General features: G+C 46.2%; 1 pseudogene; it reads left to right on the top strand.

The window, feature by feature from the left end:
- The first annotated feature begins 59474 nt into the window (after nucleotides 1-59474).
- On the top strand, nucleotides 59475-112508 carry LOC146195392 (uncharacterized; annotated as a pseudogene).
- The last annotated feature ends 31671 nt before the right edge of the window (nucleotides 112509-144179 follow it).

Here is a 144179-nt window from a genome sequence, read left to right as displayed (position 1 = left end):
AGAATACCTCAGTAATCTGCGATTTGCTGATGACATTGCCTTGCTAAGCAACTCGGGGGATGAACTGCAAATAATGATTGATGACTTAGACAGGAAAAGTATAAAGGAAGGCATGAAAATCAATATGCAGAAGACTAAGGTAATGTTCAACAGCCTCGTAAAGGAACAGCAGTTTACATTAGGTAGCGAAATACTGGAAGTAGTAGGCGAATATGTCTACTTAGAACAGGTGGTAACCGCAGATCCGGACTACGAAAAGGAAATAACAAGAAGAATACGATTGGGATGGAGCGCATTTGGCAAGCACTCGCAGATTATGTCTAGCAGCTTACCGGTATGAATCAAGAGGAAAGTATACAACAGTTGCATCTTGCCTGTACTCACTATGGGGCTGAAACGTGGAGGCTAACCAAGAGAGTTCTATTTAAGTTGAGGACAACCCAGAGGGCTATGGAACGAAAAATAGTAGGGGTAACATTAGGAGATAGAAGGCGTGCAGAGTGGGTCAGAGAAATAACTCAAGTTACCGACATTCTCACAGAAATTAAGAAGAAGAAATGGACATGGGCAGGACATGTAGTGCGAAGAGAGGATAACCGATGGTCGCTGAGGATAACAAACTGGATTCAAAGGGAAGCAAAGCGTAGCAGGGGCGGCAGAAAGTTTGGTGGGCGGATGAGATTAAGAAGTTCGCAGGGGTCAAGTGGATGCAGCTAGGACAGAACCGGGTTAAGTGGAGAAATATGGGAGAGGCCTTCGCCCTGCAGTGGGTACAACCAGGCTGATGATGACGATGATGATGACTTTGGTCATCTGATGAGAAGAGAGGAGTCGCTGGAGAAAGATTTGATGTTGGGAAAGGTTAGGGTCACCGGAGAAGGGGTAGGCAGCGAACGCGATTGTTAGATGGCATCCTCGAGGAGCTGCATATGAAGTTATGGTATGTTAGGAAGCTTGTGAGAGACCGGATAGCATGACGTGATATGGTTCATAGGGTCACGGAGGATCAGACACGACTGAACGACTGAACTGAACTTATTGTTTCCTAATGCTTGGGGCAGAATAAAATATGTGCTGGCGACGTAGCCGGCAGCAAGGACTTGTCAAGTGATATTTTTGTTTAAAAGATTGCGGCACGGACACAGTGTAATGTGGACGGCGTGGAAGTCGCCAATATTCCTATGAAGACACTTTCCTCGAAACGTTTAAGGCACCCACGAAGGTCTTGTAAAAAGTGAACAAACGGTTCCGCATGCTGCTTATCCTTTTTAATCTAGTATTCGGTGTCGCTTTAGCTTGGTGTCAAGGGTGTAAGAGTTTCCTCTCAGGATGTCTGATTTATATTTGTATCTGTGAGCTAATGCACTACAGCTCCTTTATGTGCGCCTGGCTTACCAGTTTCGTTGAACTATTTTTAACGTACACTTTGAGCCACTTCATGATTACAGAGTCTCCCTCTTCATATTATTCAAAGCGGCGTCTCTGAACAGGATAAAAAGCGGGTATGTGAATTAATTTGCGAGCTACCATGCCAGTAATTGGCGTAAAACTGAAAGCTCTATTATATAATTAGTATTGTGGAATATAGGTATTTTTGTCTCAATTTCTCTCTAAAGGTAGTATGAGACAACTATAGTACAAGCCTAGTCGACAAAAATAATCGATGATGTTTTAAACACGCTGAAACCTAATAATACAAATTAAAGAACTGCATGACATGGCTTCGCGTCGCTCCTAATCATTGAGACTGGGGCACAGTTCAATGAAGTTTAAACGCCTTTATTTAAGATCAATAGGCTGAACAATAAGATAATACGCCTGAGAAAGGAATAGCTGTTTAAAATAGATAGCGCAGCGTTAGAAGTGGTAGGCGCATATATCTATTTAAGGCAGGTAGTGACCGCAGATCCCGACCACGATATGGATATAACTAGGAGAATAAGATTGGAATGGAGCACATTTGCAGGGTACTTAAACAATATGACAAACAGCTTATCGGTATTACTCAAGAGGAACATGTATAAAAGTTCCATCTTACTGCCGCTGACCTCTCGGGATGAAACATATAGGTTAACAAAAGGTTCTGCTCAAGTTGAGGACAACACAGAGGGCCATGGAAGGGAATATAGTAGGTGTGATGTTACTAGATTGTAAGCGTGCATAGTGGGTCAGAGAAATAATTCAAGTTATTGATATTCTTGTCGAAATTCAGCATAAGGAATGGGCATGAGCAGGACATGTAATTCGAAGAGAGTATAATTGATGTGGTCTCTAAGAGTAACCAATTGTATTCCAAGGGAAGGTAACTGTAGCAGGGGGCAGAAGAAAATTAGGTTAGTGGAAGAGATTAACAAATTTGCAGGGGTGCCGTGGATACAGCTAGGAAGGAAAGGAATAATTAGAGAAAAATGGGAGAGGACTTCGCCCTGCAGTGTGTACTGTTAGGCTGATGATGATTTCAATAAAATTTTGAGGAAGGTGCGGCAGAATATCTGCGTCACTTCTCGATGGACGTCTTCATTTACTGACCCGCGGCGGTGGCGCAATGGATAGGCGCTCGACTCCTATACGCAAGGATACGGGGTGTAAATCCGGCCGTGGCGGCAACTATTCCATAGTGGCTAAGAAGAAGGCACTTTTGTGCTGAGAGGTATTACTAGACGTTAAAGAACTCCAAAATGACGATATTTAAACAGGCCTCCACGACCCTATCTCTCATAGAGCCAGTCACTTTCGGTCAGTCACACGAAGTGTTTTTTCAGACAATACAGCTACAGTTGTCTTGGGGACAGGAAGAAATGCAGATAAGTGCCGGACTAAGAGTCTGCCTCTTCATTCGGCAATTGAGGAGCACAAATATTAGAGCAGAAGACACGCACAGGCAATGCATATTCAGAATGAGTAATGTTTGGTTGGTTTATGAGGTCCAACCTCCCAAAGCAACTTAGGCTATCACACACGCCAGAAAATTCGACCACCTGAAGTTCTTTACCGCGCACTGACATCGCGCATTTCGCCTCCATCAAAAAACGGCCGCCGCGGCGCGAACTTGACTACGCATCCTTGGCCACAGATATCATGCGCCCTATTAACTGCACCAGCACAGCGGGGTAGACTGGGTAGTTTTATTGTAACATTTTTACATTTAACGCTTTCATGGTGCCGAGCGAATACCCCAAAAAAGAACAAGATGATAGTGAGGACAATGGTTACTTTAGGAATGACAAGTAAAGAACTATATTCTTTCTTCAAGCTTTCAATGACTTGCTTACATGAATAACATTTCAAGCAGGATGACAATCATTTGAAAAACTGTAAATTCTGAAAGTTATTTTGTCGGCGCGTATTTTACTCAGTGCGTACTTTTTCTTTACTACAATTTTTGTGTCGCATATTGTAGGTGTGTACAAAACGGAGTTTCAATTGGGAAGTTAAACCTTATGAACCAAACGCGACCAGCCTCCGCTTAAAATCAACAGCTTAAAGTAGCCGATACAGATGTTCAGTCTCAGTGCCAATCTCAGTCGCACACAAGCCTCCAAATTAACCCACACATAACTAAATATCGGAAGCAAAATTGTATCAATTAATCCTGAACGCAGAGTAATGAATGGCTGCGTACAAATTTTCATAACAATTTGCCTTTGCTGCGAAAGCTACACTGCAGCAGGTTTTCAAGCCCTCAGTGTGGCACCATTTTACCGTAGAAGACGAAGAAGAAAAAGAAGAAGTGAAAGCAGAAAAAGAAGGATAGAACGAAGACGAAAAGAAGACGCAAAAGACGTAGAAGACAGATAACTCGGTAGTTGGTAGAGGTGAACGACAGCAGCGAGTTGCTAGGACAGAAGGTTTCTTCGAACATTGTGACGGTGGCACATTGACTCCAGGTGTCCGCGGAATCATTCGCTGCAACACTCACAGCTTTCGCTTCAATCACTAAGCTCAAGCCATGCTGAAACCCCCACAATTTTGTTCCTGGCACTTGCTGTGACCATATTCTGCGTAGGCAACGTCACTGCGCCACATCAGAGAACTTAGATTTTTTTTTTCTTTTTAGACCAGCCTTAATGAACAACATGCTTTACGTAACATAGTTGGTAACCTTAATTCTTGCCATTTTTTCAGCAATCTTTTATGTATTTATTTCATCTCGGTACAGACATAAGCAAAATGTATCTACCTTCATCATACTTCACACGATTTGCAACAGAGTTTATCATATTATGTAATGTCTGGTCCCGCATAGATTCAGAAACGTGTGGTAGTTACCATCACTTTTCATTTATAATCCGTAAATACCCTGATGAGAAATCAAGCAGTTTTTGAGAAAACGTATATTCTTTCGGTATAGACGAACAACAGTGTATAATCCGACCGGGAGAGAAAAGCGGGCTCATCTCCCTTAAGGACACATGTGAGTAAATTATTCGGAACAGGAAATGTTATAAAAGTTTACTATATTACAGACGGCGGGAAACATTTGAAGATAAGCCACACTGCTAATACAATAGTTCAGTTCAGGCGTTCAGTCGTGTCCGACTCTTCGTGACCCTATGGACCATGTCACGCCACGCTTTCCGGTCTCTCACAATCTTCTTAACATCACATAGCTTCATCTGCAATGCCTCGAGAATGCCATCTAACCATCGCGTTCGCTGCCTACCCCTTCTGCGGCGACCCTCAACCTTTCCCAACATCAACTCTTTCTCCAGCGACTCCTCTCTTCTCATCAGATGACCAAAGTAGCTGAGCTTTAACTTTAGAATTTGACCCTCCAGTGAGCAGTCAGGGTTTATGGTCGACAATATCGACTGATTTGATCTTCTGGCAGTCCAAGGAACTCTTAAGAGTCTTCGCCAGCACCACAATTCAAACGCGTCAATTCTTCGGCGGTCAGCCTTTTTCACAGTCCAACTCTCGCATCCATACATCACAACTGGAAGGACCATAGCACGGGTTATACGGATCTTGGTTGGCAGACTAATGTCTCTGCTCTTTACTAGGCGGTCAAGGCTAACCATTGCTCTCTTTCCCAGAAGCAGGCGTCTCCTAATTTCATGCCTGCAGTCTCCTTCCGAGGTAATCTTGGCGCCCAAGAACAGAAAATCTGTCACAGCTTCCACTTCTTGTCCATTGATGCTCCAGGACTTGATAGGGCAAGACGCCGTGATCTTCGTCTTTTTAATGTTCAGTTTAAGCCCAAACTTCTCACTCTCTTCTTGTACGCGCATCAGAAGTCTCTTGAGTTCCACTTCACTTTCTGCCATTCAAGTGGTATCATCCGCATATCTAAGGTTGTTGATACGTTTTCCAGCAATCTTCACTCCAGCTGAAGACTCGTCCAGACCGGCCTTCCTCATGATGCACTCTGCATATAGGTTAAATAGGCAGGGCGACAGTATGCAGCCTTGCCTCACCCCTTTCTCAATCGGAAATCAATCAGTAAGACCATGCCCAGTTCTGACTGTGGCCTCTTGCCCTTCATAAAGGTTCCTGAGGAGACAGATGATGTGAATTGGAACTCCCATCTCTTGGAGAGCTTGCCACAATCTGCTGTGATCTACGCAGTCAAACGCTTTCGCATAATCAATAAAGCAGAAGTAAATGGGTTTCTGGAACTCTCTTGCTTTTTCCATGATCCAGCGAAGGTTGGCAATTTGGTCTCTAGTTCCTCTGCCCTTGCGAAACCCAGCTTGCACGTCCGGAAGATCCCGATCCACATACTGCTGCAGCCTACCTTGCAGGATTTTTAACATCACCTTGCTAGCATGCGAAATAAGCGCGATCGTTCATCAGTTGGAACAATCTTTGGCACTGCCTTTCTTTGGAATGGGGATGTAAACTGACCTCCTCCAATCCTGTGGCCACTGCAGGGTTGTCCAAATCTTTTGACATAATGTATGCAGTGTGTTAACAGCGTCGTGGTTGAGGTTTTGAAGCAACTCAGCTGGAATACCATCAATTCCGCTAGCTTTGTTCTTAGCAAGGCTGGCTAAGGTCCATTCAACTTCACTCTTCAGGATGCCCGGCTCGAGACCAGTAATCACAACCGTCCTATGTTGGGTTTGCACATCCGGGTCCTTCTTGTACAGTTCTTCTATGTAATCCTGCTACCTCTTCTTTATCTCTGAGGCTTCAGTGAGGTCCTTGCCTCGTCTGTCCTTTATCACGCCCAGCTTAGCACAGAAACTTCCTTTGATATCTTTGATTGTCTTACACAGAGCTCTTGTGTTCCTTAATTGGCTGATGTCCTCAACTGCTTGACACTGTATGTTCAGGAAGGCATTCTTATCTCTCCGTGCTATTTTCTGAAAATCCGCATTGAGAACCTTGTATCTTTCTCTCTCCCCCATACCTTTTGCCATCCTCCATCCTCAGCTATTTGCAAAGCCTCTTCAGATAACTAGTTTGCTTTTTTGCATTTCTTTTGCTTTGGAACTACCTTAGTAGCAACTTATTGTATTATATCACGAACATCAGTCCACATCTCTCCGGGCTCTTTGTCTTCTAGATCTAATTCTTGAAATCGATTCCTCACTTCCACAGCATATTCTAATGGAATCTGATCCAGATCATACCTGAAAGGCCTTCTAGTTTTCTGCGTTTTCCTCAATCGAAGCTTAATTTTGGCAACAAGAAGCTGATGATCGGTGCCACAGTCGGCCCCAGGCCTTGTTTTTACTGCTTGTATAGCGCTTTTCCATCTCTGCCGGCAAATAATATAATCGATCTGATTCCTGTACAGACCGTCCGGTGAAATCCATGTGTACAGGCGCCTCTTGTGCTGTTGAAAATGAGTATTCGCTATGGTCAGGTTGTTTTCTTGACAGAACTCTACTAGCCTCTGCCCAGCTTCATTTGGCTCACCAAGACCGAACTTGCCTGTAATTCCGGATATTTCTTCACTCCCGACCTTAGCATTCCAGTCTCCTATGAGAAAAACGACGTCTGATGATGGGGTGCGGTCTAAAAGGCATTGTAGGTCCGCATAAAATCTCTCAACGTCAGCTTCTTCAGCAGCAGTGGTCGGTGCATAGACTTGGATAACTGTTATGTTGAAAGGGTGACCTTGGATCCGAAGTGAAATCATTCGGTCGTTTTTGGGGTTGTACCCTAGCACTGCTTTGCCCATTCTTCTGTTTACTATGAGAGCGACCCCATTCCTTCTCTTGGATTCGTGCCCACAATAAAAGACATAATGGTCGCCGGAGTTAAATTCTCCCATTCCGGTCCACTTGAGCTCGCTGATACCCAAGATATCAATGTTCAATCTGTCCATTTCTCGCTTGACGATATCCAGTTTACCTTGCGTCATAGATCTTCCATTCCATGTTGCCATGTGATATATCTCCTTGCAACATCGAACTTTCCGGTCGCTTCCCGACACATCCACAACTGAGCGTCCTTTTGGCTTTAGCCCAGCCGCTTCATTCGTCCTGGAGCTACTAGGAATCGCCCTTTGTTCATCCCCAGTAACATGTGGGACGCCTTCCAACCTGGGGGGCTCATCTTCCGGCGCCATATCGATAATGATATTGTGACTGGCCATAGGGTTTTCTTGGCAGGAAATACTGGAGTGGGTTGCCATTACCTTCTCCAGTGAATCACATTTTGTCAGAACTCTCTGCCGTGACCTGTCTATCTTGGGTGGCCCTACACAGCAGAGCTCACGACTTCATCGAGTTTCGCAAGCCCCTCCGCCACGACAAGGCAGTGATCCATGAAGGGGAATACAATAGTACCAATTATTATTACCAAAGTTACAAAAATATTATTCCTGTTTCTCAGGGCACCAATAAACGCAGTCGATGGTTGAAGATTAGTGCGTGTTTTGAATGAAGCGTCAAAAAGTTTCGTGATTTTGGAGGCAAGATATTTTTAAATTTTTGCCGTGCTAACTGCATATCGTATACGCGTAGAGACCAACGTACTCGTGAGAAGCTAGGCGCTCCTTGCAATCGCGACAGGTTCTCGTAATGCCCAAGTGTTGCTCCCAAGCAACATACCCTCTTTGATCATCATCAGCGTCATCATAATTATCATCAGCCTGACCATACACACTGCAGGGCGAAGGCCTTTCCCATATGTCTCCAATTAACCCGGTTCTCTGCTAGGTGCATCCACATGACCCCTGCGAACCTCTTAACCTCATCCGCCCACCTAAATTTCTGCCGTCCCCTGCCACGCTTTCCTTCTCTTGGAATCCAGTTTGTTACCCTAAGCGCCCATCGGTAATCCTATCTTTGCACTACATGTCCTGCCCATGCCCATTTCTTCTTCTTAATTTCCACTAGAATGTCAGTAACTTGAGTTATTTCTCTGACCCACTGTGCACGCTTCCTATCTCTTAATGTTACCCCTACCATTTTTCGTTCCATTGCCATCTGCGTTGTCCTCAACTCCTCCCTCTTTGATACTGCTTCTCAATGGTAGAAATATTTCAGCTGAAGCAAGCCATCACTCAGCATGATAAACGAACCGCGCGCAGCAGCAGACGATCGAAACTCTCTGTCTCCTCATGCAAGTCGCGTTCACGGACGCCGGTGTCATCTGCGCTCGAACAGAGCGCTGTCTTTGCCGCCGTCTGCCACTGTGGGCCATTCTCTTTCGTTCCTTTGCCATAACATTTAAGATATGCTTACTAAATGTACTTTTTGTCTCGGGTAGATACATTGAACGACCGGTATTAGTAAGGCAGTTTAGTGCATGTGGCTCTAAATCAGGCTACATGAGAAGTTTGAACGATGTGGAGGAACACCTAACGTATAACTTAGCTGTCGCTGCTATATGGCTTCCCAATAAATATTTAGAGCTTAGTGTTAAAAAATACGTCCATAGTGATGTAGCCTAATTTGTCAGATATTTGTTTGAATTACTCCCCAACTCTCAACGACCAGCAACCTCCAACAATACCCTGCAAAAGGGGTAAAATATTATGGCATCTTGTATTTACGTGTGCTTCTTTGTGAACAGCATTCCACTCGTACTCTGATGAGGTTGACGGTATTTTTAAAATACTACAACTTTGAAATGAACATTTTTACTTTATCATTCTGTTCTAGGATGTTTATTGTTGCTCTGAAACAAACAACGACATCTAAAGCACAGTGAGAAATGTGAAACACAGCTTTCATAAGAACTACGCGTACCTTTGACATCCAGTGCGATGCGGCACGCACATTAGATGGAAAACACGGTGTTGGGCTGTACACACTCATGCGCAATCCATGAAACTTTCCCCACCTTGATTAAAAGTTCGGGAAAAACAAAGAATATCGTTATGCTATTGGTTTCTCTACTCTTGTATAATCCACTAGAGTAGAAGTTTAATTCCTAGCAAGAAATCATTGCTCATTGTCCTTCTAGACAGTAGATGTTTGCCGGCTCTATAGCAATGGTATTCAAACTAGACTCCATGCATTTTTAGCACATTACGTCATCATGAAAAATGAAGCTCCATCATTTTCCAAAGCTCAAGAATAAGTTTAAATCAAATACAAACGAGAAAAATTTCTTGTAGAACCATCACAGAGTGAACAGTTTAGCAGCTTGACCTTTTGCGCGAACTAACTGAAGTCGTCTCCGCTGCTAACTGCTGCCCATGAACATAAGGAAAAAAACTCCACATTATTCGTTCCAGGAGACTAGGTAATTGGGTAAAGGTTTGGTGGGTGAAAACAATGCAACGTGCCCCACATATATTTGTTGTATTCTTGGCTGGCTAGGACGATGACAAGAGCGAGATGTCTATTTTCAAGACTGGTACGACATAAATGATAGATATTCCGCACATCCGGTAAATATTTACACGGCGTTCTGAACACTTCAGGAAACTTTGCAAGCACCGTAAACACTGCTGGGTATATGAACGATAACTTCGTTTTATATATTTGCCTTGAAGCCCACCGAAGGCGTTTTATTTCGAATCATAAATATATAAGGCTATCACGTTGGCATGTCGAAGAGATTGCTTCTGTGTTACGTAAAAAAAAATAAAGAAACAGAATATGCATTAGTGCTATTTTTACTTTTTTATGTTCCTATTGGACTTTCGGGGAAAAGCGTATATAGACGCAGAATGGCATATCGCTTCATCCAAAATTCTTGTAGCTTTTATTGTACCTGCATCATCATACTACAGTGCCAAAGATGCAAGGGTTTCATTTTCTTTTGATACTTAGCATGGTGACAAATTCAATGTAAGTATAGCATTTCTTAGGACTGAAAAATATATTGAGCTTATGCATTTCCAACTCGAATCAGTGTTTAAAGATACCCGCATGGGAAACACTTCTAGCTAGTGTACAGAACTTTCACCTCTTTGCAACATCAACGCTGAGTACGGAGGGTTGATATTGCCGCGAAACCTTCAAAACTGTATTTGTTGTTTTTTTTTAACAGCCGCCGGCATGCGACCTTAACACTGTGATTCTGGCACGCGTATCAATTCTGTATCCCGTGTTTGTTCATGCTCGTTGTCGCGATACGACGCGTTATCATTTTCTTTGCCGCGAAAGATGTGCCGAGATCTGACTCGAAGATTCCGATCACTTGCGTATGTTTCCACAACTTTCTAGGGTGCACTAGTAGCAGTTTGCGACGTCATTTAGATTGTTCTGAGCAGCCTTTAAATTGAGCGTTGAGGAGTGTGACGGGCATTCTTTGTTCGACGATCGACAAGCACGTTTGTTGCTATCGCCGCTGCCGAGTTGCTTAGTTCTTTTGAGGGCGCAACTCAGCCCAATAAACAGTTAATTTCAGTACCATCAAGCCTGTGTCTTCTTTTGGTGTCAACGGCCTTGTCACCACTACGTGACATTATGATTTTGGCGCTTGCCGGGATCAACTCTGCCTAATTGATAAAGTGCTGTTCGTGTTGTGTTGTATACCTGTTCAAAACCTGATTGAAACCTAGTAAGCGCACATCAGTCATGGGCATATCTGGTAAAATTAAAACCTTCCAATCTTGAACAAATTGCAATACTGGCAGACGTACCAGGGCCGCTAAATTAGGGCTACCCGAGATGAATGAAAATGCACATCATTTGTGGCGCTGTGTCAAATGACCTTTGCTAGACTTCCGTACAGTCTGTATTAGCGTACAAGCTAACAATACTAACTATTGGTTAGAGCGCATGAGACCACAGAAAAAGTGCAGCCACGCCTGCTGAAATGTTTCATTATAACAAGTATTTCATCTGGAAATGGAAGCGTACTAATGTGAATCACATTTGTGCGAAAATAGGAGCTACACCTGTAACAAATTGGAGCCGCCTTTGTGCTATGTTTGGTATATAAGTTATTTCAAAAATGTAAAAGGCAAAGCATTGTCTTTTTATTTGTGTTTCTTCGAGCCTTTACTCAATATTACAGTGTAGGTCTTCTGCAATGCCGACTTGACAGCCTCTTCACTACAACATACTTTGTGACAGACCACCTCAAAATATTTTGTGTTGCCAGTGTGAGGCTTTTTGCGGCCTCATGGACAAGCCCGCAAACCATGTCAGCGAATGACAGCATCATATAACGATGTGTGTTCGTGACTACAATGAAGACTTAATAATGACAAGGATCTAAGGTTGGCATCAAAACAGGTCTCGTGAACTGTTCGCGCTGATAAAATTAGTGACGCAACTTTTATACCCACTCGTTAAGGGCGTTGTAGCGAATGGTTTCGGAACCCTGCGCGAATATGACGCGAAGCGTAATTTCAGGCTCTGAACGTACCCTTCAGACACACAGCGCCAAACATGCTTCCACATCATTCATTTAATCAAACTGAAGCGCCGATCAGATGCTCGCTCTTGATAACCTCACCAATCTGAGCTAAACGTTGTCCTCGTGCGGTAACTTATAGGTCCATTGAGGGTCGCCGGATATTATCGCTAGAAGAGCGAACCAGACATGTTTGGATCCGAGCAGATTGCAAGATTGAGCAAAACGGAAGCGGAATGAAAAAATGACTTCCCGAGGGGATTAGGAAAGGATATTGGGCGAAACATATTTTTTAAATGCACAAACAATGAAACTAGCGTCGCAATGAAAGAAGCTATAAGCAGCAGCTGGGCTCGTCGGTCGTCGGCACAAGAATTCCCGTTGCGTTATACAGTCGATGAAGAAACATCTGGATAGCCTATCAAGAAAAACGAAACGTCCGGAATTATTCAGAAACAGTTATGCTTTGCTGCGATTATTCGCAAATAATCACGGCGTATCTCACGCTACAAGTAAAACGATAAACCTAACAAAAATGAATGTGCAAAGTGAGTATTCATGTTGTTTGATTATGTAAAGTGAGTCAATACATGCCTCACAAATGTCTCACCATGTCGTTTTATATCTTGTCAATACGTTTAAAATAGTGGCACATCAAATTGTTGGCGGCATGCAATGATGTTGACTGGTGAGATGCATCAGATTTGTTTATTTAGCAGAGAAGGTGAACACAGCAACAATACTGCTGTTAACAACGTAGTTGTTGACAGAGTGTGCTGTTGTTGTGGAGTTCACAAGCTATATCCTAGTCGTGAAGTGCACACAAAATGACAACCTTGCTGTATATGCATCCAAGTTATTGGCTGATTACATCAGCTATTGTGCGAGAGTAACCAAGTGACATATATGCAAATTATTCAAAGTGTATGAGACAGGTCTGTTCAATTATCTTTTTTATTCAAAAACAAATTTTTGAATCATTGTTGCACTATGTTAACATAAGAAGAAAGTTCTTACTACAGAGTCACAAAACCACACAGGGTAAAAATACTCTAGCGAAAGCGGTTTGCTTCGTGACACGGCATAGCACAGATCTCAAATACAGGTACATGCAGTCCGTTCCCTGAATGAGAAGCTACAGCTGAAGGCGTGTTACTTCGACTGTAAAAAGAAGTAAAAGAATATGCGCGGGCCTACTACTGGCTCTGTAGTTCAGCCACCTTGGCTGCCTCGTGCGGACAGAAAGTAAATAGGAAAAGAAAGAAAGAAAGAAAGAAAGAAAGAAAGAAAGAAAGAAAGAAAGAAAGAAAGAAAGAAAGAAAGAAAGAAAGAAAGAAAGAAAGAAAGAAAGAAAGCAAAAAAAGAAAGAAGGAAAGAGAAAGTGACGCGCATCGCAACAATCGCCATCGACCACCGAGGCGGCGGCGGGTGCAATGACGGCCTACAACAGATACAAATCCGGTGACAGGATAGCCCCCGCCGCCGCCAACACTCCCTGCTCCTAAGGCTAGGAGCAGCCATCCTCAAATCTCGTATGGAGCAGGCGGAATCAGGAGCAACCATCCTGATTCCACCTGACTCCTACCATATGAGCTACATTATACGGGAACAAGAATGAACCGAATTTGATTTGATACTATAACCGTATGGTTTGTGGTATATAATAAAACTATATTCAAATAAAATATAAATATTAAATACTTCAATTTACCACCAGTTAAAACGTAAACATATCGAAATAGTAGCCCAATCCTGAAACACCGAAACCCTCAATCGAAAATAATTTTGATTGCGATATTTATTTCGGGGGACATAACTCGGTGACAGGTAGTCATAGACAAGCGAGAGTGGTACCAAACGATTTCTCATGGTGAGGTATATGATGTATCGTATATGTCAATTACGTGATCGTAATTCTTTCTCTAGCGGCGCTAGACCACGCATGGGTGAATGTATAGAGCCGTCCCTTTGCAGATCTATTTTTTCTCAACGTAAAAAAGGTTGCTTACTTTTAAACAGGCTATCGGAATTAAAGTGATCGTGTTATTGTTGGCGTAAATAAAATGCGAGAAAACTCACAGATCTGTATTACTGTAACGCGGTTTTGCTTTTTTCTGTACCAGGAAAGTAAATGAAATAAACATGGAAGAAAACTGTCATGAGAAAATATAAAGCATTAACGGAAAGAAGAGCAAAATCAGTAGCAAGAAAAAATGCTAACGGAGTCAAGCAATGAACTGGGCTAGGTCTCCCTGAGAATGTTTGAGCTCAATTATCTGTATATATTTCAGCCAGTTAGTAAAATGTACGCGCCCCGCTTGGTTGGCGCAGCGGTTATGGTGCTCGCACCATTGGGGTGGCGTAGCGGTTAAGGTGCTCAACTACTGTGCCCTAGGATGCGGGATCGAATCCCGGCCTCGGCGGCTGCGTTTCAGTGGAGGCGACACGGAGTGGCGTCCGTGTGCTGTGCGAGGTCAGTGCACGTTAAAGAAACGCAGGTGGTCGAAATTTCCGGAGTCCTTTACTACGGCGTCTTTCATAGCCTTAGTCGCTTTGGGACGTTAACCCCCGCAACCAAACCAACCAACAAAATTTACGCACTTTTAACCAACTGTATGTAATTAGTTAGGTCAACCAATGAATAACAAACTTTGGACACAAAGGCTAGTCACCATACGCTGTTGACTAAAGGTAAATATCGATTTCTCTTACATTACTGACCACGGTCAAAAACCAGTGTTGGAGCTGTTGACTCCACAAGCTGTCCACAGTCTGTCAACTATTTGTCAATTCTCTAAAGACGCCTGAGAGCGATACCCAGCATGAACAAAACATCCCGAAATCGGTCCCAAGGCCACAATAGCACTGATAAGGCGGAATACCAGTGGATTTTTAAAAAATAAACAAGGATTTGAACGTTTTGCGGCAATACTTCCCCATTAAAAACATTTGAAATTAAAAACTATTTAGGTCCTTTAGCGCTAGTAATAGAGCTTCAGGTGCACCCGGCACAGCTGGCATGTGTTCGAGCAGTTGGGCATGAATTCGTAGTGAAGTTCTCCGATGTTTTGAAGGACACTGCATTTTCGGAATCACAGTGGCAAGAGCTGTTCACCCAGTCCGCGATAACGTATCGATGTCCACATCCAGACTTTGCCTCCCGGATTGTACTCCGTATTGCGTTGTGATAATTGTTGGCTCGGGCGTCGGTTCGCCGCTGGTCTTTATTGCGCAGCCGTACAATTCGTAGAGATTGTTCTGCGCGCTGAAGGTAGCCTGCCACGTCTCCACGTTGTCCTCCTCATCACGGGCGACAGCATCCTCTCGAGTATTGTCGTGTGCTCCCTCCAATATATAAGTAAAACACTGTCAACCTGATTAGCTCCTCGCGAAGATCAAGTATGTAAAGCAGTCAACCTTTAGCATCAGCTTACATGTAAAACATGTAGGCGATAGTTTTCTTCAGACACTCTGTAAGTCCGCTGACCAGTAATGATACGCTATTGTTCGTTGGTGGCACCCGATTGCACAAACCAGCGTCTCCCAGCGTCTTTCAGTGCGAAGCCAGTACGATTTCCGCACTGTTTTTGCACTGTATCTGCTAGGCACGCTGGAGGTCTGCGATATTCACTGGAGCAGTAAAGGGAAGACACATGGTTGCACTGGTACGATGGGAGAAAAACGCTGGAATTAGCTTTTTGACGCTGGGTGTGTCGCTGGATTCCGCGATGCACTAGGAGAAGCGCTATATGTGCACAGGGGCCGCACTGGTCCCAGTGCACCAGTATAGCCGGTGCGGCCTGCGGCGTCACCCGGAGTAGCATCCCTCAGGGGCCAACATGGCAACAGCGCACTCGCAATCGGCCATCGGGGCGCATATGAAAAATTTGGTTCAAGCAAGCGCTTTTTGCTGCGAAGTCGTTGCGCACCTGTAAGAAAACAAAGGCAGTATCCGTCTTCTAGAGTTTACATGTTTCGATAGGTCGTTTCGAGCGTTTTCAGAGAGACCACGACCGCCGCGCCTCTGATATCTCATGACAAGCTGACGATTAACGCACAACTAAAACTGGAATTGAATAATGTGGGCTACCATGCATAACAAACTTCACAGCGGATCTTAAGGCCACTCTAACACAATGATTACTGCCAAAATGTTCAATGCGCGCTCAATCGCAGACGAGCGTATCCTGCATCACGGCCTAGTATAAACAGCAGAAAGAAAAAAATAAAACGAGGAAAAGAGTGGTTTACCGAGCGATGGGTCCATGAGAGAAAAACCAACAGCATACAGCGCTTGTAATGCATAATATTTTGCGTGTTTCTCCAGCTTTTGCGCTCCTTCTTACTCAGCGTATAAAGCAGCCGAGCACTCAGTCATCGGAATGCTTCCCGAAATGTTTACATACAAATAAGATTTAGTTACAAGCAAAATAGTGTTGTTGCTGCTTGGCTTGCCGGTATTGAAGCTTGGTCGCACTTTTCTCCTTGAAGGCTTCTACTAAAGCTCCGTGTTCAGCGAAAGTTACGCCCATGGTAGCAGAGCACCATCGAAGAGCCGGCGTTGGTAAATTTGCCAGCGATGTCGAACTCCACATGTTAAAATGATTCCAGTGCACAAAATAGCGCACAGAGGCACCCAGAACAGTATAAAGTCGTGAGAGCAGGCAGCAAGCTCGAATGATCTTGAAGTTGCAATTGTTAGAGCTGCAGCAATGGCCTGTAGACTGCGAAACATGAAATCCCAACCTTATAAATGCGGGTCAAGACATAAAATGCTCAAATGTTTCGCAGAGTTTCAATTTTCAGCGTGACCGAGTGGTTACGTAATGATCTAGTGATTGAATAGGTGCCTATGGACCGATTTCGCAACGCGCTTGGTGCACTCTTGTTTTTACTTTTTTAGGACTTTTTATGTACCTAACTTGTTTCGTTAAATTTTACTTTTAAATTTTTATACCACGCCTTTTTTTTTCTCCGGGCGAACAGTATGCCGCGTCCCAGTGTGCCCAGTTTCCAGCATCATACTGGGACCATAATGAGGCATGGCGCTGGGACCCAGTGGCACTGGTTTTTGCAATAGGGCATGATTGTACTCTAGACTGGCTTGGTGAGGTTCCGCGTAAATGCTGGTCCCCTTTCCATGATGAGCCGTAGTGGGCCCCTGTCGCAAGAGAATGTACTCGACAAAACTATTGGCTACTTCAGCCGTGTTACTTTAAGGAAAAGCTGTCGTTTCGGTTTAGCGAGTATGATAGTCAGTGGCCACGATGATACAAATGTACTCGCAGTTGCAGCTTTGTAAATGAACCGAACACGTTCATCTCAATTTCTGCCGCCCCGCGGGGATGGCGCAGTTGTTACAGCGCTCGACCACTGTTTTCAAGGATGCGCGATTGAATCGCGGCCGCGGCGGCCGCTTTTTGGTGGAAGCGAAAAGATAGGCGCCCGTGTTTTGTGCGATGTCAGTGCACGTTAAGAACCCTATGTGATCAAAATTTCTGGAGTCCTCCAATACGGCGTCTCTCATAGTCTGAGTTGTTTTGGGACGCTATTCCCGACAAACCAAGCCGAGCAAATCAAATTGTTGAAATAGGTTCGTCTGGGTTGGTGGAATTAAGTAACCCGGCATCGATCTTGAGCGTTTTTTGAACTCAAACCATTTTTTGCATTCCAGTGTGCCACCAAAATATTTACGAGATATGAACTAAAAGCTATATCCAGTCTCTGCATTTGTCGGCTTCTCGTGCGGTGAAAATGGGGCGTTATCTGTATATTCAGTGCAGGTATGCAGGTATCGCGTTTTTGGACACAATAGCATCCAATATTTTCATTGACTTGCTTGGAAAACAAGTGTGGTCCAGATTCAAACTGATAATTATAGTCTAAGCATATAGAATTCTAGGTTTAATATCAAGGGAAAAACTTAAAGTGCACTACAGAAGCTGCAAAGGAGAGATACTTAGGCCCATTCGTTGCTGCTCCTTTTGAAATATTAGATGTGTCGACATAATTTCCTTATTTTTCTGTTCTCTCAAGGTGCCTCATGGATTCACCCTACACCACGCTTGAAAATCTCGCCTCGCCCGCACTCACCAAAATGTCTTACGTGTGTGGCTTTTTTAACTAGTGTAGTTGAAGTAGCGGCGAGAATAAAGGTCATTAAGATGAAAATGTTGAGTCACACCACGAACATGTACTGCGCAAATAAGGGAGGAGTGATTGGCAGCGCCAATAGTGTACGGCTCTCGTTCGTTGGCCAGGAAGGTGATCTGTTTATTCAGGCGTGTATTAGAACAACAGTCGCATCAGTGCATTCTTAATTGAGTGCCAGTTTGTGCGGGCACGCTCTCTTCATACACTACGATGTCAGGCTTGGTCCCACTCACTTTACTCCACTCCTGAGGAAACACTTTCGCCTGAACACCACACTACAAACTAGGCTGAGAAAAGAAGACAACTACACACGGACAAACATCGTAGTGTCCGTGTACGTGCTCGTTTGTTTTTGGTTCTCAGTCCGGTTTTTAACGCGCCGTTTTGCTTTGAAGATATTAACAGCCTCTACAACTGTTGTGGTAAAGAAGAATCGGCGTGTCACAATGCTAATGCGGTAAAGCATGCTGCCAGCATGCGCTAGCTGAACGCTGCCAAGCCGCAGGTATGCATGGCCAACATCTGCGTCATCGGATCACCCCTGCGAACCATAGATTGAGCTCTTCCATAACTCTGTGGAGTCCGGGAGTATTGACCGCTTGTGTGGCCTGTAGATAACTTTTATACAGATATCATTGCGAAAGCAATACTACGACAGCAAAAGCGAGACCTCGGGTGGCCGCAGCTACGCCATTAAGAACCACCGTGAAGAGGCGTAGCTGCGGTATCCGCATAAAAATCAGCCTGCCATGACATTTAAATTTAAGTTACCCCTATGCATCGGGCAGCAGCTGCCAACCCGAGTCGTTCTTTTCATATGGGGGGGGGGGGGATATCAGGGTCAGCCTGCCAGAACCGTTTGCATTCTCGTTAGCCCTACGTCAAGCAGGCACGTCCATACGGCTTGGTTGAAGCCTGGGATTATATGTGGGCTGGTAACGTACGCTCTCGCGTCATACCTTTAAAGGGTAAGCTTAAGTGTCCCCAATAAAGTAGCACTTTACACTGATAGGGTGTGATAGGGGAATAATGGAGCAGGCAAAATAAGCTTCCACCATTGCTATCGAAATTATCAACTAGGGCCAGCCAGAGCTAAATCACATCTATACTTCGTCATTTCATTTCCTTTAAGCATATCGTTAAAGTGGGTTGTACTCAGCGTTCGGTACCAGCAGTTTCTTTTATGATATCCATAGTATTCTAGTATTGAAAACCTCAACCAAGACGCTGTTAACATACTGCATACATTATGTCAGAAGATTTAGACAAACCTGCAATGGCCGCAGGATTGGAGGAGGTCAGTTTAGATCGCCATTCCAAAGAAAGGCAGTGCTAGAGATTGTTCCAACTACCGCACGACCGCGCTTATTTCGCATGCTAGCAAGGTGATGTTGAAAATCCTCCAAGGTAGGCTGCAGCAGTATGTGGATTGGGAGCTTCCGGACGTGCAAGCTGGGTTTCGCAAGGCCAGAGGAACTAGAGACCAAATTGCCAACCTTCGCTGGATCATGGAAAAAGCAAGAGACTTCCAGAAACCCATCTACTTCTGCTTTATTGATTATGCGAAAGCGTTTGACTGCGTGGATCACAGCAGATTGTGGCAACCTCTCCAAGAGATGGGAGTTCAAATTCACCTCATCTGTCTCCTCAGGAACCTGTATGAAGGGCAAGAGCCAACAGTCAGAACTGGGCATGGTCTTACTGATTGGTTTCCGATTGAGAAAGGAGTGAGGCAAGGCTGCATACTGCCGCTCTGCCTATTTAACCTATATGCAGAGTGCATCATGAGGATGGCCGGTCTGGACGAGTCTTCAGCTGGAGTGAAGGTTGCTGGAAAGCGTATCAACAACCTTAGATATGCGGATGATACCACATTAATGGCAGAAAGTGAAGTGGAACTCAAAATACTTCTGATGCGCGTAAAAGAAGAGAGTGAGAAGTTTGGGCTTAAACTGAACATTAAAAAGACAAAGATCATGGCGTCTTGCCCTGTCAAGTCCTGGAGCATCAATGGACAAGAAGAGGAAGCTGTCACAGATTTTCTCTTCTTGGGCTCCAAGATTACCTCGGAAGGAGACTGCAGCCATGAAATTAGGAGACGCCTGCTTCTGGGAAAGAGAGCAATGGTTAGCCTTGGCCGCCTAGTAAAGAGCAGAGACATTCGTCTGCCAACCAAGATCCGTATAACTCGTGCTATGGTCTTTCCAGTTGTGATGTATGGATGCGAGAGCTGGACTGTGAAAAAGGCTGACCGCCGAAGAATTGACGCGTTTGAATTGTGGTGCTGGCGAAGAATCTTGAGAGTTCCTTGGACTGCCAGAAGATCAAATCAGTCGATATTGTCGACCATAAACCCTGACTGCTCATTAAAGGGTCAAATTCTAAAGTTAAAGCTCAGCTACTTTGGTGATCTGATGAGAAGAGAGGAGTCGCTGGAGAAAGATTTGATGTTGGGGAAGATTGAGGGTCGCCGGAGAAGGGGTAGGCAGCGAACGCGATGGTTAGATGGCATCCTCGAGGCACTGCAGATGAAGTTATGTGATGTTAGGAAGATACAGACCGGAAAGCGTGGCGTGACATGGTCCATAGGGTCACGAAGAGTCGGACACGACTGAGCGACTGAACTGAACTGAGTATTCTAGACAATGCGCTAGTTTTTACAGTCGTGACAAATACAATGTGGCGTTGGGTTGTTAACTGCAGTCTTATGAAAGCCGTCGATTCTTTAAATCCTGACGAAGATCCACCGCCATTATTTCAAGCCGCACTCGGAAGCACGTTTTCGGGGAGGATCTCTACGACTGAATAATATTATGAAAGATTTATTCAGCAAAAACATCGGGTGTAAATTTATAACCACATTTATCACCACCGCTACAAACGCATAAACATAAATTTTGTGGTTCCGCGACATATTTATATGTACGTTTGCGGCTAGGCAGGAAGAAATACAATTGCAAATAATAATCACTTTTAGAAAAAGTGAAAAACTACATAACTCTAATGATTCAGCAGTGCGACTGCAGTGCTATAAATTCAAACAATGGAGGAAGTGTTAAATATCTGTACGAGTATCACGCCGTCTTCTACGTTTTTAGTGACACTGTGAGATATGGTGGTGCTCATGCCCATATTCATGCAGCTCATATGCATATTACAATTGATATGCCTTTGATTATATGCTTCAAAAATGGGAGGAAGTACAATATATGGACTCAAAAAACTTTCTACATCAGATTTACTGCATTCACCTGTAATTTAGATGGAAATATATTGATTAAATCTTTTCTTGCATTTTGTATCGAAAAAATATATCAAGTTAATATAGTGAAAAGAAGTAGAAGTGATGAAAAAACCACGTCCGGCATTGAAATGTCATTGTAGTAGGATGAAATCATTATCATAGATGCTGCATAATGTATTGTAAAAAAAGTGAAGTCTCTATGCAACAAATAACCTACGTGGCAAGTTATGTGGCAAAGAAGCCTTCGAGGCGCGTCGTTCTTTCAAATATGTAAAACGTACTATTGTCGACTTTCTTGCACACCGAGCCGTTTTGCGGGGAGTATAACTTAATGAGTGCAGCTTGAAATGGTGGTGTTCACATACCATTCTAAAAGGTGGTGATTTATCCGTAACTACTAAAACAAGAAGATGACGGCTGCCGCGTTAGTGTTTTAAGAAGCATGAGCCTTCCTAGAGAAAACTTTTTCACAAAAAATAAGGAGGAGTAAGAGGCAAACCTACCTTATAAGTTCATTATTTTACCCTATTCAAGATACCGAGGATAAATGAAACAAACATTACAAGCCACACATGTGATAACGTAGTTATTGCTCTTTTAGAGGAATAAAGAATATTTGCTGGTTCTGTGTGTGTTCTTTGCTTGAACCCATCGCTAATTTGTCGTTCGAGCTCCCGCTCGCAATACAGGAATGCTGAATGACCTTCGCCCTGATAAAAAAAACCTTGTCTGTATAAAAACATGCTTGCAATATTTTTCTACAGTGCCTAATTAAATTTATGGCCACTCAAAAAGATTTATTATATAGGTAGCAGATCTGCCTTTTGCAAATATACCTTTTTCCAGTCGTTTCGTGAAATCGAAAGAGCGAATAAAAACGTTTGAATGATTTTAGCGTCATATGCAAACAGATCCCGTTGTAAAATTGGGGTTACCATCAAATGCCGCTTTAACTAATCATTAACAGCCTTTCTTTGTAATTTACAGGGCAGGATTCTGGGATCACATTGGCTGCCTGGCTTTCGTAAGTTGGCCTCCAAGATATACCCCATGATCAAAACCAGGACCAGTACTTTCATACTAACGTCTGCATCGAAGCTTTCTTTACATGGCTCCTAAACTCATCTTGCACAAGAACGAAATGGAATATAAAATATAGAACCAGATGCGAATAAGGCAATGTATTTTTTAAAACGAGTAGCAAAGGTATCTTCGGAAGCATCTCTGAACACGTGACAAAAAAGTAATGTAATCCCAACAGGATATACCATAGAAAGATAAATAGTATTCCTAAATCACAATAAAATCTGCGAATGATAAATTGTTGACGTAATCCAGATGCGATAATTAACTGGTTTGCTCTGTACGGATCTTAACTCAATAATACATTACCGGGTGCTAAGTTTTTATTAATAAAAAGGCTGCTGGATGTGGTGGAGATCCTGCGAAACTGGTACATATATATATATATATATATATATATATATATATATATATATATATATATATATATATATATATATATATATATATATATATATATATATATATATATATATATATATATATATAAATATATATATATATATATATATATATATTGTGTTCCTAGCACCCGTATTATTACTCCTACAGAATTCTTTGTAAGAATTGACACATACGTGTCCCTTCTGAAGAGTACCCACTAAGCCCTGGATTTGAAGATCGTGATTGCTTAGAGAGAGAGTGTAAGAGAACATTTTTGTCGAGCAGGACTATCCCGTGTATAGGGGGTTAAACTTAGGAGGTTAGGACAGTCGTCTTAGTTGCAGGCTGGTATTGCTTAGGCTGCTGGTATCTTCGGCCAGTGGAACGATTTGTCGTCGCGTTCTTGGGTCTGAGCTTCGCTGACGGGTCTCCCATATTTGTGATGCTTTTATCCTGCCTGGTGGCTTCTCATATTCCCATAGTAGGCTATAAAGACATACCCTTTCAATGCATGGTGAGCATCTGTCTGACACTGACATGCACCATTCAAAGAAGACGACGGAGAATTGAACGGGTGATTGGGAAACGACGACAAAGTGAAACTGCTCCGTTTCGATCTGACCTAACTGGTTGTCGGTGTTCCTCAGTGCCAGAGTGCCTTCTGTGTAAGGTTACGGTAAAAGTCTGGTGGAGGAACTGCCGAGTATCGATCCAGTCCTGCATAACCACGGCCGGTCTCGATGGAGAGCATGCGCTCTTTTTTTTTCGGACTTCTCAATCGCCGCGGGAGCACTCGGAACGTTTCTCCTTGAGTTACGCTCTCCGCCGCAGCAAGGGGCGCGACCTGCTAACTGTTAGCTCTGCGTCTGCTTCAGTGGCGGCGGGTGGCTTTTGCCTGGTTTCGTGCTGTCGCCTGCCGGTTTCGTTGTGAGTGAAGCCCCGAAATGAAAAAAACAGAGGGTAGATGCCGCAGCGGCGTGTCGTCAACGTACTACACACGTGAACGGAGTCTTTATATAAAAAACACTGTCGCACAGCGAACGTTCGACAAGCATATATGATGCACATTGCGGCATATGGTATGCCTACTTTTGTCCATTTTAATCTGAATTTTTCCCAAGCCTCTACAAGAATAAGAATAAAAACAAAATCGGAATGAGCAGTGATCACATCGAAGCTTCTTCAAGGCTAACATGACAGCACCTCGTCTGCAACAGCAAAACCGTCTTTCAGCGCTAGATGCGAAATCATCCATGTCGCACCGAAGCTGAAACTAATTTCAGAAAAGTGCAATGTAAATTACTTGCATGATATAAAGTATTAGTATAATAGTCAAAGATAACGTTGTAGAGTTGAGTTTTGATTGTTATTAAAATTCAGGTATATTAGCAAATGTGTTGCATTATAACATTAATTTAATTTTTAAATAAATTGTTTAAATGAGCTTTTACGCAATAATAAATTTATTATGAAAACAATATCCACTACGACGTCTCTCATAGCCTGAGTCGCTTTGCGACGTTAAACCCCACAAACCAAACCATAACAATATCAAAAATGGTTCTATATTCATGACACCGCTTGTGCTGGATGAGGTAAAAAGAGGCCAATAAATGACGCAGGTGATACTGGATGCAGTGGCTTACAAATGGGTTCACCTGTTATACGAAAGTTTGCAAAAAACTTCTAAAGCGTTAAAGAAGGACCCTCTCACCGAGGAGACATTTACACCCCTATAGCGATCCCATTGAGGCTCTCTTCGGGAAAGTAAGGCTAATGTGAGGACGGGAACCACATGCTAGATGCGAGGACCGTAACAGCTAGCGACATTTGACTACACTGTCAAGACGGATGTGTCATCTGAGAGCAAAATCAAGGCACCTTGCGTCGATGCCAAAAAAATCATTTCTGCTCTGCCACAATCAGTAACCGAAGCACTGAAGGAAGTGAAATCCCGTGCCAACCCATTACCCACTGTCATATATTCCGGTTAACCTTACGTCACTGGATATATCATTAGGTTATTCCACTTCTGCTGGGACGCTTGTGGTACTTTTCTTGAAACTAGCGAAAGAAGCAGCCTCATGTACACTCTTTTACGAGGAAAATATTTTAGTGGGCTATGTTATCCGAAACGAGAGCTTGTTGCCCTAATGGACAAGGCTTTTTTTTTTAAAGCTGCCGTGAACCTACTACACACAAATGGTCTCGAAGTAGTTAGGATCCTGATTCAATCAGCCCTTGAGAATTCACCACTGAGTTACGCGGGAGGAATCGACAACAGCCATATTATAAGGTCCGCTTCTTTGATATTTGAAAAATGTCTCATAATCCTTCTTCTCAGTTAATTATACCAAGAAAGTGAGAGAAAGGAACGAGAGGCCAACTCCTCATGTGCGCTAGCTGTGCAGGAAGATTTTGAGACTGAATTTTCAAGCCGTAGGTCGCATTTTCATGAATTGATCAATACAATGGGCTATTTTGAAGGACCATTTTTTAGTGTTTGCCGCTTTTTGAATTATGCATAACTGTTTACGCCCATTTCCTTGATTAAAAGCTGTTAATCTATGTCTTAGACTACGTCTCTCACACATGTGCGTCAGTCGCGAGACTACATATATATCTTCTGTCTTTCAACGGACTGGCATGTTTCGAGGGAAGCTAGAACAGCCCACTCCACTAGACAACTGACATTTTAACTATATGCGTAAATTTGGCTCCTTGCTCTAAATATGAGACGCGCCATTAATTTTCTCCGGTCCCTTTTGCTGTGAACGAAAACGGTAGCGGTTGACAAAATCTCCATCTATCAGTTTGCCATGCACTCGCGTCAGGTCGCCCTACACCTACATACATCTTTCAAAGGCACACTGCGTATAGCCTGGTACATTTATTTTGGTACAACACTTAGGGGCAAAATTTTGAGGTAAGTGTACCCGAAGCTTCATTCAGCCGTGCGCGACCACCCTGACGAAGGCTGACTGGTGACGGTATTTTATTCCTCATACAAGATAAATCTTAGACGCTGAATACTGTGTCTTTGTATAAACACCATAAGGGGTGAAATTTCAGGACCTGCGGGTTGCAACTGATGCGGGCGGAGCGAAGAGCGAGCGTACGCTTCCATTGTGCATCAACGGCGTCAGCAGAGGCGCAGCAGTGGGACGGTGGCGACCCCACCGAGGCGCGGTGAGCGGTAGAAACAGACACCGTTGGAGAGACCGTAAGAGAATATAAGCGCCTCCTGACCGTCCGTGGCATAACCAATTAGTCACTACGGAGCTTACCCCGGTACATCAGCGCCTCGGCCGCTGCCTGCGTGGAGAACCCCCTGAATGCGGACTGTTGTGACCGTGCATGGTCCGCGCTTGCGCGCACTATTGTTCGCCTGTGGGCATGACATTGATATGTGCTGTTGATGCAAGGGCTCTAAGTGAGCCTGTTTCCATGAATCTTTTTGTGTGAGCCTGATTTGCTTTGCGAGACCCTGCAACTGCCAAAATTGTCCTGTCAAGGGAACCTCAAGAAAAATACAAAGAAATGTCGCCCTGTGGCAAATAGCCGCAAGTGCTTTTGTTCAGCTGTTCACCCTTCCCGTCGAGAGGCGCTATTGTCAAGTGAGGAATGCCTATTGTCCAAAGGAGACGATCGGAATGACACGTCAGCTGACTTACAAGAGAATAAAGGAGCATGACGAATACGACCATCAGAGGATTTCCCGGGAATGCAGGAAAGAGTTGCCTATTGTCCAAAGGAGACGATCGGAATGACACGTCAGCTGACTTACAAGAGAATAAAGGAGCATGACGAATACGACCATCAGAGGATTTCCCGGGAATGCAGGAAAGAGTTGCTATTGCCGGAAAGGGACAATGATGGGAGCCGTATTCGTGGCGCGCACGTACACTTGGGTTTCTGAGAAGCAAATCCACATGCAGGAACCACCATATCGGAGCTTTGCAGAAAAATAGAAATGTACCTCCTCGCCGTTCCCAAGCTCTACCCGCCAACAAGTGACCACGCCCGACGAAACAATACCGGACCAGTCAGTGTATCAGACCATCAGTGCAGTGATGTGTTCGATTGGATGCCGATATCTGAGGGGCGTGCCCTGGAAGTGGTTGGTCAGCATCTTCAGCGAGGGGCTGGACATAGGGGGTTTCAAGGACGTTGCAGAGCGCGAAATGACGCTCTGAGCCCTGGGTAAACGGCTCATCCAGACGCTTCTCGCTATGAACTCCTAACGCTTGCCATTTTGCTGATATACCCTTCTTTTTCATGTGAATAAGTTTTCTCGAAGTGCCATTAAACCTGCTTGTATATATTTTACAAACTTCGAAGAGTCAATCCTTCATCAATCCGGTGTCTCTGCACGCTACCAAGTGAAGGCCGGGATTGACTTAGCCCCAGCGTCACGACAACTGGTGATCAGCGTTGGGATCAGAATCCACAATCCACAACATCTGGTGATCGGAGGTGGCATCTGAAGCTACAAGCCACAACATCTGGTGATCGGAGGTGGCATCTCAAGCAACAAGCAGGAGCAACAATCGGCCAACAAGAGAGCAGCTCGGAACATCGATCGCATGTGTGGGTGAGTGCTTGGCTTTTCTTCTGATGTGGACCAGGTTCTAGAACAGGGTTAGATTTTAGAACTGGTAAAGAGTGTTGAAACACCTTAGGTTTGGTAGTTTGCACAGTTGTTTTGGAAGTAGCCGGCATTCGGAGCGATCATGGATCTACAAAAGCTGCAGAAACCGGAACTGTTGCTATTGTGTGAGAAATTGGGAATTGATACAAGTGGTTTGGCACGAAAACCCTTGATTTTAAAGGCAATCACTAATTTGGGAACCGATGATCAGGAGCTCACTGAAGCATGGAACCTCAATGGACAAAAAAGGAGGAGCAGTTCAGACAGCAGAAAGAGCGGGAAAAAGAGGAAAAGAGGTGTGAAATTGAGAGAGAAGCAAAAAGGCAGGAGCAAGAAATTGAGCTCCGGAAATTAGAACTAGATTTGAGCAAGAGGTCGGGCAATTGTCTCCAGCTAGCGGTACCTCTTCTCAACAAGGAGGCAGATTTCAAGATGTCAAAGTACATGCAGCCATATGTGATATCAGGGGATATCGGTCTGTATCTGGCTAACTTTGAGCGAAGCTGCGAAAAACTGTCCTTCCAGCGAGACAGTTCAGTTGGTCTCAGAGATTATTGACGGTTTAGCCCTGCGAGGCAGCGGATGTTGTCGCGCGGCTAAGCGAGGAGGACGCGGACAATTGCGAGAAGGTCAAGGCTTGCCTTCTGAGAAAGTATAGGCTTAGCGCTGAGGCGTTCAGACAACGTTTTCGGAACGCTACTAAGTCCAGGGACGAGAGTTACCCTGAATTCCTGTACAATTTAAGAGTCAATTTGGGCGAGTGGCTAAAGAGCACTGATTCCTGATAGGGATGCTGTAGTCGAGCGAATTTTTTTGGAGCAGTTTTATAACTACCTCCCAGAAAAAGAAAAAAATTGGTTACAGCACCAAGGCGACATTAAGTCGGCAACTGAAGCTGCCGAACTCATTGAGGAGTACGCTTCGCGCCGACAATTCAGCAACCCAGCAGTGGATAGACCCCGCAATCCCAAGTTGAATGTGAATAACCGTCAGGAAACGTACTTTGCTAAAGTTGCAAACGAAGAAAGGAAGGCTTCTTCAGGCAAACTCCCTAGAAAGGACGGCAGTGAGAAAGGTGGGGAAGTGACCAACGCGCAGAACACAAAGAACAAGCTTGAGGCTAGGAAGCCGCTCACATGATTTAGGTGTAATGAGCAGGGTCACATTGCCGTCAACTGCCGGAAAGAAAAGATTGCTTTCTCGTATGTCAGTGACTGCGATGAAAATATGAAGCTGTTGGAACCCTACATGCATGACCTAGTAGTCAACGGGAAGCCTTGCAAGGTACTGCGCGATTCGGCCGCAACGATGGATGTTGTCTATCCGGCGTATGCGTCGCCTTTCGAAAATACAGGACAGTGTGCATGGATCCGCCAGGTAGTGGAGGAATAGAGTGTGTGCTTGCCAATGCGAACGTGATCATCGAGGGCCCTTTCAGTGAGTTAGCAACCGAGGCTGCCGTTTCAGGAATGCTTCCTAAGTGCTATCCGTATTTGTTTTCCAACAAATCGGACATGCTGCTGCGAAAGAGGGGCATCCTTTTCGGAGACAGAGTTGTGCAAGCCTTAACACGTTCAAAGGCGCGAAAACTAGCTACACTGCTCATTCCAGAAAATTCCACAGCAGAGGAAACGGCAGTTAAAACAGTGGTCGATGCGGAAGATAGCGGGCCAGAAAACTTTGAGAGCGAGGCATCTGAGATAAGTCAACTTGAAAGTGAGCTTGATGAGACGCGGAATGAGGACGTTCTTGAGAGTAACCTCTTGCCGCCAGTGTCTAGTAATCTCACGAGACTTTTAAGTGGAACCCGAGAGGACTTAGCTATACAGCAAGCCAATGATCCCAAGATACAGGAGATAAGGGAGCGCCACCGCGCCACTAAGACAGCAAAGAATATTTCTCTCGAGATGAGAAAGGGAGTGCTGTATCGCTTATTTAAGGATAAGCGCGGAGTAGAGCGGGACCAATTAGTCGTTCCCCAAAAGTACCGCGAAGACTTACTGCGACTTTCCCATGGCAGCTCGTGGTCATGTCACCTTGGAATAAGGAAAACAAAGCAGAGGCTGTTACAAGAATACTATTGGCCTGGATGTTTTAAGGACACGGAAAATTTTGTACGGTCATGCGACACGTGCCAGCGGATTTAAAAGGCGCAAGATAAGTGGAAAGCTCCGATGGTGTTAGTACCAATTATTACCGAGCCGCTTCACCGGTTAGTAATCGATGTAGTCGGGCCACTTCATGTGACAGTGTCAGGGTACCGTTATATCCTCACTATGTTATGCCCAGCCACAAGGTTTCCAGAAGCTGTTCCACTGCGCGAGGTGACGTCCGAGAGTGTAGTGGATTCGCTGCTGTCAGTGTTTGCACGAGTTGGATTCTCTTCCGAGGTCCAAAGTGATCAGGGTAGCGTTTTCACAAGTGTCCTCACCACCTCATTTCTCGAGCGTTGCGGCATTAAGGTAGTGCATAGCTCGATCCACCATCCACAGAGAAACAGCGTAGAAAGATGGCATTCTGTTCTCAAACGAGTCCTGAGGGGACTGTGCTATGAAAACAAGCGCGAATGGGATACCTGCCTGCCTGCAGCACTTTTCGCTTTCCGGTCACTGCCGCACGAATCCACTGGATTTAACCCAGCCGAGTTGGTGTACGGAAGGTGACTGCGCTCACCTTTGCGAATGGTGCGCGAAGCCTGGGAGGGGCGCGGAGAAGACCCAACAGTAGTAGAATTCATTCTAAACCTCTTGAATCGCTTAAATAACACTAAGGAACTCGTTGAGGCCAGCATGAAGTCAGCCCAGGCTCGATCCAAAGTGTACTATGATAAGTGAGCCCGTCAAAGGACGTTTCGTATCGGGGACCAGGTGATGTTGCTGAGAGGTTCAAGGCAGAATAAGCTCTAAATACAGTGGGAAGGACCTGCTGAAGTCGTTGCAAAGCTTTCTAACACTAACTACGCAGTGAAAATCCCCGTAGGCGTAAAGAAGTGCGCATTTATCATTGCAATCTTATGAAGCCTTATGTGCAGAGGGAAGCCGTGGTAAATCTAACGGTAAACCTTCCCGAGGAGATGGGGGACAACTTGATTTGCCTCAGCGGAAAAGAAAGCAACGCTCAGGAGCTTCTCAAAAAGACGGAGCAGAGAGGAGAACTAAAGAAATCCCAGCTGTCCGATCTGGGCGAGATAATAACAGAGTTTGAGGCCTGCTTCGTGGACTGGCCAGGCAGGACTGATTTGACTGAGCACGATTGTCACGAAATCGGCGCACATTTTCGTCAAGCCGGTACGGCGCGAGGCCCGCGCGGCGTCGCGTGCAAAAGCATGGAGAGAAAAGCCTCCTTCCCCGCGCGGGAGGGCGCGTAGCTTTGTACGCGTTGCCGTCACCCTCTTTTCCATTGCCCGGGGAGGACGGTGGTTCATCGGACTGGAATACGCCAGAAAATTCCGGAATCTTCTATGGTACCTAGCCAATGACGACGCGCGGCTCGACGGGAGGAGAAGAGGGAGCTATAGCCAGCGAAGCTATGTGTGTGTGCGCGCTAGCTTTGACGCGTGCTAACAAACAGACGCTGCGCGCACTATTTAAAGCGACCGCGCCGCTTGTTGAGTCAGTCAGTCAGTTCGTCAATGTTTTGTGACGTGCTCGCCTGTGCTTCGGCTGGACTCCCGGGGGTCACCCGCTGCTGGCAAGCCCACGGACCTGCAAGGGAGCGGCGCTCGTCTCGTATGGCGGCCACATCGTGACTCTTGAGGCGTCGGACTGCAACAGTGCCCGGTGAACAATTTGGTGTTTGTTTATATAACTCTCTCGTGTTTGATCTGCTGTAAAGCCTCTGTGTTATTGGATCATTCTGTAGTTGCATGCTTAGCGTTTGTATTCTGTGAACCTCTCGTCTGTTGTATTTCAAGTGATCTTGTGTATTCCTTTGTATCGTCTCTGGCTCTACATAAATTGTGCTTTGTTTGTTACTTCTGATTCCGATCCTTACTCTGGTATGAACCGGCGACAGCTGGGCGGCGTGCCCAGCTGTCGCGGCGTGCCCCAGGGATCGGTGTTGTCACCAACGTTATTTATTATTGCGTTTATCTCACTTGCATGGCGGTTACATGAAATTTCTGATGTTAAATTCTTAATATACGCTGATGACATCACGGTGTGGAGCACACACAACGACCTACTGACTCAATCATCGGCCCTGCAATCAGCTTTAGATATTACATGCACATATGCATCTTCCATTGGCCTTGAACTTTCCGCCAGCAAAAACTACGGTCATATCAGTCGCCAACCGCTGGGGCCGCCGTAAACTATCGGCAACTCGTATTCGTCTACATCTATCCGGAACCCCACTTCAGGAAAGTCCAACAGTAAAAATATTGGGCTTAACAATTCATGAGTCAGGAACTGGAAGCACATGGCTGTCTGGCGCTAAAAAACAGGCGTTACAGACACGGGGTTTAATTAGACGCATTGCTCCAAAAATGGGCGACGCTCGCTCAGATGTTGCGAGACAGTTGGTGAGGGCAGTTGTGCAACCGCGCCTTGTTTATCAAGCCCAATTTCAGCATTTGACAAGGGCACAATGGGATCGACTTGAGGCCATAAATCGAGAGGCAATGAGGGTCATCACCTGCCTCCCTCGCATTACACCAGTCGTTGCGCTCCAAGAAAACGCACAACTAAACACAATAGATGAACTGGTGCAACAACGACGTGATGCACGCAAGCTTAAGGCCACACTCTCTCACGCAACGTGCGCTCTGAAGGCTTATGCTTCGAAACATTCAATACTACCACCGCCACTGCCAGTTCTTCCTCCTTGGCGTTTTGTACAGCTGAGCGATAACAAGCAACTGATTTACGCCGACCAAGAACACAGGAAACGCGTCGTCACTTCGCGACCGAATTATGGAACAAGACGCCCGCTTGCCACATGGTTCCATTATAATTTACGTCGACGCAAGCATCAAAGCCTGTGAAGTGATAACAGCAGTTTACTGTCCTAGCAAATCTTCTTTGAACAAGACGTCAACATTTCAATTACCGGAACCTCCATCTTCTTTTTGTGCGGAACTGCTTGCAGTGCAAGAGGCGCTTAGCTCTGTGACCGTCATTCCCATGCTTCCCACGGCCCATATTATCATACGTATAGATGCTCTCCAGGTGACAAAGCTACTTAGACGAGTTAGTAGTAGCCCGGAAATCTGCCAGAACATACACAGTCTAGCGGCTCGCATACCAAATCCAATTCGTATTGAATGGACCCCGCGTGACCTTTTAAGTGCTCAAAGCCAAGTAGATTCTGCTACCCGCCTTTCAAACTCAACATCGACATCGCCAAACCTCATAACATTGGACAATGCCCCCCTGCTTTCAACAAGAAAGGAGCACCTCCGGCGCCGTACACGTGCTCTTATACCTCCGTGTACGGTAAGCTTCCCCCGCGGTCTAACCCGTGCAGAGGAGGTGGCGCTTCGGAGGATTCGAGTTGGGGTGGCCCTAACACCAGCAGTGATCCGAAAGTGGCCACAATTTCGGTATTTATATCCACACCCTGGGTGCCCGATCTGCAAGTCAAGAAATATAGAAGCTGACATCCATCACCTACAGTGGGATTGTCCAGCGTTGAAGCCAACGCGGATCCGGCACCTGGTGGCAGCTGGCCTCTCCCCCCATAATCCGCAGTCATATGCTGTTTGGACACTGGGACCGCATCATCGTTCACTCCTCGATTTCATTGCATCAGCCAACCCTTTTTTATTTGACCACACCCTTCATCCATCATAACATTCCTTTTATGCCCTGAGGCAATAAACTTCGCAAAAAAACAAAAAAAAAACATACTAAGCACGGACAAGACTCACAGAGGGTCTGAACAAAATTGATTGTGGTTTAGATCTGCTTAAACCGTGTTGAATTGCGTTAGCAATACCTTCATGGCTGCGCTTATCGTTAAGCTTGTGGTGTACCTCTTGGTGTGGCATGAGATGTTTAGTTATCAGTAAAGACATTCAACCTAAATGAGCAACCAGTCTTTTTTGCCTTTATTAATCTCCATGAATTCACTACGGGTTCCCTAATATAATGATATTTGGTCTCAATTTGGTTAATCACAAGTCCATCTTCTGCTGCAGGTCTGTATAACACCAAGTCAAAACTGTCCAAACGATATCTGTGGTTCCCTGGCAGGAGCTGCCAACTTGGGTCTCCTGTTTGACATGGGACTGTTATGTCAGAATCAGCCTGCCAGCATTCACGTCACTCCTATAGGCCACTAAAGCACGTTCATACGGCTTGGTTAAAGCCGCATTCGGCTCGGCTGCAGCTCAAGGTCAAACGTGGCTTTCCCGGGACTGCACCATGGGCTGAAACGGGGCGCAGTATTGCTAACACAATAAAACGGTTACCGATGTGTTTACCATGTACATGGATGTCATATATAAGACGTGAGAAGACATTCTGCTGTACGTGATCTTCATTTGTGAAACCGCACTCTATGTGGCAACAAGGGGTGCCCCGTTTACTTGTATCTTGCATGGAGCCCACAACAATGCCCAACGCGATGATACAGCACGGGGCGGAAGAATACAACGTCCCAGTAGTCGCCTACCTTCCTCTCGTAGAGGCAGTGCGACGGCTCGCCCTGCTAGGTGCTGTGAAGGCCTGGCTACTAACGTTTTCCCCTTAATGTTACGCGCCTCCAGCTAGTCACATTCCCAAACCTACCAAACTGCATCGCGTCAAGGGGCCAAAGGTACAATAACTGGAACCAGCAGCAGGTTGCGGACTGAGCGCTTGAAATTGTTTTTGTTCAACACTCTGACAGCCCGAGCGAGACCTCGGATGGCCGCAGCTACTCCGTGAAGAGTCGTGGCTACGGTCCCCTTATAAAAAAATCAGCCTGACATAACATTTCACTTCATATTCCTTTAAGCCGCGGGCAGGCGATACCAACTAGGGTATCTCCTTTTATATGGGAGGGTGATATCAGAATCAGCGTGCCAGAACCATTTGCATTCTCGTTACCCCTAAGACACGCAGGTGCGTCCATACGGCTTGTTTGAAGCGTGACTTTACATGTGGGTTGGTAATTTCCACTCTCGCGTCATACCCTTAAATGATGTGCTTAAGTGTCCGCAGTAATGTAGCACCACACTGATAGGGCGTGAGGGAATAATGTAGCCGGCAAAAGAAGCTTCCGGAATTGCGTTCGCAATTCAACTAGGGTTAACCAGAGCTCAATGAGAACTACTTTTATTATTCTCTAACCACACAGCCAAAATGTATTAAAGCAGACAGTTTGACTTTTTACCGTATGAGTGGCAGGCTCTGAATCATTTACATTTTGCAAGTAATACGTTTCGAATGCAGTAGGCTGCCCGTCCACCGCGCGCTTATCAAGTGGCACAAAGCGATATGCGCGGCATGCGCGTAGGAATAGAAGGGTGCGTGACCCTCGTTTTTGTAAAACACGCAACGGAAGGCTAGAGGGGACTCTCGAGGAGAGGACAATTGGCAGCGGGAGCGCTGCCTGGGATTCCGAGTATGTGAATGTTTGTCCGGGCCTACGGGGCCTTTCTGTTTGTGCCTGTCAAGGCGGGTTGCCGTTGCCTATCCTAGGCTCTTGTTTAGTGGAACTTGTGCAAGCACGAGCGTCTGTTTTCTACTCTGCTTCCATCGCTAAAATAAATGCACTTTCTTTGGTAAACGTGCTGTTTTCAAACACTTTTGATCAGAACGGGTAGACTTCATTTACCCTCAAATGCGGATTTCGAACTTAAGGTAAGCCCGCTAGCACTCACTTCAGTAATGTCCCCGAAATTTATAAGCTGCTCCCTTCTCGCAATACCTTTCCTCCCCTATCCTCTCGAGCTTATGTATTTTGCGTTCACATGGTAAAGTTCCAGCGGGGATAGAATGTCCACAAATGCAATCTTTGATATGGAAATATTGAGCTGTTTGCTGCTGTCGCTAGTCTATTGGCACAGTTAGCATCTCTAACAGCTTGCTCAGACATAAACTTTAATAAACACAAAATGAAAAAAAGGCAACTTCAGGAAGTCCAAATTAGCCCACCTGAGCTCAAGGCTATGGTAATAACAGCAGCTTTGCACGCAAGACTGCCTGCTCTAGAAACGTGTCGCCTACCCCACAGAGTCCCCACAGAGGCCCTCTCGAAGATAATGCTGCAGCGAAACATCACCGCTGCACTCACAGCTTGCGCCGCTCGTTGGTGTCACCGCCAGACGTTCTCTAGCTGGAGCGTCTTCGAGAATTCATTGAAAGCGCAATTTCGTTCTCCAAAATACGCGCGCCGCCTCAGTGACGAACTTCGCCGGCAAACAAAAGCCGCAGACAAAAGGTTCTTGGAATGCGTCCGTCTTTGCAAGGGCTTTGCTACAGTGCGAACCCTACCACCCGTGATACAGAAAAAGTATCGATGGCGACACAACAATGTCATTCTTCATTTCTAGTACACATCAAGGTGCGGGAATATGCTAGCTTAAATGAACTGGCCAAGGCACCTCCGGCAACCGAGGCTGGTTTTCTGGCAGAGCTGGACTATACCATCCCCCAGCAGCCTCACAGTTTATTTGCCTGAAATCCTGTGAAGAGCGTAAATGGCAGAAGGGGAGCTCTGCGTTGCGAATATAAATGCAAGAAGCGTCAGCAATTGCGCAATATGACCGCACTGTCTCTACCCTTAGTACGAATAGGAGAATTAACTTTTCCTGCTTTTCAGTCGTTCACTGCACATCAATATTTATCTGCACGTATCATTTTGTAAGAGTACATCTTTATTTTTTCAGTGCCATCCATCGGAGCCGAGATGCAAAGTGGGGTGTCACTGCCACTGGTTTCTCTTTTTTCCAATGGTCGGTGTGTGCCTGAGTGCAGATTACGGTATCCCGTGGTTTGTAAGCAAGAGTTATACATCAAACGCAGAGGAAGTGAGGAATAATGTATACAAAGAATAAAGTAACTTGGGCAACATTTTTGCCCAAACCAATTGTCGCACCTTTTAAACATATTGTCTTGCTGTACTATGTGCCCATGAATAAAGTTTCTGAAACAATGGAACTTCGATAGTTTTGAATTTGTTGTAACAAATGAGGTTTCTACTCGTATCTCAAATTAACAAGTGCCATGATTGTTACATCAAATCTTTATCACACCATTGAATCAAAAGTTGAAACGTTTGGCCGGTTTAAAAAATATTATTTACATGAAACTGTTTGGCGTTCGTAAACCTCAAGGATGTTAGAAAACGGGGCGGCTCAAATGATAATAACATTTATATTTTATTCATATTGTGTACTTATTTTCCTCCAGCTCGCATAAGTGTCAAATTGTTTGTACACAGAGCAGTGCAGAGCAAACGGCGTTGCAAACAGCTTTGAAAAAATCTCCCGTGACAAATGTATCAAATGAGTGTACACATGGCAGTATATGTTTAACGCAAAGACTTAACGGAGAAAGGAAAAGAAGGCGTCTTTCATAATTCCATTTAAAGACACAGAAAAAAAAGCTCAGAAGTGAATCTGAAACGGGAACAAGAATGTAGATGTGCTTTGATTTCACTGACTTTGCCGCCATAGGTATGAATACTTGAGCTCATGGAGTAAGGGCTGCTCTTTGAGCAATTTTTTACAAGCTAGCTACAAGAACTTAAAGATCATATCCGAAATTCCGGTGTGTAATATAGGATATACACAGCAGCGAGCGGCGTCCTTCAAAACGAAGTGTTTGTTGCTTTGTTCATTAACATATATCTGAAAGTTTTTCCCTCTTATCAGAATGGGACATAGGCTTCAATTTGCGCATTATAATAGGTAATTTATGCATTTTGCTGATGTAGAAGCATATAGCGAATTACAAGAACACATAGAAAATGTTAAAAGCCTAAAATTGGTTCCCTAAAAATGGCATTAACTTAAACCCGTCTAAGTAAAAACTGCTTTGTTCAGTAGGAATTACCATGGTCTTAATATTTGTTAGTCTGATAGAAAGGAAAACGTTTGGATATAAAAGAGCATTTGGTGTATAGGGGCTTACACGGACTCATGCTTGGAATTTCATCATGCTGTTCGTATTATTATTTCTGCTTTAAGAAAGTGGATTCATTAAATGGATACCGCGTGGATTGAGTTATCTTCACTATATGAGGCTTCTGATTTGATCGTTTGTGCGTCCTAAGCTTGAATTTGGTTTTTATGTGGAACCCTACAGCCATTGTTCTCCAAGACAGAATCAAAAATACTCAACGCAGTTTCATAGCAATAAGGTATCAGAGATACTTCGTCCGGAACATTTATTTCGTGTGAACAAGAATGCGTAAAAAGTGCAAGCACGAAGATTTGCAGCTCGGAGAGAGAAACGATGTTTGATGTCTCTTTTAAATGCATGCACATTTTAATAGACTGCGCTCATATCCTAGAATGAATATTTCAGCTCAGCAACAAAAAGAATTCGCTTGCATGTTGTTTGTTTTTGTTTGTTTTTTTTGAAGCGAAAAGCTTCACTAGGCTCGTCAACACCGCCCTTCGCGAAACCGAGTGACGTCATGACGTCATGCATGGCGCAGGTGGCCGCCGTGGCCGCTGCTGACTCCGTCGCCGCGCGCTGCTCTGCCAGCGTTGCCTAGGAACGCCCAAGGGGTGTGCGACTCCTCATTAAAAAAAAAAGAGATTACTCTCCATCTGGGAATCGAACCTCAATTCCTTGGATCCCCAGCCGAACGCTTCACCACTTTGCCACGCTCCAGGTCATGAAACGCTCTTCATAATTTTTTTTTCTTTATTGAACGCTCTTCATAATTCCGCTTGTTCACCTTGAGGGTGATAGGGCGATTCCGTGAGCGACAAATATTGCAATTGGCGCGCAATATGAAGGTACCAAAGACTAAAATGAATCATTGCATCAAATCAACTATACCCACAGAAAAGGAGCCCTTCATTTCCCGCCCCCGGTACGCAGGCCGGGGGGTGGGTCAGCAGGGCACCGCAGGCTGAGGTCACGTAAGGTTACAAGAACTCTTCACATCCTCCGCCGCTAAACCTGCCAGGCTTCTCTACTGTGAATGCTAATGCCGGCGCCTGGGGAGTCAGCGCATTCCCATATATTTGATCTAGCGTGCCTTTGTGGCCGCAATTTTTACATCTTGAATTTTATTCATCCCCGGTCTGTGTTAAGAAAACCCAGACCAGGCAGATGTAGTTACCGGCTTGTAATGGCCTCCAGATGCGCGCTTCATTCTTAGTGAGAGACCGATCTGAAGGAGGGTAGACTTTTCGATCTAGTTTGTACGACTGAGTGATCTCATTGTATATGATAGCGCAATACTGAATTCCCTTGCATTCGGGTTGTTCTGCCACTGTCCGATGGTAGGGATCATGGGCCAGCATGTGCGCAGTTTCATTGACAGGGACAGACTCATGTGCTGGTATCCATGTGATTGATATGGTTCTAGTAATTTGATTTGCGAGAAGAATATTTTTGGTCACCTCTGAGATCTGTCCTTTTGCAAAGTTCCATCGACATTGTTTTGCTGTCGCTGATTATAATTTTGGCCTGTGTGCCAGTGCATGCGAGCGCTATTGCGACCTCTTCAGCTGTGCTAATGTCACGGGTGCGTGTTGAGGCCGCAATTGTAGGTGCACCTTCTCCGTTTACTACCGCCGAGACGGCAGCGCCGTGTCGTTCGCATGATGCGTGTGCATAAGCAACTTCATCAACTGATTTGTGTTTCATTTTTAATCGATGACTTTGGCTCTGTGTTCTCTGCGTTCGTTGTTGTAGTCTGGGTGCATGTTTCGAAATAAGGTGGTACTAGTGTGTGCTCCCTTATGTTCGGTAGGATAGATGTTTTCGTATGTGGGCCTCTGTCTGATTGTAGTCCGACCCAGTTTAGGATGGTTCTGCCTGTCTCCTTCTGACTTAGTATTCCCAGTTGAGCGAATCTGATTGCTTCACTGAGCTCCCCCATGTATTATGAATTCCCATTTTCTCCAACTTCTCTGTTGATGTGGTGATAGGGAGGCCAAGTGCACATTCGCCGCATTTTCGAATTATGACGTCGATTCTTTCACGTTCTGTCTTTTTGAGATTGAGAAAAGGTGTGGCATAACATGTGCGACTGATGATGTAGGCCTATGTCATTTCGAGTAGACTGCCTTTCTTGAGAACATGTCCTCTAAGCGCTAGTCTTTTGAATATGCCTGTAACTTGTTGTTGTTGTTGTTGATTGGTTCACAGGAAGGGAAAGGCGCAGTATCTGTCACACTTGTAGCTGTGGACACCTGAACCGCGCCGTAAGGGAAGGGAGAAAGGTGGGAGAGAAAGTGGATAGAGAGAAAGAGGAGCCGTAGTGGAGGGCTACGGAGTAATTCGGACCACCTGAGGATCTTTAACGTGCACTGACATCGCACAGCACACGGACGCCTCTTCGTTTCGCCTCCATCGAAACGCAGCCGCCGAGGTCGGGATCGAACCCGGGTACTCCGGCACAGTAGTCGGGCGTCTTAACTTGGGCTGCGTATTCTTTTTGATGGTGTTTGTGTTCTGCCTTTGCTTCGAAGACCATTCCTATGATTCTAATTTCCTCTACTTGTGGGACCGGGTAGTTTTTGACATTAATTTTTATGTCTGCTTTATTTTTCTTATTTTTGGAGTTGTAGATGAATAGTTCGGTCTTATGCGGTAAGCAGGATCGACCGCGTTCCGCAGCGTACTCAACCACCTTATTTGCGGCAGCCTGGAGTTTGTTCTGTATCTCTGAGTCGCTACCTTTATTTGTCCAGAGATTTATGTCATCTGCATCCATGCTAAATTTTAAGTCCGGTATGTGCTTTATTGAGGGCAGTAGCCCCCCCCCCCCCCCCCCCCCCCCCCGGCAATGGTAAATGGAAAGAGATACAAGACAGAGCCTTGCGGCGTTCCCTTGCTACCCAAGGTGACTGTGGCAAATTTGGCGCTTTCAACATTCGTGCTGACTTCTCTGTTTGTGAGGAAGTCTTTGATTTAGTTACAGGTTCTTATTCCAGCCCCAATCTCTTGGAGACATTCGAGTACTGCCTTATGCTTGACATTGTCAAAGGCTTCGGTTAGGTCTAGTCGTTACGTGCCGTCACCGATCTGCCGTCAGCTATGAGGACCTAGCGGAAACGCGTCCGCTCCAACGCCGCCTCAATGGGGCGCGCAATTTGAAAATACTAGATTAAAATAGCTAAGAGACTCAATTAGGGTGATATCAAGTATATGACGTCACCCATCTGCCGTCAGCTATGAGGACCAAGCGGGAACGAGTGCGCTCCAACGCCTTCGGGTGGCGCTTCTTGCCTTCCGCGAGTAATATAGTAGCCTTTCCTTTCCTGTAAACGAATTATAGAACTCCGGCGAACGTATACGCGCTCGAGAAGGCATCCAAGGAGAGTTTAGCCGTTGCTTTTTTTTGGAAAGATGCCTGCTGCATGCGTAATGGATGGATGAGAAGACATTTCTTATCATCGGCTTTAAGAGGTGAGTGTTCAGTTTGATAGTTGTCCGCGCCAGATAGCCGCCAGTTGCGTCCAGTCGGCGATCTCTTCGGCCCACTCAGTGACCCGAGCCTGGATGACCGGGTCCGAGCAGCGCAGCACGGCCTCCCACTCTTCCAGAGATGGAGCTAGCAGCAAATCGCTGGGTGGCGAATAGGCCGCGTACCCCAAGTAATATGGTAAAAATTGGCATCGACACCAAACTCTTTGCATTTAGAGTCAACCTGTTCTTTGAATATATATGAATATACTTTGGGGCAGGGGAAGAATCGGGTTTGTATCCAGCCCCCGAATTTGTTTCTGCTGTAGGCGGTCATTGCACTTGCCACCGCTTAGGTGGTGGACGGCTGCTGTTGAGGCGCGCGTCTCTCGCTCCCTCTTCTTTTTCTTTTTTCTCTATTTCCCCTTCTGTCCGCAGGAGGCAGCGGAGGAAAACCCGCTGCCGTTACCTTTCCTATTTTCCTCCTTTTCACATGAGGTGGCATCTAGCGATCCTTACGACGGCCGCCTGCTACACGCATTCGCGCATGTGCGCATGCGCGTGGTGCCGCTTCTCGGCGTGGCCGGTGTGCGCGCTGTAGCAGACGGCGCCAGTGCTGCAGACGACGCCGTTCGCGTGCTTTGAGATGTTTAAACAGACGAAAACCTAAAGGCGCAGATATAAAGATGAAACTGCTTGAATAAAACGATTTTGGGCTCTCTTGTACTGTTTAGAATTCTTTAAATGGAGCGAAATCGTTTGTGAAAACTATGTTGACCGATGCGTACAAGCAAAACTACTTGTATACATCTGCTGGCTGCTGCCGCTCGAAGCTTGAAGCCGTCTCGTTCTTTTGGCAAGAATTATCTTTTTCTCTTTTGTGCGCGTACAGCGACCCGAATTCAGTGCTGCAAAGCGCGCAGTGCTATTGCTAAGTCCCACGCTGCACTTCAAGCGAGTGGAGAATGGAGTCCTGGGCGTCGTTGCACGAGTTATCGTCTGACAGTGCTACGCAGGAACGATGGCTAAGTGCAATAGCGCGAATGGACTGGCTACCCAACACTGATTACACGTTCATGTGTAGCCTTCACTTAAAACCATCTGATTTTCGAGATGACCGGAAGTGACGTCTACTGTAGCGAGATGCAGTGCCTATTGTCCTCACTGTTTCGACACCGCACACGGAGGAAACATAAAAATGTGATGGAGGAAGCCGAAAACATGAGCGCGAGCTTTAGCCGAGTGTTTTGGGCGCATTAGTAGACGAAGATTACCAAGGCGACAATGTTACTTCAGAAAAGGAGGCAGCAACGTTTATAGAGCAGCCTCCTGAGTTGACATCGTCAAGTGCTGCTGGGCCAATCAACCGGGAATTCTCGTTGCCCCAGCCTAAAAATGCACCGATTTCCAAAATGCATGAGGAGACTGCTGAAAACGGCCAACAGGCTGCAGATATAGCCACAGACTTGGAGAATAAGCAAAAAAATTGAAAGCCTATTTTAGGCGGTCGTTTGTAGTGCAGTCCATGACAAAACCGTTGTTGTGGCTGTAGGAAGAAGGAAAAGAAAATGCACGGGCCTGTAACTGGCTCTGTAGGTAAGCCACCTCCGCTGCCTCGTGAGGATAGAACAGAGAAAGCAGAGAAGAAAGAAAAAGAAGAGGGAGAGAAAGACGAGCGCCGTAACAATAGCCGTCGTCCACCACCTAAGCGGAGGCGGGTGCAATGACGGCCAACAACAGGTAAAAATTCGGTAGCATGCAAGACCCGCCACAAGCGGCAGGGACCTACCTGTCCCAGCCTCAACAGGGGAGTACGACAAAACCGTATTTTACGCTTTTCGTGCAGCGCAAAAAAAAAGACTAATTAATTTATAGGAAGGGAGAGACGCGCTAAGTGTCTCGCTTGTTTGCTGTGGACACCTCAACCGCGCCGTAAGGAATGGGAGGATGGTGGGAGGGAAAGTGGAAAGAGAGAAAGAGGAGCCGTAGTGGATGGCTACGGAGTAATTTCGACCACCTGGGGATCTTCAACGTGCGCTGACATCGCACAGCACACGGACATCTCTTCGTTTCGCCTCCATCAAAACGCAGCCTCCGAGGTCGGGTTCGAACCCGGGTACTTCGGCACAGTAGACTGGCGTCTTACCACTGCACCAACCCGGCGGGGCAAGCGCGAACGGTGGCGCCAGCAAGAAGAATGCGCCTTGAGAGCTAAAATTGAACGGTTAAATAGAACTGTGGATTCGTACAAGCAAGAGCTTGAGAATTTGAAGGAAAGTTGCTCAGTCAGTGTGTTTTTAGACGTTGCAGCCAATGCAGAAGGAAGAAAGGACGAAAACAGTGCTACTTCAAAATCAGATAAGGAATCACAGCAAAAAGAAAGCACAGTGGTCTGAAACCACAATCAGACACTGTATCGTCATTCGCCACATATCGACAAAGGCGTATGAAGACATCAGGCCCGAAGGACTGCTGTGACTGCCATGTCGAGCAACTCTACAAAAATATATTGGAGTAGCCGCTAGAGAAGTTGGCTTTAGTAACTTGGTCTTGGTCCGTTGCCGACTGGATACGGAACTGCAATATATGGACAAACCTCTGTTCAAGGTGCGCAATCTTGTTGTAGACAAAATGAGAATCCGGGAAAAATTAATATACAATAAGCAAAAAGATGCATTTGTAGGGGATGTCGATATGGGCCCTGAACTGCAAGATGTTTGTTCTAGCTCACAAGAAAAAATCATGGCGAGCTCCCTCCTGTGCTTCTTGCTTTGCCGTTTGCACGCGAGATTTAAGATACAGGTAGGGTATTGTTTACCAAAGACAGCACAGGAGAACAGTGGGCCGTAGTTGTGCGCTACGTTCTTAAGAGAACAGCCGATTTAGGGTTCGACATCGTCTGGCTGATGAACGACAACGACAAGGTGAACGTAGCTGCAATGGATATTTTGTGCGGTGGCAAAGCAAGCATACAGGCACCACACCCCGCCAATTGCACTACGCAGATTTTTCTTTCTTTCGACCAAAGTCATATCATAAATAATGTGAGGTCACAGTTTCTAGCGAATGACTTTGGCAAAGACAAGCGGATAACATCAAGGTACGTGAAAATCTGCACAAAATGCAGAACTCGACAGTGAAATCAGTCGTGTTCCTCACCAGAAAGCATGTGCAGCCTACTAACATAAAAAAATGAACCTCAGATTAGCTGTTCAATTGTTTTCAGTCCCCATAACTACCGCACTCAGCTACCTCAAAGATCAAGCCGGCCACACATGTGATCTGGACTTAGATTCAGCAGGACCCACAATTGAATTTATGAAATTGATTCAAAAGTCGTTCGCTGCGATGGACATCAGTAATTGCCAACAAAACATTCACTCTAATAACGCTGCCGCCTGGCAGTTTACGGACGCCGACAATCCTACATTTGAGTGACTTGATGTTGTTTTCCTTGCTTATAGGAAGTCTCAAGATTGAAAGTGCGACATAACTTTTTTTCAACAAGGAAACGTACCATGCTCTTGTCTTTGCAACCAAATTGATTGTAGAGTGCAATCGTCATTTACTGACTGTCAAACATTTTCGCTTCGTACTAACACGGGAAATGTCGGATGACCCAATCGAGGCTATTCCTGCGACGAAGTTCCGGCAGCAATAACATCCTCCACGTGAAGAGTGTTGTATGCAGACTCGACAAAATGCTCACGACTGGCATCGTTGCTCCCTCAGACCAGACCAACGTTCACAGCTTGACGTCATTCGTCGCAAGGCAGCTACTCCCTACTCAAAAGAGCCCCGCCATGCCTGCCACTGGCAAAACCTTTCTCGACCAGGCAGTGAATGACTTGAACAACCACTCCGCAACATCAACACCATGCATAAAAGGCCCGGAAGAAGCAAGTGTCGTCATGGTTGGTGGTTTCATGGCAAGAGCTGCAAGTGAAAATATCATCTGCTCGGACTGTGTATTCCTACTGCAAGGTCAGAAATGCAGTACAACACTCCTTGGCCTCATTGCCCACCATGATCGGGGCGGGCTCTTCTATTCGAGCCAGGAGATTGTAAAATTGCTAATTGGTCTTCGCAAGCTTGTAGATCACGTGCTTCCCCACAGAAAATGCTTGAGAACAACCTTGGAGGAGTTTGTGAAAAAAAGTGTCGTGGCACATATGGTACTTTATATTCTCAGCAGCTGCAAAAAAGACAGCGTCCATCGGAAGGCTCTGCTGGAACTCATTGCCAAAAAATTCATGAAGCCGCTATTCACAAACTACGCCGTGTCTGCTACCGAGAAGAATGCGGTCGTTAAGTTCCTTGGCTGCAAGCCTATGTCACGAAAGGTGCTTAAATAAAAAAAATGCAAGCCCTTCACTAAGCATACACCAAGCTCAAAAGAATCGTTTTTATGCTGTTCAAGAAGCTGCTTAGAGTTTACAACAACTTTCAGCAAAGCTTTTCGAGTCTACTCATACTGTATGCATGTACGAGCGCGAATGAAAAGAACTTTGGCAGGATACTTGTGAACGCTGGAACGCAATGGAACATTCACGATAAGCACGTCAAGTAAGAATTTCCTTGCAAGTGAACAGAACCCAACTAGTGTTCTGAAGTACAACTGAGCAAACGTGTTGCTGCGCTAGCTTTCCGAGCAGTCGCCGCTGATTCCGCTACTGGCTGCGCCGGCCGGCTGCGCCCGCACCGTCGACACGCACCCCAACCCCCTTTGTGGAGATAGGAGCGTATCTGGCGCCATCCCTCGACGATCGCCGCGCAACTGATAGTACACTGGCTCCAATGGGTAATTGAGCGATGCCGCAGGCATCTTTCTTTAGGAGCCGATGGTTTAGCTGCTGGCGAACGGCGCAGAAGATTGGGAGGGGGCGCTGCGAGCGCGCGAACGCATCGGACGTGCAGCGCACCTGATCCGCCAACCTTTGGCCGGAAGCACAGAAATATTGCTGTGATTCCAGAACTAAAGTACTCATCAGATCCGTGAACTCATCTGTCGTCTGAAGGCATCATTTTGAATCAGGTGGGGCTAATTTTCGCTGATATACAAATGTCAACTTGTTGGCCAAGTGAATGCGGAGCTGGGCCTAACGCCTCCGGCTCCCAGGACGCTGGCGACGGAGCACGCTCGACGCTCTTGTGAAAACATGGCCACCAAAATTGCTTCACTGACTCGACCCTGCCACCACCTTGGAAAGCAAACTAGCGCACTTCAAAACAAAGACACAGGAAGGGAACTCAACACAGCGCTGTGTTGTCGTTCCCTTCCTGTGTCTTTGTTTTGAAGTGCGCTAGTTTGCTTTCCAAGATGATCTACCAACTAGCCCGTTCTTCCACCCTTGCATCCCTCCACCACAGCTGGGGAAACATCCCTACAAGTAAGCTTGCGGTCCCAGTGGAGCCACTTTCACATTCACAAGAGGCTGAGTTACAAGTTATGTAGGGACGCCATCGCCAACAAAACAAGGGTGGGGACCCAACGTAATTCATGAAAAGGGGAGAATCGCGCTCTCTCCATTACGGCTCGTATGAAGAAACAGAAGACGCCGGCATCTTCATGGGTTCCAAAGCCTACTGTGCGCATGCAACCCGGGGACTATGTGGTAGTGCTCAAGGCTAAAACAACGGTCTCTGTGAAGACAGAATTCCAAAGCGTGTGAGCCGGGCGCTGCTCTCACGTATTACGCTCGACCGACTCAACTTAACGCCGCTTCTATCAACCCTAGTTGGGAACGAAACTTAGTGGTGTGTGGCACGCAAAAAGAAGAGGTGGTGCGACGCTTGCGCAGACTTTCAACTTCCCTCTGGTCAGGGACTCATTCCGATGCGTGGATATGAAAACTGATCAGCGTGCACAATCGTGAAACCAGGCAATCACTTCAATCCAAACTCCAGTGGCGTGGTCTTGAACTCGATCGTAGCCATCCAAAAGCTGAGAACCACCAACGTAGCCATGCTCACTTTTAGGGGCTCCACTGCCCCTCGGTTTATGCACTACAACTGCAAACTTGCTCCAGTTCGACAGTACAAATTTACAATCCCATCTGCTACCGGTGTGGTGAATTGGGCCATCGAGCCGACCTCTGTCCGCCTCCAGTAAACGAACGCTACGGCCTATTTTCGGCCAAAATGTCGGCGCCACTGAAGAGGGCATGGTGCCACATGAGTGCAAGCCAACACTCCTGATCTGCGGGGGTAGTCATCTCACCAGCTCCCGTGAATGTAAAAAAATATTTCGATAACTTTAATAACCCGGCGTGCCCGCTAAGAGGACTAAAGGGCCCCCACGAACAAGACGCCCGGACCCAAAGTTGAATACGCCATCTGAAGATGTCAATTTTGACGCGCTACTGGGGAATCCCGCCAAAATCTCCAAGCAAGACAACGATAAGGGGCGTTAGCAGTTGGCATAATCACAACAGAGGAAGTCAGCGCCATACAGCGGCGGCACGCGGGACCCAGCGTCCTGAACACGTAAGCAAAAGTGTGCCGCCGATCGCGTACCCAAGCGGGACCCAAGACAATTACGGATGGGAAGTTGGGCAAATAGAGTCGCCTTCCGGTCCTCTCCCTACTCTCTCTCATCGCCCACCTCCACAAACTCCCCTTCTCCCCTCGAAGCTGACCTTAGACGTGAGCTTGCTCTTCTCCGGGCACAGAATGAAAGCCTAGAAGCCAGACTGAACGCCCTGGCCACTCAAAACGCCTCCTCTAGGCCTTCCCTTACAGCGGATGACGATAACATAACTGACTGCGACCCCTCTCCTCCAAACTGAAGCGCACTCATGCCCTGGAGGTCCAAGTGGCTGCTACCGAAAACATTGCTTCCCAGCTTCCTCAAATCGTAAACGCTGCCATTGCTGCCCAGATGGAAATCATAATTGCCCGCATCACGCGTTCGGTAACAAGCGTAACCCAGAAATGAATGCTCGAACAACCACGCCTTTCTAAGTGCGCAGGACCCCGTAAACTTCCCGCGTGTCCCGAAAAATTCTCTCGCCGCATTGACAATTCTCATAACGAGGAACGGGCCATCCGAGAGGCGTCGGGCGCCAGCGGAGCGAACATTTTTAACACAGTGGCATCCTTCATCCCTTCAAGCTCTGATCATGGACCTCAATCCTAGATTGCGAGCGTCCACTCAAACAAATCCCTTCAGTTAACCCAGTGGAATTGCAGAGGTTTCAAGGACCGGCAGAGGCGAGCGCACCTCTCCTTTACCTTGAAACATCTGAGTTTCTCGTGGCCCTGGTCGCCTTTCAGGAGCCAGAATCCAACGCCAAACTCACTATCAGACTTTCCGGAAGGACACACAAACCTGCATCCTAGTCCACATAGACTACACAGCCCACGAGGTCACCCTTCAATCGATCCCCGAATACTGTCATGTCATGGTCACAGTCTTACTTTTACTAAGCAAAAACCTGCCGAATCATGTACCTAATATATGCTGTCCCCCCAAAATTAAAGATGCAACGTTTTCCAAGCTCTTTACAGAAGCAGTGCACGTGGCTGGACGCGACCCCTGATTTATTGCAGGAAATTTCAATGCTCCTTGTAGGCAATAGGGCTACTCTAGGTAGAAACCCCGAGGAAGCAAATTGGCGGAACTAATTTCGACCCTCTGTTTTACCCTCCACACTGATCCGGCCAATCCTACTGGCATGGGCAACTCAGTAACCAAAGATACATGCCCCGATTGGGCTCTTACCCGCAATATTCAGCACGCCGACTGGCTTAATACGCTAAACACCCTGGGCAGTGACCACTGTATTATTAATACCACTATATACACACGGCTCCTTCAACATGCGCATATTATCGATTGGGCTAAGTTCCTCACGACGCTTTCCTCTGCCGACCTGGTCCACTCGGGATATCACGAGTGGGTGACCTCACTGATGACACCTCTCCACACTAACAAACAACGCATCCAACTCACCTACTGCACCACCTGAATAGACAACCATATTCTCCAAATTCGGGAAGCCCGCTGCAGTCTTACCAAATGATGAGAAAACAAAAACGCAACAAGAACCTCAGACACCGCATCGTTGAACTCACCCAAAAGGTTGCCGACTATGCCATTCAGTTAGCCGAAACTAACTGCATGGATTGATGTAACACTGTCCTAGGTTGCCAAAATACGCTAGCACGTGACACCTCCTCCAACTGGGCATTTACAACACTATTTGGGAACTTCTAGGACAAATCACGGCCGTCTCATCCTTGAACGGGTAAACGTCAACCCGATAGGCGATCTTCATCCCACAGCCTCCCACCCGACATGTGCACACAGCCGCCTCGGTGTCAAGCCGCTACAAAATACATGCTCCATGGCCGACACGACGCGCGCCGTCAACACGACGCCAGAGCACTCGATGACACCTATAATACCGATGAACACGCAGCATACGTATACACGGCGAGGCAAGATGCAACAACCTATGTGGCCTTTCCTACCACGCCGCAATCTACCCTTATCTCCGCCGCCACTATGCGCGCCACCGCAGCCGACGAAACAGCATGAGCGCTGGCCATCGCAGACCCACGTACGCGTAGTGTCCTCAGTGATTCAAAAAGAGCAATTCAAAATTCTCGGCAGGCTACATCTTCCTTTCTGCTGCACGCATCCTGCGCGCTACACTCCTGACAACAAAATTAACCTAGTCCTGGTAAACCTACCACGCGGCAACTCTGAAAACATTGGAGCCGACCAACTTTCCCGAGGATTAACAATCCGAGCAGTAGGAATCACGCATCTAGACGCACTCGCTGAAGCCCCCCAGACTTTCGCCGAAATTACCAATTTTCACGAGAGACGCGACGACTTCTCCCGCCTCCCCACCACCACCTACATCGAGCAGCAGCCACACTGCTCCACAGATTACAGAGACACTCAATTCTTAATCACTCGAGGCTGTCACTAATTACTAACGGGGAATACGACCCCGCATGTACAAATTGCAATAACGGAAAGCCCGCCACTCAGGCGGACGTCCTCTGGGGATGCGAAAATAACCCGCCCCCAAGAGCTCTCTTGCCAGCCCCCTCTGCGGAAAGCTGGCACCAACTCCTCACCAAGCCAGACCAGAACACTCAGCTTGCACTTATTTCGTGGGCCCGGGATGTCGCCCCACTTGAGGGCCACGCAGGATCCAGCTGCCCTAATTCACGACATCTGGGGCAAAAAAAGTTGTGTCTCTCTTTCGCTCTCTCTCTCATATAACACAGCTGTGCGCCAGATGTCTGTTCGTAATACGTGGAGTTTGTTTCGTGCACTTACAGACCCCTCTCAAGCACGTGCAGAAACGACGCAGCATCTCCATCGTGTCATTCCCAACCCTCCCGGTACTACAACACAGTTGGCTCGAGCACTGTGTGACAGATATCTTTGCACCACAGTAGACCCTCGTCTTTCACAATGCTCATACGCAGGCCAAACAAATCTAGAGCTGGACGCTCCGTTCCGGCTCCATGATGTGAAGGAGGCCCTAGCCAAAATGAAGCGCTGTACTGCATCGGGCCGGGACAAAGTTGCCTCCAAACTTCTCGCGCATCTTCCGGATGCAGCGTACCATGCTCTCCTTTAATTTACCAACCAAATCTGGCTGGGAGCGATTCCTCTCCCCCAAGATTAAAACACAGCCCTAGTAAAATTTATCCGTACCACAGGCAAGCCAATTGATGTTGATGGATTGATGGGAAAACATTTATTATCATCGGCTCTAAGAGGTGAGGGTTCAGTTTGTTTGATTGTTCGCCGCGCCAGATGGCGGCCAGTTGCGTCCTGTGGGCGATCTCTTCGGCCGCCCACGCAGTGACCCGAGCATGGATGACCGGGTCCGAGCAGCGCAGCACAGCCTCTCACGCATCCTGAGCTGACGCTGGCAGCAAATCGGCGGGTGTTGGATAGGCCGCGCACCCCAATGTAATGTGGACTAAAGTGGCGTCGATGCCACACTCTGCATTTAGGGTAAACCTGCTCTTTGAATATATATGAATATACCTTGGGGCAGCGGAAGGAGCGGGTTTTTAGCGGACGCCAGAGTACCTCCTGAGCCTTGCTTAATGAATTATGGGGGGAGGAAAGAGGCGTCTTCGAACGATAAAATGACGAGTTATAGCATGGTACGAGAGCAAGTCCTTCCTCGCGCCCGCAGGAAACGAGATACTCACCGCCCAGCCGGTGAAACCTTGGCCATATTCGGGAGCCTTCTTGCTTCGGGATTGCGCGACTGAGCCAGAACCTTTTAAGAATATTCATGGCTGCAGCCGACAGGCGGCCCTTCTCGAAATTTCGTATGGCTGCTTTGGAGTCACCACTATAACATCAGCCCAGTGCGATGGCTGCTTCCTCTGCAACCTCGGAGGTTCTGGTGCGTACAGTAGCTGAAGCTAAGATTTTTAAAGTTGTGGACTCACGGGCCCCAGTCACCGAACAAATAACGAAATCTCGATCCGTCTCTTCATATTCGACCGCATCTACGTAAGCAACCGACTGATTTCCTTTGCATTGGTGTGTAGTGCACGTGCGGGTGCTAGTCGCGTGCCTTCGCGGTGAATGGGGTGCATATTCATGGGGAGGGGCTAGATATAAAGCTCCTTCCTGATTTCTGTGGGTATTTGCCTGGTATCGTCCGCCATGGGTTCGGCATTGATGCCTAGCCTCTTCAAGACAAGCCTCCCGGCTTTGGCGCGCGCATGTCTGGAGTACTGCGAGAATTAATGCGCTTCCTTGAGTTCATCAAGGGTGGTATGCATTCCAAGAGCTAGGAGCCTATCGGTTGAGGTGTTTCTCGCTAGTCTTAGTGCTGTCGTGTAAATTTGCCGCATAAGACACTCAACCTTTTGGTTTTCGTCTTAGTAAATGTGCTGACAGCGCAGGGTGTAGAATAGCCTGGTGATGACGAAAGCCTGAATGAATTGACAGGTGTCGCATTCCTTCATGCCGCTCCTCTTGTTGGCTATTCGCTTGAATAGTCTGGCTGTTTGGGTGACTATCGTGGTCAATTTATCTAATGTTGCTAAATTTGTACGGTTACTGTGAATTATCATGCCTAGGATTCTGATGGTGTCTACTTGTTCGATTGGAAGTCCTTTGCGCTGTACCGTGATTACAGGAGGCGGAGGGATGTACTTTCTAATGGGACCTTCTCGAAATACAATGGGTTCGGACTTTGAGTGAATGTTCAAGACCCGCCCTTAGAGCGTAAGTCTCGATGCTTCTATTATCAAAATTTTGTGAGGTCGTAATTGTATCGGTCCGTCTCACGTTTCTATCTCCTTTCTATCTTGTCTGTCTTTTCTATCTTTCGCGTCGACGTAGACCCGAGAAAATAATCACAAAGACTTGTTTTTAGCGACTTTGAGCTGCACATTCCGATGGGCTCTTAAAACCTTTTTTTTTCACTGATGAGCAACTTCAGAAGGTACAATGAAATAATTATTTATGCCTGTAGATGGTGTTTTTTCTGCTACTCCATTCTGATGCCTCCACTCTCGGGAAGTGACCCTGGTACTTCAAACCAGAAATGCATTGCCGACATGTGCTTTCAAGTCACAGCAATGTTTTTTACATTTTATACAGTGACTCTTTAGTGTGTTCTCACGTGAGTATCATGCCACATTTACTTTTCCGTATAATTTTGTCAGTTTCAAAACATCTGCGGTTATGAACGAGTTTGTCACTTGGATGCCGCTTGAGTATATGTGCTGCTGTTTGCTTGGAACAAACATGTTGCTAGTTTCAGAGATTCTCCTCTTCGTTCATTTGTATTCCTTTGTTTATCATCGATACCTTTTCGTACTCAACAACAAAACTTCTTTCGACCTTTCTAACAAACCCCTACCATTCTCTGCCTGGGCATTCGAACAACATATATATCAATCTATCGACGAAAACAATTGAACAACTGCTACCATTTTCTATACGCTTTCCATCAGTGTCACGCTAAGCTTCGCGGCGATGCGAAGCGCACAAAAATAGCGATACACATTGGGCAGTAAATGAGCCTTTCATTTTTCACAACACTCCAGAGACTGGGATAGACAAAGGGTCATGTAATAACTGTTATTTTGACTTTACTTAGGAATTAAGCAAGGACGCCATTTGACATGAAAAAGGTTCGAAAATACAGATATATTAGTAACCTGGAAAGGAGTTCATAAACAACGAATACGTACCAAATGTTATTTCGAGGCCGGAAAGGAATCGTAGGCGCCTAAATCTTAGAGTAAATCTTTTAAGCTCGTGCCTGCGCTTTATTTTACGCAGCTACACGAAAGCAGAAAATATATTACAAAATCAGCGATTGCAAATAGATATACGCCGGGTGGTGACAAGTGCTGAATAATGTCTATAATCGAAACCAATGCTCCAGTGCGCACTTGTACGAAGTTCCTTACTCGCGCTCCGTATGGCAAAGATTCAACACTTAGCCCGCATGAATATCCAGCGAGTAATTCTTTAAGACAAACTGCATCGTGCAACTTGAAGAGTGCACTTCTCAATAAGCCTCCGTCTTACATGCGCAGAATTTCTGTATACCACACTTTGCCAACGGCGATCTACTTAGGAACGAATTTCTTCCAGCCAGCGAAGCCAAAATCGCAGGTTCATCTCCATATCTCCCAGGACGCTTGCCTGCTTTGGGATTTTATACTCAAAACGACTCGATTATTTGTTTCATTGAGTTTTTATTTATTTTATATAAGCTGTGAATTATTTCGATCTAATAATGTTGCTGCGTATTGGGAGGGTCGATATTTTCAGCTCATATATCGCAGAGCATATTTGATGTAGAAGAGCGCTGGATTAGGTGCTACTGTCTCCATGGCGGCAACATGCCATTGTCGTCATGGAGCTTTCTGAAATTGAGTTGTCGTGTGAAAGAGCTTCATCGAGCTTGAACCTAGCTGAAGTGCAGCCACTGGACCATTTTTTAAAATCTATGTCTCTCAAACCCACCATCCACGCTTTTAACTCGAAGTCTCCTTGCATCACTATGCTTTTGGAAAACTTGTATTCCCTTACAGGAACTCCGAAGAATAGGGAAGCCCTAAATGTAAACTCGGTTGCAACGCTTCCGTGCTTTCAGTGGCTGATACTATAAGTGAAGTATTTTCCCTCTATTCGGCTAAGCTCAGTTCCTCTGCAAATCATAGCTTTCTAATTTTTTGAACGCTCATGAACAATGAAATTAGATGTGTATTTTCTTTATTGTTTAGTGCACACCGTTGTCCATTCAATAGCATGATTTTATTTAAGCATCTGACCACCCAAAATTGCATTCACAATTTGCGTTGTTATATTTGTTTGTTTTGTTATAATTGCAAACGTTTAAGTATATTCATTCATTTTTCAAAACAAGTGTTAATACGAGATAGCCTAAGTATGTAACATGGCCTAAGATTAGAGAAGAGTGCTGACTGGCCGATTCTGCTACGCGAACGCTCAGCGCAAGTACCGTATTAAGCTTATAACTCAATTTCTCTTTCGGCCCCCCTTTGCTGGCCGCCGCGGCTTTAGACTTGCGTTTCTCCTCTCCCTATGTTAATTGCAGAAATATTTTGCGCGACACGCCACCTCTCAACACTGCTACGAAAAAAAAAATGCATCTGTGCTCGATCAGGTGACCTATTAAGCATCACGACAATATATATAAAGACTATCTGGCGACCAGACAGCGTCGTACGTTTCTACGTCGCCTGCCAGAGGAAAAACGAAAAAGCGGAATCGTAGTGAACCTTACACCAACGCCTACCAGTGTGTTTATTTAAGATAAAAGCTTAAGACAATACTCCGTCCGTATCGTATCGTGTGCCCGTGACTCGCGACTTCGGGAGTCTGTGCGGCATCTGGCGGTGAAGTCGAGAAACGAGCTAAAGAGGCCAGGTATCAGACACCCCTCGCCTGCGCTAAGGAAACCTGCTAGAACATCGCTCACGCGACATCGGGAAAAGAAGCAACGCGAACGAGAAACAAAATATGTAGAGTTCCGCAATGGATGTAAGCAGAGTGGCACTCCGTTTCATGTGCTTTCTTTGTGCTTTAGTGGTCGACGCAGGAGAAACGATGATTTTCTAGTCTTCGCGGACAGTCTTTATCTATTCTACCCGGGTTTTATGTACGATTTCTTCCCTGGTATCATGTGCCTTCTAGTACCTTTTCTTATGTACGGAACACCTATGAATAAGAATACTTACGTGAAAAAGCAATGCGCCCTACTGAGCTAGATTTCTCGCGCAGCGTACACAGTCTACCGGAGAACGCCCAGCTCTGACATCCTGCTCATAACTCATAGTGAGCCTGTACTGCTCGGAACAACACCTTCATATGGGGGCTAGCGAGCGGCCTAAGACGGTCCGCAGAATTATTCGCCTCAATATTCATGCTTAGAATAACAGCTTGAGGGGCGAGTTGGTGTGGCGGAGTAACCAGAACTGCGGCGGAACGTACACAAACACGTAGACAAAAACATAGCACAGGCGCACACTATCAACTGTAATATGGAATTGAACACACATTTCCTTTTGAACACTCAGCCACAACTTCCTCTCCTACTCCCACGAACATCACACTCGCAAACCTCTTCTTTCCCAAGTAGATGTCTAGCGAAGAATAAATCTTAGCAGCACAATATTACCAGTACATCACTCACATCATCCAAGCATGGAAGTCACAACTTCCACCACATAGACACAAGCTAGAAAAACCACCAGGGATCGGATAATGGCACATATAACGTTCACGTTCACTCCTCGAACATTTACCTAACAACTCCAGTTCTTGAGATATTGATGGCCAAACACATAAAGGCAACCCATCATTTCAACACTGAAAACCTTACACAATCGGACCAGCAGCAGTTCATTACATATCACAATGGCTTTCTTCCACAGGTACAAAATATTTGTTAATTACCTGGGTCACCTTCAATTCACATAAACCAATCTTTCAAAACCTCCTCATTAAGGCATCAAGTCCATCCAAAAAGAACCTCTAATGAAACCAAATCCCTCGTAACAACTCAGGAGCCTTTTCCAAGAAAGGAAATTTATTTTCTGTGTAAACGCAGCGAGGCTTCATTACCACATGACGTGTTTGGGCTCCAGGTCGAGAGCGGACGCATTTCACATGTGCTCCGCATTTGTTCGACTATTTTGGCAGCTTTTCGAAGTTTTCACTCGAATTTGTTCTCTGCATCAAGTGGCGGAACACGCAAGGACCACGGCGGCACCAATTTTGGGCAAGTGCACCTCTTATTCGCCATTTTTCTGACTTCTCAAGACCCGCGTTGCTCATGGAGTAGCTAAGCCTAACGAACGCTTCGACGAGCTAAGCCTACGGAGCCCACCTTGTCCTCGCGGGCCCTACCCAAGGTCGCTCGCTGTCGAAGCATTTCAGCATGGAGGCCCCGCGGGCAACGGTTGCAGCGTCTAGGGAGACGCCGGCAGAAGAGAAAAGTGCCGAGGGAACGCAACGGCATAGCAGCTCGCAGAACTGCTGCGCCGGCCCAATCATGATACAACCATGGGCAGCTGTTGCAGCGTCGGCGGAGACACCAGCAGAAAGAAGCAATGGAGCCGCATCAGCCACGGCAACTACCGGAAGTGATGAACAGCCAACGTCGTCGGCTGCAAATCAAGAAGAAAAAAGTGCTCCCAACGAAAAGATGGACGTCGGCGCTTTCGACGATAAAGAGAAATACCAAGGGGGCTGGTGCCGCTTCATAGGCGACAGATACGTCCCGGAAGCGAAAGTGGCAGAAGTATTAGCAAGGAGAAGGGAGCGAAAAACACCAAACCTCAAGAAAAACAAAGCCATGGCAGAGAGGATGGTCGACAAGCTGCAAGTTCGCATACCATCGGGAACGGAGAAGATTATCCTAAGACCAGCGGGAGGAATCGACAACATAAAGAAGCTGGAGGTTTTCGCTGGAAACGCTATACTGAAGGCGGCCGGTCTATACCCCATGGCAGAAGAGCACATTGTCTTCAACAAAAACAACCAGACGATCCAAATATCAACTCCGGACAAGGAAAGGGCAGAGGCTTTCGCCAAAATCAAGAAAATCCCAGTCGGAGAAGATGTCGAAACGACTGACCACCCGGCGATGCCCGAGAGGGGCAAACGCGTCATCTACGGGATTAGTCTGCAGTTGACGGAAGAACAAATACACAAGGCGTTGGATAACCCACGGAACCCAACGTATACGCCAGTAAGAAGACTAGGAAGGTTGGCCGAAACAGTCGTCATTAACTTCAAAGATCTGGAAGTATCAAGGGCCGTAAAAGTTTTCAGTCAGTGGACTCCATTCAACCTATAAAAGAAAAAATACGACGTGTGCTCCGCATGCGACACGATTGGGCACAGGCAAGACGTCTGTCCAGACCCGCTGCAGAGGCTGCGGGCTCAGAAATCAGCCGGAGGAGCATGCCTGCGAGCCGAAGTATCTTCTTTGCGGAAAGAAGCATCAGTTACGCGACCCGACATGCAGGGAACTCTGCAGAAAGCCTCAGTGGGTTAAACAAAGCAACGTAGCCCAGGCCGGGGCTAGTAAGCAGCGAAAGCCAAAGGGAGAGCGGCGAAGCTCGGTGAAGGTGTTAATTCCCGGTCAAGCGTCTTTTAGCATAAAGGAAATTGTTTCGCCTGGCCTGGAACCGATAACAGTTTGGATTAACGTGCAAGGTGTACCTCTGGAAATGGAGCTGGATACTGGGGCTACTGTGTCCGTCATGTCTTTGCATCAGTTTCGTCAGATGTTTCCCTCGACTAAGGTCATGGCAACGACGCTCAAGCTAAAGACGTTCCAGGGAGCCATCGTTGGGCCTGTCGGAGTTGCTCACGTTGCCGTGCAGTATGGGGAACAGAGGGCCCAGCTTCCTCTTTACATCACGAGAGAAAACCCTAGTGAAAAATCCTGTATAGTGACAAACGGGTTTGAACCGGTCCTGTATCATCCCGTGTAAATTTGATACCGGTGTGACTAGTCCTGTATCAAGCTTAAACAGGTTTATATCGGACAGGTCATGTCCGGTATGAATCTCAATGTGGACGGTCCAGTCCGGTATAGAATTAATACAGGGCAGACAATTTCCAGTATGCAACTTATACATGACATCCCAGTTCGGTATGGATATAAAACAGGGCAGAGCAGTCCTGTATGAAACTTAAACGGGTTTATATCGGACAGGTCATGTCCTGTATGAATCTCAATCCGGACGATCCAGTCCGAATCGAGTTAATACAGGGCAGACCATTTCCAATATGCAACTTATACATGACATCCCAGTCCTGTATGGATATGAAACAGGGCGGACCAGTCCTGTATTAAGCTCATATACAGGACAGGTCATGTCCGGTTTAACAGAACCCGGACAAATCCGATATGAATGAAACTGATACGGTACAGAGTATTTCCGCTTCTCAGTACAACTCGGCCGTATCGTGACGCTCAGCCAGAATGATCACGTCGGAACATGCCTTCACGCTAAATAAGCATGAAACCGTAAATAATATACGTTAAAACGTTTCTGTATATGTGGAGTATGCATTGTTTCGTACATACCTAGAAGATATGAAGCCGTGGAAGTGTGCGCTAGCAAGTACATACATGCATCGCGTTTTGTTTTTGCGTGTGGAACAGTCGCTGCAGCTTGTACGATCTTGCGGTGCATATTCATAATCTGCGATTGAAGATCTGCCACCTTCAACGCGAAAGTTCAAGCAAGAACGTAGCGCTTCGTTAGCGCGGATAAAATACGCTCGAGAATAAATGAAACATCGCTGACCATGGAAATATATACAGGTCAGCCGGACATCGGGAGTCGCTTCCTCGAGTGTTTACGCATGCAAAACACTTGGTCAGAAGTAAATTCATTGACGTCGCGGCTCCGCTGGCAGCAGATGAAGCTAAAACAAGCAGTATTACAAGTGTTGGTGCACCGCATATATCTATATGTAGCAAAAATTGCATGCGTTCGAAGACGATGACAAAACACATCAGCACTAGTAAATTGTGACATTCGGAGGTTTGTCTGCAAGAAAGCGATACATTGTAAAGATGCGGGACACGGATAGCCCTTCGTGACAGCCAGGAAAAAGATGCAGCGTGTTTAAAGGGCGATTGTTCAATTACGACCACAAATTCTACATCCTACAAAAATACACAAACTACAAAAGAGCAATCTCGACTACATAAGCAGATATATAACCACCATTGCCGTGTCCTGCCTTGGTGTAGTGGTTCTCCGGGCGACGCGTTCTCAATTGTTTACATACTGAAACCGCTCAGTCGGAAGTGTATTCATTGACATCGATGCTCGGCTGGTAACACGTGCAGCTAAAACGCCCAGTATTACAAGTATTAGTGCACCGCAAATCTCTGTATGTAGGAAAACTTACAAGCGTTCGTAGACGATGAAAAACACATCAGCACTAGTAAATTATGATATCTTGAGGTTTGCCTTCAATAAAGCGGCGCATTATAAAGATACGGCACATTTGTGAACCCTCGTGATAGCCTGCAAAGATATCCAGCGTGTTTAAAGGGCGATAGGTGAAGTACAGCCACAAATTCTACTGCCAAGGAAAATATAAAAGTACGAAGGAGCAACAGTAGCAACATATACTGATTAATAACCACAGTAACCATAACCCGCCGTGGAGTAGTGATTGGACTCCAGTTCCGGCCGCCGTAGCGAACGGACGTGTTATGTTGGGCTCCGTTGGAGCGGGTACAGCGGTCATGTCTGGCCGCGGAAACAGGCTTTTTGGTTCGGACAGTGATTATCAGGTTGTACTGCCAAGTTTGCCTACAGGTCGATTTGTTTAAAATACTGTTTTTTTGCACGGTGACATCAGGGCCCGCCCATACCGGGTGGAAGACTTTCGTGATGCGCTTGCTCCGCTTTCGCTCATGCCGGATGTTATCGCCCTGGGGGCGTACCGCATGAACCACGTCTGGGCCGTGACCTTCAAGGACGCTGACTCGATGAAGAGGATACTTCGCTTTGCAGACCTGCAGGTTAAAGGTGCTCGGTGTCTCGTCATCGATCCTGCTAACCGAGACGTCCGAATGAAGGTACACTGGTTGCTGCACAGTGTACCAGACGAAGACGTGCGGCTCGCCTTTGCTGCTTTCGGGAGGGTGACAGATGTTGCAAAGGAGAAGTGGAGAGCACAGGGCGTGTCGGATAAGGGTTCAACAACAAGACTTGTGACACTCAAGTTGAATCCAGGTGTCAAGCTCGACGACCTTCCGCATCAGGTGAGCGTCAGTGGCGAATTGGCTCTAGTGGTAGTGCCTGGCAGGGCCCCGCTTTGCCTGCGCTGCCAAGGTACAGGTCACATACGGCGTGAGTGCCGCATTCCGCGATGCAGCTCTTGCCGTCGGTTCGGACACGAAGAGAGTCAGTGCACTCGCACATACGCAAGCGTCACCGGTCCCGGCAAAAGCGATGAAGCGTTCGAACTGTACATGGATGAGGCGGACGCTGAGGAGACTTCGCAAGCAGGAAAAGGACCAGCGGACAAGGAAGTATTGCAGCCTAATCTTCAAGTCCTTGTGCCGCAGAAGCCTAGTGTTCACGCTAGCCCACCGAGCAAACCAATAGTTACCGACCAAGAGGATTCTGCGTTGGAAAACGCGACGAACGACGACGAATCGAACATCGAGGGCGCCGAAGCACCCGCAATGGACGTTACTCAGGGAGCAGCTGGCGTCGGTGCCGGTATACTTCCCGGAAAGCGGACGCGTGACCAGAAAGATACCGAGAGTGAGCAACTGGACGGCAGTGGTAGCGGGGAGCCGCCACCAAAAACAACCGGGAGGAGACGGCCGGCCGTCAAATCGCGGCCGAACCCGAACGTCCCATCCGAGTCAAGGCAGGCGGTGAAACCGCCTCCATAATCCTTTGGCCTGTGTGGCCAGGTGGACTCAGTAAAGACGGTGCTGGCTGTGATCTGTACGGCGCCTGCAAAAGACTGGATTGGGGAACGCTGCATGGAGGCTTTATGCACTGTGAGTTTAGTGTTTTGTTACCCGCCACGAACTCTTATTAGCGGGGCTTTTGTTACTAAACATGGCGGTTAATCTCGATGTAACACTTCGTCTAGCATCTTTAAATGTCCGGGGTTTGGGAGCAAGAAGACGACAAAGTCAGCTGCGACGCCTAATTCTTGAAAATGACCTTGACCTAATCGCTATCCAAGAAACTAAGATTGAAAGCGAAGAGCTAACTGATCGTATGGCGTCGTCCTTTTCTTCTTTGTATGACGTATGCGTCTGCCATTCCGTCGGCGCGTCGGGTGGCTGCGTTTTATTTATTCGTAAAAGTTTAGGCATCAACGTTGCTTCCGTTGTGGCTTCCCAATGCGGTCGCCTTCTTGTTGTTGACTTTTCGTTTTCAAATTATAGTTATCGTGTTGTCTGTGTTTATGCTCCGAACGCGGTGAGCGAGCGCAGAACATTTTTCGAAAGTCTCGAAATGCATCTTAGGTGCGACAAGGTAGTAATATTGATAGGAGACTTCAACTGTGTTTGTTTCGCTCAGGACCGCGCAAAAAATTTGCCAGTGAGGGATAAGAGTGCTCAGCTGCTGCACTCTTTAATTAATGAGTGTAATCTCGAAGACGTTGGCTATTTGTTCTCTTATGACGCACACCCTAAATACACGCATTTTCAAAGGGATAGCCACGCCAGATTAGATCGCATTTATGTCTCTGTTGAACTGGCTTCATTGTGCACAGAGTATGACGTTAAGGCCGTAAGCTTCAGTGACCATTGCTTAGTAATTGGAACATTTGGCAGGAAACAGCGGAGGTCACGATTTAACTGGCACCTGTGGAAATTTAACGTGAAGCTTTTAGAGGACGACAGTTTTGTAAGAGAGACAACGAAAGAACTCGATAAATTACTTTCGACGCAGGCCGAAAGCTATATAGTTGAGTGGGAGGAGCTAAAGCAGAGAGTAAAGCTTTTAGCTATCAAAACTGCAAGCGCAATTCGATATGAGGAAAAAAGAAAAGAGAAAGAAATGCACGAGGAGCTTGAGTTTTTGCTTAGCATGGATAGCATCCAGCCGGGAAGATATGCAGAAGAAATAAAAGCCTTGAAACGACAACTTGAAAACATTGACACTGAAAAGTATAAGGCAGCAGTGATAAGAGCAAGGTCGGAAAAATTTTGGGCGGGGGAGACGCCAACTAAGCGAGCGCTGTCAGATGAGAAACGGCACGCGTATCAAAAGGAAATACGGCAAATTGACAACCGAGGTGCTGTAACTAGTGACCCTGCTACTATCAAAAATACCTTTATAGAACACTACAATGAATTGCTTGGCCGTAAACGCGAAGTCAAAAAAGGCTTTCAGGCAGAATTTTTGCGCCAAATGCCAAAGCTCGATGAGGATGTTAAAACGCGTCTAGAACGACCCATAAGTTTGACAGAAATAGAAAGTGCGATAGACGACCTTCCAATGGGAAAGTCGCTAGGACCTGATGGGCTTGGCGCTGCTTTCTACAAAGCATTTAAAGATTACACAGCCCAGATTTTGCTTAAAGTGCTAGATGAGTCATACGAACGTAAGCAGGTCCCACCTTCGTTTTCTACCTCGCACATTGTTTTGATTCCGAAGTATGATGAGCCAGGAAAACGCCTGTTGGTGGGTTCTTATCGGCCGATAAGCCTCACCAACGTGGATTACAAAATATACATGAAAGTGCTGGCGAAAAAGCTTCAAAGTGTAATACCGAGTCTGGTTGGGCCACACCAGACGTGCGGCATTAAAGGTCGAAGCATCGCAACTAATGTGCACGTGGTACGAACTGTTTTGGAGTGTTGTGACGCGATTGGATCTCGAGTGGCAATGATACAGCTGGATCTCGCCAAAGCATTCGATCGCGGTTCGCACGATGCCTTGTTCGAAGTATTGACACACTCAAACATAGGGCGAGTGATTGAGGAAGGTGTTCGAATGGTGTATGCGAACTGCACGACACGGATAATTGTGAATAGAGAGCTCACTGACAGCATTCGTGTGCTGTCGTCAGTGAGGCAAGGCTGCCCCCTGTCACCCCTACTGTTCGCGGCCTACCTCGAGCCTCTCTGCCGGTCTATCATAAACAATGAACGTATAACTGGTTTTATGCTGCAGTCAGCACAGGTCAAAATGCTGGCATATGCAGATGACATCGCTGTATTCTGTTCAAGCAGAGAAAGCATTCAAGAAGTTACTGCCCTTGTTGAAAAATTCTGCCGACAGACAGGCTGTGAAGTAAATTGGGAAAAAAGTGCCGGTTTCTGGCATGGAGACTGGGATGTTACGCCTGAATACTTTTCTCGTTTGCAATGGTCAAAATTGCCGACCCAGTATTTAGGCGTGCCGCTTGAATCGTACCAAGATCCCACCCCATTCTGGGCTGGCCAAGCAGAGAGAGCGAGAGAGAAAGCTGATTCATGGCAGGGCAAGCCGTTGTCAATGTTCTCACGCGCTTATGTGTGCAATGTTTTCCTTGTGGCAAAGATATGGTACGTAATGAATGTGCTTTCGGCGACGCGTGTTAGCATTCAAAAAATTCATCGTGTCTTTGCCGTTTTCATGTGGTCATCAACATGGGAAAAGTGCAGCAGAACCAACCTCTTTCTGCCTGTTAAGGCGGGGGGCTTGGGCCTTGTGCATCTCTTTTTGCGACAGGTTGTCTCGCGTTTTTTTTTTCCTTCGTGATCAAAACGACAAATTCTTGAGGACGGTCATGCAAGTACGACTGTGTAAAATGCTTCCAGAATACGTTGTCTGTTCCGGTGAGAATATGAGTGGCGCTTTAAAAGGGTACATGCGCGAAGTTGTCTTGTCTTTCAGAATGTTGCATGCGCGTTTTTCAATGGAATACTTGAGCAAAGTGTGTAAGAAGAAGCTGTACAAAGATCTTCTGGATGTGATGATACCGTTGCCGATTTACCGTGCACCACACCGTGGAGGCCCCGGACAGGATGTCTTAAAGCGTGTGAAAAAGATGCCAGTTAGGCCTTCAGTTAAAACGTTCTTCTTTAAGCTACATTCCAACACATTACCTGTTAAAATCTGGTTACATGAAAGAGGCTTATTCGTTCCCTGGACAACAGACTGTCTCCTTTGCAAAAAACCAGAGACAATCGAGCACGTCTTTCTGGATTGCTGGGACCCAGTCTTTCACTGGGATGTTCTCCAGAGAACACTAAAGAAAGACCTTCCGTTAGATCCGTATGGCATACGGTTCCTTCCAGTCGAGAGTGAGGGTATTCCTTTGGATTTAGTCATGGTCCTGAGCCTCCACAGCCTGTGGAAAACAAGGATGCAGGTGCAACATGCAGATGTCAACACGCGTTCTGTACGCGAGAACTTTATCGAGAGTGTGCTGCTCCTTAGAGAAACGTATCGGGTGCTTTCTGATCCACCTGACTGGATCAGTGTGCTTGATGAACTGGCTGTCCTCAAAAAATTTTAAACCTTTCGTGACAGCCGAAGTCTGGTTGTTGCGAGTTTTACCATTATCGTGGATCTTTTTTGAATTGATGTGAACTCAAAACAGGCAATAAAGAAAGAAAAGCCGTGGAGTAGTGATTAAGGTGCCCGTCTGAAGACCCTAAGGACCGATGTTCGATTCCACATTTGGTTGTAAAGTTATTTATATTTATTTTTTTTTTATTTAATATTTTAAATGTAGTCGTTTTATTTTATATTGTTGCATGCTTTTTCCACCCTGGCGACGCGTTTCTTTCCGGAAACGAGGGCCATCAACCATACAGGCCAGCATCAGAGCTCCGCGCGGTTTCATTCCGGACTTTCCAGGGTAGTACAGGAATTAGCTGAAATAGCCCCAATCCTGCATCCCAGATCCTGTACAGTAAGCCTGTATACGATTTCCTGTACGAATTTTATACAGGATTTTTCAGTAGGGAAGGGACTCCCTCTGCTTGGTCGACAATGGTTGCAAGCCATCCGACTCGACTGGAGCCGTATTTTTGAGCTCCACGCCATTTCAAGGTGAGATGTTTCTGCATGTTCAAGTCAAAGCGGCAGATTGTGCACGCTTCTAGACAGGTACCAAAGTTTGTTTAAGGACGAACTGGGGACGATTGCAGGAGAAAGAGCGGAATTGGCACTAAAGGAAGATAGTGTGCCGAAATTTCTAAAGACAAGAAGTGTGCCCTTTGCATTGCAACTTGCAGTCGAGGCAGAGCTTAAGAAGTTGGAAGGCATGGGAGTAATTTCACTAGTCGCGACGAGTGACTATGCCACACCGGTGGTACCAGTAGTAAAAAAAGACGGTAGCATAAGGCTATGCGGAGATTACAAGTCTACCCTAAATCCTTGTCTTGAAGCTGACCGGTACCCACTCCCGAGAGTCGACGAGTTGTTTGAAGCGCTCGCAGGGGGCCAAGAGTTTTCTAAGATTGACCTCAACCGAGCGTACCAGCAGGTAGTAATGTTGAAGTCTTCAAGAAAATACTTGACTCTTAATACCCATAAAGGGCGTTTTGTCGTTAACAGGCTGCCGTTCGGAGTTTCATCGGCACCTTCCAGTTTTCAAAGAATTATGGACACAATGTTGAAAGACTTGAAAGGTGTCAGCTGCTATTTGGATGATGTTCTCCTCACAGGCAGGACGTCGGATGAGCATTTTGCCAATCTCGAAGCGGTCCTAAAGCGGTTGATGGAGCGCGGGGTTCGAGTAAAAAAAGAAAAGTGTTCGTTCTTTAAAAAAAAACTGCGGTATTTGGGTCATGTTATCAGCGCAGCAGGAGTCAGCACAACGCCAGAGAAGATAGAAGCGCTAGTAAAAGCTTCTGCGCCCACTTGCAAGCAGCAGCTGCAGTCGTTTCTGGCCATCGTGAATTACTACAGAAAGTTTGTTCCACGATTGTCCACTCTTGCTAGCCCTCTTTACAAACTGCTGCGTTGCGGCGAGCCGTGGCGTTGGGATGAATCGTGTCAAGTGGCTTTCGAGGAAATCAAGAACGCGTTGACGTCATCCTCTGTGCTAGCGCATTACGACCGAGAAAAAACTTTGCAAGTGGCATGTGACGCTTCCCAGTACGGCGTGGGGGCAGTACTTTCTCATGTTGCAGAAAATGGAAGCTGCCGCCCGGTCGCTTATGCGTCGCGCACATTAACTGACACCGAGAAAAAGTACAGTCAGCTAGAAAAGGAAGCGCTTGGCATTATTTTTGCCATCAAAAAATTTCATTTCTACATCTATGGAAGATTTTTCACGTTGATTACGAACCACAAGCCGTTACAAACGATACTGGGGCAAAAGGCAGACATTTTGTTTCCTGAGCCGAAGTTGAGAATTTTTATGAAAACATCGACACATACCCAAAAAAAGAAAAATTAACTGAATACAAATAAACACGTGCATATATTTAGTCAGATAACTTTCAGCTAGCCAACTTGAACATACTTTGTGTAATCTATAACCAAATTTGGCCAGAACATTAGAGAAGCTCGGAACTCCGCCTCTTCAACACTATTAATAAGTCATCACCCAACAATATATAATATTTTGAAATAAATATAAAAGGTCGAACAACCATTGTCTGTCCGATTCTACGTGGAAACGGGAGGGGAAAGTTGACGCGCGCATTTGTCGATGCACCAACTATATGGATTTACTCAAGGTTGTGGATTTGGGGATGGGGAGGCTTTCATTTAAAAAAAAATGTTATGTGCGCGGTTGGCTTGAAGAAACAAGGCGTTTGTGAAGACAAAGATCTATTTATTAGAACTTGACTCGAGCGGTGCGCGTTGACGACTGCCCATCGGCGCGCCGATTCGCCGAAGTCATCTCTCTCTCGACACGGCTGGCCGGTGCAGACAGGGAAGGGCTGGGGTAAAGGAGGAATGGAACGTCGAGAGGGTCGTTGGTCCTTGGTTCACACGCGCAGCTCTTGCGAACACAACACCGCGGCGTGAACTGCGCGCTGTTTGAGCGGTTCATTGTTCCCCCTAGTCTACGCGTCTATGCGCAAGACACAACAGAAAGCATCCCGAGCTGCGCCGCTGCGCGGCCTCTTCCCGAAGCGTTCATTTCAGAGCTTGTTGAAGACGCTACAATACTTGTGAGAGCTTTTCATGCCTTTCTTTAATTTCTTCCTTCAATAATATTCTTTTTCATTGTGCTGTGCATAATTTTCTCTTGCGCCTATATATGTTACAGTTGCTCCGGTTTGTGCTTGCTACATATCTGTGAATAGCAGAGCTGTGAAATGTCGCCGGAGTACGGATTACAGAACCGGCGGGAAACCATCGGCAATGTCGGATTCAGGGAACACCGTCATCTTAGACCGTGACTATATTATTTTGCAGCATTCCATTGCTTCATAATTGGTTCTATATAATCTCCTATCAGTCCCAAATGTTCTCTTTCCATATTCTCCTCGAAACAACTGCGCGAAGCATGACTTCAAGAACTAAGCGAATTTTCGTGCGGGTTACATGCAAACAAGTGCGTCGACTTATTTGCTGGCTGCGATATGAGCAGCATTTGCGCCTTAAATAGAGAAGCCGTGCATAACAGATGTGTGTGCTACCAACGCGCGACAGAACACTGCAGGCAGCCATTTGCGCAAAGTGTTTTGACTGCGCAGCGCGCCGCAATCAATTAGTAGCCAGATATTACGCACCCGGCTTTGTACATATATTCTGGACAGCGTCCATTCTGCGCAGCGCGCAGGAAGCCATGTTTGCTTAGTTTTTAGATTTTGTTCAGAGTTAGGGCAGTTTTGTGTTTTCAGAAGTACAGACGGTGTTTTGAAGACTGCGCGTGCGGTCTGTGTAAGTGAATTTTTCAGTGGGCGGACATTATGTGCGTGATGTCGCTTAATGATTAGGCTATAATTTAGTCATAATGAACCCCCACTTTTATGATGGTAATATCATATTGAGGAATTGAAAGCCATGAACAGTGCAAGTGAGCCCCTTTTTAAAATTTTCTTAATCGACGCTTCCTTTCTGAGCGCGCGCCTTCAGGTGAGGGCGTTGTCAGGAAGCGGCGACAATAGGAGAGCGGTTTAGCAGCCGCACTTCGAAGGCGGAGGAAAATAACAAAACAAGCAAAAAGGCGAATAAGCCGTGTGAGCACTGCGGTCCTGTCACTGCAAAGTAAGCAACGTGCTCGCGAGACACACAAAAAATTCACGGCCGGCTGAGGCGACCATATCGTCCGATATACATTGCTCGCGCAGTGCTCGATCACGGCGCGCTTTTTCTGGCGAAATGGGACAAGACGTCAGGTCCGCCTGTTCGGCAATTATAGCTTTGTGCCTGAAGTACCGTATGCATGAAGTGCACGTCATAGCCATCGTACAAAAATCTTGAAACCGAAGCAGCGATCCACGTATTCTAATTCTATAGCAAAACATTTGGGAGTAGAAAAGAGCAAGATGTGCATGGTTCTTTAATGAACAATATGTTTAACTGAACGGTTGAATAGTGACCGCAAAAATATTACTCATATTGCTCTTAGCTTTAAGATCTGGCATTGACAACCCCATCCAAAAAACCGACTGGCAGTTACAGGTTGTTTACATCTGTTGATGAACAGGTAGGCCATCATGCTATTATTGCAGGCATATTTGTTCATTTTTGTACCTCTGCTTATTACAAGCAAAACTTAATTTTGTTCCCTACTGCTAGGAATGCTGCACCTCTAACAATAACCACTGTTCAGTCGCTTTCAGTAAAGGTACAAAAGGGATAAAATGCGCATGCTCTCTTAGGATAGCCTGTCTTTTCAGGCTGCAAATAACACGCCACTGCTGCTCGGTACCTTGGATGGGGATTTCAATGGGGGTACCTGAGATGTCTAGAAATTGCTGTAACATTTATACCAATCACTGCAGTAAAACACAAAAGGTACCACTGCATCACTGTAACTGCTGCATGCACGTTTAAGGGGCTTTATTTTATTGCCTGTTCTTATAGACGTAGGCCCTCTTGCTATTGTATTTGTTCAGCAAGCAACCGTCATTCATTGCTTCAATTTCTATCTTTCCACCACTTTCTTGTTGCTCCGGGTGTGATCATTTGATTTCATTGCTCAAATCATATTGTTTTACTATGTGTGAATGATTTAGCCTACACATACATGCTTTCATTTTTTTAGATGCGCATCGAGAGTGTTTTCTACGTAGAAATGGATCGTTTGAGTTCTATTACTGGTGCGAAAACCGACAGTTTGGCACCCCCAGACGATGTGTGTCCTGTAGTTGGAAGGTGAATAAAGAAGATGATAATCAGTGAAAAAGCCTGCCTAAAAAAAAGGTAGCACCGCATCACAGTAACTGCTGCATGTACCTTTAAATGTGCCTTATTTTTATTGCCTATATTTACAGACGCTGGATCTCTTGCTATTGGCTTTTTGCAGTAAGCAACCGCGTTTCATTGCTAAATTCCTATCTCTCCACCACTTTCTAGTCGCTTCGAGAGTAATCATTTGATTTTATTGTTCAAATAATAATATTTTATCACGGGGAGAATGATTTCGCCTACACATACTTGCTTTAATTTTTTTATATGCGCATCAGGAGTGTTTTCTATGTAGAAATGGATCGATTCAGTTGTATCACTGGTGCGAAAACCGACTGTTTGGCACCCCCAGACGATGTGTGTCGTGTGGTTGGAAGGGGAATAAAGAAGAGGATAATCAATGAAAAAGCCAGCCTAAAAAAAGCTAGCACTGCATCACTGTGTTACGACCGTGCATCATCCGCACTTGCGCGCTCTATTGTTCGCCTGTGGGCATGGATAAGTGCTGTGGATAAGTGCTGTTGGTACAAGGGCGCTAAGTGAGCCTGTTTCCAGGAATTCTTTTGTGTAAGCCTGTTTTGCTTTGTGGAGACCCTGCAAATGCCAAATTGGCCCTGTCAAGGGAACGTCTAGAAAGATATAAAGAAATGTTCTCCTGCGGGAAATAGCCGGAAGGGCTTTCGTTCAATTGTTCAACCTTCCCGTCGAGAAGCGCTATCGTCCAGTGAGGAATGCCTACTGTCCAAAGGAGACGACAGAGTGAGACGTCCGCTGACGTGCAGGACAAGAAAGGAGCATGACGTATATGGCCATTAGATGATTTCCCGGGAATGCTGGAAAGATTTGCAATTGTCGGAAAGGGACAATGCTGCGATCAGTATGTGGCGCGCACGTGCACTTGGGTTTCTGAGAAGGAAATCCACTCACCGGAACCAGCATATTGGGTCTTTGCTGAAGAATAGAAATGTACCTCCTCGCCGTTCCCAAGCTCTTCCCGCCAACAAGTGACCACGCCCAACGAAACAATGCCGGACCAGTCATTGCATCAGACCATCAATGCAGTGATGTGTTCGATTGGATGCCGATATCTGAGGGGCGTGCCCTGGAACTGGTTGGTCAGCGTCTTCAGAGAGGGGCTGGACATAGGGGGTTTTAAGGACATTGCAGAGCACGAAAAGACGCTCTGAGCCCTGGGTAAACGGCTCATCCAGACGCTTCTCGCTATGAACTCTTAACGCTTGCCATTTTGCTGATGTACCCTTCTTCTTCATGTAAATAATCATGTAAATAAGTTTTCTCAAAGTGCCATTAAACCTGCTTGTATATATCTTACCAACTTCGAAGATTCAATCCTTCATGAACCCGGAGTCTCTGCACGCTACCAAGTGAAGGCCGGGTCGACTTAGCCCCAGCGTCACGACAACTGGTGACCAGCGTTGGGATCTGAATCTACAAGCCACAACATCTGGTGACTGGAGGTGGATCTGAATCTACAAGCTACAACATCTGGTGATTGGAGGTGGATCAGAATCTACAAGCCGCAACATCTGGTGATCGGAGGTGGCATCTCAAGCAACAAGCAGGCGCAACAATCGGCCAACAAGAGAGCAGCTCGGAACATCGATTGCATGTGTGGGTGAGTTGCTTTTCTTCTGATGTGGACCAGGTTCTAGAACAGGGTTAGATTTTAGAACTGGTAAAGAGTGTTGAAACGCCTTTAGGTTTGGTAGTTTGCACAGTTGTTTTGGAAGTAGCCGACACTCGGAGCGATCATGGACCTACAAAAGCTGCAGAAACCGGAACTGTTGCTACTATGTGAGGAATTGGGAATTGATACAAGTGGTTTGGCACGAAAACCCTTGATTTTAAAGGCAATCACTGGTTTGGGAACCGATGATGAGGAGCTCAGTGAAGCATGGAACCTCATCGGACAAAAAAAGAAAGAGCGGGAAAAAGAGGAAAAGAAACGTGAGCGTGAATTGAGAGAGAAGCAAAAAGGCTGGAGCTAGAAATTGAGCTCCGGAAATTAGAAGTAGAGTTGAGCAAGAGGTCGGGCAATTGTCCCCAGCTAGCGGTACCTCTTCTCAACAAGGAGGCAGATTTCAAGATGTCAAAGCACATGCAGCCATATGTGATATCAGGGGATATCGGTCTGTGTCTGGCTAACTTCGAGCGAACCTGCAAAAAACTGTCCTTCCAGCGAGACACTTGGTCTCAGAGATTATTGACGGTTCTGCCCTGCGAGGCAGCGGAGGTTGTCGCGCGGCTAAGCAAGGAGGACGCGGACAACTACGAGAAGGTCAAGGCTTGCCTCCTGATTTTCGGAGACAGAGTTGTGCAGGCCTTAACACGTTCAAAGGCGCGAGAACTAGCTACACTGCTCATTCCAGAAAAACCCACAGCGGAGGAAACGGCAGTTAAAACAGTGGTCGATGTGGAAGATAGCGGGTCAGAAAACTTTGAGAGCGAGGCATCTCAGATAAGTCAACTTGAAAGTGAGCTGGATGAGACGCAGAATGAGGACGTTTTTGAGAGTAACCTCTTGCCGCCAGTGTCTAGTAATCTCACGAGACTTTTAAGTGGAACCCGAGAGGACTTAGCTATGGAGCAAGCCAATGATCCCAAGATACAGGAGATAAGGGAGCGCCATCGCGCCACTAAGACAGCAAACAATATTTCTTTCGAGATAAGAAAGGGAGTGCTGTATCGCTTATTCAAGGATAAGCGGGGAGTAGAGCGGGACCAATTAGTCGTTCCCCAAAAGTACCGCGAAGACTTACTGCAACTTTCCCATGGCAGCTCGTGGTCATGCCACCTTGGAATAAGGAAAACAAAGCAGAGACTGTTGCAAGAATACTATTGGCCTGGATGTTTTAAGGACACGGAAAATTTTGTACGGTCATGCGACACGTGCCAGCGGGTTGGAAAGGCGCAAGATAAGTGGAAAGAGCCGATGGTGTTAGTACCAATCATTACCGAGCCGTTTCACCAGTTAGTAATAGATGTAGTTGGGCCACTTCCTGTGACAGAGTCAGGGTACCGTTATATCCTCACTATGTTATGCCCAGCCACAAAGTTTCCAGCTGTTCCGCTGCGCGAGGTGACGTCCGAGAGTGTAGTGGATTCGCTGCTGTCAGTGTTTGCACGAGTTGGATTCCCTTCCGAGGTCCAAAGTGATCAGGGTAGCGTTTTCACAAGTGTCCTCACCACCTCATTTCTCGAGCGATGCGGCATTAAGGTAGTGCATAGCTCGATCCACCATCCGCAGAGCAACAGCGTAGAAAGATGGCATTCTGTTCTCAAACGAGTCCTGAGGGGACTGTGCTATGAAAACAAGCGCGAATGGGATACCTGCCTGCCTGCAGCACTTTTCGCTTTGCGGTCAGTGCCGCACGAATCCACGGGATTTAGCCCAGCCGAGTTGGTGTACGGAATGTCACTGCGCTCACCTTTGCGAATGGTGCGCGAAGCCTGGGAGGGGCGCGGAGAAGACCCAACAGTAGTAGAATTCATTCTGAACCTCTTGAATCGCTTACATAACACTAAGGAACTCGTTGAGGCCAGCATGAAGTCAGCCCAGGCTCGTTCCAAAGTGTACTATGATAAGTCAGCCCGTCAAAGGACGTTTCGTAACGGGGACAAGGTGATGTTGCTAAGAGGTTCAAGGCAGAATAAGCTCGAAGTACAGTGGGAATGACCTGCTGAAGTCGTTGCAAAGCTTTCTAACACTAACTACGTAGTGAAAATCCCCGGTAGGCATAAAGAAGTGCGCATTTATCATTGCAATCTTATGAAGCCTTATGTGCAGAGGGAAGCCGTGGTAAACGTAACGTTAAACCTTCCCGAAGAGATGAGGGACAACTTGATTTGCCTCAGCGGAAAAGGAAGCAACGCTCAGGAGCTTCTCAAAAAGACGGAGCAGAGAGGAGAACTAAAGAAATCCCAGCTGTCCGATCTGGGCGAGATAATAACGAAGTTTGAGGCCTGCTTCCTGGACAGACCAGGCAGGACTGATTTGACTGAGCACGATATTGAGCTGACTTCAGACGTGCCAGTGCGATCAAGGTGCTACCGATTTTCTCCAAGGCAAAGAGAAATTCTCGATAGGGAAGTAACTCGCATGCTGGAATTGGGAGTAATAAAACCCTCGGAAAGCGATTATGCTTCGCCTATGATCTTAGTAGAAGCTCCAGGTAAAGACCCTAGGCCTGTGGTAGACTACCGAAAGCTAAATTCTCTCACCAGGGATCAAGTGTATCCTATTCTGAATATTGAGGAGAGAGTAGAACAGGTCAGTAGAGCGGCATATGTGACTACGCTGGACCTTACTCGAGGATACTGGCAAGTACCGCACACTGAACGCGCCAGCAGATACGCGGCTCTCGTCACTCCGACGGGCAGCTACCAGCCAACAATGATGAGTTTCGGGCTCAAAAATGCTCCATTTTGTTTTTCCCGACTCATGAATAGGGTTTTAAAGGGGTGTGAAACATTCGCGGTGCCTTATTTAGATGACATTGCGGTTTTTTCCGACTCATGGGCGGACCATATGGTACATCTAAGAGCTGTACTGAGCCTTTTGCGTCAAGCTGGACTAACCGTAAAGGCCGAGAAATGTTGCCTGGCAAGGGCGACCGTGGACTACTTGGGTCACAATGTAGGTCAAGGTTTCATGAAACCCAGCGAGATTAAGATTTCTGCGGTAGTAGACTACCCGCGGCCGAGCACGAAGACGGAAATTCGGGCATTCCTGGGGCTGACGGGATACTACAATCACTACATCCCTAACTATTCAGCTTTGGCTAGCCCTCTGACCGACACTCTCCGCAAGACAGAACCGACAAATGTAGTCTGGGACGAATAAAAGGAAGCCTCCTTCGTAAGCCTGAAGGCTTGGCTGATTAGCCGTCCGGTATTGCGAGCTCCAGACTATGACGGAAAATTCACTGTCCAGTGTAATGCCAGTGATCGAGGGCTAGGTGCTGTTCTCTGCCAGAAAGATGACGACGGTAATGAGCACCCCGTGCTCTACCTGAGCAGAAAACTGAGTTCTAGAGAGAGGGCTTATTGCGCATCAGAGAAAGAGTGCGCTTGCATTGTGTGGGCCATTCAAAAATTGCAGTGCTATCTTGGAGGGGCCAAATTCACCGTAGAGACGGACCATTGCCCCCTGGCTTGGCTGCAAACTGCGACATCGAAGAACAGTCGCCTTCTTAGGTGGAGCTTGATTTTACAGCAGTACAATTTTGAAATAAGATACAAAAAGGGGAAGTTAAATGGGAATGCGGACGCGCTTAGCCGCTGTTTCTAAGCGGTCCGAGGTGTTCCTCGCCATGTATCCAAATTGATACTCAGGTTCTATTTTTTTTTCGTGCGCTTGAATATATGGGACTATGTAAAGCAGCACGTTTGATTTTCTAGGAATACGTGGGTCCTGAACCTCTTGAGAAAGGGCTTTTCTCGAACAACGATGGCAGTTTTCTTTTAACCTGGTCTCTTCAGACGGGAGCCGAGTGCTTGCTTGGACATGTGGTTGAGTTTCAGAGACAGCTCAAGCAATTTGGCCTACGACAATCAAGACAACGCGACAAGCAGCAGCGAGCTTCAAGCGTTCATGTGCAGGCCATTAAGTCGTCTCTTCATGCAGCAGCTGCGACTGCTGCCCTCCGAGACTCTTCTGGCGGGGGAGGAGGCTGTTACGACCGTGCATCATCCGCACTTGCGCGCTCTATTGTTCGCCTGTGGGCATGGATAAGTGCTGTGGATAAGTGCTGTTGGTACAAGGGCGTTAAGTGAGCCTGTTTCCAGGAATCCTTTTGTGTAAGCCTCTTTTGCTTTGTGGAGACCCTGCAAATGCCACATTGGCCCTGTCAAGGGAACGTCTAGAAAAATACAAAGAAATGTTCCCCTGCGGGAAATAGCCGGAAGTGCTTTCGTTCAATTGTTCACCCTTCCCGTCGAGAAGCGCTATCGTCCAGTGAGGAATGCCTACTGTCCAAAGGAGACGACAGAGTGAGATGTCCGCTGACGTGCAGGACAAGAAAGGAGCATGACGCATACGGCCATTAGATGATTTCCCGGGAATGCTTGAAAGATTTGCAATTGTCGGAAAGGGACAATGCTGCGATCAGTATGTGGCGCGCACGTGCACTTGGGTTTCTGAGAAGGAAATCCACTTACCGGAACCAGCATATTGGGTCTTTGCTGAAGAATAGAAATGTACCTCCTCGCCGTTCCCAAGCTCTTCCCGCCAACAAGTGACCACGCACAACGAAACAATGCCGGACCAGTCAGTGCATCAGACCATCAATGCAGTGCTGTGTTCGATTGAATGCCGATACCTGAGGGGCGTGGCCTGGAACTGATTGGTCAGCATCTTCAGAGAGGGGCTGGACATAGGGGGTTTTAAGGACATTGCAGAGCACGAAAAGACGCTCTGAGCCCTGGGTAAACGGCTCATCCAGACGCTTCTCGCTATGAACTCTTAACGCTTGCCATTTTGCTGATGTACCCTTCTTCATGTAAATAATCATGTAAATAAGTTTTCTCAAAGTGCCATTAAACCTGCTTGTATATATTTTACCAACTTCGAAGATTCAATCTTTCATGAACCCGGAGTCTCTGCACGCTACCAAGTGAAGGCCGGGTCGACTTAGCCCAGCGTCACGATAACTGTAGCTGCTGCATGTACCTTTAAATGTGCCTTATTTTTATTGCCTATATTTATAGACGCTGGATCTTTTGCTATTGGCTTTTTGCAGTAAGCAACCGCCTTTCATTGCTAAATTCCTATCTCTCCACCACTTTCTTGTTGTTCGAGAATGATCATTTGATTTTATTGTTCAAATAATATTATTTTATCACGGGAGAATGATTTCGCCTAGACATACATGCTTTCATTTTTTTAGGTGCGCATAGTGTTTTCTACGTAGAAATGGATCGATTAAGTTTTATCACTGGTGCGAAAACCAACAGTTTAGTACTCTTAGGATAGTTCTCTCCTGTGGTTGGAAGGGAAATAAAGAAGAAGATAATAAGTGGAAAAGCCAGCCTAAAAACTTACAAAGATGGCGCAAAAGCAAAATGCTGATCGGGGTGAGTGTCTGATTAATTTTATATCCCACTTCACTTGCTAGGTGATCTAACTATTGTGAAAGAAGGCCAGGTCGAGACGCCAAAGTCGTGACGGCAAGGCAAGGTACGCCGTGTCAGCGTTTTATTCTGATGGTGAACCCAGGCGCGTGCTGGAGCCGGCGCCGCGGGACGATGACGATGGTATGTACAAAAGAAAGATGATTATGGTATGTACAAATGAAAGGAGATCCGTGGAAGGCTCACACTATATATGAGGCACCTTAGTATATTTGTGCTATAGTCACTGAACATTGTGTAGACAGTGAATTTTTTCTCGTTCATTTATTTTGAGTAACGCACGAAATAGAATAATACGAAGTCATCCACACATGTAATGCCCATATATATTAGATGCGTAGATGACCTCATTAAATGTGTTCCTATGTGAGCATGCAAACATTTCTCGAATATATTAATATCCCGATCTACATCTCGACGGTCTCGTCAATCTCGTTCACCGCTAACTCGTCGCAACTCCTCCCCATCATACGCCGGCGCCCACTCGGGAAACTAGCGAGTGCAGCGCCCGGGAGTGACGCTGCATTACCGACCTGGACTGTCAACTCGGAACTGACCCTCGCACCCAGACGTAACCTCATTGACATTTTTGTGGACGGAGTATCAGTTTCTGCCCTTATTGACACTGGCGCCCACACTTCCGTCCTCACACCCGCTTCCTCATCTGCGGTTCGTGTTGGTGATGGCAATACAGCTACTGTGATCGGTATGTGTACTGCGAGAATTACCATTGCCGACCGCCACATCCCTGTCCTATTTACAGTCCTCTCCAGTTGCCCTCACTCGACTCGACTTTTTAACTGCACCTTCCGCGCTCGTTGACTGTCCCAAGTAGCACAAAGTGGGCTATGACGTCGGGGCCCGCGTTGGGCCCGTGAGGGCAGCCCATACGGGCCCCATGCGGGATTTGCAACACGTACCCAGAAGAGCCCCGCGTGGGCTGCCCAATTCTGCCGCTATCGGTCCCAATCTGTATCCATGTGGGCAGCCCAAATAGGGCTGCCCGCATTCAGCCCAGGTAGACGAATGTGGGCAGCACACCAGAATCAATTATGGGTCCCACATTTGTCCAGGCAATGCCATCCCATTGATCAAGGTTTTAATTTTTAAGTCGATTAATCCCTTCAATACCTGAATTATACAGGCGCGGGATTTGCGAAAGCCAGTCCGTTTCGGGCTGACCCACGTGCTTCCCTGATGGGTTGAATCTGGCATTTTCGGGGCTGCCCAAATTCCAATAATCATCAATTGCGAAACATTAGGCGCTATTTTTTTGCTTGAATGCGACACTCATTAACATGAGAGAAATTAGATCAGCCCATGCGTTTCCTACACAAAACCCAAATTTCATTTGCATCGGCCCTAAAATTTCCCAAGCGGGACCCTTGAGGGCCAGATGTGGGAATATGTACTCAGTTAGCCCTTTCCACGCCTATATAATGCCCAAATGGAAAAAGCAGGGGCAAACCCAATTTGGGCTTGCCCGCTTGATCCCTAAAGCGGGCCCTCGTGGGCGTTATTGTGGTTGCCCAAGCCCAACTTGCCCATACGGGCCCCCGGTGGGCCATGTAATGTGTGCTACTTGGGGTTCTTCTGGACTGCTTCATCTGGACCTGCCACTCTGTCCTGACAAACAGGCCTCTGATACCTCAACGCTCCGTCTCCGCTCCCCTACATTTACTAGTCTGCCACCAGAAGCTGCAGCGTATGTGCTCATGTCACCTTTCCCCTCCGTTCCTGATGGCGACTACGTTGTTTGCGACGTGACACTGCAGCGTAGAATCGCTCTCCCTATAACAAGGTGCACGTAGAAAATAACAACGCTTATATTTCAGTCTTGAACTTCGGCCTTTTTGAGCACGTTCTTCCTGAGGGCATTACTCTCGCCGAACTGACCCCACTGTCTGACGTCACAGTTGCCGCTCTTTTGCCTGAACCTACTGCTAAAGTGTCGACACAACCTGCACCGTCCCCATCTCTGGAGCCCCGCATATCAGGAATGGTTGCATCTAATTTGCGCCCTGACCGTGCTACAGCACTTACGAGTCTTCTGAATTCGTACAGCGATATTTTCAATTTTGGTGACCGCCCCTTAGGACAAACGTCCCTCGTTACACATCGTATCGACACCGGAGACGCCCGCCCAATTCACAGAAGACCTTATCGAGTCGCCATTTCTGAACGACGCGTCATACAAGATGAAGTGGACAAGATGTTAGCAAAAAACATTATAGAGCCTTCGAGCAGTGCCTGGGCGTCGCCTGTCGTGCTTGTTAAAAAAAGGACAATACCTGGAAATTCTGCGTTGATTACCGACACCTCAACAAAATTACAAAGAAAGACGTTTACCCGCTTCCCAGGATAGATGATGCCCTTGACTGCTTACACGGTGCCAGCTATTTATCTGCCATTGATCTTCGTTCCGGTTATTGGCAGATCGCAGTCGACGAACGGGACCGAGAGAAGACCGCATTCGTCACTCCCGAGGCCTGTATCAATTCAAGGTGATGCCTTTCGGCCTGTGTAATGCGCCCGCAACATTCGAGCGCATGATGGACTCTCTACTGCGCGGCTTGAAATGGACGACGTCCTTGTGTTATCTCGATGACGTCATTGTATTTTCTTCTACATTCGAGAGCCATCTCCATCGCCTTGATGCCATTCTTGGCGTCTTCCGAAGAGCTGGCCTTCAGCTGAACTCGAAGAAATGTAGCTTCGGCCGACGTGAACTCATAGTGCTCGGTCACGTGGTCGACGCCCGTGGTGTTCAACCCGATCCAGACAAAATACGTGCTGTAAGTGCATTTCCTACACCCTGTTGTACCAATGACGTGCGTAGTTTTATTGGGGCTTTGCTCCTATTTTCGGCGGTTTGTACCTAACTTTGCGGAGACGGCTCGTCCACTTACCAATCTTTTGAAGAACGACGCTCCATTTTGCTGGGACCAAGAACAATCCCAAGCCTTTTCTGCGCTCATTGCAGCCCTCACCAACCCGCCCGTCCTGGCACACTTCAATCCTTCGGCACCAACGGAGGTACGCACCGACGCCAGTGGCACGGCCGCTCGATGGAAGCGCACTAGGTGCGGCCTGCTACGTCGTCCGAAACCGGCGGGAGGCGCCTACTTCCAGTCGCCACCGCCGCGGCGCCACCGTTCAGGGACAGCCGCGCGCGGAGAGCTGCGCCTGGCTGCGCTTTGAGGGAGGCGTCGGCGTGGTAGAAGCCTTTTATTTTAAGGATATAAGAGCTCCGCTTCACACAATTCGGCAACAAGAATTCGGCAACAAGCTGCCAGCGCTATCCAAAAAAACATTTCCTACTATGAGCAACCTCTGTGAAAATGCGACATGTAACCAACCTTTCTATCTCATTATGAGAAATTTTACGGTGGAATTATGAAGATGTTTATTAGGTTCAATCTAGATGATAACCTGGGATCTTTGACTCAGTGGCAGACCTTAAACTTTGTACGCCAGAACGCTATCCGTTATGGCTTCCCGCATTTTTCATGACCGGACTAAGTAAGCGCGCTTGATAGAGCCGGTCTGCTTCAAGGTGCTACGTATATGCGCCAAAAGTTTTTATTACTATTTTTATTGGCTGCTGGCAAACCCATACAATTTTGCTGGTTCGTAATTTTCAATGGAAGAACGCGCATCGAGTGTTGCTGTTGTGAAACTCTTAGCTTTGATCACAAGAACGTTCAAGCGTCAGAGCGCAACTGCAGCCGAGATTCAGCGAGCAGTCGAGTACGCTTATTTAATGGCGCCACACAAAAAGGAAGAAAATTACCAATCGCAGACGGAAAACCTTTCTTGAGAGGTTTATCCCATAGCTATGAACATCGCTCCACTGTTGAGTTGACATTTCCAGACCAGCTTGCTATCAGTGGGGGCAGCAACTCGATATCTTGCATAGCGCCTTAGCATGGACACGATAATTATTTTTATAGATTAGCTGCAGGTACTGTGTACAGTGAGAAAACATTGATGAAACCAAAAGTTTACACAGCTGGCTACTTCGCCGGACCTCTTCAGACTTCATCATCCTGTTAATGAAGGTGCTCGTAAGCTGACAAAGGTTGATTACTTTCTTTGCGGGGTACATCAAGCCTCCATTGCCCTTGGTTTTCATTGACCTGTAACTGGTCCAGTTGACTCATATTTCCTGCAACAGGTTTTTGCTCGACTGACATGTCGCCTCAAAACCATTACCAAATATCGAATAAATTAAGCAACAACCTGGTAGTGCTAAACAAAACTAGGAGTTCTTAAGTCTCCTTGAGGAGCCTCGTTAGAGTGCCCGCACTTTGCTACCTGCTTATTTACCGTATCCCGTAATTGCTGTCTCTGTTGCATATCATTAGAATACAGCCTTAAGCCACCGCATTATATGAAATAGCGCCCTACACATAGCTATATAAAGCCCCTCTTTACCGAAGCCGTACGAACGTGCCCTATAGGAGTATACTGTGCCTGACTTGCGGTCTAAGGGTCCCACTTTAAATAATTCCCATTTCATCCTTATGTCTTATTGACTCTCTCTGGTTTGGCAGCTCCTGCCACATTGAACATGTCATGTGTTCTCATTGCGCCAAAGGTGTCTGGCCATATCACCAACTAAAGTGACTCTTACCAGAGAGGTTTTTTTCCGAATTTCCACCGACAGAGCGGGCGCCGGATTTTCTGTGGAACGTGGCTTTTCATTTTATCGCATCATTTTATCAAACAGTCTCAACAGTATAAAGAAATGTTGTATCCACAGGCTCCTTTACTTGCAAGGCCACTCAGACTAGGGCGGCAAAATTTAGAACAAATTGCATGCTTATATATATAAAAAAAGCCTTCGCAGCTTTTTCTGATATGTTCTCACAACATAACCTGCGAGAAAAGCTTCTGGTGCTACCTCATCGCGTTCATCTTCGTGTTCATCTGCTTCACTACACATCGTTAAAAAACCTAGTTCACTGGCCAGCCCCTTGATAACTATATAGGTTAAACAACGTGACGAGAACACAGGAAAAGAGGACGACACAACTAGCGCGGTTGTGCCGTCTTCTCCTGTGTTCCCATCACGTTGTTTGCCCGGTTAACCTATAATTAATCTCCAACAAGTCCAATCTGCCGTCCCTTGTAGCAAATTCAATGGCAGCTGATAGGGCATTATGCTTCAGCATCTGGACTTTTTAACCTCAGCGCCGCTTTCATTTCAGAGGAAGCGAGTGCATTTGCACTCCTCACTGCTGTCTTTGCCTAAGCGAGCTCAGCCGATAAAATTAGAGGGTCTCTTAAGCGGTGGACGGCGAAAGCCTACCCTTCTCCTATCATTTGCCTCTCATCGTTTGCCACAGTAATATTGGCAGTTTCTCAGTCATGATGAGTCTGCCTTCGTAGTCATTGTAGCCCTTATCACTCATAACTAAGCAGGTTACTCATTTAGAATCAGCAGTGGTCATTCATTGCATGCCGTCGTTTCACATATTGGTAATTTCGTAGTCATTAACAGTAATGATGAGTCATGCCTAGCTATTATAGTCATTACCACACATCGCTAAGCACTTTTACTCATTTCTAATCAATTGCGGTCATTACATGTCGAAGTTTGATATACTGGTCATTATAAATCATTTGAGTCATTATTAACCATTATTAGTCATTAGCATTAGTCATTACCTCTATCAATGTCTATTTATAACTTTTATTGATTACCTATCACCATCAATCATTTTCATTCTTAATCTCCCTCCTTGCACGTCCGCTTTTGCAACTGGCACACCAGTGCACAGATGCGACAGATAACAAGCACAGCTTCTGCGAATAGATTTTCGCTCCATGAGCCTAGAACGGCTTCCGCCTTAAAAAACAAACGCATCCAGTCTCAACATTAACGTGCTTGCACACGCGCGCACAAAAAAGTTTGCATTTACCACCCAGACGCGAGGCGAACGCGCCCAGAAAGGAAGCAAACCGCGCGCTCCGAGCCACCGACCCCGGCGGCGACGTGGAATGGAATGGAATATAGGAGCGTCCCCTTTGAAACGGGGTGGTAGCAGTAGCTATCATGCTCATTCTTCTCCATATATCTTAATTATTGATTTAGAATTGTTAGCTAAACCATCATTCTATTTATTAAATTTTGCACCTGCATTACTAACATTATGTCACTTCTCTGCTTTTAAGCCACCAATCTTCCAGCCGTTTTTTGCTAGTTTCCACCGCCGATTTATTCACCCGACCACTGTTATCTCTAAACCCCAGAGCTTATGAAACAGTGATTGCACCTGCATCAACTTCCGGATGGATACCATTGCATTCGAGTATAATATGGTGAATTGTTTCACTGGAGTTTCCGCATACAGCACATGCGTCATCTCCATTGTTAATCTTCTTTTTGTAGCTGCGTGTTCTAAGGCACCCTGATCTAGCTTCAAAAAGTAGGGCACTGCCTCTTGAGTTATCAAAGAAATCTTCCTTCCTGATCTGCATTTTCCACTTTCGGTATAATTCCACACTCTGTTTTTTTTTCATCGAATTTATCCAAGTTTTAGCTTCTGTGTTTTTCACCTGTTGCTTAATGCTCTTTATTTCTCCGTCCTTGTTACTAACATACTTACTAGTTAGTTTCCTAGTTCTTTTCCTCCATTGTGAGTCAACGCTTTTTAGGTACAGGTATTTAAATACCTTAGCTGCCCATCTGTTACTGTCCAATTTCCTCAGGCGTTCCTCATATAATATTTTACTCTGAGCTTCCCGTACTTCGAAACATGCCCAGCCCATATCTCCCTTTACCGCCTCATTCGTAGTTTTGCCGTGGGCACCTAGTGCTAATCGTCCAACGGATCTCTGATTTGTTTCTAATGTCGACTGTACCTCTGATTTTAGGCATAAAACCGCATTTACGAAAGTAAGTCCGGCCACCATAATTCCTTTCCAAATACCCCTCAATACCTCATACCTATTGTATCCCCACAATGCCTTATGCTTCATTATCCCGGCATTCCTTCGCCCTTTGGCCTTAAGTGATTGCTCATGCTTTCCAATGTATGCCAATCCTTCGTTTACCCATACCCCCAAATATTTATATTCTGCTACTCTAGGTATTTCAAGGCCTTGAATTTTAAGACCCCGATCAGTTGAGCTGTTGAAAATCATCAGACCCGACTTAACTGCGCTGAAACTGAAGCCTAGAGCGTCCCCTTCGTCTCCGCAATACTTAACTAGAGTTTGCAATTCTTCCAGACTCTCAGCTAGCAGCACAATATTGTCTGCATACATCAAACCGGGGAGGCGCTGCTCTACCGCCTTTCCACCTAATCTGTATGACAGGTTAAAACCTAGGTTACTGTCTTGTATCCTCCGTTCCAGGTTTATCATATAAAGCATGAACAGCACCGGTGATAGAGGACAGCCTTGTCTTAATCCTTTGCATACTTTGACATCCTCCGTACTTCTTATCCCTTCCCACGTAATTTCTACTTTGTTATCTCGGTATATTTCCTGTAGGAACTCTATTATCTCATAACAGCTACCTTCTTCTTTTAATATGTTCCACAGGAGTTCCCTGGGCGTCGAATTCACGACAGTGAGCCGTGCTGCTCTTTGCAAGATAAGTTAGGGTAGGCTCCACATGCCTCACATGTATTGCCGTTCTTGGGCTTTTATAAAAGCTGAAACGTAAGACACGTCGTACATTTTTGAAATGCCTACGTAAGAAACGAATATGGGAATGCGTGTGTTTGATGCCTGTATTGAGTAGGAATGGGGCACCATTTATACCGATATGAAGTGCAAGGCTGTCCTTACAGCAGTGTTGCTGAAACTTTCAATCATTCATTGTCTGCACTCCCATGAATGTCATCGTCAGCAAGACCTGGCAATGAGCTACTTGATGCGACTCTTCCATTGTGTCAGCAAGGCTGTTAAAGTTTATGAGGCTGTTGAGGTCGACAACGACGAAGAATGTGCTTAACAGCGTGCCATTTTCGGTTATGCTGGTGAAAGGGGCACCTGTTGGAGACATGGCTGCCAGTGTCATGGCATCCCGGTCCGGACTCTCCATAACGGCTATAGAACAAGGCATACACCTCCACAAGGTTAATGGTGGATAACTGCGTAGGCGTGCTGAAGAGCCGCTTCCAGTGCTTGCAAAAATACTAGACGCTCCTCTACCAGCCAGAGCGTGTAACATGTGCCGTGTTGCATAACTTCTTTGGACGTCTTCCTGCCTGCAGACGAGGAGGGTGCTGCTGGCTTGGACAAGAAAGGGTCACATCTGTGTACCGGCTACTTGGAAGTGGGATCACTATTGCCATGCATACCTCTAGGGAAAAGCCATACAGAATCATGTTAGCCTGTTCCACAGAACATGCCACCAGAGCTGGCTGGCACAGCTGCCCATGGTGCGGCAACAGCTGCGGCGTCAATGCCAGCACAACAATCGGCTATGATATACCACACGTAGCTGACCAATTCATCGCAGGCAGCCAAGTGCAGCGCCTTCTCGTTTCATGTCTGTGCCAGAAACCTTTGTGATAATGATGAATCTTCTCGAACCTCATCTGTCAAGTCAAATTTGTCTTCGTACCCCCCCCATTCACTGTTGCTTGCAACCGTGCATGTTGGTGTTTGTGTGTGTGCCTGTGTTTGAGTACATAATTAAAGTGTTTCACAACGAGGCAGCAATTGTGATGCCTATCGGAATGGGAAAGTCTCACAGAAGTTTTTTAGAAGCACGTGTATCAACTGTGCCCCTTTATTTTCCTGCAGCGTTTCACACACTTGAATATGCAGCAGCGAAACCAACTGCCTGCAATAGCACAGGCAGTTATTTGCACGTGCTGCACGATTGTGCTACACAGAGAAGACATACACGAATAATTTTTTAGAGCCTGTAAGCTGGCACTGTACTCATCGCAGGTCTGACACACTTCAGAAACAAGAAATGAAAGTATTGTGCATAAAACTGCGACTCAGAGGCATGACACAAAATAATAGTTGCTTAATGATTACAGGCTTGCATAGTAGTTGTCATAGGTTTGGCACATTTCAGAAGCAGGAAACAAAGTATGGCTCTTAACAGTGCAGAAACATGACACAAGTAGTGTTATGTACAATGTTTGCATAAGGTAGTCTCCATTAGTGAACCTTCCAGGACTACAGGCCTGCATATACTGTTAGGACGCATAGAAAGCATTTGCTTAATGCTAAACAGTGTAAAGCTGACAAATTGAATGCATATTGCGAGTTTTAGTGCTCACAGTGATTGTAGCGTACGCAGAAAAACATCACATATGCATCAAGCAAATGGTGTGTGGGCAGAAGGTATCGCTCAAAAACAAAGCAACTCAGTCATGAGAACAAAGAAAAAAAATACAGAGCACACTACAACGAAAGCTACATCGAAAGCCCTGTCACGGTGGCACTGCAGTGAATGAAGGCTTCGGGTTCAGTGACGGCAGGGGTGGAAGCATTCCCATGATCATGTTCTTTCCTAAACTATCCAGCTACATACAAACAGATGATAATGCAAGGACAGAGCTTCATTTGGCCTACACTACATGCTTCACAGTCGTCTTGCATTTCCTAAAGAGAAACAAATAGAACCACGGAGCCTGCACGTTGCACTTTAAGCACTTTTCTCATCGATACTAGTAGGCTCCGACCGAAAACACCTTCGCAAGTTGTCTTTGTCCATTTCCGTGTCAAGCGCTCCATGAAATTTTATCGCTGCAGGCCCTGGACTTCGACTGCATTCTATTAGATTTTCAGCATGCTCACGGCACTTGCACGGTACTTCGATTACCGACGACACTAAAAAAAGCAGCACCTTCTCGGGGAATCAGCTGTTTGCTTGCAGGCCGCCATGTGCACGCCATAACGCCGCCGGCGCACCCTCGCGGCAACAAAAGTTACCTAATAGCAAGTATAACTACACAACTAAGAACGCTTCAACTTGAGCTCAATGTTAATCAATACTAAAAATAGTATCTTGCCAAAAAAAACCTTTGTTTGTTTTATTTATTGCGTATTAGTTGCGTCGTGTTAGAAAAAGTTAGGAGACGGTCCCTGCTCAGTTTTGTGCCACACTGTGGCATCAACGTTTGCCGAGGATTCGGGACTACTAGGGCGGAGCCACGCTAAAAGTCGCTGGTAATTGGACGATTTCGCATACTCGTCACGATTGACGTCTCAAGGCTGCGTCACAGCTTCGTAATTTTGACGTCACGCTCACAAACTTGTGAGCGGAGTCCGTAATTCGGCCCCTGCTTACGTTGTCGTACGCCCCGTTTATGTCCAGGAAGGCCAAATACAAAGGTTTATTTCCCACTCTAGATATTTCGATGCATTGGGTAAGCACGAACAGGCAATCATCTAAGCGCCTACCATTTCTAAAGCCGTTCTGAAGTTCTCCGAGTATCTTGTTACTTTCAACCCATGCTTGCACCTTTAATTTCACCACCTGCATGGCTAACCTGTACATTACAGATGTTATGGTAATCGGCCTGTAGGATTTTATGTGCATCCTTTCTCCTTTCCCTTCATAAATCAAATTCATTTTACTCTGCCGCCAGCTGTCCGGAATTTGCTTATTTGCTATGACTGCTACCAAAGCTTTTAACAACGCTTCCTTACTTTTTGGACCGAGTTCATTAATCAGCTTGATCGGAATTCCATCTATTCCTGTAGATGTGTTTTTAGGAATATTTTTTTCTGCCTTTTTCCAGTTTAGATTGGTCAGTTCTAAGGTGCTTTGCATTCTGCTACCTTATGTTGCTTCCTGATTTGCGGAGATTACCCTATCCTCGTTCTTAAATGACTCGGCTATAACTGATGTAATGTAGTTCACTGCGTTGTCCCCCTTTAAATAATTTCCCTCGTTATCTTGAATCCGATCTTGCTTTCTTTGATTCTTCTTCCCTAGCCAGCTTATATGGTTCCAGAATTTTCTTGCTCCGCATCTAGAGGCATCGTGTATATCAGCCATCCAGCGATCGGTGAACTGTCTTGTTTTACTTTGGACGAGGGCCTGCACTTGAAGTTTCTTTTGTCGATATGATTCCCATTTTTGGTCGATTTCCTCCTGAGAAGCCTGTGCTTTCTTTGCCATTCGGTGTTCCCTTGAAGCAGCCCGTCGTTGTTCAATAGCTTCCCTGATTTCCTTATTCCACCAGCTCCGTGGCTTCCTCTTTCCATTCCAGCGGTTTGCTACTTTAACCTCCTGAATTTTACTCCTTATGAGTAGTTCTACCTGTTCATAATCCCAGTCTTCCATGGGGCTTTTCTCTATTGCTTCCTCTATGTCTGCTGCTATCTGCGCTATTTGATCGTCGTTTAATTTTGCGTTTACGTTTTGTCTAAGTTCCTTTTCTCTTTTCATCAAGAGCCCCATCTGCAGACTAATACGTTTATGATCACTTCGCAGACTACACTCCCCTTCTTCGTCTATTTCCATTTTTGTGACCTTGCTCTAAATTTCCTGCTACATTAGACAATAGTCAATGGTCGTCTGCCTGTTGCGGAATTCCCACGTGATTTGGCCTTCACATTTTGTTTCTCTATTTACTATAACTAGATCGTGTCGCTCGCAGAAATCTAGCATTAGCTTCCCGTTACAATCCGTGTATCCATCCAGATCGTCGATGTGGCCGTTCATGTCCCCCAGCAGAATAATATTGGCCCCGATTCCAAACTGGCTTATATCGTCGCTGAGACATTCAACAAGATCCCTGTTTTCTTGCCTGCATTGATGTCCTGTTCCTAAATAAACTACCCCTAGCCATGTCCTTATGCCGGCAATGGTTCCTGAAACCCAGATATGTTCTTTACAAGATGATTTAATTCTTTGCCAATTTGTTCCCTGGTGTATCAACATACCTACGCCTCCACCCTTTCTTTCCGTTCTCGTTCTGTTGCACCCTTCCTAGACGTAGCCTTCTATAAAAAGCGGATCTTCTAGATCCCTGAGATGAGTCTCGCAAAGAGCGTACACACCTATTTTGTCATCCTTCAACTGCTGTTCTATCTCTAGCCATTTCGCTCTTTTTCTATCTCCTTGCATGTTTATGTAGCTGATCCTAGTGTTAAATTTCTTTTTTGTACTTTTCTTTCTCGACCTACTCTTTGCCATTTTTGGGGGCTCAGCCTCCATTATTACACTTTCTTCTGCTTCACTTCTAACTACCTCTGTGCACGGAGTCCTCGCGGACCCCCTAAAAAAGCTACAGCCCTGCCTGCCAAGCGCCAGCCGATCTCTGCTCCGACCCTTCTGTTAAAATGAATGCCATCTCGCTGAAAAGCCCTACCAAAACCTGCCTTATGTACCTCCCTGTTTACCTGAACCACTTCGAAACGCTTCTCCAGGCTTAACTTTCTTATGTCCTGATTAACTGTCACCACGTCCTTTTCCATCTTTCCGTTCACTCCTAGAACCTCTGGTACTGTGCATACAACTATCTGCGTCCGCTGTGCTATCTCCCTGATCTCGTCAACTCCCTTAGCTAAACTTTCCACCACTCCTGCAGCGTCACCATTTAGGACATCGTTTAGACCCGCGGCTACTAATACCATACTGCGCTCTGCGGAATCCTTCAACAGCCTATTTTTACTCTTTTTTAGTACATCCCTCATTGTTCTCCCTGGGAAGGCTCCAACCAACACTCTCTTATCACCCCTTACACCTTCCAAGATATCTCGCTTGCACCTGTTCATGTTAGAATCTCCGGCGATAAGCACCTGGGCCTTCTCTCTCCCTCTCCCAACTGTTGGCTTCTGCTTTCGGTTATCTGCGTCCTTATATCTGGGATTTTCATTCTTCCTTACTTCTTCCTTTATTTCCGGCGTCTTCGCTGCTTCTAAATAACTCTGACGGTTCGGATCCGCCTGACCTACTTTGCTTATGCTTTCCATGCCAGTGCTGGCCCCAGCCACGTGGTCCGCATTGGAATGTTCGTCCTTGATGGTTCCAAGGACAAAGTCGGCCCCTTTCTTTTCAATCTGAGTAAGCTGTCCAAGCAGTTTCTGATTCTCCGTCCTTAGCAAACGTACTTCATGTTCTAAATCCTCCACACAAGACACTAAACTGCCCCTTTCTTGATCAAATCTATCGAGACGTGCATTCAGTACGCAACATCGACAGAAAATGTCGCTGCCTTCCGCTTCACCTACAGAATCAAAACGCGTTTCTTTGCGATTAACCTGCGCCTCACACTGAGTACATTTTACCTTCTTTTGATTGCACATCTCAAGCGCTCATCGACTGAACTATAACTGTTACGAATTCTTAGAATATACAAATTGCGAAAAGAAGACACAAGAAACGACTAGCAAACACGCGTTAAAAACCAAATCTGCGAATGACAATAGCCTAGAAAGAAAAATATCTATCTAAACAAGATAGCTAAACAATGAACGCCAAGAAAACCTAGCTGCCGGCACGAAAAACCAGGCCGCTAGGACCAAGAGCTAAAATCTAATCTTTAGGCTGCACCTAACCTAACTAGCTGAAAAAGAAATAAGGTAATAAAAGAAAGAACTCATCTATTTGACGCTTCGGAAGCTCCCGCTGTCGCCAGTCCGTCCGTTTCCGGTAGCCACGTGCAATCGGAGCAGCGATGGAACACGCGTCCGCACCACACGGCTGTCAACTGTGAACTGTTGGACGTGTCCCCGAACAGTGGCGCCCTCAGCAGAAATAGCGGGCGCAACTGTAAACTCCCCAAGGACACGCTTGCCCATTGACGGCGGCGCGACGCAGGTGGCCGCACCCAGTGCGCTTCCATCGAGCGGCCGTGCCAGTGGTCACGGTATTGGTGCCATACTCGCACAGCAGCAGATGGGTCGCACTCGCGTCATTGCTTATGCCAGTCGCCTCCTTTCTGCGGCTGAACGAAATTACTCGATCACAGAACGTGAGTGCTTAGCCCTCGTGTGGGCCATTACAAAGTTTCGCCCTTACTTGTTTGGCCGCCCGTTCTCTGTCATCACCGACCACCATGCCTTATGCTGGCTTTCTACGCTGAGGGACCCTACTGGTCGCCTAGGTCGTTGGGCCCTCCGCCTTCAGGAATACACTTTTTCTGTCGTCCACAAGTCTGGCCGGCTGCACGCTGACGCCGATTGCCTGTCCCGCAACCCGGTAGATCCCCCACCTGCGAGCGAGTGCGACGATGACACATATGTATTGGCCATCTCTGACCTTTCAAACATTCCCCATGAGCAGCGCTTCAGTCCTAAGCTTTGCAGCATAATCAATCGCCTCAGCACTGAACACCTTGATGCTACCCTTGCTCTGTTTGTGCTCAACAACGGCCCCTTATACCGACGCAATATGCGACTAGATGGAACCGAGCTCCTGCTCGTAGTCCCCGAACACCTGCGTACCACCGTTCTTCAACAGCTGCACGACGCACCCACAGTGGGCCATCTTGGCGTATCTCGTACGTACGATAGCGTCCGCCGCCGTTTCTTTTGGCCAGGCCTCTATCGCTCTGTTTGTCGTTACGTTGCTTCTTGTGACCGGTGTCAGCGACGGAAGAAAACCTCGGCTATGCCTGCTGGATCCCTGCAGCCGATCGACATCCCAGTAGACCCGTTTTCCCGAGTTGGCCTCGACCTCCTCGGGCCTTTCCCACTTTCTGTGTCGGGGAATAAATGGATTGCAGTGGCCACGGATTATACTACGCGCTACGCTGTCACCCGAGCGATACCCACCAGCTGTGCAACTGATGTGGCTGCGTTTCTGCTCCATGACGTCATCCTGCTCCATGGTTCTCCACGCCAGCTGCTCACTGACCGTGGCCGTTGCTTTCTTGCGCGAGTAGTGGATGAAATTCTTCGGTACTGCTTCATTAAGCACTATTTTACCACCGCTTACCATCCACAAACGAACGGCCTCACCGAACGCCTCAACCGCACGCTTACGGACATGCTCTCTATGTATGTCTCGGATGATCACCGTGACTGGGATATTAATTTGCCGTTTGCAACGTTCGCGTACAATTCCTCTCGTCACGACACAATGGATTACTCACCGTTTTATCTTCTGTACGGCCGCGACCCTCCCCATCCTTTTGACAGCGTATTGCCTCCCACCGCTAACGCCAGTTAATACGTTCGTGGCCCCATCACCCGAGCTGACGCTGCCCGTTTATTGCTCGCCGACGACTGGCCTCCTCCCAAAATTCTCAAAAACGGCGCCATGATTCTCGCCACCGGGATGTCCACTACTTTCCGGGATCTCTCGTCTTGCTCTGGACTCCCGCTCGTAAAGTTGGGCTGTGTGAGAAGCTCTTGCCACGCTACGGAGGACCCTACCGTGTTTTACGGCCAGCCACTCCTGTGACATACGAAGTCGCCCCTGTACATCCGCCGCGACAGTCCTGTATGCCACGCATCGAGATTGTTCATGTCGCCAGTTCGTCCTAGTGCGCACCGGGACTGTGCTTTTCGTGGGGGGGTAATGTGACATATATGCCCTGCATCGCTGGACGTAAAAGAAGACAACGATCAGAAAGAGTGACACAGAAGACGGCAAAGTGGCAGCAACGTTCAGTGCTAGAAGAAGGTTAACGCTCCTGTGATTCTGTGCTTTGTGTGCTGCGTCATCCTGGACTAATCTTCGTGCACTAACCTTGCCACGTAACAATATGTTAAAAGTCGACTTTTTTCACTGTTAACCGGAGTAATTTATATGCTCCATATAATGACATTATTTGTCTACAGTTTGCAACTACTCTTTTTAAAATTATGTTCTACAAAGCATACTTGTGTCGTCTCGTACGTCTAACTCGCGAACAATTTGCAATTGAATTCCTTTTGTGATTTTGTTTCAGCTGCAAATAACGGATGACAGTTGTGACAATATAGGTGGCTGCAGGTATAACGTATAGCGCGAAAACCTGTAATATATGCGATGATATGTTTATTCACCGCAGTTCCTAAACCAGCTAGTTTGAAGAGACTAAATGAAAATAGATATGGATGCCTTCGGATAGGAACAGTAATCGTGGGCTGACGTCTCGACACAAAGGAATGACCCTTATCTTTGCAAGATGCGGCGTAGGTTTCCCGAAACAAAAAACTCCAGTACTAAAGTTGGAAATGCCTTTTTATAATTTCAAAAAGTTACTAGTTTGGAGACCTGCTGATTGCGCACTAAAATGTTTTCACCCATTGTTTTTTTCAAACCACGTTCTCACCACGTCTACGCAGCTTTTACTTGTATAAGAAGCGTTAGAGCTTGTTTCAGTGATGCACTTGATTTAGTAAAAAATCGCAAACTTTGCTTCAGGAGGAACGCGCTACAATAATGTTAATTTTCAGCCTTACATGCGTTACGTTGTTTGCACTAAAACATTTTGTCTTTATTATTTATTTATTTATTTATTTATTAGTACCTCACAGGCCCCGAAGAGCATTGGGTGAGGGGGGCAAATCGGTACAAGAATATCGTACAAGAACGCGGTACAAGTCCAATACAAGAAAGGAACACGAAATTTATACAAAACCGAGTTAAAATAACATCAGACACGAGACACGAAAAACAACGTTAAGAACAAATGAAACTGTTTTACATTTCGAACATCACTATGGCAATAGATGTATACATAGATGTTTTTTAAACTCACCAGGATCAATGAAAGAGATTATGTTGTCAGGAAGATCATTCCAGAGTTTTATTGCTCTAGGTAATGCAGAGGAATTAAACGACAGGATCTTCCCATATATCCGGTTGAAGCTGAGTTGATTGTGTAAGCGTTGTGAAGAGCGGAAAGGTGATGCCAGAGGTAACAACGAAGGACGGGTGTGAACATATTTATGGAATAAACACAGAAGTGAAATGGAGCGATGAATTTCAAGTATCTGTATGTCATTAAGGTTTTTAAGCTGGGATACACTTGCGAGGGGACTATAATTGCTAAAAATGTACCGGGCAGCTCTGCTTTGAATGGACTCGAGCATATCTATGAGATATTTCTGATGGGGAGACCCTATAGGTGAGATAAATTCCAGCTGTGCAGGTTATTATGCAGGTTATATTGTTAATTTAGGGCAGAATCTGGAGCTCTAAGCTGCTATGTGTGTTCTCTGCAACGCCACCAAAATTATTATGCTAGAAAGGGATTTGCGTATGATTGTAATTATAAAAAATTACCCTTTGAAAAATCATCTTCAAAAATATGGTATTGTTATTTATGGTCAAATCTGAGGAATGGAATAATATTGTTTACGAAGCGCAAGCCTATGAATACAGGAAAACAGAGGACAGAGAGATGGCCGATGACAGTGAGATGACGTTTAATGAAAAATGTTGCCGGGCCTAGCGCGAGCGCTCCTGTCCGCGCCACTGCCCGCTTCTTCTTCCTTGATGTCATCCATAAAAATATATTAATAAACTAGATTGAATACTACAGCACCTAGCAGTAAAAATATTTCAGGACAGAGAAAAAGTTCAGCCTTCACTTGCGTTATGCCTTGAAATTGACAGAAATAACGAATTAATACCATTTTATGCTATATTAAATATTTTCCGACAAGCAGGAAAGGGGTATATAAGCGCTGACAAGGCTTTAGATTTTACTTAAGGTAAAATGTAACTAATTCAGCAAATACTAAAAACGTTTTGATGCCTACTCCATAAGGGGGTGCCATATAAGCATAAATATAGAATAAAAACAGGCATATTTATATTTCTAATATTACATTTTGAAGAATTAAAATATTTACTAGCTTATATTAAGGAAGTAATTTGCATCATTTCAAGACATCTTGATAAAAATTTGAAGTTGCAGCAGTTTCTAATTTTAATCAGCTTTCCTTCTTTCACCATTTTTTTTTTAATTTTGTCCGATTTCAAAATAATTCGCAGAGAAAAATACAAAAATCTAGAGCTTCAAATTTTTCCAGAAATAACGGATGGAACCTAGATAATGTAGAGAAACAGTTTCAGTGCCAAGGTACTATTGAATCTTGCAGGAATGCAGGCTTAATTTGGCCATTATCAGGACAAGCACTCCGTTTTATATTTAATGTTATGTTTTTAAACAGTGTATTGCAACACGTTTTATCCCGTGATATTTTTGAGATACTGAAGATTCTTGAGAGGGATTTGAATGAAAATCAAAATGATGTTTTTTCAATTGCAGCAATTTTGCCCTTTTCTGCTGTTTTGAAATTTCGGTCGATTTTGATGCGTTGTGGAGAACTAGCGGTCTGGATCTCCAAATATTGTATGGTATTAAGAACGTGCGTTAGGAAGTGAAAACATATTTAGTGCTACCAACCTAATGCATCGTATGCCAGTATATAAGGTTAAAAATTGATATTTGTGCAGCGCATCGCTCCTGAACCAATGTTTGCGATTTTCTAATAACTTAACTGCATAAACAAAGCGGGTTTCTAAAAGTACTTGTAAAAGCAAAACCTGCATATATTTAGTGAGTAAAAATAGTAAATTGCAAAATCATGGTATCCAAACTAGCGACATTTTCAAATGGCAAAAACAGCGTTTTCTACCTCTAAAGGTATATTGTACTCTGTACGAATTTTTTTTTTCGACGAAACTACGCCATACCTTGCGTAACTAGTGTTAATTCCTTTGTGCCGAGATAATTGCCTACAACATATAAAACATTTTATTGGAAACGAAAGATGGCCATGGGACCTCGATTATGTTTCTTATCTAAGGCACCCATATACACTGTGGGAAAGCCAATATCAAGGGCTTATTGTTAAAATTCCATATTTCGAATGGTTGTGCCATCTAAGAAAATTTGAAAGCTAGGCACACCTTCGGTGCCGCCGGCCCTCACTTTCTTTTACAGCTGCACTTGCTAAGCTGAATTAATACGTTGAGTACTTTATTTTAGCCACGAATATAGTGTTGTTATGTGTCAGTTTTCAAGAAAGGCCGCAGTGAAGCGATTCTCGTAGTATTTGTAAGTGAAATTTGTAACGCTTACAAATTTATCCATGTACATAACCTCATTCAAGTTTTATTCAAGCTAGATTACAACTGCTGTGCCCGATCGATTGTTTGAGCCAAAGGTTAGATATAATCCATTTATATGGAAACCAGTGGCGCATTGCTGGCAGCCACTTAGGACAGCGAAGTAAATATTTATTTTGTAAATATAGAATTGAGGTTATTCGCTTCAAGTACTAAATATTCACTTTAAACAGTAATAGGACTTACAGATTGTTTCAATATTTGCGGTCAGAAACCTCGAGTTTACCTTTTTTTCTATCTGCCGAGAAATTCCTAGTTATGTAGATACGACACCGTTACCAGCAAATTCGCGCCTCTCAATTGTGCTGCTCTCAACATCACTTTGAGCGGACGAAACAACCTGCCGCTCTGATGGCTGGCCCCATGCATGATTAAGGGTGATATGCTGGTGATAGTTGCTTCGCGTCAGCCCTTTGGCGCACATGAAGGTGCGAGTTACAGTGAGCGCGCCACACTTTGTAGTGCGGATAATGACTACAAAGCGGTAAGGATATAAATAAGTGAAACATTATTTTTCAGGTGTAAAAACAAATACAGTCTTGTTGAACGGTTGTGCTGGCGCGGACGAAGAAACCATAAGCAAATTATAGGTGTACTGCTACACAGGGCTGTCGAGCCTAGAAAAGGCCCCAATTGTATTGTCCGGCAATCTGATTTTTGTATTTTCGGGGTTTCCTATTGTATCTGGGGAACAAATGGCAGACGTAAGGGTTCTTTATCGAAAATAATTAAACGTGGTTTGTGCCGATACTCTTCAAAGTAGCAACACCATATATTGTGTAAGTCATTAATCAGTAATTTAGGCAAATAATGTAAATTAAGGATTCCAAAAAAAAAAAATTTGTCTGTGGTGCTCGAGGTAGCTTCCAGCAATATGTTTCTGGTTGGTTTGGTTTGTGGGGTTTAACGTGCCAAAGCGGCTCAGGCTATGAGAGACGTCGTAGTGGATTACTCCGGAAATTTTGACCTCCTGGAATATGTATCTAGTTTCCTTTGGCTGCCTCTGAAGTGTGTTTTTTGTCCCTTGAATGACATTTGCTTGGACAAGCAGTATATGTGTAAAAATGTAGCACCCCATATATCAATTGACTTCAGATATCATCCAATGACTACATCACCACTGATCCCACTCAAGGTCTTTATATTCACATTAGCAGGCTAGAACATTAATATGAATACGGAATGAAGGCTGATATTTTCTTTCGTATATCTTCTAGGATGCCTGAGGAGAGGCAGAATGTACCTGAGTGACGTCCTCTCCAGAAAGATCACGGTAGCAACAAAACGATGGCTCGTAACAGTGAAGTAATTAGACAGCCGGCACAACGAGCAGGGAAGCGTGACATTTTCAACTCAACCTAGAAGCTGAACGCCGGAATAATTTGCTGCGAAGCCTCACAAACTTAGTAAGTTGTAACTGCCACTTGGGCTTTGAGGCTTTTTGGAATATTTAAGAAAAACCAATAAAAAGTGCTGTTTAAACCTGCGTTGATTCGCTGACTTTTTTAAGCTACATACGTATGGGTTGCTTTTCACCTGCCCGTAGAACACCATTGCTGATGCCACAAAGTTAGAGCCCGCTTGGAGGAGAAGATGCGAATATAAAAATACTGCCGCAGCGCTAATTTCGATGCACAATCGAACTGCACAAATTTTAACGGGTAAACCTTAGGCCATGGATGAGCAGACCCCGAATTATACATGGATAAACCACCATTGATTACGAAAAAGCATTTGACTCAGTGGAAACCTCGGCGGTGATGCAGGCATTGCGAAATCAGGGGGTAGACGAGCCGTACGTGAAAGTGCTGGAAGATATATATAGTGGCTGCACAGCAACCATAGTTCTGCATAAAGAAAGCAACAAAATTCCCATAAAGAAAGGTGTTAGGCAAGGAGACACAATCTCCCCAGTACTATTCACAGCTTGTTTAGAGGAAGTATTCAGAGACTTGGAATGGGAGCAGTTAGGGATAAGGGTAGATGGAGAATACCTCAGTAATCTGCGATTTGCTGATGACATTGCCTTGCTAAGCAACTCGGGGGATGAACTGCAAATAATGATTGATGACCTAGACAGAAAAAGTAGACAGGTAGGCTTGAAAATCAATATGCAGAAGACTAAGGTAATGTTCAACAGCCTCGGGAAGGAACAGCAGTTTACATTAGGTAGCGAAATACTGGAAGTAGTAGGCGAATATGTCTACTTAGGACAGGTAGTAACCGCAGATCCGGACCATGAAAAGGAAATAACAAGAAGAATAAGATTGGGATGGTGCGCATTTGGCAAGTACTCGCAGATTATGACTAGCAGCTTACCGGTATCGCTCAAGAGGAAAGTATACAACAGTTGCATCTTGCCTGTACTCACCTATGGGGCTGAAACGTGGAGGCTAACCAAGAGAGTTCTACTTAAGTTGAGGACAACCCAGAGGGCTATGGAACGAAAAATGGTAGGGGTAACATTAAGAGATAGAAAGCGTGCAGAGTGGGTCAGAGAAATAACTCAAGTTACCGACATTCTAGTGGAAATTAAGAAGAAGAAATGGACATGGGCAGGACATGTAGTGCGAAGAGAGGATAACCGATGGTCGCTGAGGGTAACAAACTGGATTCCAAGGGAAGGAAAGCGTAGCAGGGGGCGGCAGAAAGTTAGGTGGGCGGATGAGATTAAGAAGTTCGCAGGGGTCAAGTGGATGCAGCTAGCACAGAACCGGGTTAAGTGGAGAAATATGGGAGAGGCCTTCGCCCTGCAGTGGGTATAATCAGGCTGATGATGATGATGATGAAACCACCGGGCAGCGAGCACCGCGAGAAGTGGTTAGACCATGTGTGCGTAAGCCATGGCCCTTGCATGACCCTAGCGCTGCAGTAGGCTGACCAAGTAGGCCATACTCGTTGGCCCGAGGTCTACTGCCGACGTGGATAAACCACCGTGCAGCGAGTACCGCTGAAGTGGCTGGCCCATGTGTGGGTAAGCCATGGCCCATGCATGACCGTAGCGCGGCAGTAGGCTGGCCAAGTCAGCCATACTCATGGCCCAAGGTCGACTGCCGATGATCGGCCGTTCCTAGGCCATTGTGGGTGGGTGGCCTAGGTCAGCCCAATGAGTTTTAGTCGCCATATTGGCAAGGGCAGCGTGCGGGTCGACCATAGGCTTGCCGTTGGGAGGCTACGTAGCGATTATCACATACCTAGTAGAAAAACGAACACTCAACAAAATAAAAAAGGAAATAACATTGATGTTTCGGGCCCGTACGGTCCCTTGTTCTTAATGAAGGCGGATGGAGACAGGAAATGGCTTATGTACAGCTTGGGGGCTTAATCAGAGTGCGTAATATACGCGCGGATTAACCCGTGTCCGGTTTAAAGCATGTGTCGACGTTTGAATGTGTAGTGACTTGAAAACTAGTCTTGATGATAGATTCCTCTCCGTCGCTTGACTCAGGCGTTAGCAGTCTCGCAATGTTCAGTCAAGGCGTTTTCTTTTGTGTGACCATTGGCAACGTGATTATGATTCGGCTTCAAACGCCTAACAAAATTACCGGATTCGCCGATTATGCAGCTGCGCAATCATTACATGCAATCTTATAGCCAACTCCAGAATATCGATTAGATTTTACCAGGTCCTTCACTCCCACATATCTTTCTTTTAGTTTTCTTGATGGCACGTGGGTGATATGAACGCTATGTTCTTTAAATATTCTATTTCCTCGCTGACTCCTTGAGCCTACTGGATGCTTGCCCGCTTGCCTAAGCATCTAATCGGCCCGAGACTTGCGCATAGAGAAACATACTTAGTAAAGAGCGGACACATCCATAGGGCCCTGCGGCCGCGCAGCGCCAGCGCCCCGAGCGGCTGGTCAGATCGCTAATTTCGTCCTCCGAGATTTTCGGCACGTGATTTGTTTTGTTCCGGTTTCGATTTCGAACAAAATGCTTTCAATTATGACCTAACCTTAAGCTGTTAAAATATTCAACTACATCGTCTAGAGTTGCGCGCAAGTGCTTTAACGATGCCATACATACGGACGTATTAAAGTGGCGGATCGCAACCTCTTTACTGAAAATACCGGCAAGGTTCTCGCAGAAAATAAGCGTGGCTGACTTAGTTGATGCAGGTTAGAATAATGCGATCAGAGCTGTTGTTATTGTTAGTTTTTTGCCGTTATTGAGCCGCTTTTCTCAGTGGCGCACAAGAAGGCAGTGGTTCCATACAAAAAAGTTTATTTTCTTGTTTACATATTGAATGGCACAGAAAGAATACTGGATCACACACTTTATAAAATGCATCAGATTACAAAGAGCAACAAAATTGAAGATATGGTGAAGCACGCGGAACAGTGTCACGATGAAGAAATTTCGCATACTGGCTGTGTGGTTTGCCTCTAAAACATCACCCGTGAAAACAACCGAAAAGGAGTTGTGAACTGGTAGACACAAATAAGGAGGAAGAAATGCAGGCACAGCCCGCGCGGAATTTCTATGAAACAGCCTTGATAAGTAGGCTGCTCAGAAATTTAAACGCACCACACTGACTACATAATAGAAACCCAGTGCTATGCTTATATACATGATCGCGGACAAAATTGCCCTCTGCCCGTATGGCAAAGGAATTACAGGGAATCCACTGTTAGCGACTAATAGCAGTATATGTCGTCCAAATGCACGCCCCGAACAGGCAGCAGCGCTTTTTAGACCACATAATAGAACATGACTACATAATAGAAACCCAGTGCTATGCTTATATACATGATCGCGGACAAAATTGCCCTCTGCCCGTATGGCAAAGGAATTACAGGGAATCCACTGTTAGCGACTAATAGCAGTATACGTCGTTAAAATGCAGGCCCCGAACAGGCAGCAGCGCTTTTTAGACCACAACGAGAATGCTTTAGTCATGACAAGGAATTCGGCATGTAAAAATGGTGCTTACGAAGCGGCAAAAGCACATGCATTTTGCAAACACAGCGAAGTAAATACCATTCACAAAACTATTCCAGATGCGCAACACACAGTTCTTGTACTGCCGAATAAAAGTTAGTGTTAAGATACATCTGATCACCGAAAAATTCTTGTCTCAAAGCTGTCTTAGAAAAATAAGCAATCGAAGGAATGCACATGTTCTTCAGAAAAACACGACCCAAAAAACATACAGTAACTGCACACTAAAGGTGTTCACACCTCCTATTCTATGTTACACGTGCAAAATACGTTCACGTTGCCCAACAAACATTTTGCTAAAAGCGTTCTTAGCTCAAAAAATGAGCAAAAGTATTTCTACAGACAAAAGGAAAGAAGTTACCGGCCAAACGAGGTGACGCATTGAAAAGCACAGTGAGGTGGGCGTAACCGGCGGCACATGACCGGCTCAGCAACGACGTTTATATGGAAAGAGCAAGGAAAGCATACGCTTTGATGCAAGCCGGTGTACGTATGATAAGCTATCCACCTTTGAGGTGGAGGGAAAGCGAACAGCGCTACGCCGCCTCGCGGGTGGTCAGACCCTTACTTGCTCAGCCGCGAAAAGGCCTGAGTGTCCGTTCATTACGTATGTTTCTCTATGAACGAGGTGCTCCGTTGCTGTTGATTTTCCCAATCTTGCACAATAAGGCGAGTTTCTTCGGAGGCGAAAATACGACGGTTGGATTTGTGCACCACAAAATTCTGTTCAGGGTATTGGCAATCTTATGAATGTACGGCATTACAATGACACGCTTTCTTTGATCTAGCAATGGAGCAATTGCATCGTCGCATAAACAGCATTCGCTGCCAGTGCACTGTAACACAAATTACGCGGCGTATCCAGAAATAGTGCTTTTCGTTCGTAAAAGTTCGAGAGCTATACAAAATGCGCTTGAAAATGTGTTCACTCATCCCAGCTCCGCAAGTAATACGACCGAGAGCGTAATGTTTGCGTTCACTTCGCGTTAACAAGCCACTTTTCATTACTGACTTATATTTCGACATAAAAGCACTTTAAACGATAATGGCGCATCATCATGAATGTTCTGATTATCGCAACGATTGCGTATTCAGGTACAGGTAAAATGTGTTGGTTAATGCATAAACGTTTAATAGTTCACTTAGTGCAATGTCGTATATGTTTCGCGCTACATTTTTGTGGCCATGTATAGGCCCTAAGTGCCAAGTAAAGACGGGTATGATGAAACTCAGGTTCGAGATTTAATGAATAAGACACGGCGCTCCAAGCGCATGGTGCGTGTATTTATTGGTCTATACTCTGTGTATCTTAAGCACCTTCTCTAAATAATTGTCCTTATACTCCGCGCTCGCTTAATCGCATTTCGCCTATTTTTGATTCTATACGCTATGAAGCCCGATTTGTCACTAGACGGTTCGGGTAGAGTAATTATTTTATACAGCTCAAACTGATAAATGTACACACGCTATGAAAAGGGTCATCCCTACGATCCAATTCAACATTACGGCTAAACCCGTGGGGGATGCTTTAAACGTCGAAGAGTTTATTTGAGCATCGCCCCTCATTCAAATCGCGAATTCAGTCGAAAAGGGAGAGCTGCTCCTGACCCTTTGGCGCTGGGGATGGTAGGCCTCCATAATCTGCGGCAGGAGCTCGCTTTCCATCGTCGTTTGTACCGTCTTTGCCAAAAATTACCAGGCAGCAGGGTTTGCTTCCCACCCTTGTTTAGGGCCCTTGATTCATCCTAAAAGGCATCCTAAATTGGCCCTCACAGATAAAGGCGAGTGGGTTTCTTCCCCTACAAGTAATTAGACTTTGAGATGTGCCATAAATACTGCACTACATGGCTAAGAAGCAAACCGTGTAGCCTGGTTCCTTTTTCCTTTTGGCAAAGACAGTACCTATTGTAGGCCCTAATTGATCCTGCCACCGCTTCGGTGGCGGACGGCGGCGGTTGCGACGCGCGTGTTTCTATTTTCCTTTTCTTTTTTTAGCGACAGGAACACTACGTCAGCCACTTCTCATTTTGGCCTCTATCTCCCTTTCGTCGTGGTCGCGCTGCCTTTGAACAGTTGCCTAGCAACCACCACAACTGGCGGTGCCGCTGGGCCGGTCTGCTCATGAAGAAAGAAAAAAAAAACGTCTGCACCGGGAATCAAACCACCATCTCTCGGATTTTTTTTCCTTTATTGCATGGAAATATTTGAAGACCGATTTAACCAGGTCGCATCCCACAACATCTGACACACAGTCGCACCAGCATCGAGCTCTCACTTTGCCCACACATCAAAATTCCGGGAGACAGATACATGCATCAAGTGAAGGTAATCAAGTAGGAGGTCGAGCCCCCGCAGCGTGAGTAACGCATCCTAATTCTCCTTCTCTTGCGTGAGGAAGACAGTAGCACAGCTTGCTGGGCAGCAGCACTAACGACTACCACTTAGCCCTTACTCATGATTAAATACTCATAAGTAATGCCAATGACTGGCTATGCCGTCATCACAAAGTGCTGTCATAGGCTGTGACGTCATGACCGGATGTGACGGCATGTGGTCATAATGTCAGGACTGGTTATGAGGTCACAAGACGAAGCTCACCTCGCCAGCTGTTGTGCACTCCCATAGAAAGTAGCTTCTTTGTGGACGTTGTAATTGGTGAGCCTAGAGCCCTCTTTATGCACCGTCGAATGAGAGATGCTAATCTTCTCTTCTGGTTCAACCTGATATTTAAGAACGGCGTAGCATAGCTCCCGCCACCTATTACACAAGCTTGGGTTAGTTTAAGCAAGCTTCTGTCAAGCGCTCATCCTTTTAGCGCGATCCTTCTAAATATGCCAATGGGTGAAATAGCGGAGACTGTCAGAATTTCGCAGCTGGAAAGCTTAAAGGGGTCATGCAATGCTTAAAATGGAATAAAGCAGATCGGTCGAGAGATAGGTACTCCCTCACAGGTCAATTCACCGCAAGAATGTTTTAGCTAGCTTCATTAACACCAAAGATATTGGCGATTAAAAATGGCGCTCCTCCTCGCTCCCCTCAACTCAACACTCGGCGACACTAGAAAAAAAACGAAGAAAACAGCTCAGGAACTCCGCCCCGCTAGCCCCGCCCATGAAGCGTCATCGGGTGACGCTCGGTTCTCAGACTTCCGGTCGTCGCGCCTGTTTTCCCCGAGCGTCGCCAATGCATTCACGGTCTCTGCCTTTCCCGTCCCGTCTGCGTTTGCATAGCTTTCAACCTTGTCTGCTGTCTTCCTCGACCGCCGGTTTCTTCAGTTTCTTGACCTCTCGGAATTGTGTGCGACAGCAGCCCGAACGACTCGGGTCGTTCGCGAGCGCATACCTGTAGGTGGGAAGCTGCTGTCCACAGATACCGGCGGCCGCCGCGGAGGGAGCACTTTCCTTCATATCCCTGTCCCATTCAGCGCAAATTAGCGTGCACTCCTGCCGAGCACGGCTTTCTACAAGACCGCTTTCTTCTCTCGCGCTGCCTGGGTCAGTCTCTTTGGTACCGTCTTCTGCGGTTTGACCAACGGCGGCCGGTGACCCCTTGCGGAGTTGGCGCGATAGCATCGACTCTGCATGGATGCTGGCAGACGACTGAGCGTGCGAGTTGCCCGCGTGCTAACTTATGTCGTCGTCGCTTTTAGTCCGGAGCTCCTTTCATTATGGTCGGCGAGAGGCATCTCTTGTGTATAACGAATGGAATGTATACGCGTACGTATCACCGACGAGAGCACGAACTGATTATCGCTACAGAGTTTGGATATCGGATGACAGGTGAGCACGAATTATTTTTCCGCGAATCTTAAAATTTAGATTAACAAAAAAGATAGTATAGTGTTTTTTTTTTTTTTTTTTTGACGTCCTTTCGCACATCGTTTAGGAAGTGCCAATGCGCAGCGTGCACGCGTGTTTATCTCATGTGTACGCATCGTCCGAGCCAGAATCGACGGCGCAAAACATCAGCAAAGCAGCTCGGCACATTCAGTTCGGCAGCGCAGGTTGTCACTGATTTTCGCAGCGATACGCAAGAATCGCGTACATGAGCTTGCGAGCGGCTACGCTAGAGACGCAGCGAAGCGGGTGATTCCAAAACGCCGTCCGCCGTGGTTTAGACGCAAATAAGGCCTAGGTACGACCAGGGAGCAGCGCACAATCGGAGTGCCGTCGGCCGCAGCGCTCGCGGACGGCATCTTTGCGGTAACCTGGCGACATCCGGTGCTGCACATAAGCGGTGCGAATTTGTGTACTAACGCGATGAAGCTGAGGACAGACCTTTTTTGACGCACGTTTCATTTACACGAAGGTTGATGCTGCCTTTTTAATCGGTACGGTGTTGAATCGGACCTGCTCGTGCTCTTTTCGCACTGCTGCACCGACGCGCACTTTCAGTCGGACGCACATCGTTTAAGAAGTGCCAATGCGTAACGTGCACGCGTGTTTTATCTCATGTGTACGCATCGGCCGAGCCAGAAACAACGGCGCAAAACATGAGCAAAGCAGCTCGCCACATGCAGTTCGGCAGCGCAGGTTGTCACTGTTTTCCGAAGCTACACGCAAGAATCGTGCACAGGAGCACACGAGCGACTACACTAGAGACGCAGCGAAGCGGACGATTCTAAAACGCAGTCCGCCGTGGCTGCGATGCAAAAGAAACAAGGCCTAGCGACGGGCAGGGAGCAGCGCACGACCGGAGTGCCGTCGGCCGCAGCGCCCGCGAATGGCGGCATCGGGTGCTGCACTTAAGCAGTGCGAATTTGTGTACTTTCGCGATGAAGCTGAGGGTGCACCTTTTTTTGACGCTCGTTCCATTTAATTATCAACACGCCGCACAAATGGTCGATGCGGCAAAGACGAGATGGGACTACAGTATGCTGCTGTGCCGTCGGTCGGTACATGAAGGTTGATGCTGCCTATTTAATCGGTACGGCGTTAAATCGGATCAGATAGTGCTCTTTTCGCACTCCTGCACCGACGCGCACTTTCAGTTGGACGCCACCACCTTTTCTGTTAACATCGCGAACCGAAGCGCCAAGCTCGGGTTCACGCATGCATTGCAGCACTCGAGCAGACGACTTTCGCAGCTACCGGAAGTGTGTCAGTGACGTAGTCGCCGTCGCGGCTGCAGCCAATGGCAGCATGTCGTGGCCTGTCACTCTGTGACTTGTGACGTAGGTAGTCACGGCAGAATAGTCCTAAATCTCGCCGCCACGCGGAAATAGCGCAGCCCACGAATTTCAAAAAACGTTGTTTTTAAAAATTAATAATAAATCGCTGGATTTTTTTCGATGAGTTTTACTTTGGACGAATGCTCGGAAGCATTTATTCTACATATTGAAAACGTTTGTCAGTGACCTTTCTAGCTCTTTCATGCCCCCTTTAAGTCGAACGACTACGGGCAGAACTTTACTCGAAATTATACTCCTTTAGTTAGAGAATTCCTTTGAGAAATTTAGCTTTATGTCTGAACATTTCAAACTGCTCCTAACGTTTGCTTTGAGATTTTTTTTTTGTGTGTGCGATACGGGACCCTTAGCAACATCGGAATAAAGTTTGTGAATTCGGCCGATGAAGCCATATGCCTATAAGAGAGCGGTTATGACACGATGTAACGGCGGGTGGCGCAAAATGGCTCATGTAATGCATCGTGGCGCGTTCCATTGAGCCCATAGTACAATAGCTTGCAAAGCAAACAGAATGAAAAAAAAAGAAGGTAATGAATATATTCAAGTTATTTATCAACCGATGCAGCATATAACTACAGTAAAGCAGGGCTCAAAAAAGCAAATGGGCAATTAGCGCTTGTTTGTAGGAGGCACTTGGCGCGTGTACGCTTTAGTTTCTCCCAGATGGCTACAAACTCATCAATGTTTTCGCTTGTACATAAAGGCCAACCTCAACGTTATATTTCAAGCCGCTGTAAAATAATATCGGCAGGAGCTGAAAAAACGAATCGCCACCGTGAACATTACCAATCCTCGCAGCGACGCATGAGCAGTCGGAACTCTTAGCCCGGAAAAGCGTTTGAAACCGCACGCTAGGCGGATTTAGTGAGGCCCATATAGGCGATGCACGGAGCGTATACCAGAAGCCGCTCTAGGGAGAAGTACAGCTTAATTTAACAATATTAGTATTGACCGCAAGGGCATGCCTTACACTACGGGCTGTTATCCCAGTCAGCATTTGGGAAGAATTTCACTTATTGCCTTAGAAAAGAAAAGCTGCCATAAATCTTTACTTCAATATATATTTGGACTTCATAGTGACTGTAAAGTTTATTTCTTATATGTAATTACTACAATGAATTATGCCGTAACACACGAAAAGTAATATACGGCCACAATTACAAATACGTTAAAACACAGTTTATCACTGACATAATAAAAACAAAGAAATACTTTTCGGCTTATTATGAACAGATTAAAAATGTGCATCCAAAACAATGGCTTCGTATATACTAAGTAATAGTAATTTATCCATGACCTGTTTTGAAGCAAGCATAAAGTATACGAATGTTGTGTCTGAAATGGTTTTTCTGTTATCCTTAAAATAGATTTGACTTCGGTAAATATATTGCCACGAACGATTCAAATTTTTATTTGTTCTTGTTTATCATCCACCGGCATTCGCCCTTATGACGGTGATTCTAGAGCGCAGATCGATTCTGTCCTTTGTTTTTGTCCATGCTCATGTCGCACGATGCTGCTTTATCATTGTTATTTGTCTAGCAAGATGCGTCGAGAGGAATCTAGAAGATTCCTGACACTCGCTTGTGTTTCGGCAATGTTCCACATACGCTAGTCACGGTGTGCGGGTGTATCTCGGTGCTTCCTTGCCGCCTTTAAATTCAGCGTTGCTTCCTTGCCGCCTTTAAATTCAGCTAAGGCGCGTGCGACGGGAATTAATAGTTCGACGACCGACGAACACGATTGTTATGATCGCCACGGCCGATGTTTTAGTTTTTTTGGGCGCAAGTCAGTCCAGTAAAGAGTTTCATTAGAATGTAAAGCCAGTAACTTTATTTGTAGCTACAAGGTTTGGGGGGTCACCACAACGTGACATCTGGTGAAGGTGCTGCCCTTTCAGATCCAGCTTACCTCTTCAAGCGAAGACCTCGGTATAGTTTCTGTCGCCTAGGGGACCAGCCCAGAGGTCACTGAGCCAGCGGGCGAATTCAAGGGCTTCAATCTGAACATGGTCGGCTGCCGGACCTCGTTTTCTCAACATCGACAAGAGCCCAGTCTACTGCACCGGTTGTCTTCGTTCAACGCCGAGATCCCCCAGCTTCCAAAGACTGCCCAATGAAGATGCGGAAGAATTGAGATACCTTTTCGACCGCGTGGCATCATTCAATGGCTGGAACGACGCTTCAAAACTCAGTGAAGTCTTCTTTGGTCTTCAAGGACCTGCGGGAAGCCGGGTCTAAAATATGGGTCTTCATTGAAGGACTAGGAGATATTTAATGCGGAGATTTTGACGGCCTTTGCAAGTTCCGTCTGGAAAGAAAGAGCCAATTAAGGCACTCCTCCAGTCAAGAATTGAGCTCCGAATCTCTCTTCTACTTCGCCAGACTCCAAAAAGTGTTGCCGGGTTCTACAAGGAAGCAACGAATATTGAAATACCATAGAAGCAAAGACGCGACTCTACAACTGCCCTCTTGAAACGCTATTTCCATGCCACTACTACACCACCCCTCATCCGTTCAACCGTTCGTGAAAAAGCGCGCCGACTCCTGCCATCGCTAGCGCAGCCGCAGGTTGCATCGCTCACGGACGTCGTCAGTGAGGAAGTCCAGCAGGCGCTGGCTGTTCCTCAAGCGATGGCTCCAGCACAAGAAGCAACAAAGATGATCTACGCTTCTGCATTACATCGTCATGCGCCCCGACGTGACTTTCCAAGTCCTCGCTGCTACCGTCCTGTTCCTGATAGCCACCCCTTGGCCGCCGCCTGCCAAGCCTACCGACGACCTCCAAGCCCTAGGAAGTGCGACGCCTGGAGGGTTGCGAACAACCAGCCAGGATGCTTCGACTGCAGTGAGGCTGGCCACAATCTACACCACTGCCCGTACCGGCCAACGCACGGATTTGCAGTCGGCGCCCCACAACCACGCCCTGGTCAACGACCGCAAGAAATCGAGAACTATCCGCGTAGCGGTGAGTGGCGCCACCAAGCCGTCGGTTCAGGTCCCCGTCGCCGTACAGTGCCCGTTTTAAATCGCCATGTCGTAACTATGATGATAGAGTGCGTGGAAGATACCGCAGCTCCCGTAAGGGAAACTAAAGGTAGCAACGACAGGAGGTGAGGTTGCTTCACAGCGAACTAACGAAGATCCTCCACTGCTGACATCAAGTAACAATGACGCCGCTATTACGTCGGCGCTCCTTATAAAGATACTGCCTCTTACGCTGTTGTGTGAGCTAAAGTCGTTTTTTGTGGGCAGCCCCGATCGAGCTGGGCGTTTTTTTTTTTAAATTTCCCACAAAACACCAATTTTGATATCATGCGGCACACCCGTCTCGGCAGTGTGAACGAAAATGTCACTGCAAAAAAGACAGCTCACAGCCGGTGGAGATATTACCAGACGAAGGGCAACCTCGAGAACTATCGTCAGGCTAAGAACAACGCCAAACGTATAGTAGCCATCACAAAAAGCAATCGCTATGAGAAACTGATAGCCGCAGCTGATGACAAAAAGCATCGCTTCGCTAAACACCGAGCAAGAGTAGCCAAAGACTTCGAGCCTCACTGTTTGTGCATCAAAGACCAAGATGGCTCGCGCCTGACCAATTGTCGGCTTATACTCAAGAGGTTGCATGAAAATTCTAATCTCATTTAAAACGAGGATTTTCTCCACCCGCTATTCCCGAGGATCTGCCTGTCTACGGTCCCACCGATGCTATAAGCAGCTATCCGTGCTATGAAATGGAATAAAGCGACCGGTCCAGTTGAGGTCCCAGCCGAGTTTCATAAATGCGGAAGAGACATACCAACAATTCCTGGAGTGCAGCGGCTCACGAGCTTGTTTGTCAAATTCTAACGGCCGAATGGATGCCCACAATGTGGCAAAAGCGCATCGCTGTGCCCATATTAAAAATGAGGGGACCCTGCGGACTGTGGAAACTATCGACTCATCCGCCTCCGTCCCACATGACGAAGGTCTTCCAGATGATTCAGGATGGTCAAATTCAGGCAATCTCTAACATACGACCAAACACATGCCGGTTTTTGCGTGGCACTGGTAGGACCGACGCTATTTTTGCTGCCTGTCAGCTGATGGAACAATACCGGGAATGAAACGCAAACCCCTTGACATATTTTTCCTTGACCTGGAAAATCCGTTTATAGAGACTCCCACATACAAACTAGACTGGCACTGCGCCTTCATGGTGTCTCCGAGTCGCTCCTGCACCTTGTGATTCTAATGTACGATAAGGCTGGTAATCGCGTGATATGCCCAGCTGGAATTTCAGACAGCTTCCCGATCACTGTTGGCATCCAATGGGGCTCTGCTCTGTCCCCTCTGCTATTTGCTAGGGGATAGACACCATAACTTGTGACCTACAGAGGGACATACCATGGACAGTACTATGCGTGGACGACGTGATGCTCGTATCACGCGCACGGCAAGACTTGCTGGAGTGGGCGAAAGCTTGATGTGAGCAACTTGCCGCATACGGGCTGAGATTAAGTTTAAAGACTGAGTACCTGGAAACGAGCTTGATTCCAGGCAATATCTACGTCAACAGCTGCCGACTGCCAAAGACTGCCTACTTCCGATAACTTGGATCCCTCCTGGGTGCCGATAGATTCGCGGACTGCGACGCCACAATGTGCATCTGCGGGGCGTCTCTGAAATGGCATAAAACATCTGGAGTTATTTGATTTAGTAGCCTTCCCCGTCTACTACGCGCGTAGATTTACAAAACAGTTGCTCGTCCAGTAGCTATGTAATCCATGGAATGCTGGCCATTCATTGTGGCCATCGAGAACGAGCTGCAGACTCGGAGATGAAAATGCTCCGCTGGATGGATGACTCCACCCTCATGGATCGACAACGTAATGAGGACATTCGATGTCGATGGGCTGTTGCTCCAATCGTTGATGAAATTCGGGAAAGTCGTCCGCGCTGGTACGGACGTGTCCACCACGCAAGCAATGGAACCATGGCAGCAACTAACTTCAACATTAAGCTAGACGGCAAACGCTCAATTGGCCGCCTGAAGATGCGCTGGCTGGACGCTGTGAAACGCGAACTGGCCGCAATTGGACTAGCGGCCACCACACTGGATTATCAGAATCGCCCATGATGGAGGAAGCTGATCACGGCCGCCGACCCCAAACCGTGATAAGGGGTTGCTGATGATGATTACGCCTGTCTTCATACCTTATCAAGGCCGATGTCAAACACAACCAGCATTTCACTGAACGCATCAAAGTTCACCAGCGTTCTGTAATTTGTTTACAGGAAAAAAAAGGCGGAGTATCAATCACTCGCGGAATCGCGCTATTATAACGAAATATAACAGTGTTTGACGATCTGGGGTGTGGCGCAATGTAAATAGAACAAAACAGGGCTGAAGGGGCAGCCCTACTGCAACAAACACGCTGCAAGCTAATGGGAGCCCCCGGACTCTTCTTTACGATCAATCTTGTAATGTAGTTTTGGTAACCAGGGCCTAGCCTTTGCAGATAACTAAGTTAAATAATCAATCGTCCTTTTATAACAATCATCTGGTGGGGACCAACTATGTCCTTAATCACGGTCTGCAACCTTCTAGCTAGTACCTTCACAAAAAAATTGTATTTATGTTTGTAATAGCTATTGGTCTGTAGGCTGTAACCAGTCGTAATTTACCTATCTGATCCGTTTTATGGATGAGAACCGTGTGTAATGAAGCATGTATGATAGAGGCAGAGAATTAACGTTTAAGGCGTCGTTAAAAATCAAGCTCCAGTAAGGGGTAATTGTATGCTTGGAGTGTTCGTAAAAACCCGCGCAGAACCCATCTGGTCAAAGTGATTTACCGGGGGTTCACCCGTAAGTTCCATTCTCGACTTCTGTATCACATGTCTCTAGTTCTAATCAATCTTATACTTCAGCTCCAGAAACGTATCATTAAATGTGCTAGTATCTATTACAGGCGACGCGAAAAGAGGCTGGCAATGTTCCCTGAAAGCCGCTTGGATGTAATTGTTGTTTGCTGGCAAGATCCCGCATCATTCTATTTTCTCGATGTTTTATCTTTCAGCATTTGCTTTTTCCAAACCTAGTGCTCGCTTTGATGGCGCTTTTCCTACGGTTGTGTCCTGCCCTTGCCCTTACTAATGCTCCCCGATACCGTTCTCTCCATTAATTCTAGTTCTTGTTTTATTTTCCTTATATCTTCCATCCAATTCCCTGGCGCTAGAGATTTCTGTTGAAGAAAATTTAGTAGCATTGTTCTTAGCTCCGTCTCTTCTGTTTTTTTCAAACCGTATATAGATAGCCCTATTTATTGCTTGCATGTTTAAATTTTCTTTGCAGAGCTGTCTCTGTTGCCATATATGCATGTTTTCCCGTCTACTTTACCAATCTCCTCTTGTACTACAGGGGTATAGCATTCATCCCGAAATAGCTTATTATAGAATTTCCACAATTCCCACGAAAAAGAATTCCCTTACTTTTTATTCAATATGGAGCATTCAACTAAATAGTCGTCTGAAAATTATGTCGGCACTACTTTCTAATTATTACATCTAGATGCACTGTCGACGGATGCATTAATGCGGTCCAGCCGAGCATGGCTAGAGCCCTGGAATCTCGTGTACATCATAGCACGACCTCATTCGAGACACTCCGCCGCATCTTCCAGTTTACTAATTTTAGTTATTCGCAATAACACTTGTGTACTTTTGTCTCGGTAACCGCGGTTACTTTTTTATCACGCGTGCTGAGGACATAATTATATTCACCCATACCTACAAGCTGTCTCTCTGTGCAGAGGCGCTCTTCAATACGTTGAATAAATACTGCTAGGTCGTCAGCCTCATTAGGCGCATATAAGCGCTGACAAACCGCCACTCAGTTCCATTCAGCATACAGCCGACAAACTCCACAACATCCACAAAGAATGATGAGCCTGAACTTCTAGCTTAGGCTATTTCTTAAAGAACAGACTACAGCTACCTGAGGTGCGTACAGCATGGCTAACTACAGCGATATTCCTAGACGTAAAGCGTCACACCACGCCCCCGGTCTCTTTGTCGCCGTCAGGTTTCGTCTACTGCAAAGCGAGTACAACTATGGCTTGCTCCAATAAAAGTCGATATAGTTGGCCTTGCTTTCTCATTCCTGCCAGACCTCTGACGTTTAAGGTGGCGACTTTCAAAACTGGTGCAGGAGCCATTTCTACATAAGAAGAAGCAACCGAGTGCATGGTGCTTACCTCTTGCATCTAGCACACGGCTACGCGTTACCGCCGTCGCCGGCGCCGTCCGGCGCAAGCACCTGACTCTGCTCAGGAGGCGCCTTGTCACCGGCACGTTTCTCGGTCGAGATGCTAGGCCGCGTCCGCAATGTGGACCGCCTGGCTAGAGACGCCTTTGCTGGTGGCTCTTTGAAGCCAGACGCTCCCGCCTTCTCACTGTCGGTGCTGGTGACGACATGGGGACGCTTCGCAACGGTAGCCACAGGGTTCGTATTGCCACTGTTGCGTTGCTGTTGGGCCTCCGTCCCCTTCTTTGCCGCAGCACCCTTGTTCTCTAGCAGGCTCGTCGCGTCCGTTGACGCCAGTTGTTTCGGTCGGGTCTCTCGTTGGTGGCTGGGGTGCGGCTTCATCGGCAGGTGGGCTTCCCCACTGCAATCCACTGGCGAGTCCAGTGACCCGGCCGGCTTTCCCGACTCATCCGTACTTCTTGCTGCGTCCTCAGCCTCAGCGACGTCCATCATTTCCTCCCTATCGTCTCACGCTCCGAGGCTGGTTGCCAACACATAGGTGCGGACGCAGTCCTCATTTGTGTGCCCGTAGTGCCTGCGCAAGGTGCACCTGGGCACCTTGCAGTGGCGAAAGAAGTGACCCGTGCCATGGCAACTCAGTTACTACGTCAGCCGCCCAGAAACAACCACAAGAGCCAAATCACCAGCCACTCGAACCCGATTAAGCAGGCCTTCTACCTTCTTGCCCGGCTTCAGCTTAAACACCAATGTTCTCGTGGTGGACCCCTTTTCCTTCATGCCGGCAACAAGCCAGAACTGCCGCGTCACCTAGGTGACGTTTCCGAACACCGTGACAGCAGCGCGGATGTCGTCGTTAGCGACGCCGTGCAGCATCCTATGCAGGCGCAGTTTCACATGCAGGTCATCGGGGTCAAAAACGATGCAGCGGCGTTCTTTGATTTAGCTCCTTGAGAGCAGCCGGCTTATTTATGGCTCCCGCGCTGCTCAATGTTATCCTCCACAGATCGTTAATTTGGCACGCCCTCAACGCCAAAACGTCGGGAAGCGCTCCAACAACACCGAGGGCGTCTCTGAAGTCCTTCAGCCAGTAGGACCTCATGCGCACGTCCTCGTGAAGAAAAACCGTGTTAGAAACAGCACGTCCGGTGGGCAACAGAGGCAGCACAATTCGTAATTCTTATCATCTTGAGCGTTGATCCTGTTTCTAAGGCCAGCGACCACTGCAATCGCCGCAACGTTGGAGGTCATTTTTCCGCTTCCGCAAAGAACGGTAGCCGGAAATGGAATTGTTTCAAACCCATTCTTGCGCACCGTTTGCCATATTAGGCTTCGCCGCCTGTTGCCTCAGTTTGTTGTTCCACCGACGAAGTCGCGTGTGGGATTTATGGATATTACAGGTAGGTCGTCGAGAGTGTTAGATTTCTTTCAGCGCGTTTCTCTCTGGAATATTTGTTTGGTGTAAAGAGGAAAAAGCTTTAGCGCGATCTGTGTGATATTGTCTACAGAACCCTTGTACAGGGCCATACACAGTGGAGGCCCTCCCAAAGATGAATTAAAGAGAGTAAAGAGAAATCAAGTTCTGCCTAGAGCTAAGACCTTTTTTAAAGTTACGTACCGGAACATTACCAGTACAGAAGTTTTTTGGGGGAAGGGGCTTTGTTTTTTTTTTTTTTACCGGGGCAAGCACACTGTTTGATCTGTAATACGCTGGAAACAATAATCATGTTTTTTTACATTGTTGGCAAGGGGTATATTTTTGGATGTATTGCAACGATCCATAAAGAAGGATTTTACACTATAGACTCGCAAGGCATTCGATATTAAAGCATAGAGAATGAGGATGAGATTCCATTTGACGTAATTATGCTTGTGCGCCTCCAGTATATATCGCGCTCCAGAATGCAGGATATCACTGTGAAAGGGATGCCAGGCCTGCTCGATTTTATTTTAAAAGTGTATAAATTAGTTAATTGCCATTGAAAAAGTGGGGTCAGAGCCCCCTGAATGGCGCTCAAGGGTTGAGCTTTTGTTGTCGCTGTCGGAGTTTCAAAGCGAGAAGACCAGTCTAAAATTGGCTGATCATGACATTCATGTACATTGCCTTGTGAGTGTTTTTACTTGTTTTGATCGTAGTTTCCTTTCATATTATGTCGTGTGCCAAAGCCAGGCAATAAGGACAAAAATCCTGGATGTGGTGCAGTTGATATTGCGCTCGGCTAGGGGTTCAAGAGATAGAGGTTCGATTCCCGAGGTATAGAAATTTTATCATATTTATTTTTAGCTCTCGCTATCTAAAGCGTGACACCTCTGCTGACAACCTTCTGTCGAAAACGATGAGGCATTAAAGGCGTTCGTCTCAAAAAAGATGATAAGGTAGCGCGCTAGGAGCTCTCAGCATAAAAGGATATCATTACACAAGCTTGCTGGGTTTTGAGCGGAAGGAGAGGGCCATACCAATCTGGTTCAGCATATAAACGTGCCCCTTCTCAGAAAAGTGTGATGAGCCATTGACATTTAATGCATATTTTATAGTCAGACCGTTTGTTCGTGCTCAAATGCGCTCGACTCACCGATTCAGTTTGTATAGCTTTGGCGTTTTATTACACGACTGGCGAAACTCATGTGCTTAAACTGTTAATACAAACGTACAAAATTTTATAAAGGGACGATAAGATTTTCCTTCTATAGCTGAGCTTGGGTTACGACCAGCTGAGGTTTCTATGTTGTAAGGATCTATTGCGGCAGTATTTACAACTCCAGGAGAGAATACATCCTTAGTCTCTCATCTGATACAAAATACACACTAAAGGCAGCCAACATCTGGAAACAGAGGACGTCACTATATAAATGGTGCAATTGCATGGCCATCATTGTTTATTCAGTCTTGCAATACAGCTGTATAGGACCGAAAACTATTGCTCTTAGGATTCTGGTAGTTAGAAAACATTGAAACCATAGTCCTGACATTTTATTGACATTTCCGTTTGTTGTGGTACGACAAGAAGTACAGCAGTGTTGTCAAAGACTTCTGCTTCATAATGCTTCATGGAAAACAACAAAATGTCTTATTGACATAGCACGCAGCAAGCACCGGTTGAGCGATATTTACGTAGATGTGATTGTGGCCCGGATGCAGTAGGGCTTAGACGGAATGAAGTTTTTCTAATATTCTAATAGACACTTTCGAGGAAATGTTTGACGCCACGGACGAAGCTCTTCTAGAGGAGAAAAAGAACGGTTCCGCATGCTGCTTATTCCTTTTAGTCTAATCCTCGACATCGCTTTACCTTGCCGTCAACAATGTACGAGTTTCACCTGCTAATACCTGAATAATGTTTTTTCATTTCATTTCATTTATTAATACTGTCAGCCACCATAAGGAGCTGTAACAGGAGTGGAAAATACAAAACAAAAAATGAGCAATATAGAAGACGATGAAAATCAATAGTCAATCAAAAATTGTCCTTTTTTTTCTTTTCTTTTTTTTCTGTAAGCTCTTACGCTGCTGCTCTTATCTGTGCGCCTGGTTTGCCAGTTTTGTTTATATTTTCTTGTTAACGTATACTTTGAGCCACTTCCCCATTCCAGAGTGTACCACTTCATATTATTCAAGGCAAATACCTCTCAACAGGTAACAAATAAACGTGTCAATCATTTTTCTAGGCGTCATGTCCCTTGCTGGCGTAAAACTGGAATCTCCACAACATAATTAGTATCGCGTGATAGTGATATTGCTACGAAGATGACGAAGCGGGCCGTGGTGCGGGGCGGAGCGCTCGCGCCAGGCCCGCTGGTTATCAAAGCATATTTCATCGTCATACCTCGTCGTTCTGTTTCTGTTGTGTCGCCGTGTTCCATCGCTTGTCCCATGTCACCACGTAACAATATTTTCATAAGTTTACACTTAAACTCATTTTCAAATTCCCCTTCATTTTTTGCTTTGCTATCTCCTTTCTTACAACTGTCTTGTCCTCTCAATTTTTACTTTCTTCCTTTTCTTCCGGCGGCCAGGGTTAACCTTGTGTGGAGATGCAGCGGTGGCGTAGCGGTAGAACATCCGCCTCGCATGCAAGAGCACCGAGGTTTAAATCCCGGTTCCGCGCAGTTCTCCACCAAATTAAAAAGAAAAAAAGAATCTGCGTGTTGATGGAATTGCATAAATAGGTTTGGGGTGCGACCTGATGCCGGCGAAAATCTCCGGCAACGCACTTCCTCACCAGAACAGGAGTTGGCCATCGTGGTGCAGTAATTGGCCGCAACCTCTCATGATTAGTTCCGCGTAAAGAAAGGAGCAAAATTCCAATAAAGAAAGGAGTTAGGCAAGGAGCCACAACTCCCCAGTACTATTCACAGCTTGCTTAGAGGAAATATTCAGGGGCTTGGAATGGGAGCAGTTAGAGACAAGGATAGATGGAGAATACCTCAGTAATCTGCGATTTGCTGATGACATTGCCTTGCTAAGCAACTCGGGGGATGAACTGCAAAGAATTATTGATGACCTAGACAGGAAAAGTAGAAAGTTAGGCTTGAAAATCAATATACAGAAGACTAAGGTAATGTTCAACAGCCTCGGGAAGGAACACCAGTTTGCATTAGGTAGCGAAGTACTGGAAGTAGTAGGCGATTATGTCTACTTAGGACAGGTGTTAACCGCAGATCCAGACCATGAAAACGAAATAACAAGAAGAATAAGATTGGGATGGAGCGCATAATGGCAAGCACTTGCATATTAGGACTAGCAGCTCACCGGTATCGCTCAAGAGGAAAGTATACAACAGTTGCATCTTACCTGTAATCACCTATTGGGCTGAAACGTGGAGGCTAACCAAGGGGGTTCTACTTAAGTTGAGGAAAACCCAGTGGGCTATGAAACGAAAAATGGTAGGGGTAACATTAAGAGATAGGAAGCGTGCAGAGTGCGTCAGAGAAATAGTTGAAGTTACCGACATTCTAGCAAAAATTAAGAAGACATGGGTAGGATATGTAGTGCGAAGAGAGGATAGCCGATGGTCGCCTAGGGTAACAAACTGGATTCCAAGGGAAGGAAAACATAGTAGGGGGCGGCAGAAAGTTAGGTGGGCAGATGAGGTAAAGATGTTCGCAGGGGTCAAGTAGACGCAGCTAGCACAGAACCGGGTTAATTGGAGAAATATGTGAGAGACCTTCGCGCCGCAGTGTGCATAGTCAGGATGCTGCTGATGATGATGATGACACTTAAATTGGTTTGAAAAGACGAAAGTACTAGCTAGTCGACAAAAATAATTGACGATAGTTTACCCAGATTAAAACTGAATAATGCATATACATTAACTGTATAAATTAATTAACGGCATCGCTTCGCGTCGTGACTTTGCAATCCGAGGCTGGCGTAGAATTCAGCGTTGTGTTCGGCGCTTTATTTATATCGAATTTTTGGGAAAGGAAAGGCGAATAGTCTGTGCCATTTCCCAGCGGACAGCTGCATTTACCGACCCGCCGCGGTTGCTCAATGGTTCACACGCTCCACCCCTGTACTCAAGAACGCGGGATGGAATTCCGGCTGAGGCAGCAATTACTCGATGGAGACTAATAAAAAGTCACATTTGCACTGCGCGATATAAGTGCATGGTAATGAATCCCAAGATTCGACATTTACAGAGGCTTCAACTGCCGCATATCTCATAGCACGAGTCACATTCAGTCAGTATCACATAGAGTTTCAGACTATACAGCTACAATTGTTCATGGGACGGACGTAAAGTCAGATAAATACCTGTCTATGAGCCTGCCCCTTTCTTACGTCAGTCCAGAAGCACGAAACGGCCAGAGCAGAAGAAACACACACAATGCATATCCAGATTGGGTAATCATAAGTTGATTTATGGGGCATTATCTCTGAGTATGAGAGACGCCGGAACTTTCGACCACCTGAGGTTCTCTAACCTGCACTGACATCGCACTCAACACGCACGCCTTGCTTTTTGCCTCCATCGAAAAGCGGCCGTGTATGGGCGGATTTGACCCCGCATCCATCAGCGCAGGAGTAAAGCGTTGTAACTGCCCCGTGACAGACGGTTAGACTGGGTAGTTTCATTGTAATATCTTATATTTAGTGCCTTTGTGGCTGACGAACTAACAAACACAAAAAAGATCAAAGTGAGTAGAAAGATTACTCTTGACTGAAAAGTAAAAGATATGTGCTTTTTGCATGCTTAGAATGGCTTGCTTTTATGAATAATATTTAAAGCAGAGTGTTGATCAATGAAAAAACGAAATGTAATAATTTATTTTTTGAATGCCATAGTTGTTGCATAATTTTTTTTTTATTCTACTTTGCGTGTGTCATATGGTAGTTGTGTACATTTCGTCCAGGGGCCACCTGGCGATCGTCCCGATCGGTTCGCTTTAAGTTGATGGTGGCGTGAGGTAAGAATATTCAAGGAAAGACAGGTGTGAATGACTTGCTTGCCACCACGATTTCTGATGCATGGGTGATCCGCCTCCCCTGGAGCTGTTCAAACATCCGTCACCAGAGTCCAAGGGACCGATGGCTCGAAGTCATGTCGGGTGGCTTAAGCGGGGTTTGCCTGTTCGTGCCCATCGGTTCCTTCTGGTCATTCGGGTCTTCCGGGTCCTTCGTCTCGGTTCTGGTTGGTCTGTCTGTTCTTGTCTAGGTCCAGGCTGGGGCTGGGCGGTGGTATTTGGTCGAGTCTGGGCTAGAAAGGCTGAGGCGAAGCTGCTCGGCGATGTCCCTGTGCCCTCGGTTGATGGTCCCGGCTTACAGATGGCTCGATGCTCCAAGGCGAGGATGGGGATGACGTACGCTGCACCGCCCACCAAAAATGTTACGTGGTGACAAGCGAAGAGGACAACACAACATCGCGATAGGGTGAAGGATGATTTATTGGTTGGCCTATAGCGAGGGCTCCTCTCGCGCCACTGCCTATCTTCTTGGAATTTTTATAGCTTTTGTGTACAGTAAGAATATACTATTGTGTTATCAGTGTATATTTTTGTGTGTACGTTTGTTCTGAATTTGATTTTGTCTATTGGCCACCCGTTACCACTATCTGTAATCCGAGGTGTATGGTCCTGTTCAGTAGGCTAGTTTGCATTCCTCCGTTAGCCTCACATCGGAGGAATATTTGCAAGGTATGGCCAAATAAATGCTGCTACTACTACGGCTACATTTGCTAGACTGCTTTGGTTTTCTGATGCTGATGACATTCTTGTGCTACAATGTTATCGGCGTCTGACTGAGCAATGCTGCAAGCATAATTCTGCCCAGAATAATGGCCTGGGGGGGGCGAGTTGGTGCGTGATTCTTAGTGTTCGGGCTAGTTTGCTTCTCATGTCTTACACCGCATTTGCTAAGAGATGGCCGGCCTTCCGTTTAAAAAAAATATTTATATATCTTGTCTGATTTCCTGATGGTGGCGCCTGGCGATCACGTGTTGAGTTTGTAGCGGATTTGGGCGATGAGTCTCATGCTTCAGCTGGACGTATAAATATGCCACATTTGTGCGCATGTGGTGTCCCTTTCTTGTCTGAGTCCGTTTCCGTGTTGCACTGCCGTTCATTTCCATAATTATGCTGAATGAGAAGCTTTGTCTGCCTCTGTAGACACTTGAATAACTGACGTTATCTTAACTGAAGCGTGGCTCTTCGCGAACATTGACAACTGCGAACTTTTAGACTGCCAAAATAAGTACATCTATTGATGCGACCAGGACAATCGCCCTGGAAGCGGAGTTTTGGTTGCAGTCTCCGATGTACTTGTTTCTTTTCACGTTCACTTGGTTTCTGCACTTGAAATTGTTTGTGTCAGCATAAGCTTCACTCACACGGCTGTCCTTTTATGTGCCTGCCCATCGGCTTCTCCATTGGCTTTCATGATGCTTTGAATACCTTGCATCAGAAGTTTCCTCGGTCCCCCATTTTTCTCCTAGGCGACTTCAATTTTCCAAACATCGACTGGTTCCTATCCTAACCTGCATCTACTGTTAATTCTTAAGAATATAATTCTTTCATTACCGCATGTTCTGACTTTATTCTAACTCAGCTTGTTAAAAGTCCAACTCACGTTACTCAGTCTATCGGAACTAATTTGGATATAGTGCTAAGTACGCACCCAGACTTTGTTCATTCCTCTTCTGTTTTACTAGGGTTGAGTTATCACCCAGTCATTATTTATAATGTGCCTACCATCTCACTTCGCATGAAAAACAGGTTGAAACTAATTAGGGATTGAGCAAGAGCGGACTATTCATCAAATAATATCGAATTTCAGACTTTCATAAATGAATTCCTTGAGATGTTCTCCGAGCGATCGGTTGACGACTACTGGCTCATTTTTAAATCCAAAATTTCTGAACTGACTAACGAATATGCACCTCTGCGTAGGATACAAAACCGTACAAGCTGGCCTTAGTTTACGCCGACACTGAAACGGCTATTGAACAAAACGAAGCGCATTTTTAGGCGTAAAGAAGGGCCACTTATCTCTGTGGGGCAGATGAATACGCAAATGCATTATCGCTCGCTAAACACGCTTTTTTCAATAAAACACTGCCATCCTTGTTAAACAACAGCCCCCGCAGGTTTTGGAACATTATTAATGGGAGCGAAAAAAAAAAACCCATAGACCTTACATCTCATGATGGTCTGCCTATTTCAAGAAATCATGGCTGTAATGTCTTAAACTACATTGTTTCGCTGTCATTTCGCACCTGTGTGCCATGTTAATTTCCTAGTTTACCTGTTTGCAGTTTTTCAGTGATGGAGCCGACTGTAGGTGACTGTGCTGGCATTAGCAAAGTACTCGAGAATATAAAGCTTTTTTCTTCCGGTGAAGATGGAATAAACTTGAATTTTTCACGAAATACTTCCATATACTCTTGAGTGATACCAACAAAGATTTTTTCACATTTTTTTTAAATCATGTATTCTGCCTGATGACTGGAAGGTTGGGATGGCGGTTCGCTTGCACAAATCAGGTAACCCTCATTGTCGACAAAATAACTGGCCCGTATAATTAACTAGCGTACCATGCAAAATTTTGAGCGCATCACTTACTGCCACAATGTAACATTCCTGCAGTCCAATTAATTTTTTAATAAGTATCAGCACAGCTTCAGAAACAAGTATTCCTTTGCAACTCAAGTGCTCTGCTTTACTAATGACGTATGTTCTGCTATTGATCATTTATCCACTATAGACTGCATATTTATTGACTTCGCTATAGATTTCAACACCGTGTGCCGCAGATTACTAATGCTCAAGTGCACTGAACTTCGATACAAACGTTCTAAAGTGGATAGAATGCTTTTTGCTAACCGCACGCAGCTCGTAACAGCTAATGATAGCAACTCACCTGCATGCCCTGTAACTTCAGGCATACCACAAGGATCTGTCTTTGGACCTCAGCTGTTTTCAATATACATTATTAGGAAGTTTTAGAATAGGGGAACCCAATGATTGGGACCCCCAAGAATATTGCGTGCCGTGGCGCAACGTTCGAGCCGATCGGCGAGATTTAGAATAGGGTTTTCCCGATGCAATGGAGTGGAGCTTGCGTTTGTCGATTGCAGCGCCCAGACGATAAACCGTGAAAAGCATATAAATATATAAAAGCCAACACCGCTATTTTATTAAACAGAAACTGCTGTTATTGTGCAAAGCTATCTTAAAAATACCAGTTATATAAACTCTTTTTTTCAGACAAGACGAAATCGGCCAATCTTAACCAATCCAGGCTGAGCCGGGAAACCTCATTTGAACCTTCCTCGCTTTCCGACGCCTGGTCCCCATGGCTACCAAACGAGGCGAACTCTCTAAGCCTAGCAGCTCGGTAAATCCGGAAGCAATCATAAAATGTGAGGCGTTTTATCGCTTAAATTTGGTTTGCGAGCATCATGAGACATAGCACAGGCTTCGTCGGCCCTTCGTTTTCCTTAAACGCGGGACGCCATGGAGCGGTAACGACGAATGTGTGCCAAGGCGAGCGGCCGCCGCTTGGCCGGACGCCGCCATTTTCCCCGACCCTATCCGGCGATAGGGTCCACGCTATTTCGCCGAGATAGGGTGACTGTCGTCCGCAGACCCAAAAACTCAAGGCCCGCTTGGGTTCTGCGCATGCGCACTCACGCCCCGCTAATACCCTATCCCCCTAACCGATAGGGACCTCTTATTCAAAAGCTCTCTATTGACTAATTTGACAATATATATTCTTCAATAGGACTGTTTACTGACGATTGTGTGATTATTCGTGAAATCCTTAATACTGCCGATCATGTTGACCTTCAATCTGAACTATAAGCCTTATAAAATAAAAATTTTAAGCCTCTATATAACAACTACTCAATATTTTAGCGTTCTTTAAAAGCTTTAATTGATTGTTCTAAAATGAGAACAATTGGAACTTGTCGCTAAGTTTTTTTAGCATTTGTAATGCTGCGCGGAGTGCACAGCGGTAAAATTATGAATTAAATGCCGATGATGAACTGCGTGCGTTGAGAGGAATGAGTTGTTAAAATAGCTTCTGCATTCCCTGGTCAGCTGTATTTTCATCTCACTGTGGCAGACAGCGTCCGTTATTCGTATAAAAAGTGTAACTTTGTGATAATGTGAGTCAACGTCACAAATAACACTTGAAGCAACCCGCCTTGCAATCGCAACACTTCATGCCGTCTTACAAACTCTGTACGCGCGCGTGTGAGCATTCTATACAATCAGTCTCAAGCATCCCAATAATTGATAAAACGACGCGAGACACACCCGTGTTTGTAACTAAATGAGCTGTGTTTATACGTGCATGCGTACGAGTCGTGTAATATGGGCCGAAAATTCCCCTCATCCCTAATACGAAGCGATAACGTCTATGTTTGTACATTGGCGGGCCGCAATAGTACATGAGCAGATCTCAGTGAAGCGGAAACTGAGTGACTTGCTCGCCTAGAAGAAAGTGAATGAAGCTGTGTTCGGAATTTTGGTTTTGGAGCGGCCAAGCTCGCATCTGCCAATGGATGTAATTATTGCTAATTTTATATTTTACTGGACCAGAATTACTTTCCTGAGGTAGTGGTTTGAAAGAAAAAAAAACAGAGATCAGCATCAATGCGATTCATTTATTGCTTCACTCGTTCGCAATGTTGGTGTATTCAACTCGGTACCCAGGGCAACAGTAGCAAGTGTGCATGGTGGGCAATGAATATCAAAACTGCTGACCGTCGTTTAGGCCACATTTATGTGTTGGACCAACATTGGGAATGGTGCTTTAAGTGCTTATTAAAATTTGAAACATTGCTGAAACAGTTTTGCATGGTTTCAATCATACTTCTGCCCATCGGCCACTTGCTTGCCGGTAGCTATAGGAAAGGCCAAAAACATCAGTGCTTGGCGAGCGTATCTTTAGAAAACTAAGTGTCGCCATACGACTTACAGGCGATAATATTAACCACTTGTAATTACCCATGCTTGCTGATTTCGTAAGGTTTGCAAGAGTGACTTTAACCTCTAATTTGCGCTGCAGGTTAGAACAGCAAGCACGTGGTTATGAATGCAAGGAAAAATTTCTAAACTTTAAAATGCCATTAGTTCACTCGTTCACCTTGTGCTTTCTTCCATTTGTCACATTCCCATTCTTTGAAGTTGCGTTTAGAAAAACAAATATCTGCTTGTTGCAGCAGGCATGTCATTAGGTTGGCGGGACGTTTATGCCACCAGTATAATCTGTGCTTTTAAAATATTACCTCGTGATTCTGCCACAGAGATAGATGCCTCCGGATATCTCTAGAGTGTTCAAATCGCAAATGTGCGCTCCTAACTTAAAATATGGCTTCAACAACCTCTATAGTTTCATCTTTTTCGTTTCTTCACAGCCACTCTTGGACACTTTGTTGTTCGACTGTTTAAGCGGTTCAGACTACGAAGGCAAGTACAGGACGTCTACTTCAAAGATGTGAACCTCGGGGCTTAAATTAGGCTCACAGCATTTAATGCAAAGGACAGGACAACAAAAATATAATGAACAAACATCGCCGTGTTCATCATTGCCTATTGATCTCGCTTCCTCGATATGATTACTATGATCTGTGCTGTGCTCACTATAAAGTGGTTTGTACACTCCCATATACAAGGCATGGTTGGTCTCTGAACAAAAACGAGAGTTGCTTTGTACTGTACCTAACTGTATCTTGATTCTAAAAGTAAAGCGACTTCATGGTTATATTGTCATTCCGACGAAGGCAATTTTGATTGCAATTCAAATTATGCTGCTATATAATTTGAGTAATTTTTAGGCATATCTTTTAATTCATGATGGCTGCATTCGCACTTTTATTCTGGTGTTTGAATGCTTTCAACAAAAGTCGAGTGCAGCCTCCCACGCCTGTACCATTTGTACGATGCCCTGTCCGGCTATGGCGAAGATGTAATGGAATATAGCTTGTTCATCATAAATTATTTGTTTTCCTAAAGCACTATTAGATATTTCAGATAAAATGTTTCCTGAGAAGGCATATAGGTTTAGTAAGAGCTTTGTGGATAGTTGGTCATCATCTTCGGAAGGCAAACCAAATTGTGTCCTAGAACAATTTTTTAGCCGGTGGCGCTCATGCTGTGTTTGTGTTCTTCTGTGTCCGGTTTTTTAACTCTGCTTCTTATGATGGTACTGTTTATTTCATTACACTTTGTTATTTCATTACACTTTCATAGGACAGGCCTTTCCTTTTATCAGCTCTTATGGGAAATCCATCGGCCATCTCATTTCGACTGATTCAAAATGAATCCTGTTACTACAAAATGTGTGATGTGGCTGTTACGTCATGTAAAATTCCTTACGGAAGTCATGACGTTACTTTACTGGAATGTAGAGCCACACGCGTGCTCTCAAAAAGCCTATATAACAACACTGCTTTGAGTCTTCTTTTGCAACACAGCATAACATTGACAAGGAGAAAGAAAACGACGTTATAGTGGGGCTGTTTTTCCGAAATATATACCACGTACCACTTCCATCTCACACATGAATGCAGCTAGGCCAAGCATGGAGCTAGTTTCAAAAGGTGGAAAGTCCCTTACTGCATATATGTACTAGCAAATTGCTCTTCCAGCCGTAACAGGTACCTCTGACGAAATTTTGCAGTGCATCCATTTGCATGGGCGAGGCTGACCATAGCTATCCTTAGAAGTTAAAATCACGTCTTTAAGTGCTGGGCTTTAATTTTTATTTCTATCGCGATTCCCCAACTTTATCGTCGTGGCATTGTCATCTTTTCCATGCCAACAAGCTGCCAACAAGATTGACTGGAGCCAGACTCCTATATTTGCGCCACAGTGCACATAAACACCACCATGTCGCGGGGATGCCACGTAGCATCATGCGAGATGCGCAATCGTGCGTTGAATCGTGCAACGCCTGCCTAGAAAATCTGTCACCAAACACATATCGTAACTGCTATATGAGCGAAGGATCTTCGGCTCACTCCAACATCAATCGCATAAGTTTTATAAATTATATGTGAAATATTTTGCTAGAAAACAACGGTGTGGGTGGGGCCTCGCCAAGGTTTTTCCTGTTCCCTGTTCACTGCACATTTTACAGGGAAGCGGATATTTAATGTTACTAGCTTTCCCGCGTCCGTTCATTTAGGTAATGCGGTGGAGCCTATGCTTCGTCTTTGCGGGCTCACCAGCTCTTGTCAGCGTACCTGCAGGCATCAAATCGATTCCACATGCTGGTTGGCACAGCTGTGAGGTATAATATTAAAAAAAATGGAGCCATTTTTTCTCTTTAAATATAAAAACATCTTTAAAACGGTTGGTACGGTAAAAGAAACTATGGGCATACACTGCAGGGACTGTAAAAGCGACGCTTGCCAGCCATTTCTACAGGAAGCAAAAATAATCAATCGGCATAATGACCAGACAGTACGGGAGATTTTAGAAGCAAAAGAAATCAACAGGATAAAGGAAACTTGTATCAGCAGCCCGTCTATAGCTTTATCGGAACGTGAAGTAAGATTTATGAACACGAGAAAATGATGCGTTGTGAAAATCTGGATGACACATGGTTCGATTGCATTCTTACACTTTTCGGTGTTTGTTTAGTTGTTCTTGTTTCGTTTATTGTGTGAACGTGTTCATATATATGGATGCAGGCATGCAATAAACTTGTCAGTTGAAAGTCTTGTTGTCTTCGCTCGTCTTGTTGTCTTCGTTCGTCCCTGTCGTGTTTTTCGCGCTGTTCTACACAATAAAAACATCTTCCCTATCGCAGTCCTCGCGAATGAACCGTCGTAGTATACGCGCGGAGCGCAAATGTATCTACCTCCACGCAGTACATGGCGCAGCTGGTGTAGGGATAACCTGCCTAAATTAAGCAAATTGAGGTGGCCGATAACGATATTATTTGCACAAAGTGATGTGCGAATCGTGGGCGAGGGGGCGCGTGTTCATTGTACGTCGTGTACGTCGCCTGCCGTTGTCGCTTGCGTGCAGCAACTGAGAGTGGCAGGTCGGCCACGCGCAGTCGACCGAGAATGCAGATACCCAAAAAACGCTTTTGTGAGGAGGCAGAGGAGATGTGAAAATCGGTGAACTCCTCTTACTCATTGGAAGCGGGGAAAAGGAGATCGGCATGCATAGCTGGTATATCTGTCACACGTACATAGAATGCACGTAAAATGCAGACACGGACGCGCTTGATTTGTGGGAAGGCAGAGGAGAAGTGAAAATCGCTGAACTCCCCTTACTCATCAGAAGTTGCGAATTTTGCCTGAAGCATATGTATGTTCTTTTTGTAGGGAAAGGGCGATCAGCATGCATAGCTGGCATATCTGTCACACGTACTACGTGGCTTTAGCTATACGCGTTCCGCCTACGTCTACTCAATATTTACAGCTCAAGGATCGACTGGATACGTCGGATATACCTCTTATACTCCCTTTTACCACACCACCATGATGCACAAAGCACGAAATGAGCAAGCCAAGTTGACCGCCATTCTTCATTAGTGCCTGTCTTAACATCAAGACTTCCCCACCGTAAGGAACGTTTTTCCCCATAACCACCAGAACCGCAACTCCACTACGCATCCACCACATATCAAGACAACACAACATTACCACAATGTGTCCACTATCATCACCATGGCAACCCCAATTACCGTCATAATGTACTCATCATGAACACAAAAATAATCATGGGCAGAATTTTCCATTCGAAACAAACCCACCATAAAACGATGATGGTTTTATGGTGAATCAGCGGCGAAATTTGTGATAGAGAACTTTTAAATGATGTTCTAAATGCATATCAAGTACGCGTACAGACATAGATACTCATTAAAAGCTTGGCGCTTCTTGAAATCGTGGACAGATTATAGTGAAACCCGGGGTGTTGCTTCTCTACCAAAATTCCCTCGTATGCACTGCCGCTCAAATGGTATTAAAAACCTTTAAGCCTCACGCGATGGTCACTCGGCATGATAAACGAATCGCGCGCCGCATCTAATGGTAAAAACCCATCATCTGTTTACACAAATTGCCTTAGTGGGCACTGGTGTCCTCTGCGCTCGAACAGAGCGCAGCCTGTGCTGCTGTCTGCGGCAGGGGGCCGTATTCTTTCGTTTCCTTCCTAAAACATCTGAGATCTGATTTCTGAATGTTCTCTTAAACTATGGTAGATGCCTTGAACTACCAGCATTAGTAGGTCAGTTTAGTGCATGCAGCACCTTAACAGGCAGCACGAGAAGCTTGAGCGATTCAGAGGTACACCAAATGGACAGCCTGCCTGTCGCTGGTATATATGGCTTCACAGCAAATATATTTAGATGAGTGCTAAAAAATCACCTCCGGTGTGGCATAGATAAATTTTCCATATAATAGGTAAAGCACTTCCCAACTTTCAACGGCCAGCAGCCTCCAATACTTTTCTTCAAAATGGCTAAAATAATATTGTGTATTGTTTACCTCCGATTCTAATACAATAAGTCTAAATCATAAGTGAACGCGAACAATCACTTGTTAGGCTATCATAGACTCAGCTGCGGACTGCTTCCAGCAACTCAATGCAAAAACAAACCATACATTATCATTCTAGGTGACTAGGCAATTGCTGATAGTTTTACTAGCCGCGAACAATGCAAAGTTCCCCAGACCCAGATATATCCGTCATATTCTATGCTGCCCTCGAAAGGGACAAGAGCGAAACGCCTCATTTCTACAATGGTACGAAATAAATGATATATATTCCGCACTGCCAGTAAATATTTACCGGAGTTCAGAACACTTTGGAACACATTGCAAGCAATATAAACACTGCATTGTGTCTGAGAGATAATATTTCCGTCTAAAATATCTGCCTTAGAACCGAGAGTGAGCGCTTTATTTCGAATAAAAAAATAACTGCTATACATTGGTATGTCAAAGAAATTGCTTCTCTGTTAAGTGGAAAAGAAACAGAAGATACATTAGTATTGTCTATATTTACTTTTCGTTGCCCTTTCGGAGAATGCATATATAGACACAAGGTGTATATGCTTATACATTTCCTAGCTTTTATCATAACTGTATCTTCTTAGTACCGCGCCGAATATGCAAGGACTTCATTTTCTCTTGTTGCTTAGCATGGTGGCAACTTCAATGTAAGTAGAATATTGCCTGCAACTGAAATATATGAGCTTATGTATTCCCTACTCGAATCAATGTTTATAAATGCCTTCTTGCTCAGCAATGCTCGCATAGTGTATGTTGTAACTGATTCACTTCGTTTAGGCTGTTGTAGTATTAAGTAACTTCGTTTATTTACAACAAAGAATTAATGAACCAAATACAACTTCTTTAAGAGGGGGGCAAGAGATCGGAACGAGGCATGCTCATCGATGGGGCTCCCCGTTCGTTCTGTCGCGTTCCTTTTCCCACCGGTCGGAGGGGTCCGCGGTCCGCTTGTCCCGGCGTTGACCCCTCTCCAATGGTATCCCGCAGAGGGTGGCCCGGGGAGGAGCTGTCGCCGGCCATAAATTACTGAAAGGCGCCGCCAGTTTAGTGTCAGGTGAACACTTTGCACAAAGGGAGAGGACACATTTCGAGGGTGCAAAAAAAGGAGAAAAACGCGTTTCTACACTGCCCTGCCGAATGAGCTTGCTCATTCTACATTTTTAAACAGCTCTAATGGGTGCAGTAGCTGAACGGAGCGTCGTATCGTTTTCCTCTGCGACATCCTGACTTCACAGGAGCGAACCTTTCCGTCGTGCTCAGGATTTATGGACGCGATGATCCCGCTCTTCCAGAGAAGTCGCGGCCGGTTCTCTCGGACCAAAACAACTTCTCCTACTCGAGGATTCGCGGAATTGGTCCGCTTAGAGGCGTACGCAGAGCGCAGCAGCCCCTAGTATTCTCTCTGCCATGTCTGCCAAAAAAAGTCCAACATCTGGCCTCTTTTCTTCCAGAGCGTACGCAGCGAAGCCGCGGACGTCTCGATGGCTCGTGTTTCGGAAGAAGGCAGAGCAGTTAAGCGTCTTCCGGTTAAGAAGCTAGCCGTTGTCAGTGGGAGGGGTCTGGACTTTATCACTGCCTCTACTTCATCCAAAACGGTTGACAGCTCAATAGCGTCTAGGCAGTGGGGTCCGATCGTTTTCCTCAGCGCGGTTTTCACGCTACGGACTAGCCTCTCGTATAACCCGCCCCACCACAGCGCGCGCTCAGCGATAAATTTCCATTCTATGCCTTAATTGGTGAAATGGTCCTGTGTGTCAGGGTGTCGCAGGAGCTTCCACAAAATGCCCATATCTTTCGAGGATCGTTTAAACGAAAGAGCATTGTCGGAGTAAATGATTCGGCACAAGCCCCTTCGCGACACAAATCGTCAGAACACCTGGATTAAACGCTCAGTACTCTTGCCCACAACAAGTTCAAGATGCACGACTCGCGTCACAGCACATGTCATCATCATCATCATCAGCCTGATTATACCCACTGCAGGGCGAAGGCCTCTCCCATATTTCTCCACTTAACCCGGTTCTGTGCTAGCTGCATCCACTTGACCCCTGCGAACTTCTTAATCTCATCCGCCCACCTAACTTTCTGCCGCCCCCTGCTACGCTTTCCTTCCCTTGGAATCCAGTTTGTTACCCTCAGCTACCATCGGTTGTCCTCTCTTCGCACTACATGTCCTGCCCATGTACATTTCTTCTTCTTAATTTCTACTAGAATGTCGGTAACTTGAGTTATTTCTCTGACCCACTCTGCACGCTTTCTATCTCTTAATGTTACCCCTACCATTTTTCGTTCCATAGCCCTCTGGGTTGTTCTCAACTTAAGTAGAACTATCTTGGTTAGCCGCCACGTTTCAGCCCCATAGTTGAGTACAGGCAAGATGCAACTGTTGTATACTTTCCTCTTGAGCGATACTGGTAAGCTGCTAGTCATAATCTGCGAGTGCTTGCCAAATGCGCTCCATCCCAATCTTATTCTTCTTGTTATTTCCTTTTCATTGTCCGGATCTGCGGTTACTACCTGTCCTAAGTAGACATATTCGCCTACTACTTCCAGTATTTCGCTACCTAATGTAAACTACACATGTAAACAGCACATGTAAACAGCACAATATATGACTTCAGCGTCCGACTGTTCTCCCTCGCCATGAGGGGTCTGGCGAAATCCAGGCCCACGACCTGGGACGGGTCTGCTTGGGACGTTCGATCAAGTGGATGTGCACTGCCCAGTGCTGCTTTCGGTGCAAAGGTAGGCTACGGCGCCGTAAGCCTTTGTGCTTGCGTCTGGAAATATATACAACGTCCTGCGCACCGGGTCTCCTGCGTTGTTTGCATCGTAGGTACGGCGAATCTTGACATCGTTCAGTGACGAAAGGTCCTCGCACAACTTGCTCCACTTGTCCAATATGTGACCTGGCAGCGGTTGGTACCATGAAAGGTTCTCTTTCCAAATCTCTTGAAATAGCGCCTTCGCCCTCATCGTGTGTGGGGATAAAAATCCAAGAGGGGCGTACAATCGTGCCGTTGTTTGCAGTACGAAGCGCTTGGTGTTTATCTTTTCCTTGGAGAATTCAATGATCGGTTCCAGGGAAAACGTGAGAACGTCTTCATTTGTCTGCCAGGTGAGACCAAGAACCTTCAACAAGTCCGCTGGCTGACCTAGCGGCCTTTCGTTCGGGCAACGTTCTGAGAAAATTGAGTTCATCTTCTCGCTGTTCGATCCCCATTTATGCAAACGCATTGAGGCTGGTTCAAAAATGCCGCTGGCCTGCTCGTAGATTTCTGCGGCTTCTTTATCGTTGGCAGCGCCACACAGCAAGTTGTCGACGTGAATGCTTCCCTTGAGAAGCTCAGCAGTATCGGGGTATTGGTCTTTGACACTGTCAAAGTGGTGTCGCAGTGTCGCCGCCAGCAGAAAGGGACTAGACGTAACTCCAAATGGCACACGTGCAATTCTTAACACTACCGTTTTGGGTAACGGTTCGTCCATTTTGGCGCTGCTTTCATACCACAAAAACCTCAATGAATCCCTGTTTTCAGGAGCCACCCTAAGTAAAAATGCCTTCTGCACATCGGCCACAAACGCGATTCCATGGCGTCGGAAATTCAGCAGCAGCCGAAGAAGTTCTGGATTTAAATTTGGTCCGCGTTCTAAGCTCTCATTAAGCGATTTTGCTTCAAATCCATGAACCGATGCGTCGAAGACAATTCTCAACTTCGTCGTGCCGCTGCTCTCACGAAGTACAGGCTGGTGGGGCATATAGTAAATATGTTGACCGTCGTTACAAGCCTCATCGGGCACGATCTCCGCTATGCCTTCGGTCACCAAGCGTCGCACTTCGGCATCGTACTCACTCATTAGAGCAGGCGTCCTGCTCAGTCTTTTCCTCAGTTGGCGGAATCGTTTTTCTGCTACTGCTCGATTATCTTGAAGACCGACTTGCTTCTTCCAAGGAAGATTCACCTCATACCGCTGATCAACAACTTTTACGAACTTGGTAAAGCATTCCCAGAGATACTTGTAGGAAGTATCTTCCTGTTTATCGGAGACTCCAATGCTTTCCAACTCCCAGAAACGTCTCGAAACAGGTTCAACTTGTTGGTCTGTAACCGTAGTTCTTAGCACGACTGCATTGGCGCAAGTGACATCTGTGCAGGGGAATGACGTTTGCCCCTGCACTGCCCAGCCAAACATTGTTTTGAGTGCTGTTAGCCTGTCGCCCAGTTTCGTAACCTTGCCAGTTAGAAACTCCCAAACGTAATCTGAGCCCACCAGTACGTCGATCCATGCTGTATTGGGACAACAGCATTCGTCACCCGGTGGCAAAAAAAGCTCGTGGGGAGTCTCCATAACTCGTTCATCTGGACAAGGAATGGCCTGTTCGCATATTCTAGGCGTTTCTAAGGCTTCAAATTTGAATTGAGTGTTGGGATCGTCATTTTCCAATAGACACACCTCAACGCGCCGGAATGTGCGCTGCTTTTGCTGTCCTCCGAAAACACCAATCGAGAGCATCTCTGTTCCGAGCGATTTGCAACCACATTTTTTAGAGCAGTCTTCTGTTATGAATGTTCTCTGACTGCCGCTGTCAAAGAGAACACGAGAAACCTTTCTTGCTTTACTTCCCTTGTTCAGGGCTGCCACGGTAGGCATTAGGACAGTGCGGTGAGTGGGGTGTTCTGATCCTGAAACATGCAGGTTTGCTGGCTGCACCCCTTCGTTGGCCAACCGTGCGTTCTCAGCTTCGTTGATTGCAGGGTCGCATAACGCTGTCGCATGCCTGCGCTTGCACTTTTTGCAGCTGATACGGACTCTGCATTGCCTCGAACGATGTCAATGCTTGATGCAACGAAAGCATCTGCCTTTAGATGTTAAGATTGCTTTTATTTCTTTGACTGACATCTTCGATTTGCAGAATACGCATACCATGCAGGATGCTGCGCCAAGCAGGGCTGAGGCGGAAGAAGGGTGAAAGTTCCCTCGTTGAATCCGTGCCTTGTGCCCATCAAAATGAGAAGTAGGCTTACCATGCGGGTCGTCGGGTTTATCCTCCATCGTCCTCTCGCAACTCTGCAGCTCGAAGCGGAAGAACCTCAGTAGACATTGCAGATGCGTCACCTGTGCGGTGTCTGATGGCGAGCTCGTTGACCCAGAATCATCGCTCATCGTTGATGTCGTCGCCTTGTGGGCTTCGGCATATGAGCGGTGAAAGCCCAGGATCAACTCTTTCGCCAGAGCACGGAGAAGGGCAGGATAAAACATCGCCTGGTAGCCACCTTCGTCGATGCCAAGCGCCTTGAGTCCCCGCATGTGAACCTGTACATCACCATATAGCCGACGCAAGGCTACTACGTTCCTCGCAGAGAACACAGGTTTCACATCAATCAGGCCTTGCATGTGATCCTGAATCAATGCTTCCTTATCACCAAAGTGCTTATGCAAGATGTCGACCGAGTCTTTGTAGCAATCACCCGATGCTTGCAGTCCGGCGATAGCTGTCTTGGCCTCACCCGTCAGCAGCGTCTTTATTTAATTAAGGCGATCTATGTTGGAAAGATCTGTGTTCTTGTTGACTGTCACCTCGAACTGTTCCCAGAATGGCTGCCAGTTTTTTCGTTTGCCGTCAAATTCGGCCAGTTCCAGCTTCGGAAGTCTAATTTTCTGAGCCGCGGGACTGGTACCAATTGAAGCTTGATTCCGGGTATCTAGAGTCCCGATTTCGTGTTCAGCTTCATCTTTTCTCAGTTTAGGCGGGAGATGTAGGTAGTTACTCTGTCGCTATATTAAAAGACTTGTTCAAATTCAGCTTTTGCTTCATCTTCTTTAATGGTAGGTTCTATTACCACATCCACATCGTTAAGCTGTTGCTTCACCAATTGCAAACGTTCGGTGAGAACGCTCACCTTTTCTATGGTGGGTGGTAGTTCGGCGCCCAAGATGTCGTCCGTTTCTTTGGTCAGCCGCGTCGCTTGGCTTCTAATGGTCTCTATCTTTTCCCTCAGAACATCCATATCGCTGCTGTCGTTGGTCGTTTTAGTCGCTGGGTCCTGTCGATAGTCCTCATTTCTGTTCCCGGGTTTCGGCACCAAAAAACGTTATTACTGTTGTAACTGATTCACTTCCTTTAGGCTGTTGTAGTTTTAAGTAGCTTTGTTTATTTACAACAAACAATTAATGAACCAAATACAACTTCTTTAAGAGGGGAGCAAGAGATCGGAAAGAGGCATGCTCATCAATGGGGCTCCCCGTTCGTTCTGTCGCGTTCCTTTTCCCTCCGGTCGGAGGAGTCCGCGGTCCGCTTGTCCCGGCGTTGGCCCCTCTGTAATGGCATCCCGCAGAGGGTGGCCCGGGGAGGAGCTGTCGCCGGCCATAAATTACTGAAAGGCGCCTGTTTAGTGTCAGGCGAACACTTTGCACAAAGGGAGAGGACACATTTCAAAGGTGCAAAAAAAGGAGAAAAACGCAAATTTCAACAGTGTATAGGACTTCCACTTTGTTCCAACCTCCACGCTGAGTAAAGAAGTTTTATTGAGTTGTTTATTTTTGGTTCTTACCGTGACCAATTCTACTTAATTGATAGAACGCTGTTTCTGCAGTCTGGCTTACTTTTATTTCAATTCTCATTGTAATTCTGTTAGCACAAATTAGTCAGGTACATATATCGTAAAATAAACCGCTGTAAATCTTCAATATTGTAATATCGGCCTACCCTCCAGGGCCGCTGAAATGAGGGCACGGTGGCAAATTACCTCTACTAGACCTTCGTAAAATTATTATTAGCCTAGAAACAGATGCCACTCCCTAGCGGTTACAGCACATCAAACCACCGAAAATGGTGAAAATCTTGCTGTGATTGGCAGGGTGAAAGCAGGCGGTACGTCTAGACGTATCCCTCTTCCGTTAGGGGCGGTAGGATCAGGTAGAGCTACGTAGGGAGCTTCTTCCAAAACACAAGTAAAATGTCACCCTGATTGTCGCCTGCAGGCTGGACGGTGGCGTTAAAGAGAGGACCAAGTATGCAAGGATGTCATCCGTTCGGCATCCGGTTTACATCCTTCATTCTTGCTCCGAAGCTGTGCCCATGTGTTAGAACATCTTTCTCGCATTCGGGAGGTACAAGGTTCGATCCGTGGTGCCGATGGGCATCTGCAGGGTGTAAATGGGTGCAATATTTTCCTCAGCCTGATGTTTGGCTCTTAAGGGGTTGAAAACTTGGGAAAGGGGGCTATTTTTGCTTCTGCCACGCGAGGCGTTCTTATGGTTGTCAGATGTCGAAAGGGATCACTGTCCCATCGGCGAAACTATTTTTACCATGACCCAAGCAGAGTTACAGGTCGCTAAACAGTATCCCCCGGTGTTCGGTGAAGTCGCCCAGCCAAGCCCCATCCCAGTATCTACAGCCCACAAATGGCGGACACCTACGAAGGGGAACGCTCCTGAACTCAATTACGTTTGGTCATCGTCAAGCCAGCAAGCAATACTGGCAGCTGTCCAACAGCGCGTGGTGGACCTGTCTGCTACTTCCAGCGCGTTGGTCGTGTTTTGGGTCGAACCCATCTGCTTGGGCAGGCGGGGCTGCAAGACCCGCGGCGCACATGCATGACATCCACATCTGCCAGACGCTATAGTGCTTCAACTTCAGCAACTCTTCGCGCCGCGGTTCAAGCGAGAATCCGATTCTACAAGGTTCACGACTGGGCAAGTTGGTGAGGGTTCATATTTAACCAGCCAAGGGACGAGACACAGGAAAGAAGAGGACAGGACAAGGCTGGACTAGCAACTGAATGTTTATTGAACAGAAGAAAACAACGAAGACTCCTTCCGAAAAGCACGCGCACAACCCAACCGGTGGAATGGCAGAAAATTGAGAAGAAGATGAAAAAGAAAATTCAAAGCCAATTCAAAGTCAAGGCCTAACTAAGGACTTTTCTAACAGAGCAAATTCCTTACAATGAAGGCTAACCGACGCCTTAGCCACACACTTGGCCTCAGCTTTAGCCATGTAATATGCTTCAACCAACTCTCTACAGAATTGATTACCATTGCTGTAACTTACACCGGTATTATTGAAATCAGGCGCACAAAGGCACGGGTCATGCCCCGACTTACATTCTCGAGATTACACATGTAGCGCCAGATTAGAACTCCCCTTCCCTCCCAGAGAATTAGAGTGCTCCGTCAGGCGCACATTCAGACATCTGTCTGTCTGCCCGTAGTAGCACCGGCCACAATTGAGCGGAATGCGATAAACCACATTCTTTCTGCAGGTGGTAAACGTTTTCTTATGTGACACTGCACAACGAAAACTATCACGATCTACATAGACGAGCCCCTTTCTAACTCTGGCGCACAAACCTCCTATCTTGTTTCTCGCTGTAAATACAACGTCAACGTCGTACCTTGCCGCCAGTTTCTTGAGTCTGTGCGAAATGCCATGGAGGTAACGTGTGGCAGCCTTACCTCCATGCTCTATTTTGCTCTATTAGAAAAGTCATTAGTTAGGCCTTGACTTAGAATTGGCTTTGAATTTTCTTTTTCATCTTCTCAATTTCCTGTCATTCCACTGGGTGGGTTGTGCGCGTGCTTTTCGGAAGGAGTCTTCGTTGCTTCCTTCTGTTCAATAAACATTCAGTTGCTAGTCCAGCCTTGTCCTGTCCTCTTCTTTCCTGTGTCTCGTCCTTTGGCTGGTTAAATATGAATCCGATTCTACCAAGTTTCCTTAAGCGCCTTGGTTTTGACGCCGGCCTCGTAGCGGAAACCAAGACCTACCGCCTACGTACCGGAAAGCACGATTTGAGTCTTCATCCCCACTTATCTGGTGTCACGGAGGTACAGTTAACAGAAGCACAAAGGGTGCTTGCACCAGTTCTAGTTTCGCTTCTTCTTTCATCCCTTATCTTTCAGAGAATCCTATAGGTCGCTCCAAGGACTTCCCTGGTTGGCCGGAGGGGGAGTGAAGACAGTCCCCATCTAGTGCCCCCATGTATCCTCTAGGGCTGAGGTGCACAGGGTGACCATTAACCAAATGACAATAGTCAGCGGGGTCCTCCTGCATCGTTTATTAATATAGGCTTAGCCAGCATCTGTGGACTGCACCGGTGGGTTAAGCCACTTTCATTTTTCGCAACGTTGGAGCAATTACGTTCAACTGAAGTAGCTTCTTTCTTGGACGACAGGTAGATGCCCTGCACGCCCGTTGACTGGGGCTGATACGCTATTCTTCGTCGGTGGCTCGCATGACTGAAGTCTAGAATGGCTTGTGTCAGCTCAGCATTTATGTGGCGCCCTCTCGCAAGAAAATGCGTTTGACAGAACTCATGTCTACTTCTGCCGCGCACTTAATGCACTGCTTCCGCTTCAACGTAGAAGTAAGGTAGTAAGTGGCCACAATGATACACTGTTTTCCTTACATGCATTTGGAAATGGACCGAATAACTTGATCACAATTTGCTGAAAGAAGTTGGTCGGGGCTGGCATGGGATTCTGTAGCCCGAGAAGTCTGACAGGCAGCGTTTTGAGTAGCAGGCCCTCATGGCACGTTTTCGCGGAATGTCAATAAACGGTGGCTCCCTGTAGCCAATAATACTTGTCTTGAATTAGGCACAACGTGCAATCCCGAGATGTGCAGCTCTTGGCTTTTCGTGGGAACCTCGCAGAGTTTCTTTTCTGAGGTCATGAGTGTCTGTGTTGGCTGCGAAGTGCTGTCGAGGAACCCGCTGCGCAGTGTTAAGGCGGGCAATCGTCGCCTCAAAACAGCAGGTGGGGAATTGGGTTGTTGCCTTCCATATGATAAATTATATTTTGCAAGTTAGGATCCGAACACTGCTTTTGTGCCAAACGGTGGGCGTTTACCGTTACCAAGAAGACGTTGTCGTCGTCTCCTTTCGGGCGAGCGGCAATGGGGCTGGGGATAAGCAGTCTGCGTCAGAATGCTCACGGCAAGGCTTGTCGACTAAGGAAATGTCAAGATTCTGAGGCCGTAAGCTCCATCGGGCAAAAAATGGGTATTACTGTGATGTGGCGCCACGAGTACTCCGGACCTATTAAGCCTCTGCTGAGTTCGATGGCCTTTCTGCGTTCTGGCTCATCGTCATCATACCGCGGGCTCTATTCAAAACGTAAGACAAGTCAATAAATGTGCCGAAAGAGTGATGGAGGCCAATACGTGGTGTAAACGCTCTATGCAATGTTGGCTGAATGACAAGATACTGTGAGGGGTGGACCCTGGTCTACGGGTTACCGTGTTTGAACACGTTTGATATTCTGTAGCTGTTACTTCTGCGACAGCATCGTCTGGCATTATAACAGACGAGCCCAATTGTGTACGGACTTCGTTTGTGTTATCGTCTCGTCTAGCACCATGGAGAATTCGACAGTAAGATGCTCGCAAGGCAAAGAAGGACGCTCAGTATGATCCAGGCAGCTAGATGGCTAAAGAGAAGGCAGACGCTGGTTTAAGAACACAAGAAACGCGAGCAAGGAACCAAAAAAGGGGGGTTAAATCTCAACAGGATTTGCATCAAACCGAGGATTGTAAACCAGGAACCAAATTCGTTTGGTCTCTAAAACCATATATTATCGCGTGCTGGTGGCAATGCCGATGACAAAATGAAGAGTCCGAGAATGCACTAAAGAATCTCGTTATTCGGATGAATTGGGCCGTAAAAGACCTAAGCGATTCGGCGGCGGCGATAACAGCAAACGTGTTCGTTGGTCGTCGAACAAAGAGTGCCCATGGCGCGAAGAAACATGCACATAAAGCCGCAGATGGTAACTAGTACCATCTGGAGCATTCTAGCACATCTGGCGCGACAAAGGCACCGATAAAAGTGCCTTTTTCGACAGCGCGCATGAACAAAGAGTACAGAATTGATCCCCGAGCCTGAATCGCAGTGACGAGGCCGCGTGCCGGCGGCTGTCGAAAAAGAGCAAATAAATACTTGAATCGTTCGCGGTAATATTCAAAACCATAACGTCGGTGTTGTTAGGGAGTAATCAAGGAATCGATTGGTGACCAATGTGGAATCGTTAGGCGATTACGCGCGCTTTGATTAAGCGTCCTGTAAATTTTTGTATTCAGCCCCACTGTGACGGCGTTGTGTTTACGGCGTTTCACTACTGCGCATAAAGTGCGGGATCGCACCTCAGCCTCGGCAGCCGCTTTCAGATGCAGACGAAATGCTAGGCGCCCATGTGCTGTGCGATGTGAGTTCACGTTAAAAGAGCCTATGTAGTCAATATTTCAGGAGTCTACACCTACGGCGTCTCTTAAAGCCTGTTCCGCTTTGGGATGTTAAACCCCACAAACCAAAACCAACAAATTCAATTTTTTTTTTCAAATTTTCGCTTCATATATTTACGAGAATCGAACTCGAAGCCTTGTTCAGCTTCTGCATATGTCGGGTCATGTTGCGGTGAAAATGTGATGTGTTCAATACATTCACTGGACGTTTGCAGATATCGCGTGTGGTCCCTATATTTGGAGCCCAAGTGTGGTCCAAATGCAAACTGACAATTATAGCATATGCAAATAGGCAGCTATGTCTAAAATCCACGAAGAAACTTACAGAGCACTGCTGAAGCAGCACAGTAGAATTGCGAAAGCCTGAGCGCTGCGGCTCCTTTTCCGTCATCAGTCGTGCTACCATCATTTCGTTATCTCTCTGCTCTCTGCAGCCGTCTTTGTGGACTCTCACTACACCACGCTTGCGGATCCCGCCTCGCCAAAACTCTCCAAAGTGGCTACATGTGTGGCTTATTTTGCTAGTGTAAGCGTGCGAGCGGCGTATATTGAAGGTCATGAAGATGAAAACTTTGACTGCACAACACGAAAATATACTGCACTAATAAGCGAGGATTTATTTGAACTCCGATATGAACTGCTGTTATGCTTGGGCCAGGGATGGGGATCTGGTCGTTCTGGCGCGGGTCAGAATACCAGTAGCATCAGTGCAATTTTCCTTCGGTGTCAGTTCGTGTGGCCACTCTCTGCTGACACTCTGATAATAGACTTGGTGCGGACCCTCCTTAAGCCACCCATGAGACAAGAAAGCTTCCATCTAAACCACCCCACTACAACTTGGGCCGAGAATAGAAGACACGCGCACAGGGACAAAAAGCGTTGTTTGCGTGAGCGCGCTTGTCTTCTGTTCTCAGTCCAGTTTGTAGCGCGCTGCTTATCCTTAAAGTCATTTACCAACTTGCACGACAACTATCTGTAGTAAAGGCGGATCGGTGATTCACAACAGTAATGTGGTGAATTTCGCTGCCAGAATTCACTAGCTGAATGCTCCAAAGCTGCAGGCATGCAAAACCTATACATCGGGCGCCTTTATAGTGACGTCCTCTGGAGGCAGATCAGTCTAGTGAATCATTATTTGAGCCATGCCATAATTTTGTGAAGTCCAGGAGTAGTGGTCGCTTCTGTCGCAGATAATTAAACATTAAACACACATTGTTATTTCATGGGCTATAGGTATCGGTAAGTGCGTTGTCCTCGTCACTCTGTTACAGCATTTTCTTAGATGATATTCATTGAATGTTTAGAGAATAAGAATATCTTACGCAGTCATCGGTAATACGATGTGACGTTGATTGTTAATTGCTTTCTTAAGAGAGCCGTTGATTGCCAAAATCCTGAAGAAAACAGCAGCAGTTACTTCGACCTCAACTCGGCTGCATGTTTCGGGGGAGAATCTCTAAGACTGAAGGGAAATATGAAACATTTATTCAGGAATAAATATCGGGGTGTTAATTCGTTCCCAGATTGTTAAAAACGCATACATTTCATTATTGTCGCTCGGGCACATATTTATGTATGCATTTTCGGCTATGCAGAAAGAAACTGGAATGAAAATATTTATCAATATTTCAAGAATTGGACAAAATACAGGCCTCTAATGACTCAGTAGTGTGAATGCAGTGCTATAAATACAGACAATTTAGCAAACAATAAACATATTCTAGAGGGTACTTTGGACTACTAAAGTGCGATTAAGCGAAGGCTATTTTAGCGCAGTAGCCCTCTCCTACATACCTTCTATCGTATCGTAGCCCTCTACTATGGCTCATCTGTCTCTCTCTCTTCTTTCACTCCCAACCTTCCCGCCTTTACGACGCGATACATGTGTGCGCAAAGAATTGTGAGATATACTACTTTTCTATCCTCCAAATCAATTTCAAACGCAGCTGATACCTGATGTCTAACGCCTCCTAGATATCTGGATCTGTATATGTTTGCTGTGTGATGCGGCGTTCTAGGAAGCGGCTAATGAAAGGCGTTGCACGGAAGCCTGGATCGGACACCCAATGGGGACAGCTTCGTAATGCATTATACGCCTTGTGTCGTCGCGTCCTGTTGTGACGGTACATCGCGCGCCCCTTGTCGAACACCACTAGCATATCACTGAACGCATTAAAGTTCACTGGCTTTCTATAATTCATATACAGGAAACAAAAAGGCGCAGTATCTTTCACTCACGCAATCTCGCTATCATTCTCACTGTAGGCAAGAGGAATTATCAAGAGCGTTTCACGATCCGGGGTATGCCTATGCCGACAGGTTGCGTAAGGGCTCAGGGTCTAAAGATGATGTAGTGTCAGAGCACATCATACATCTTATGGACGCTTCTAGAGAACTCACCACCACGGTTGCGCATGAAGCAGTGGCTTTGATGTGCGCGCCCTCTCCTGGAGTGGAGACAACTCCGCCATATTTGAGCCTACCCTTGTCATAGCGCTTCGAGGTACTCCCCTGATGTGGCAGGGACAGGTAGGCCACGGCCGCTTGCGGCGGGGGCTAGCCTGTCAGCGAATTTTTATCTGTTGTAGGTCGTCATTGCACCCGCAACCGCTTAGGTGGTGGATGACGGCTGTTGTTTCGGCGCGCGTCTTTCGTTTGCTCTTCCTTTTCTTTCTTGTCTATTTTCTCTTCTGTCTGCACTAGGTAGCGGAGGTGGCTCAGCTACAGAGCCAGTAGCAGGCCCATGCATTTTCTTTTCCTTCTTCCCACAGCAACAACAACAACAACATAGCGCTTCAGGAGCGTTCCTGCCATCTGCAATCCCATACTTAAACGCGCGCCAAGGAACGCCACGCGACACGAGCGATGGCGTACCATACTATAAGATGTTTGCCTGCAGTGGAGGCTTCTGTGGTTCCATGTGAGCTTTTTGTGCTCATGGGACTAATTAGCCTGTGGAAGAGCCGCATGATAGATCGTCACGCAGAGCCACCACATCATCGAAATGTGTTCAGAGAGCAATGTACTCTCCTGCCTGGTTTCGTTTACTAGAGGCATGTATATGTCTACCGGCATTTTGATGTGTGGACAAATTGAGAGCCTGGTGCTGGTGTGACTGTATATGATAGGTTGCGGGGTGCAACCAAAATAAATTGGGCATGCAGTACTTCCAAGAAATTAAGAAATCAAAAATCCAGGGCATGATGCAGTTGGTAATGCGCTGGTCTGGGAATCCAAGGGATGGAGGATCGATTCTCGGTGGAGACAAGGTTTATTAAATTCTGTTCAACTCTCGCTCTCGAAAGCGGGACACCGCTTCTGACAACCTTCTGTCGACAACGATGAGGCATTGAAGGCTTTCGCCTTAACTCCTTCTATGAGTAAGTTTCACAGTGAAAAATTCTGGAACTAACTATCAAGATTCATACAGCTAACACACATAGTAAAATCGAGGTGCCTTTGACTATACGCTTTAAATATTTGGTGAAGCTCCAGAAAACCCCGAATAAGGATCTTATAGCATAAGATTTAACTGTACGGCCTCTGCAATTCAACAGAGGAATAATAAAAGCAAACACGGTGTACACAGACGCTGCGCTTTACCCGTACAAAACAACGTGGACAGATGAATACAAAGCTGAAGCAACAGTAGTAGGCTCGGACCTAAAGGAAATCGCTAGCGCGTCGGCACAGGACTGCACAGTAACCTAAGGAGAACAAATGGCTGTTGCTCGAGCGGTCGCGGAGGGCTACCGGGCAAACAAACACTTGACAATTCTCACAGTTTATAGAGGTATGCCTTAAAATGAATTTGGCCGCAAAGCGCTCTAAATTCTTTTTCGAGTGGGCCTACCTAGAGAACCAATTACACACACAATTTTCTGGATACCGGGACACACCGAGATTGAGGGTAACCAAAGGGCCGACGAAGTAGCTCGCGAGCACAGAAACCGAGCTCTTCCCAATCCGGTCCCGGATATCTTTATGAGGGTCATCCCGACGTATTCTGATATCCTAAATTATTATAAAGGGACGACAATAAAATACCCTCCTCCCCACAACGTCTTAAATCAACATAAAGCGGAAACCGCAAACTGGAACATTCCCTAATTTACAGTTCCCGAACCAATACAGGGATGTTTGTCCGCGGTGCGGCGCTGTACCCACCCTATATCACATCGCTTAGAAATGCGATAGAAACAAAGCTTTCCACAAACTAGAAAATCCGAGTGCCGAACAGTGGGAGCGTAGGCTCTCCAGCGGCAATACAGTCATCCAAAGAGTACTGGTCATCCATGCCCAGCGAGCAGCAAAAGTCAGCGGTGCCCTGGAATAGGGGCGCCAACCCTGTGAGACAGAGCCAAG

Source organism: Amblyomma maculatum, chromosome 3 (genome assembly GCF_055883805.1).
Source record: "Amblyomma maculatum isolate TAMU_Amacu chromosome 3, ASM5588380v1, whole genome shotgun sequence".
Taxonomy (NCBI): Eukaryota; Metazoa; Arthropoda; class Arachnida; order Ixodida; family Ixodidae; genus Amblyomma; species Amblyomma maculatum.
The sequence above is the reverse complement of the archived record's forward strand: the minus strand, read 5'-3'. Positions and strand labels throughout refer to the sequence as shown.